Genomic DNA, 144,179 nt, shown 5'->3' with positions numbered 1-144,179 from the left:
AACATCCTTTTGCTTTATTGTCACTCCTTGAGAGAAACAGTATTCATGCAACATTGAACAACTATTTATTAAATGCCTACATTACCCAGGCCCCTTTCTAGGCATGAGGGATACTGAGGTAAACACCAAAGAGGTTCAAACTCTCACGGAGCTGACATGTGGGGGACTCTGAAAATAATATACATTTTATTTGCCAGACAATTCATTACTTTAACCTTTCTCTCTTCTTTGTTTCTTTAAGTTAAAAACTTAAAGCTCATTGCCAAACTTCACATTTAGTTTGTAATGACAAATAGCATTATTCAAATATTATTTAATTTATCATAATGAAATGAATTAAAAGAAACTTGAAAATATCAAAACCCTGAACAAGATCCCCTTTTATTCATTAAAAAAAATGTTTATTGAATTCTTACTCTGTATTAGGCACTGTTTGTAACCTTTTGTATACAGTGGTGGGTGAAATAAACTTAACAGTAAATCAGTAATCAGACAACTCAGGGCTCTGGAATAATCACAAGTCCAGAAGCCAACTGGAAAAACCCACTAAAAGACGAAATATCTATGCCTTGGAACTAAAATAGTGCACATTATCTAGGAGAAAGCTATTGGGCTTTTACCCAGAGCCTGTTTTATAAGTAATTCTTAAGAGTCTTATTCATCTGGTTTCCAACCGCAACAGATTAGCAACAGAAGAATAAAAAATTGGCTAGTGAGTCTATAAAAGTAGATACTTGGACAGCAATAAAATGCTGACATCTAACTACAAAAAGAACAGGAATCAGATACATCTTCATACTGTAGAATACTAAACTGAGTATTCAAAATGATCTCGAAAAGGAAAGGTTAAATCCTGTTCCAAAGACTCCATTTGAGAAACTGTGGGTTCCTATATACTCCTGAGAAAGGTTTCCATAAAACTATTTTTAAAGAAATGAAGTTTAGATCCTTCAAGAGGTAACCTTCACTGATTCAGGAATTGCCTATTATAAGGCAGAGATGAGAATAAGATGGGATATCATTGTGTTTGTAGAAGAGTTACATTCTAATTTCAAAAAAATTTATTTCTCAACAGCTTTGAAATATCAAATTTTCTTCAAACTCTTGCCATGATACACAGCATTGAGATGATCAATAATTCAACGCTATTATCTGGAGTCAAACTAGGGTATGAAATCTACGACACTTGTACAGATGTCACAGTGGCAATGGCAGCTGCTCTGAGGTTTCTCTCTAAGTTCAACTGCTCCAGAGAAATGGTGGAGTTTAAGTGTGACTATTCCAGCTACATGCCAAGGGTTAAGGCTGTCATAGGTGCTGGCTACTCAGAAATAACCATGGCTGTCTCCCGGATGTTGAATTTGCAGCTCATGCCACAGGTGGGTTTCGTTCTACCTCCAAACATTGGGTTTGATTGTACTCTTTATCATGAAATGATCAGGGTAATCTGGGAAACTAGTTACACAGATGCTTTTCCTTTATCCTTTCTTTCTCTTCAGTTAAAAAAAAGAAAGAAAGAAAGAAAAGATGTGCCCTATTATGGATAGTATAGTGATCAAAGCACTAAGGGAGTAGTTACCCCTCAATCTGTCAGGTCTAATTTCTGACAGTTTTCAGCATGATTTGGATAAGACAGAAACCTCTGAGCACCTCTACTACCTTGTTTCTAAAATAACATCAGTCAGGTGCCATGAAGAAAACTGAAGAGGAAGTGAGGGGTAAAGGGGCATGGAAGTCAAGGAAGACTCTTAAAGAGGTGACGGTTAGCCTGAAACTTGAATGGAAAGGGACAGTCGAGAGAAGATGAAGGAGAAGAGGAGAGTATCTAGGCTGAGAAAGCAGTAAGTACAAAGTTGAAATGTCCAAAGAATCACAAAAGGTCAACACGGTTAGATGAGTTTGAGCAGAAAGGAGCAGAGAAAGAGATGCACTTGTAGAGATGGGTAAGGGCCAGGTCATGCAGCATCTTGTAAGCTGTGGTATGGTTTGCATTTTGTTCTGAGTATGATGGCAAGGTTTTGAGCAGAGACTGTGGAACTACTGGGCTTTCTATAATGCAAGCCATTAACCAGGAAGTAAGCAAAATGGTCTCTGAAAGACCAAAGCACATATTAGTGAGCCCTGTACATTACTCAGAGTTGAGCAAGCTCTCTTGGCTTTAATTCTGAACCGACTAACCTTCATATCACATCACTCTATAACTCACTAGGTCACTGCTTTCTAAGCTCAAGGAAGATTAGAAGCCAAAAGTTAGAAAAGGCTTATAGTCAGATTATCAAGAAATGACCATCTGATGGAAGTGAACAGATAGAAATATGTATATGTATATATATATATATATATATATATATACACATATATATATAATAAAAATGTATAAGAATTCAAAATATATAACTTTCTGGAGCTAGACTAAATAAGTGCATATACCCATGTAAGACTCTGAGAGTTCTATTATACTATAATCTAGTGAAGTTGATAAGGAAAAGTTTAAGTTTAAGCAAAATAAAACAAAAAGAACTATTCCCCAAATATTTCAGAGATAAGGCTTAGGCCCAAAATTTCTAGACTATATATAAGGCTAGTTAGGTCACAAGTAAGAAAAGTAGACTATTTTTAACAATGGTTGTTTAATGTAAAAATGTAATTTCCTTGATAGACAACACAATAGGAGAAGGGACTCTCTACAATAACACAGATTTTACAGAAGCTCAGGCGGCACAGTGAAGGTGAGCATAGCAATGTCAGGTATTGGAAAGGGAATTAAGGCTTTAGTGAATGTCCACCGTGTGCCGATATCCATGTAAAATTTCTCCTTCAGTCTTTGCAAGAATCCTGTCATTTCACAGGGTAAGATATGTTAACGAACTTTGCCAAATTCACTGGAGTCAGGATTCTAACAATTTGTTTGACTCCAAAGCCTATTGTCTTTCCCCCATACCATGCAGCTACTATAAATAGTTAAAAAAAATTCACTGAGGAAGTGGCACAGTGTCACTGCAGCTGGGGAAGGTAATAACTCTCCCTAGAAAAACATCACCAAAGCTGTAAATTAGGCAAAACTTGCCACACATTAGGGAGGTCTCCCAAAATGCTGCTGCTCATTTGAGTAGATTAGGAGTCGCAAAACTATTGAATGTATAGCCTGTGGATTAAATGTGTCTCTTAAGCTCTTGAGCTGTCAGGCTAAGAATGATTTTTACATTTTTTTAAAGGTTGTAAGAAAAAATACAAGAATAATACATGACAGAGACCATATGTGACCAACAAAGATTAAAATATTTTACATCTGGTCCTTTACAGACAAAAGTTTGCTGACCCCTGCATAGATGATTATTTGTCTGGATGATTTATTTTACCTTGAATAAAAATCATCAAAGTTGTCATTTATACAAATTTTGAACAAACTAGGTGTCCCAAGATTCATTTTGCTTATTTGACTGGCTGCATTTTCCTGTATTTATCTCTAAGTAATTAAATAATATCCACTATTGACCCTGGCCTGAAATGTAAGATAAATATAGATGGATATAGGAGTGTAGATGGAGATATAAGACAGAGATTGAACGCTTGATGGGCTTATACTATTAATGGTACCAAATGATTGAAAAGCAATGACTCTCAACAGTCACCAGGTACTAAATATCATGATTTATGCTATTTACAAAGTAGTTCATTGAAGGGGAAGGATAGAAAAGAGCAAAGAACTTAGGAAACGTTATGGAAACTCACAGAAAGCAAAGAGAAGAACACCTACTATGATCAGGCACCTGCAGCTCATCAACACCATAACTAAAAGATTCTGTCCATTTCCAGGTGAGCTATGAATCAACTGCAGAAACCCTAAGTGACAAAATTCGCTTTCCTTCATTTTTACGGACTGTGCCCAGTGACTTCTACCAAACTAAAGCAATGGCCCACCTGATTCAGAAATCTGGATGGAACTGGATTGGCATCCTAACAACAGATGATGACTATGGACGATTGGCTCTCAACAATTTTGCAGTTCAGACTGCAGCAAATAATGTGTGCATAGCCTTCAGAGAAGTTCTCCCAGCCTTCCTCTCAGATAATACTGTTGAAGTCAAGATCAATCAGACACTTGAGAGAATCATAGCAGAAGCCCAGGTTAATGTCATTGTGGTATTTCTGAGTCAGTTCCATGTTTTCGATCTCTTCAGTAAAGCCATTGAAAGGAATATAAAAAAGATCTGGATTGCTAGCGATAACTGGTCAACGGCCACCAAGATCACGACCATACCTAATGTTAAAAGGGTTGGAAAAGTTGTGGGGTTTACCTTTAGAAGGGGGAATATGTCCTCTTTCCATTCCTTTCTTCAAAATCTGCATATGTTCCCCAGTGATAATAACAAGCCCTTAAATGAATATGCCATGCTCTTGTCTGCCTGTGCACATGCTGAGGACGGTGATCTGAGTCAATGCATTTCCAACTATTCTCAGGGGTCTTTGGCCTACAAGGCTAACCAGGATATAGAAAGGAACTTCTCCCTGAGAAATGACTTCCTGTGGGATTACACTGAGCCGGGACTTGTTCACAGTATTCAGCTAGCAGTGTTTGCCCTTGGTTATGCCATTCAGGATCTGTGCCAAGCTCGAGACTGTCAGAACCCCAACGCCTTTCAACCATGGGAGGTATTAACTCACATATCCAAGAAAATTCCCCTACCAGCATTTCTTTCTTTCCTTTAATTTGCAATATTTATATAAAGTGCTCTTAATTATATTCATTTTATAAGCAGGTACTTTGAGTGTATAACCTGCATTTCTATCATTAGTTCTTTATTCTTAAGGATAATAGAGTTTTTATTTTACCTTCACCTCCTACTCTGACCCACCAAAGTTGTGTTCTTTTATTTTCCAAGAAGATTCTGTTGATGGTGCTATTTTTCTTTAGTTTATGGATTTGAATCTGATCTTGCAGTTTTTCAAAGCTTCAGATGAATTATCTCTTGTGATGCTCTTAACAAACACAAGACCAGGCTGTGGTTTAATGATCCTTTTTATTATTGCTAAATATTATGGATAAGGAAACAACAGCTAAAAGTTGTCTGGTTTTTGTGGTGTCTCCAGCTATGACTCTTAGGGCAGTCTCCTTAGGACTCCAGTCTTCTTCACATGAATGTTGTTAGATCAATCATAACAATTCCTATGATATTTCAGGTTTAAATGAACCACTAATTGTGTAGAAGAAGTCGTTCCCTTTCTTCTCTTTGATTAGTTTGTAAAAACTCTAATTAAAGCTTAATGTGGCCCTATTTAGTGAAAATGATCCATTGGGTTTTTAAAATGTCCACAAACAAAGCATTTAAAAGCAAATTCTGCTTTACATGATAAATATTACTCAGCAGAAACAAAATTTCTCAATAACATATACTCAAAGCCAAACCTATCTGTCTTAAAGCAGAAACATGTTCCAAAAAATATATTTATTTTAAATATGTTAGCGGAAAAAAGGTAAAAAGGAATAAGATCCAGTTCTTCTGATCACATAAGAGAGTGTCCAGGGCAGGCTGTTTCTACTTTTGTCATTTTTACTTTAAACACCGACAAATAGAAGCTCCAAGGTCTGAGGTGAGCAGCTGACATTTGGGTGAATCATGTGATAGTCATAGGGTGTTTCAAGCTGCTCATTTTAAAACTAGGTTTCACCTTGTAAATGCAAGGCAAAAAAACCTAATGAAGAGGTCAGACTAGAGATTAGGATTTTTTAAAAATTAAAGCTGTCTTTAAAATATGTGTGTATGTGTATATATACACGCATATTTATGTCTAATGATTTTAAGATGCCTCTTTGAAAGCATACCCTTTGTAGTGTAAAACTTTAATGAGGGATTGGTAAAACAAACAAACAAACAAACCTATAAGTTAAGTGGACCAACATAATGAAACCACCTACATGAAATTTTAAGAATGAGAGGTTGAAAGAGAGTAATGGAGAGAAAACAGACAATCAGAGACAGATGGGATAAATGAGAGGAGCTATAAAGAGACTCATAAGGAAAGAGAAATACAAATAGCAATAGCTGTTTATCCTTTGGGAAAGTATTTTAAACCAGGAATAAGTCTCAAACATTCTGAGGAAAAATCTTGAGAAAGTGTAATCGAAGCAGATCTTCTAAAATGTTTTATTTAAACACTAGGAGCCTGGGGTCACTCTTTATTCCCCTCCGGGAGCATGGTAATCCAGAAACAAACAGAAACAGACTGGGAAGGAGGAATAAGGGAGTGCCTTGCTCCTTTGATCATGAGTGAGCCACATCTGTGCCAGATTCAACAGGACAAATAATGCAAACAACTGTCTTTTTAGGAAGAAATCTCGATAGACATTAAATTTAAAAGATCAGCAACCTTTAGGGTCACTAATCAAAGATATATTCCTAAAAATTATTTTGTCCCCTGGCAAAATTCACTAATATTTAAATAATACTTTCTGAATGATTTTAGATTCAAACAACTTTAAAGGAGTAAGTTTTCTCTAATATTTGAGGATAATCCTTACTTTGCCTCTGCATTTGGTGATATCTGTGAGCAGTATTCAGGGATAGTATAGTCATTCTTGTTTTACCTCAACAGATTTTGTTTACTTTCCTCAGATGTGTGTGAGGATACCAGCTTCTTGTTATGAATAGTGATTTTAGTTGTCTTTTTTATTTTCCTGTACTTTAGATGATATACAAGATAGTGAGTGATGTATGTGTGATGAGAGAATGTATAATAGTCAAACTACTATTCACACAATTATTTGGCAAATATTTGTTGGATGTCTCAATGTTCCAGCCATTGTGTTAAGTGCTGAAAATGTTATGGAGAACAAGACAATTCTCTCCCTAAAGAAGTCATGTGTCTAGAGGAGTAAACAAACAATTAAGGAACTGATGACAGTGTAGAATAATGCATTACAATCTTTCGTATAAATACAACATGGCGGAGAAGGATATGATTGAGGCAACTAATCCAGTATTAGCAATTCAGAAAACATTCTCCAAAGATCATAACATCTCTGGTGAATATGATAGATTGGTAAGACAGAAATATACCAGCAAAGTCACAAAGATAGAAAGCATGGCATCTTCAGGGATCAGAAAGTGCCATAGAACTGGAGTCTTTTGTGGAAATTACAGGCAAATGAGAGTGGAGGGTTAGTAAAGCATCCGTCATTAGGGCTTTGTCAATCAGAGCATCTCAAACTTTGATGGACAGTTAAATTATCTGGTAATCTTATTATCAAGCTGATGCTAATTCAGTAGTTCCACTGTGGGGGACCTAAAAGTCTTCACTTTAACAATCTCTCAGGTGATGCTGATATTGCTGGTACAAAGATCATCCTTTCAATAGAAAGTCTGCAAGCTATATTTAAAGGTTTGGACTTGAGAGAGCAAAGGGGAGCCAATTAAAGCTATTTTTAGACAGAAGAGTGATGTGACCTGCTTTCCATTGTAGAAATAGTATTCCTACTGTAATGTACATTGATTAGAGGAACATAAGACTAGACAGGGAAAGACCAGTTTGGTAATTCAGGCACACAGTAAGGATGCCATATACTTCAGGTATAAGTACTACAGGTACTAAGGGTGTGACGATGAGGATGGAGAGACATACTTAAAAGGAAAGATGAAGAGTATTTGGAGATAGATTGGATGTAAATAATGACAGAGAAAAGCAAAGATGTTGCAAATGACTTTAAATTTGGGCAATGGGTACCACTTATTGACATGGAAACACAGGGAAAAGTGAAGGTCTAGTGGGGAGAAGAAATATTAAGCATTCCATCTTGGACATGTTGAATTTGAAGAACTTATGAGACATTCAAGTGCAGTGGTCCAGAAGTCAGATGAGACACTGGGACACGAAGGGAATGACTGTGGAGTGATGGGGAAAATAATGACTAACGATCTATAAAGCCTACTATGCTAAGCATTGACATACGTCATCTTGAATCTTTAAATATTATGGTAGATCCACAGATTCATGTTCATTACACTTCATCCTAAAGAACTGGCAAGAAGAAGTGTTACTGGTGACTGAGACTTGCAGCAGTTTAGAGTTGGAGGGGACCTCAGCTGTAAGGGTCTGGCCCATGGACAACCATAGAGTTAGCAGCGAAACTGTCCCAGCCTTAGTCATGTGCTTTTTTGCTACACCATGGAAAACGTTACAAACAAAAAAGACATAGATTGGGTACCAGACAGAGATGCAAAGCTGCTTCCTCTGCTAGTCTCTAATTTATTCACAGATATACCTCTTTTCACAAGCACAGCTCACTTAGGCAGATGTTGTGAACAGCAGAAGCATTGGGGACATGGAAGACAACATCAACCACAGCAGCTTAATTGGAGTGGCCTCCTGACCTTGTGTTCTCAAAAACAGGTCATTACCATACAGAGGTGAATTATATAATCATGGAAATGCAAATCCTACTCTCTAAATTTTTTAGAGTCAACTTATCATGTTGACTGGATGAAAAATAAATAAATGATGGATGGAAAAAGGCTTTAATAGCTTAATAGCTGTGGCATTAATGTTCAAAAGTTACCTTAATCCAGAGCACATGTTCCATATAATATTTAACAAGTAATGAATGCACTGTTTTGTTTGCCTCTATCCTCTTTCCTGTAAGAACAAACATGGAATTGTGCTAGTTTATTTACATCATATAATGTTATTATTATTTACAGAACATATATGTGTCAGAAATTTACCCTGTAAAACCTAATTAAATGCAGGAAAAAACTGGTGGAAATGATAGTTCAGACAAAAGAATGGAAGAGGATATGCTCCCTAAAGGAACTAAGATACTAAGGCATACGTGTGTATAATCTTTAAGGAAGGACCAGAAGAAAAATCAGTGCATAGGTAGAGATGGGAACATTGAAGGTAGAGCTTTACTTGTTCTGTTTTTTTTTCCCTCCATAGTTTTTTGTTCCAGGCAATTGCTGGAATAAGATTTTGTTGGTTAATTCCATCATGTTAGATCTGATATGCTGCTTCTTTAAAGTAATACTAGTTAATTTGAATTAATTAAATGAGCTAAGAAATCTGTGAGGACATGTAATAAAAGCAATATACATGTTTAGAGATTTTGCCAAAGTGATATTTGGTCATTGACATGAATATTGTAGCTAATACATTTACTTAAAACTTGATTTTCTTATATTCTATTTGCTAAAGGGGGAAAAAACTGAAGGAAAGAAACATTCATAAAAGACTAACTGAGAAGAAATAGAATAATTCTATTCAAATAGAATAATTTCTGTCTTGTTCCATAGATTTTGCACCCAATAAAAGCCACATAAGCATCACAGATATAGATGCATGGGCCCAATGTGTTCAGAGAGGGGGTTTATATAACCATGATTATATATCAAGTTAATGGTGGAGCCAGAACTCAGATGTTTTCCTCCCTTCCAGTCCAGTATTATTCTCCTGCAGCACAAGCTCAATATGGCTTCCCCATTTGTCAGTAAAACATTTTCTGTTCTAGCTGTATTGCATACGAGTTCTCACTGTACAAATTGGGTAGCAAGAAAAGTAATTTTTCATGATATTTCTTTCTTCTTAAGTTAAAAAAAATCATTTTCTGAACTAAATTGGAAATAAAATTTAGGGGTCACTTTACCCTCAATTACTGAAACAGACTTGAAAACCATTGGAGATAATAAGATCCACACCTCCCACCAAACAAGTATGGACTTAGAGGGCAGGCACTAGCAGTTTCCTTAGGTCCACCAGTTAACTTCTCAGGTAGGGACACTCCTTAGTACACACCCCAGGAGCAGTGTGCTGTTGTTACTGGACTGTCTCTCGGGTTTGTAGCTCTGTCCCCTCAGCCTTCATTTTGGGGCTGGTGAGAAGGACAACTACTGCCTACTCAGACTTGGCTAAAGACCTGGGCTGATTGTGACTCTAGACAGACAGGATGGTTTTTCCTGTCTCCCATAACTCCAAATGGCTCTGAGTCAGAAGGAAAAAAAAAAGTGAGGAGAATTTCAACTATATATTGTTAGGTGCAATGGAAAGACCCCATAATGGAAGTCAAGATGTGTGTCCTCAGATAAGGTCCTTCAGCCCTTGGCTGGGGTCCTCCTCTGAGAAAAGAGGAAGATGATCCTTGCTCAGCTTGCTTCACTGAGTTGTTATGGAGCAAAAGGACATCATATATTTGAGTATTAGCAAGTAATATATGAATGTCAGGTGACTTTATTAGTTGACAGACTCAAAGTATTTTTATTTATTTGCGTAACATCTCTGTTAGCTAATAACAGGTACTTAAAGGTATTAAGCTAACTTCATTAATCCTTAATCTGTTCCAGATAGTGGACTAAAGTGTTTACATACATAATTACATTTAATTCTTACAATAATTCCATTAAGTAGGTTTCATTTACCTCAACTGAGGCCTAGAAAGAAATTGTAACTGTCAAGATCACACCACTAATGAAATATGGAACCAGAATTAGAGTCCAGGCATCTGCCCCAGAGGACCCATTCTGAAATTCTGCAATGTGGAAAAAATAATGATGCTCAGATTTCAATTTTATAGGCTATAGAAGCTACCTCCATAAACGTTAACTTGCTTTCTCAAATTCACAGTGCAAGACTTTGGCAGAAATGAGGCTAGAATTCTCAAATTGTTGCCTAGTAGTTAAGAAACTTCTCAACCAGTTACCACACTCATTGATCCAGAATGTCCTTTTTCTAATTTTTAAGTGATATTCCTTGTAAGGCACTGTTATAATTGGGATAATGGATACACTTAACAATATTTCTATCAGTCTTTGTTTCTGTTTTTGTTTTTCACAGTTACTTGATGTACTGAAAAATGTGACATTCATGGATGGAGGGGGCTCATATCATTTTGATGCCCTTGGCGATATGAATACTGGATATGATGTTGTACTCTGGAAGGAGATCAACGGCCGCATGACTATCACCAAGATGGCACAATACGACCTGAAGAATGATGTCTTCATCGTCACAGACCAAGAAACAAAAAATGAGTTCAGGAATCTTAAGGTAATTGTGTTGTTGGCTGCTTTGTAGCAATCAAATCAATTAGCACTTCAACTGCAAAAGTCCTTGACCCCACCAGGACCTCCTGTGGTCCTACTGCCTGTTCTCTGTCCCCAACTTCCCTCCTTAAATTCCATGGTCAACTTGTATATCACCCTGAATTCCCTTGCCAATCTCTCTCTTCATCATATCCATTGGACCTAAGTATCATCCTGGTTATATTAAACTCTCTGCCTAATCGATATAGCCCCCATGTAGCTGGGGGTGGGGTACAAACAAAAAAGAAAAAGAAAAAACCCCACCTACCTTGTTGACTGTTCTCACTTTGTATTCATGATCTCTAACCTCCAGTGGGTCCTAAAGGCTATCAGACAATCAGACTATTACCCTAGCCCATTAATTTGTCCACCTTCCTAGATGGTTCTTTTATACTTTCTTTTCTCTTCTTTGACTCCAACACATCTTCTCCATCTTCACTTTCAGTGGAACCTGCTTCCTATTTGACTAACAAACTGAGACAATCAAAAGGGAACTCCAGTGTTGCCCTGCCACCATGTCTGTGCCTGTCTCCCTGCTTTCCATCTGGCATGGTGGATGGGCTGTCTACACTCCTAGCTGAGCTCCTCCACTGGACCTCTGAATCCCAACCCCTTTTACTTTCCCAAGGATATTGCTCTGGCAACACTCCACTCTCTTTTGCACCCTCAAGTATTTTCTGTGTTATCTAAGTGGTGATACACATATGCTGTTTTTCCTCCCATCTGAAGAAAAAACAAAAGAACTCCATTGATCCCCCACTTCCCCCTCTATATACTGCCCATTCCTCTATTTCTCTTTACTGCAAAACTCCTTGAAAAAGTTGAATATATTCACTGGCCTCAATATCTCTCCTCCCATAATTCTTTTTTTAGTGTTTTAATTGAATATTTTTTAAAATTTTTATTTATTTATTTTGGCTTTCTCCAGTTGTGAGCACGGGCTACTCTTCGTTGCAGTGCATGGGCTTCTCAGTGCAGTGGCTTCTCTTATTGTGGAGCACAGGCTCTAGGTGCACAGGCTTCAATAGTTGCAGCACATGGGCTCAGCAGCTGTGGTGCATGGCTTAGTTGCTCCCTGGCATGTGGCATCTTCCCAGACTAGGGATCGAACCCTGGCCCCTGCACTGGCAGGCGGATTCTTAATCACTGCACCACCAGGGAAATCCTCTCCTCCCATAATTCTTTTGAACTCTTTTCAATCCATCAAAATTCTTTCTCCTAGTTAATAAATACAAACATCATCTTACTTCACTTACTTGCTAATTATTCTCCCCTCCATGAAACGCTTTCTTTGTTTCCACAACAGCACACTCCGTTGGTTTTCTTCCTTTGTCTCTCGCAGCTTCTCAGTCTCCTTTGCTGTTTCCTTACCATTCCTACTGCCTATAAATACTGGTGGGCCCAGAGCTCACAACTGCTCCTCTTTTTGTCTGCACTTTTCCTTAGCGACCTCATCCAGGCATTTAAATAATGTCATTATATAAAAGGCAGATGACTCCCAGATTTTTATCTTCTGAATTTCAACTCAAGTAAATATACAACTGCCTAACTGACATCTCTACCTGGGTGTCTAACAGTCATCTTAACCGATGGCCTCCAAGACTGAGCTCCAGAACCCACCTGCACTGCAATAAATGGCAACTCCCTTCTCCTAGCCATTTATGGAAAAATCTGGTGGGATCCTTGTCACTTCTCTTTCTGTCACACATCCAACCTAAGCTTCACTTTCAAAATGGGTCCAGAATCTGACACTTTTTGTCCTCTTCTCCATTGCTACCACCCCACTCCAAGCTACAATCACCTCTTACCCAGATTCAGACAGTAGGTTTCTAACTGCTCTTTGCTTCCACTCTTACCCTCTTCAGCCTGTTCTTAAGACAGAGGCCAGAGTAACCCTGTAAAATATCATGCTCTGCTCAGAACCCTCCCTATACATCCTATTTCTCTCAGAGGAAAAGCCAAGGTCTTTAAAAACTGTACTTTACCTGCCACCAGCACCTCCCCCACCTCATCTCCTACTACCTTCCCCTTACTCTCAGCCCTTCCTGCAACTCCACAGGCTTTCTCAACCTTCCATACATGTCTTCCCTTCTCCTAGCTCAAGGCCCTTTACCTGCTGTTTCCTTCGCCTATAATAATCTTCTCTGATGGCCACATGGTACACTTCCTTTCTGCCTTTCCTAAAATGTCACCATCTCAGGGAGGCCTTCCCTGGCACCTTATTTAAAACTGCAATGTCAACCTAATACAGGCTAGTTGGGGTATCAGCATTTTGGTAAGATATCAAAAACCACAGTCCAAAATATCAAACATTCTTAAATTTATTGATGTCCCCGAATTACCAATACCAGACTTTAGAATGTCTCTTGAGAGAGAGAAGGAACTGTCGAGCTGGGAAGAAGGATTTCACTTTTCTCCTCTGAATAATGTCCAGCTTTATCTTGTAGTTAAATCCTTTTGTGTCTTCTGAACACCCCCGAGGAGTGTAGATACTTCAGATTAAAAGTTTTCCCTGGGGAATCCACAAGGCAGATATCCTGCCCGCCGAAAACCCAGATCAACAATAGCTGTGGTGCGAAGAAGAAAGCCAGCACTTGTGAACCCAGGGCTACTAATCTTGGCCAGTTTTCTCTCTCAGTCAGATCATTTTTGTGTCCCAAAGAAAAGACTAGTTAGCTAAGGACTTTGTGATTCAGGCTAGGAATAGCTGTTAAGAGATCTAGAGAGAGCCTCATTTACCCACTCTGCTTTGGTTTCCCAAGGGTAAGAGTAAGACAATTTTTATTTCACAAGATGTGCCACGAGAAAAGGATTAGGAATGGAAGAAAACACACAGCTGAAATGCAAAGAGTTATTAGCTATATTGGAAACAGAGGGTTCGATAAAAGTAGAAAGCTACGTGGGACTCACATTGTGACATGCATCATTATAACCTAAACTCTCAAAATAATTTAAATATTATGTATATATCGAGGGTTCTCTTTTTAACGAATACTTTAATGGTTTTAAAATCAATTTTTTCCATTGTTTTGTTTTTTAAGATTAGGCTGGGCATGCTCCTTGGGCCGCATGATTAACAAGCTCCTTCTAAAAAATATAAAGTCCAATAATTCTGAGTCAAGGGACTTTTTAAAAGAGTTAATTTCCCTTATTTGCTTACAGAAGTTATTAATTTGACAAAAACTGTGTTCTTCCTAAACAGTTTCACTATCTGAAATATTTTCTATTTTTAAAATTTGTTGAAATTCTTCCAGATAACAATTCTATTACACTATGAAGGGAAAAAAAGACCAAAATATTATTTTGTAAATAAATCTGTAAATTAAGTCCAAGATAGTTAAGATAAATCTTTTAAAAAACCTATCTGGGATTTCTTTTCACTTTGCAGCAAATTCAATCTAAATGCTCCAAGGAATGCAGTCCTGGGCAAATGAAGAAAACCACAAAAAGTCAACACATATGCTGCTATGAATGTGTGAACTGTCCTGAAAATCACTATAGTAATCAAACAGGTAATTAATCACACTCACTGCCACATGTACAGCGACACATCTGAACCACTTCTCTTAGACTGATTTTTTTTAATATGAATTCTATTTGGTTTCTTTTTTCATTTGAAAAGTAAAAAGTGCCTTATGCTTCTGCTAGATTAAATTCCAGTGAGATTTCATTTTCTCTTGGAATTTGCTCTATTATAGAAGCAGATGCACAACAGAGATGTGAAAGTAATTTCACTTCCAAGGGAAGATGTCCTCCCTTCCACTGGACTTCCTCTCCTGCACCTCTTAAAATAATGCAAGTTCTCTGTCTATTTTTGTCCATGTATCCCCCACACAGACATGCCTGATTTGTAACTGGGGCACAATAACCATAAATAAATAAATTCTGAATTAACTACACTGAGCATGATGAAGACCCAGAGGCGGGCATACCCTGGATCTCATTATTCCTACCAAGAGGCAACAGTGAGGGGTAAAAAGAAAGAACCTTGTGTGAGAGCAGGAGGTGAACTATTGATAGGGATGAGATGTTACTGATTGTTTGCCAAATCTGTTTTTAACAATTTGACAAGATCAGAGGAAAATACACAAAGTAAAGAGCAAGAGTGAGGTCGGCAGCCTTTGGAGCCCTAAAAGAAGCCAGCAGTACTTTTCCCGGAGTTAAACCTATTTTAAAAGCATTATGTTCCCTGGTTTATTGTAGCATCCCTAGTCATCTTCTATAAAATTTGAGAACCCTTGAGCCATATAGTTCCTAAGTGCTTATTCTTTTTCATTACTGGCTCCAAGAAGAGAAGTATCCCAGTGTAAACAGTCCAATATTCATGTTCTATCATTTGTCTCACAAAAATGCCATTTATCTCCACCTGAGATGGGTTGTGCTGTGTAATGAAGTAATTGGGGAGGAAATCTTCCAGGTAACATGGTATCTAGCAACTGTCTGCCAAGTAGAATAAATAAAAACGCCAAGAGCGTATGTAGCATTTATGTCTCATAAAGATGTACAAGAGTCTTTCAAGGTACAGTCTGGGTTGTCTTTTGACAACCAGGACACGTTGCTTCCAAGAACAAGTGTAGAAGACTGAGCACAACTTTGAAGGAAAAGCAAGGATTTCAGGTGATTTGAAAGGACACCATCTCCTATTCTTTGTGTGTCTCTAGCACACAGCTCTTGTACATAGGGCCAATAATGAATGAAAATGAATGAATCAACAAATGAAATGGCAGACATGAGCAGCAGTGCTTCAGGGGAGGACAGAGAAGAAGGGATATTTGTAGAGAAATAGGGTTTGGAAAGAGGAGGAGGCTGGAAATGTGAGGAAGTTTATAAACAGAAACACAACCTGACTTTGAGATTAATGAAGAAAACAGAGGCACTATGGAGTGTAATCAGATGGATGCCCGGCGAGAGGCTTTTTGGAAGTAGCTTGGACCCCATCTTTAGGGGATGGGAATGGAAAACCGAATGCAGCCATATTCCCAGAGATTCCACTCTGATATTAAGTATTCATGCTACCCTGCGTTCCGAATCAGCGTAAATCATTTTCAAGCTTATCACTGCCTGTGTGAGATGCTCAGTTTTACTAACCTCCTGGGGAAAAAATAAACTTTAATTCTTCACCAACTGTCATTGATTACAATCCTGTGTTATCCCACTCGTAGAGAGCTTTTAGGGTGACCCCACCATATTGTCTCTGCTTTTAAAAGAACTGTAGCCTTACTTATAACAGCAGCTCCCACCATATTAAATTTCTACTGTGTGCGATGCTCCTTGCAAAACATTTTATATTTATTATCTCACTGAATGCAGCATCCCAGTGAGGCAGAGTCTTTTTTTTAAGGGATTTGGAAATAGGCTCAGAAAGTTCATTTAGCTCGTTCAAGATTACAGGAATCGTTAAGTGATCGAGAAAGGGCTTGAGGTATGTCTGGTTCCAAAGCCCTTATTCTTGACAGTCCCTGAACTGCCATCTGTAATAGCAAGTTCATAGGAGGCTAGCATCTGTCTTGAGTATATTAATTTCTTAAAGACTCACAGCCCAGATGCTTTTTCTTTTTTTCTCTTTTTCTCTTCCCCTCTTCCGTTTCCTCACCATCATCCTTTCTCTCTCACCTTCCAAGGGCTGTGTGCATGCTTTCTTTCAATAAGTAACCTATGTGACAATTATCTCTATGCGTTTTCCAGTCAGAACTATTACCGAGGAGTCTCATTTGTAGCATTGCGGACAATCACCTGGTTTAAATGTTTGCAATGTAACTGAATCTCCTCTGTCTTTTAGACATGGATCGCTGCCTTTTATGCAACAACGAAACTCACTGGGCCCCTGTAAGGAGCACAATGTGCTTTGAAAAGGAAGTGGAGTATCTCAACTGGCATGACTCCTTGGCTATCCTGCTCCTGGCCCTCTCTCTACTGGGAATCATGTTTGTTCTGGCCATTGGCATAATATTTACAAGAAACCTGAACACACCTGTTGTGAAATCGTCCGGGGGATTGATGGTCAGCTACGTAATCCTGTTCTGTCATTTCCTCAACTTCGCCAGCACGGGCTTTTTCATCGGAGAACCCCAAGACTTCACGTGTAAAACAAGGCAGACGCTGTTTGGAGTGAGCTTTACTCTCTGCATCTCCTGCATTTTGATGAAGTCCCTGAAAATTCTGCTAGCCTTCAGCTTTGATCCCAAGTTGCAGAACTTCCTGAAGTGCGTCTATAAACCAATCCCCATCATCTTCACTTGCACCGGCGTCCAGGTTGTCATCTGTACGCTCTGGCTTATCTTTGCAGCACCTGCTGTGGAAGAGAATGTCTCCTTGCCCAGAGTCATTATCCTGGAATGTGAGGAGGGATCTGTCCTCGCATTTGGCACCGTGCTGGGCTATATTGCCATCCTGGCCTTCATTTGCTTCATATTTGCCTTCAAAGGCAGGAAATTACCTGAGAATTACAATGAAGCCAAATTCATAACATTTGGCATGCTCATTTACTTCATAGCTTGGATCACATTTATCCCCGTCTATGCCACCACATTTGGCAAATACCTGCCAGCTGTGGAGATCATCGTCATTTTAATATCTAACTATGGGATCCTATGTTGCACATTCTTCCCCAAATGCTATGTTATTCTTTGCAAGCAAGAGACTAACACTAAGTCTGCCTTTCTTAGAATGATTTACAGTTACTCTTCCCAGAGTGCAAGCAGCCTTGCCGTGAGCCACGTTTCACTGGACTCCACTAACAGCAATGTCACAACCACCAACCCCAGGTCTGCAGCCTGGCAGAAAAGCAAAGATCTTCAGGCACAAGCATTTGCACACACATGCCGAGAAAATCCTACATGTGTATCTAAAGCTTTGCCTCGAAAAAGAATCTCAAGTATATGAATGAGTCCTTAAGGCATGGTACATTTCAGAATGAAATGTTTCTAGGGTCTCTGCATTTTTTTTTTAATTTTTAAAAAAATTTGTGGCTGCATTGGGTCTTTGTTGCTGCATGCGGGAACTCTCTAGTTGTGGCGAGTGGGGGCTACTCTTCTTGGCCTTCTCATTGCGGTGGCTTCTCCTGTTGTAGAGCATGGGCTCTAGGCTCGAGGGCTTCAGTAGTTGTGGCACATGGGCTCTAAAGCTCAGGCTCAGTAGTTGTGGCACATGGGCTTAGTTGCTTGGAGGCATGTGGGATTGTCCTGGACCAGAGATGGAACCCGTATTCCCTGCATTGGCAGGCAGATTCTTAACCACTGCACCACCAGGGAAGTCCCAAGGGTCTTTGCTTTTAAGATGTGCATTTACTTCCCAAGCAAATATATCCCATATTTCTTCACTACTACTACCTTCACCAAATTTTGGTTGAAAACTCCCTCTGTTCAACCACCTGTTTAACAAAGAAAATAGAGCTCTCAGCCTGAAACTCCCTCCATTCCTTACCCCTCCAGCTGCCTCCATCTTTACCTCCTTCCTGTCAGGCACATAGTTAAAGGTGTCTTTTCTATCAAAATTAGCCCATAAAGCATCATGCGTATTCCATCCTCTATAACCTCTTCTCAAACCTCTTTGTATGGGTCCTCGTTCTCTCTTAAGCGTCTTTACCTTCCCACCTTGTCTGCTCAGGTCAGTTAGACGAGCAGTTGAACACTTACTGTGTGCAGGTGATATGCTAAGTACAGAGGTACAGAAAGGATCAAGGCATCATTTCTGACTTTAAAGAGCTCGAAATCCAGGGGAACACAGTCACACAGAGACGTCTGTAATTCAGTGTGGGGCATTCTACAGTTGTAATGTGCATAGGGCACTGTAACCGTCTAGTGAGGTGGCACTTAGCCACTGTGGGGGATGATGGGAGCGTTTCAAAGAAAGTTAAATAAAGAATGTGATGTTTAGTGGAAGTCCTGCAAGAGAAATAGGAGTTATAGAAAGCTGTTCCAGATAAAGGGGGAAAGCAGGAGCAGCAGCAGAAACTGTATCAAGAACATGTGTCCAGGGGAGGACAGTCATTCTGGTATTACTAGAGAGAAGTCCTCTTTCATATGTAAAGATTAGATCATGACCAGCATTCTTTTACAAAAAGCGTAGGTCTTTATCCTGTGGGTGGAAGGTGACCCTCAAAGCATCTGGCAGAAAGATTTCAGGTTCAAAGTCCTGTTTTAGGAAGATCATTCTGATACAGGGTGGAGGATGGAGTCTGGTTAAGAGAGGATTAAGATCAGGGAGGGACGTCCTAGGTGATGCAGTGGTTAAGAATCCGCCTGCTAATGCAGGGGACACAGGTTCGATCCCTGCTCTAGGAAGATCCCACATGCCATGGAGCGACTAAGCCTGTGCTCCACAACTATTGAGCCTATGCTCTAGAGTGCATGAGCTACAACTATTGAGCTCATGTGCCACGACTACTGAAACCTGTGCTCTGCAACAAGAGAAGCCACCGCAATGAGAAGCCGATGCGCCACAGTGAAGAGTAGCCTCCGCTAGCCACAACTAGAGAAAGCCCGTGTGCAGCAACAAAGACCCAATGCAGCCAATAAATAAATAAATAAATAATTTTTTTTTTTAAAAAAAAAGATCTATGCCAGGGAACAGAAAGAAGTATATACGTGTGTGCATGCAGGTGTGTGTGTGTGTGTGTTTTTGTGTGCATGTGTGTATTCAAGCTATATAGGAGGTGGAAATTTATTTTGAAGTAGTTGGTGACAGATAAGATACAGGCTTCTAATTTGGTTCACCAAAGGGTGTCAAGGAATACAGGAGAAAGACTACTTTAGAGTAAAGGAGGAATATTGGACTTGAGGTGCCTGGAGTCATTTCAAGATGTATCACGCATTCACATGGATATAAGACTGAGCTCAGCAGGGCTGGTGATAAGGATTTGGATGCATGTTCACATCACTGTCATCCTTATAAAACAGACAAACATACAAAATAACATTGTCTCCAATAATCTTGACATTCTCTTTAGCTACCACTCTCTCCCTCCTTTTCCTAACTGAACCCTTGAAGGAACAGTGTCATGATTGACTTGTGACCCATTAGTTCTGAGACCACTGAAATCTGGCTTCATGTCTTAACTTGAACCCAGACAACTCCCAAAACTACATCTCTCGTCCAGGTCATTCTCTAACCAACCCACCCATTTGTCACCGTGATACTTCGAAGTCAGTATGCCTAAAATTTAATCCATTATTTCCTTCTCCTAACTTCTCCTCCTCCTGTTTTCCATTTCTCACCATGTTGTACCACCACTGGACTGGTCGGAACCCTGGGAGTCATCCTATCCGTCTGTAACTCCACTATCTGCTTCACCCTTCTCCACCTTTAATTCATCATCTGTCTCTTATTTTCTAGTTCCTGCATTTTCTCAAAACCTTGCCAAGATCTCTGTCCCTGACATTACTTCCTTAATGTAGTTCTTCATCACTTGTTTCACAGATGATTGCAATCATCTTCAAATTTGACTCTGGTCTCTCAATGTTTTATTCTAAACATAGAGAAAGACTCACTAAACCTTCCACTCATTTCCGGTAGATGTCTTTCTATAGTAAAAACCTCTTTGCATTACTCAGTTGTTTTAAAACCTACAATTAGTCAAAACTCCTTATCCTGACACTCAGGTTCTTCAAGTCCAGTCCCAACATCTACCCGTTCCTGCCTGGTGCACTACCCTTGGGAAATGTCCATCTGCTGGAGATTGTCTGTTCCCACATCTCAGAGCCTATCCCTTCTCGCTACTTTGATGTCCTCTCCACCCCTTTGTCCTCCTAGCTGGTCCATCAGACACAATTCAAGCATCTCCCCTTTGGGACTTCCCTGGCAGTCCAGTGGTTAAGATGCTGTGCTTCCATTGCAGGGGGCTTGGGTTCAATCCCTGGTTGGAGAACTAAGATCCCACATGCCGTACGGTGTGGCCAAAAAAAAAAATCTCCCTTCTACCGAGCCTTCCTTTCTGCCTCTGTCACAGCACTTATTACACTTTATTGCATTTACTTGTTTTTATTCTAATTTATTCTACTAACATTTATCAAGTGTCTACTATGTACCAGGTATAATTATATGCATGAGGAATATAAAAATCATAAAAGACAAACAAGTTCTCTCCTCTCAAGGAGTTTACATTCTAGTGATTTCACTACTTTGCAATGAGCAGTCAGTTCTCCTTTGGTAACAGCTCTCTCACCTGCTCTTTCTTCTCTACTCTCACAGCTATCATCGTCATAATTTCGGCTCTTATGACTTTACCTCTCTGTTGTTAGAAGATTCCATCCTGGTTACCTACCCCAAGATTCCCCTTCTAATACACAGAATACATCATCACAGATCAACTGTTCTCAAGTGAGTTCCAATACTATCATTTTCCTATTCAGAAAAATTTAATAACCTCCTATTGCCTTCAGAATTAAATTAAATTCCCCCCACCTTGCTAAGCAAGACCTTCCGCAGTCTTACCTTAACATGGACTGAATGTTAAAACAGCAACAACTACAAATAAACAAAAAAGAACAAAGATATTAATCCTAGTTGACTGCTTAGCCTAAATGTATTTACATACAATATGGTGATAACGTCTCATAAAATTGTTAAGGGTATAAAATATTCTGATGTGCATGAAAGTGTTAAGAAATGAGTATCCTGTTTGTGAGTTCACTGACTCATTGTCCTGTTGATATGAAAACAGTTTCTCCTATTGACATGAGAGCAAGGCTGTGGGAAAGTTGCCAGTTTCTCCAGTATAACCACACAAAACAGAAACCCAGCTCTGTTATGCCAATAGAACAATGAAAGAAATATTGTTTCATAAGAGTTGTGAGTTTTACTACAGTTACAAAGCTTTCAACAATTATTCCAGGAGAAGAAAATGCTACTCAACCCATGAAATTTAGTTCTGAACCCTTTGAACCCAAAGCTACCTCCTTGCTACCACGTAAAACGAACAACTAAGTGAATGACTATTGTATTTTTCAATTTTCTGTCAACTTTTGAGGCTTTGACTTCAACTGGGTATGAATTCAACGATTTTCTTACTTTTTTTGGCATAAAGGGCTTCTTTTTCTTTATAAAGGCAATATATAAATATTTTAAAGAAATAAGAAAACAAAAATAAGCAAAGGAACATGCAAAAAAGGACCCATATAATCATCCCCTTATCCTGCTCACAGAGACACACATACTAAAATATTTTATTGCTAAAATGCAGGGGTGGGGAAATTACACACAATGTACCACCACTTTTATTGGCAGGGTGAAATCAGAAGCCCATCAGCACAGGCTGTGAGGCTCTCAAGAGCAAGGTCCAAGTGTAACTGTGCACTCTGGGTTTGGTAGAAGCCACCCCCCAAAACTAGCATTTAATAAATGTTAAGTGAGCAATATTAATGTTCTCACAAATTTTTCTTATATCTTGGTCAGCACAATAACCTAATGATGGTATTCCCAACTTTCTCCTCTGACAGTAGATTCTCCACAGCTCTCAAGCTCTCTTTAAACCAGACCTTCAGATAGGCCCTTACTGCCACTGTCAGCAAAATTAGATTTTCAGAAAGTTAGAGTAGAAGACAATTAATCACATAATCTTCAAAAATTGGGTTAAAATAAGATGGAGGACAAGCATGTGAACAATAAAACATGGAAGTGATAAGTGAACTTCCAGCGTGACATTAAAAGGAAAGGAGTACACCCTCCCCGACTTCTTTTCCCTTCTTGCTGGCTTCTGTGCAGCAATGGAGCTGCCGTCTCAGACCTTGAGATGGAATCTGCAAGTTGAAGACGGCAGAGCAACAAGCCTGAGGAAGCCTTGGTCGCCAACACTTTAGAGCTGCTTTTTCAGCCCTGGATTGCTTATGCTTAGGGAATATGTAAGAAAAATAAACAGCCTGAAATATTCATGTATGAGCTGCTTGTCTGCTTTAATGAGTGGCCAAGCACAAAAGCAATGTAAAGAGTTGGAAGATTCAACACAGCAAATGGATGTATCCATATCAAGAGAGCTTTGTAGGAAAATCTCAGGTAATTGAAATTTCTTACATTTCACAACTTTTGGTCTTATATAACATAATTTTTCTGGTACCTTATTACATTTCCAGCCAAAATTAGATTATAGGAAAACAGAATTTTGGGACTTCTAGACCTAAAAACAAATAAATCAAATATCTTCTCATTTTTGCTAATAGCCATTCCTTCACATCCATAAATATGTGAACTTGATCTATTTCTTGCTTGTTAGAAATGGAAGGCATGACTAGAAAATGTACAAGCTGAAAACGTGAAATCCAGTCTGCAGTTAACCAGTGTGTCTGTGTTGGAGTATTTCCCACCTAAAGACCTAGCCATTGTAAATACTCAGATAAACAGAAAACTTGAGAGCCAAATTCTCGGAATACAAAATGAATGGAATCCAGCATATTAGAAAAATTGCTCTGTCCTTACATGCCACTGAATAGACATGAGAACTGATAGTAAGAGATCCCCTCATCAGTAAAAAGAACAAGAAAAGTGAAGTGTTGAAGGGTACAAATTATTTATTATATTTGCAACCACCTATTTCCAGAAAGAAATCTGAAGTGAATTTTTAAAAAGGAAAATATATTTAATAGAATGCTTAAAATAAATGTTTTAAAAGGCAAATATATAGTGGAACAAGGCAAATAATAACTGAAATTGAAGCTAAGGAATAGTGATTGCTTTTGTACTAAATTTAGCTCTAGGCATCATGGAAGATAAGAGAAGTGGACACCAGAGCTCTCAGCAGGCATAAGCTGCAGTATTGTTGGAACATTCATAGCCTACAAGGCTTGTTTTCCGGTCTCAGCTCCTTCTGTACTTGCTGTGTAACCTTACAAGTCTCCATCCTTCTTCATAATGCTTTGAGGAATTGTCTACTCTATGTGTCACTGAAAGAACTGTCAATCCTAGAGCACTACAGTGGTGGCACAGTGTCTCCACCTGAGCTATAAGAGTGCTTCTGGGTCCTCTCTGCCCTTGGAAGGAGACAGAAAGACCCTCCCTGATTTTGGTTTGTGAATGATAGGGCTACCAACCATCATCTTTCCTGTCACATGAAGGAAACCTGTTTGAGGCAGGAGATAATGAGGTCAAAATGAAAACTGAAGCAGAACCAAGTGATAGAGAAGAGGGAAGGAGGGAGAGGGGAAGGGGAGAGGGAGACAATCTTTTGAGCACCTTGATCCAGCTGTGCCTAAAGCTGAACTATGCTTAGACTATCGGCTGTGAAAGCCAATCAACTTTCCTTTTCTTCTTCAGCTTATTTTTCTTGGATTTCTACTATTTGAAACTAAAGAATCATGACTAAAACACTTGTGTCTTCCATCATTGGTTACATGTTCCCATCTATAAAATGAAGGACATGGAATAAATTTACCTCAGACTTCCCTTTTGATTCTAAAATTCTACAGTTCTAACTAGATGTGAATTCCTTCAGGAACTCTGCTATTTTAGTATCAGAATTTCTGTCACTTAGAAGGCTCTCAATAGCTATTTCTTATAATCAATTGAAAAAAAAATAGGCTGGCCACTCTCTAAACCTATCCTGTAATAAAGTATTTACCTCCGTGATTTTTGCCTACTTATTTCCCTTCTGTATCCTCAATAAAGCAGTGTCAGATACATGCTCACGGGTTTCTCTTTCCTCGAAAAAGAGCTAAATAATGCAGTTAAATTACTGAATGTGTTTAAAACTCAAGCGAGAAACACACACTGTACTGTAAATCTGATTCCATGGGAAATATAATACTCTGAGTTATTTATTAGTGACATAGTCCAAGCTACAGAGAAAAATTATTAATCATTTCATTCATAATGAACTTTAAGATTTGATATTTCTTGCTTTCTCTTTGTGGAAACCAGGGGAAGTGTAAAAGCATTTATTGGATCTGTAGATTAAAAAAAGTATAAGCCAAATTTTGGAAGGTTAGCTCATGAATCTGTTAACATCAGGACTTTCTTTTCTTTCAAGTATCTGCTCCTAATCCTCAAAAAGAAATAAAAATACACATTTACATATACCATTTCACCCTCCAGGATGGGGGGAAAATGACAAATCACTCTGCTAAGACACACGAGAGAGGGTCCTTTTCCTGTTCTCCTCCAAGAGCCAGTGTGTATTGTGTTCTGAGGATATCCCTAATAACCTAGTGTGCAAGGCCCCAAATCAGTGCTTGTAATGAAGCTCTAGTGGAAGCTGAGGAAACAGAAGGTGCAAGTTAGATGCATAACCAAGGCTTTCAGTGGTGACCCAGGCAAGAGGAAACCTGCCTATTCTACTTCCACTGGGCATGGGTGAGGTGAATTGCTATACAAAAGCAACAGCTATCTTATAATTCACAGTACTTTTATCATGTACACATTTATAAATTGCACACATATTTCTATTTTCTAGTAATTAAACTTTTCTCCATAATCTTATACAAAGAATTTTGGTGGGAAAAGCGGAGGGAGAACAGTTGGTCACAGACGGGTCTTGTCCTCTAGTAAACATCCTTAGGAACATTGGAAGAAATGCCATATACACACAGTAGTCCCTGAAACACTTTGCCAGGAACACTTATGTAAGGGTTTCCTTGTCCTTGGTAATAACATTAACTTGTCAAAGAAACATTCCTTGATGTTGTTACCACATCTTAACTGTGCCTTAGTTTCTTATGTGAAAAAAATGATGATAAAAATGTTCCGCCTGCCATATAAGGTTACTATAAAGATCTAAAGAGATAATGCACATCAGTGTGTTTTGAAAGCTATAAATCACTATTCAAAAATATTATTACTATCCCCATCACTGTTATTATTTGTTTTCACAACAATCTTGTGAGGTCGATAACTATTATTAAGCGTCTTGCCTAAAGTCCACAGCTATTTGGTGGCCAAGTTGACGTGAATTCAGACACCCCAGCTTGCTGCTAGACCATACAAATCCATGTACACTGCAAATCAGGAAGAGAAAAGGTTTCCAGTCGTATATCAACACTTTTATTTCATGCCTTTGACCTAAAATGTTTAAACTTTTAAGGAGATACATAAATAATCTTACAGGCACCCAAGTATCAGGTTAGAATAATAAACCTGTTTCTCTAGTGAGTCAGTCAAAACCAAATACAGAACAAGAGGAAAGAGTGTGCTCCACGTAATGTATACCCAACCAGAAAGAGATAGTCTTGGACCTTCAAAATGTGTTAAATTTACTAGTTTGGAAATAGGAATGATTACATACTGTAGGTTAAATGGTAATTCGGAACAATTTTTTGAAGCCCAATTGTCAATATCTATCACAATTAAAGACAGTCTCTAACTTCACAATTCTCCTGCTAGAACATTTAGACCTCAGAAACAAATTCTCAACTGCACAGAAATATATTTATTTACATGATATTCCTTGTAAATAGTCCTTATAAGAATAAAAAGATATTTAAACTTCAAACAAGTTAAATGTCTATAAAGAATTCATGGGACTTTCTAGGTGGCGCAGTGGTTAAGAATTCGCCTGCCAATGCAGGAGACATGGGTTTGATCCCTGCCCCAGGAAGATACCACATACCACAGAGCAACTAAGCCCATGGGCCACAATTATTGAGCCTGCGCTTTTGAGCCCATGAGCCACAACTATTGAGCCCATGTGCTGCAACTACTGAAGCCCATGCACTTAGAGCCCATGCTCCACAAGAGAAGCCACCACAATGAGGAGCCTGCGCACCACAACAAAGAGTAGCCCCTGCCTGCCGCAACTAGAGAAAGCCCATGTGCAGCAACAAAGACCCAACAGAGCCAATAATAAATAAATAAATAAATAAATAAAAAGAATTCACTAAATAAATTATGGTACATCTGTTCAATGAAAGACTGTTTAGCCACTTGAAAAAGTGAAGTAAGTTTATATGAATAGCTACTAAAAGGCCCTGCCATCCATTGTGAATGATGGAAACCAGTTGCAGAACAGTATAATTTTTGCAAATATACTATATATAAAGATCGGAAGACCAGTATCTAACTGGTAATACTAGTTTTCTCTAAAGGGCATATGATTGAGTAGACTTTCACTTTCTGTTTCATTACTGTATAAATTCTAATTGCAGTGAGCATGTTTTACTTCAGAAAAAAATTTTAATAAAAATAATTTCTTAACCAGCTCATTTGCTGATTTGGTGTTATCACAATGAAAATCATAAAAAGCTGTTTTATATAATAAAAATAAAAAATAAGTGGTAAAGAATATTCTAAAAGAGAATAATAATGATAAAGGTGGGAGAATTGCCAGGAGTCAGTAGTTCTTCCAGAGAAAGTAACAATAATTAAATGATGCGATATCCAAACAAAACAAACACAAATAAAACAGAATTTTAAAATCCAAATAAACCCGTTTATATATTTTATTTAAGCAGCCAGTAAAATCAGAATCACATAATTCCAGGAAAGTGAATATTATTTAATAAACAGAGATGGATAATTGTAGTGCAATATAGAGAAAATTAACTTAGATCTAAAACTTATACCCCTAATGAACTCTATGTCAATTATTTGGTTATAGAAATGCAAAAGGAAAAAAAAATAAAGCATTATTTACAAAAAATAAAGTTATGCTAACATTCCCAGAATTTAAATAAAGTATGAAGAAACATCATAACATTGGATTACTTGGACATTTTTTGTTTGTTTGAACTATTTCCTTAAGTCAACTTCCCAGACTAAAACTGTTGGCGCATGTGCACACGTGGCATACACACACACACACACACAACACAAAACACACATTTACATGGTTATTGACAGGAGTCGGGAATCAAACTCAGAACCCATATTTTGAAGAATATGAGAATACATATTTACAGATAGAATTAAACAAAATATCTGAACTAAAGCCCATACATTCTGTAATTAATTACAACAGGTAGGGTTAGAAACAATGTATGTCCACGATAGAAATAAAATAAATTACAATATTTGTTTATAACTAAATATTAAGATGCTGCATAAAAAGATAAACATAAAGGTTAGGCTGCAACATGGAAATGGTTTATGATCTAATAAGTGAAAAAATTTAGATGTTATGGGTACTCCAGTTAGAACTCTGTATATATGTAGATATAAAGACTTTAAGGAAGCATAGAGAAATAGAAAATATTCGTGTTCAGGATGTGAGAATATGAGATAATTCTATGCTACCTTTAAAGTTATTTTAATAATATGTAATATATTCAAATAACCTAAAGGAGTATACTGAAATATACAGATGGTAAGAGTAAGATTGTTCCCATGAACCTGCAATTCGAATCCCACTAGTTAGTGCAAAAGTAGGCTATGAAGTAAATGTAAGAAATATGAACTGGATGCCCTGAAGCACAACTGCTATCTAATCAACAAATGCCAGTTTTAACTGTCTGGAGGCTGAGAAAAATCATGAAAAAAAAGCAATGCCTGAAACCACACATTTTTAGTGGAAAAACTATCATAGAATGTCTATTAGATTTATCTTGAGGGGTTTGGGGGTTGTGACACTAAGCTCATAATTTGCTTCCAGGCACATCACATAACCACTTGGTAGCTCAGACTCCACACTGGCAAAATGGCTGTAGTAAATTCACCTTTTCTTCTGATACTTGAGAATAGTCTATACTTAGAATTTTTAACTACCAAAGGAAAAGGGAAAAAACAGAAAGGAAGTATATATATCTGAGCTGCAAATTACAGACTGAGCTAATTGAGGGCAGGGACAGAACTCATCCTTTTCATAAGTATCATGAGAATTTAAGAAAACTCCCCTATTCTGCAGGTATGTATTTGTAGAACAATTTGGAATACTGCTGCCACCTAGTGGGAAATTATATTTTTACTTTTTATTTATGGTCAATAGTGTAACAGGGACTAGGACCCTCACAGAACAGTTTTAGAACAACTTCATGATAAACACTTATATTGATGTTTCTGTTTAATTCAATACCAATGAATACAAGCATTAAACTAAAATATATATTTTATTAGTTTACCAAACACAAGTAATTAAGAAATGGTAATGTAAAGATATAATCTTTGGAGCAAAGAATTTGCTTTTAAATTGACTCCAAAAAATTATAACTTTTAATTTTGGCAAGGCGATAATCCCTCATTTTTGACTTTTACACATTTTTTTATTTGAGAAAAGTGGTTACAGAAATTTCCCTTTCTTTTTAAATATTTGAACTATAACACACAGGAACAAAATCTTCACTAAAAAATTTAAAACTTTTTCACCATTTATTCATTCATTCAACACTTCTTGTTGTAGCCATTCCTTTTTCACTCAAAGAAGATCCTTTACACTCCTGTAAGTTAGGTTTAGTACTGATGAACACAGTTTTTTCCTGCCTGAGAAGCTCTTTCTCTCCCCTTCAATTCTGAATGATGACCTTGCTGTGTAGAGTATCCCAGATTGCAGTTTTTGGTTTTGGTTTTCTTTTTATTTAAGCACTTTAAATATATCATGCCACTCCCTTCTGGCCTTATAACTCAATTTCTTAATAAAACACTTACACAACTAGCAAGTGCTTTAATGGCCTCTTAGAGCAGTCTAGCTTCTTATGAACTAGCTTTCAAGATTGTAGATGACCACTAGAGAAAGCTAGGAAACACTTCAAACTCAGAACATGATGTTTGTAATAGACAAAAAGACTTTAATATTTAGGTATCTATGTCTCCATTTCCATTTAACCTTTTTTTGCATGATCTAAACAGAACTTTGTTATTGAATCAATATGTTTCACCTTGTCAGTGTCATAAATTCTTTTGATTTAGAGTTAGCATTCAGTCAAAGTACACATGGACTTTCCAATAACAAGTATATATTCAAGGAGACAGCTGTTTTTTATATCTTTAACGCTATATTTTTGGATAGCCTAGTAGGGACAACTCTTGGATGTCTAGTAGTACTAAGCTTTTGTGAATAGAAGTTTAATTTATACTTTCCAGTTGAATGAAAGAATGAAGGAATAATGAACTAATAATAGCTGATTTTTAACCTCTATACCATTCTGACACCTAGGCGATCCAGTTTTAACCATAAAAAATTTCCCTGGATTTTGGTTCTTTTACCCAACCCAGACCTCTTGTTGGAGAGCTCTGATAATTTCAATGATTTGTGGTACCAGTACCCTGCCAATTATCTTTAATAAATTCTGTTGTTAATCTTCATTATCATGATCATAAATAGTAAATAATAATTAAGGGTCCATTAGGAGATAGTGGTATAAAAAGAAATATGAAAAAAAAAACCACCTGTGACTCTGCCCTTTTAGTTAGCTATGCCTAGATATTATTAGACTTCATGCCAGAAATTAGAAATCTGTATGAGTAGCTGCAGGTAAAAAGGTTTGCAAGAGAAAAAAGAAAATCATTTTGATAAGTTGATTTTTTTTATCCCTGAATAGGGAAAACATTCCCATTTCCAAGAAAACATGACCACATAAGCCAATAGAGAGAAAACTAGCTGTGAGAAGCTGAAGAAGAACTGTACAAACGCATGTGGGACAAGAGATAATTGTCTTAAGAGACTCTGAGGTGGCATCATTTATATCATGATTATGAAAGAATAACCTCCTTCAATTATAACTAGATAAGTAAGGTATGGTAAGTACGTTAATAATGGGTATGATTAATTTGGCAAGACCGCTTCCCTATACATGTACGAGGAGGGTAGTGTGGGACGTGGAGCTGGAGAAGCACTAGCAAGTCATCATACAGTTCTATGGCAGGATAGAGATTTGAACCACATAAAGTCATGACTGTGCCTCAAGGGTGAAAAATCTGTAGCAAATTCATTTTTGGGGACCACAAAATGCTCACTTTGTCGTATGAGATTGTTACTAGGAATTTCTGGAGTTTGAAATTGATCGTGGGAGGCAGAGGCAGCTCCACCAAAAATGATTAGCAATTGCACACCATCCAACATATACGAGTCTTAATAGACATTCAAATAGGCTACAAAAATAACCTTTCAGCCAAAGAATGTGAGAGACACGACCATTGCAGATGCCTCTTCACTGTCCTGGGGGCAGTTTGCATAAATAGTACTAGTTCAGATTCGCTATTTCTAGAACAAATACAAGCTATGTATTATTGAAAATATAAAAGGCTTTGATCGGTACAGGAGCAGTTAATCCAACCTGGTTTCTACTGAACGTATTTCTCAGACTAATGTTTAGAACAATGGGACAATAAGCAACTCCACCAGTCAGAACTCAGCCGTGCCCTGATGAGCACTGGTCACACACACAGTACCTACCGAGCCATACGAGCCAGAACTAAACTGTGATGTCAGTTGATAGCTGTTGTGTATCACTATTAGCACAGAGTAATTCAATGTAACCTACCTACCTGTGCTTACTGACATTTTAAATGTCTAGGGATAGGACAAGGGCATAGATGTGAATCAGACTATACACAATATCAAAGCAGAAGACTTTGAAAGAGTCCTCCCTGCCTCATTATAATTTTTTTAGGGTTGTTTTTGTAGTCTGTGCATACAGATGTGGGGTGCAGGGTCAGAAAAGGAATAGGGAAGAGATTGGTGGCATGAAAGTTTTACACGATAACATTCATGTTTTAGAAAACTATCTCTGGAGGCTAAGCAGAGAAAGGATTGGAGGAAGAACTGACCAGAGATGGGGAAAATACTTTGGAGGTCACTACAATAGGATGGTTGAGAGAGAAAACAAGACTGAACTACAGCAATGAAAATGGAAATTAGAAGGAATAACATGAGCTGTACACAGCCCTCATTTTTGGTTTTTGAGATCTCATTTTGAGCTTTTGCTGGTGTCCTCAGCGCATGCTTAGTACCTAGCAGGGAATCGGGCGCTTGCCTGGACCACTCACTTGATAAGGTTGCTGGAACCACTGGAGACCACTATAAGCTGGGTCTCCAAGGAAACTCTCACTTTAGCACTTTCCCTACAGAAGAGACTAGGAGGGGATTGGAAAACCACTTAGTTAAGGTCCCTCCCAGCTCCTCCTTTGGGAGCAAGGCATTTCCTGATGAGGGAATATAATCCCAGCCAGACTGGGAATTTCTTAGGGATTGAAGCAATCTTCACATTTCCTGCTTTAGCCCAGTACTGAGCACACACTAGCCTTCAATAATAAAAAAATAGTAATAATTTTAAAATTACCCACACTTTCCACTTAATCTGTGAAATAACTTTATTTAAAAATTATTCCTATCTGTAACAATATATCTTAAGCATTAAGTAAGTGAACTGTGGGAAATGGGTACATAAACCATACTAACCAAAACAAGCCTTGAAGGAACAAAATTGAAGAGAGTATATACAAATCAGATGAAACATTGGATTGCAAAATAGTATAGTATGGAATAGGTAAACTGAAGCCACCATAGATTAAGAATAAGCTCTGTGAGGATCAAAGGTTTTTGTATGCTTACCTGTTATGCTGTAACCTCAGAGCCCAGAACAGTACCCAGCACATAGGATAAACTCAATGAACATTTGTTCAATGAATAAATGAACTGTCCTGGTTTAAAAGAAAGAGAGAAAGGAATATAATTAGCTTTTTCTTCTATTAGAAATTGATCTGAGTTTTGGGGAGGGGGCTGTTGTTTTTGTTTGTTTGTTTTGGTTGTTGTTACAATTCTAGAGCTAAAGAAAACATCTCTCATGCAGCTGTAATTTTTTTAAAATGTAGAACACTGCCAAATAGTGATATTTTAATCCCATCAGAAACAGAGAACAGAATGCAAACTGTTCTTTCTCTCATGACATAAACCACGGTTCTCTTGCCCTGTGGTTCTGCAATGACAGAGAAGCTTGAGATAAAACATCATGTGTAGATGCCTGATGTTTGGTTCTCTCCTGGGAAACAGACATTTAGTTTAATATTCCTTGGTAAACTACTAACGATTGGCTGCTTCACAGAGTTCTTCTCTAGCTCTATGGGTATTCTCAGCGATATGAAGAAAAATAAAATATTAAAGGAGAAAACAACACATTTGAATAATGGGAGAATTTTCAAGTAGCATATTCCTGCAACCATCAAATATTACCTATGGCAACATACTTTTTCAGGTAGGAATTCATTCTGTCCATCCTGCAGCATGTCCTCAAGTATTCAGTCTTTTCTTAAACTAGCCCAGAGAGAGTCTATTTTATTATTAGAGATTTGCATTCATTTTTTAATTTAACAGATTAAAATTAAGTATCTACTAAGTGCCAATGTTTCAGCTGCACCCTTAGGGAGCTCATAGCCTCCTACAGTTCCCTACGAGAGATTTCATGAATTAAAATGCCTTTGGGTTTGGAGACTAGTTAAAGAATGTGAAGGGAAAGAAACATCTTTGAAGTGTTATTAATGTGCCAGGCACATTTAGAAGGGTATCCCTAACCATCCTTTCTAAATAGCTTCCACCCCATGTCTGCTTATTTCTTTTCATCCTGCTTTTTTTCCCCCTTTCATCTACTAATCCCCACTTGACATTGTTCACTGCTCAATGCCCAGCTCTGAGAAGTAGCTGGCATACAGTAGGTTTTTTTGTAGTTATTGCATGAATGGACTTGAAAGGAAGCAACTCATTTTACAAATGAGACCAAGACTAATGACTTAAATGATTTGCTTATAATTGTGCAACCCTTAAATCACAAATTAGGGGTTTAAACCTTGGTGTGAAGGCAAAGCTCCTGGTTCTTTCCATATCATGTCTCTAAATGCATATTTCTTCACTGACATATGAATCTGTCTCCTTTTGCTAAACGTCATTGTGTGAAAGATATAGAGTTACAGAGGTCTTGCCTTCAAGAGCCTGAGAGTCTAGTTAGGAAGGAAAGAAATATCTGGAGATCCAACTAAAAGTAGGGCAGTGTCTGGGTTGGGAAAGAACCTCAGAGACAGTAAAGGGGAGGGTGAGTTGGCCTGGGGTTGGGTCCTGGAGTGCACTTTAACCTCACTAGGGTCTGTTTTCCCTGGAATATGAGGAAGTAGAATAAGCATATTCCTTCGGAATAGATAGCTTTCCTACAAACCCTTTCTCTGAGTCCCTGTTCCCATTTATAGATGGCAGAGAACAGTGGATTCTCCCCTTTTTGAGAGGGAGAATGATGAAAGGTAGAAAAAAAAGCTCAATTCGAAGAGAGTTTGTGGTCTAAGAAATGAAGAGTTGGAGAAAAACAACTGTAGGAACTGAGGTTGCTTTGCCTGGAAAAAAAAAGTATGGGAGTGGAAGGTGGGGGAGGAGCTAACTTCAAAAAACCTCATGGGAAAATCAGAAGTTTGTTGAAAGTCCTTACGCTTCCTTGTTAAACTTCTGAAGCGACCTGCACTTGAAGGCCTGACAGTTGGCTTTCTCTGGAGGAGACGGTTTAGATTTATTCTCCTTGGCACCAAACAGTGGAACCTGCAAAGGTCTGATGGAAACACGTTTCTACTGAAAACCAAGAAAAGCCTTTAAAACGAGCGGCACGCAGCTGTCTCAGGAAGAAAGCAGTCCCGAGGTCAGGCCGCTGCCGGCCCCGCCTGGCGACCGACTCAGCCCCGGGGGCACGTCGCCCCGGTCCGGGGTCGCCGCCTGGGGGCGGGACCCGGAGCCCCGGGTGCCCACGTCAGACTCCAGCTGCGCATCCGGGGCTCCCCTGGGAGCCGCGCGAGGCGGGGCGGGACAGGGGTGCCAGGAGCTCCGTCTGCAGCTCCCGCTGGGCTGCGGGCGCGGAAGCAGCGCTCAGCATGCTCGCCGCCGTCGGCAGCCTCCGGCGCCTCCGCCTGGGAAACGTCCCCCGCTGCACCCCGGGAGCGCCCCCAGGAGCCGCGCGGCGGCCCGTCGCGTCTCTGCGGGCCCCCGGTCACCCCCAGTACTCCCGCAGCGGGGCCCCCGGCGGCTCAGAGCCGCCAGGTTCCGGTGAGCCGGGGCTGGGAACGGCCTGGGAGGGAGGGGTCGGCAGAGGGGCGGGCGCGGAGCCGGGGCTGCGGGATGGGGGCGTGGGTGCTCGCCGACCACTGTGCGTGCGGTCGGTCTCCCGGCTCCTCCGTACATCCTGTCGCTTTTGCAGCAGGGAGGGTCCACAGGGTCCCCGCCGAGCACAAGCCGTCGCAATTCGACAAGAAAATCCTGCTGTGGACTGGGCGTTTCAAAGCGATGGAGGAGATCCCGCCTCTGATTCCGTAAGTGTGTGGCCTGTACCCGGCCCGGGTCGCGTTGGCCCCGGAGCATCGGCCCCGGGCCTGGAGGGCTCGGGGTCCATCCGCTTCCCGACCGCCGCGCACCCTCGAGCGGAGGCGGCCGCAGAGCCACACAGGTCTTCACAGGAATACCTACCACCCTAAGGAGTTTACCCACGCCCCCACTAGTGCGGTCAAACGCCAAGCTCCTTGACCGGACTGTGAGAACTAAAGTAAGCTTACAGGGAGATTGTTGAAGTAGGGTGAAAATCCAGAAGTTCAGCGGGCACTTCCACCGTCGCTCACATACCCAACCCCAGCGAGCTCGGGGCGGTGAGACGGCGGAGCCCTTAGGCCAAACAGAAGGCACCGTCCTCGCGTGCACCCGGGTGGCCGAGAGGGAGAGGAGCTCTAGCCTGGGTGGGGGTGGGAGGTGGCGGAAGGGGGAGGCTCCTGGATGCACCCAAGGAAGGATCAGGGCTCGTGGGGTGGCTGGAGAGTCTCTGGAAAGAAGCCACATCCCTGTGACCTCCTCTTCTGGGGCGGCAGATGCCTCGTGTACCGGTTCTGCAGCCCTCAGCACGGGTTTACTCGGACTAGGTAGGACCCACGGCGCATCCTCCCAAACCCAGGACAGAGGTTCGCCTGATAAAACTCAAGCTGATAACAACTCCAGGGTAAATGTAATCTGTTAAAAACAAAACAACAACAAAAAACCACACACACAAACAACAACAAAACAAAAAGTATAGCCTGTGAAAACCATCTTTCTGCAGCTTCTGTTTATGCAAAGCCCAAAAATCTTCCCAGCACTTTACAAGGGAGTGGTTAAAAGGGGAAGGAAGGAAACTAAGAATAAAATCAATCTACTACATTTTAAAAGTGATCTCAAAAAAAAAGGGAGACCAGAACTATAAAATCAAATAAGGATTTCAGATGTTCAAATATTATGTTTATATGATGTAATCAATGTTAGAATGGATAATGGAAACCGGGCCTACATCTTGTTCTGTGCATATTGCCCACACTTTTATTGATTATTAATTTATTGGTTACCAAAAGCATCTCAAATAAATGGAAAAAAATACAGTGGGAAATGTTCACTCGATAATGAATTCTCAGACATTTTTATTCCTTTCTTGGATCAAATTATTTAATGAGGAATGGACATGGAATTTGAAATAACATGGAATTTGAAATCTGTTTTCAGCATTTATTCAAACACAAGGTGTTTTTTAATATTATAAAGCAAATTTTGTTTTCCTTGAGTTCTATAGTCTCTAAACTATAGACTTATCCCAAAGCAAAACTGCCCAGAAAAGCTTAAAAGACCTTTCTTAGTGTTTTTCGGATTTTCAATTCTAGTGCTACACAACAGAATAATCAAAAATGTAAAGAACCTGCATTATTGTAAATTAATGCTTTTCAAGAGACCCTAGACCCAGTATTACATTAACATGGTTGTGTATGTGAAGAGACCCATTTTACAGAAATAATTTAATTCCCCCAGGATGACAATCAAAAGAAATATTATAAACAGGAGAATTTAACTTTGAGCAAGGTGCCTAGGAAAAAAATTTTAGTTTGGGGTTGGAAACATGAAAGTATTTGAATATCTTTTATTTTATTGTTTCCTATAATTTTTTTAAAGCATTGCTATTTAAGAGAGGTATGCCTTCTAAGCTAAGTGTTAGATTTACAATGTAAACGGCTTTCACTTTTATGCTTTTAATGGATGTACAATTAACAAGTGACCTATACTTTTTGTACCATACACTAACGATATTTAATAATGACTGCACTTTTTCTTTTCTTTTCAGTGTTAAACTAATTTGGTATAGCAGTTCAAAGCCAGATGGATGGGTAAAAAAGATCAGATCTTTCAGGTTCCATCTGGCGCAAAAGTCAACAACAAGTATAATCTAATAATGGCTTATATTCACTTGTTTGCAACTAATATCTTAAAACTTACATTAATCTGCCTAAACTCTGAGGAAAACAAGCTAGATATTGGTTTTCTGTGTTCTTTCAATCAGTGGAAAGTTAAAGAAAAAAATTTTTCATTTTTAAGAGGAATTGCAAATTGTCTTTCTGGAATTCTTTTTTTATGTGACTACATTCTATTTAAACTTGACATAGATAAGAAAAAATACTGTTGGACACATTCTCAAAAATCATTCCATAATTATGTATGTTTATAAGTTGTCACTTCATATTACTGCAAATTGTTAAAGTTTATTTTAACATAAAGGCCCACAGGCATGATTACTTTTGTAACACTGCTGAAATCTTGGGCAACTTGCATAAAACTTTATTAATAAATAAGACTATGCAGTATTCAAGTAAGCATATAAAATTTCAGAATAATAATAAGAAAATGAAGGTGTGTTTGTCCTTTCTTTAACAAATCATTGTGATTTTGATCACTTCTTTTGAAAACTTCTTGCGAAAGTCATGAAGAAAACACCCTTTCCCTAACAGACATTCTCACAAAATATCGTCTCACAAAAGAGTCGTCTTCACAAAATGTATAATACTCTCTTTAATGGACTTAGGATGGGCGGGGGCAAGAAGAGATTTGGAGGCCAGTGAAAAAGCAAAATGATGAAAATGAGTTTTAAAAAACAGCCTGTTTAAAACAAAAAACAAAGCCCACTTAATAACACAGGGGCCAAATGAACACGTCATAGACATACATAGGCATTAATTCTTACTTTTATCCCAGTCAGTGAAACAAAAATGATGGAAAGTCTGGTCATAATCTCTAGTAGTTATATTTCAAACAGTTAGAAACTAAATATACTGCACTGTCATTTCATAGTGGCTAACATTACTTAGGACTTGAGGAAATACCTGTTGATTTGAAATTGGTAAGAATGGACGAGCACTTGGGAAATCTTTCACATCTGCCATCTGCATTCAGGGAAATGTTTGGAATATTTACATAAAAGATCATTGTCTCTTATGCCAGTTGGAAAATCATATTGCTTTAATATAATTAACAGAATACAAATCTTGGTTTAGGCCAGAAATGATCGATGCTGCAAGAAACAAAGCGCGAGTGAAAGCTTGTTACATAATGATTGGACTCACAATCATTGCCTGCTTTGCCGTGATAGCGTCAGGCAAAAGGGTGAGTACCTCTTTAAAGTAAAGATAGACTTGTGAATTTTAAGAAGGATTATGAGCTTTGTTTTCCTTTGGGGGATTATAGCTGTTTTTCAGTGTAAGAACAATTTCATCTCAGACACCTTGAGCCACCCACATATGTTTATCATACTGGAAACAACATTGTTCATTGTAATTTGAGTCAGCAAATAAACTATATGGACAGGAGGAGCAGAAGCTTGTTTCCATTTATAAGATAAGCAAAACAAATAACAGTTTATAACCGGGTTAAAATCTGCACAGGAAGAACTTTGTTGTATGAAAGTTATCCAAACTACATCATTCCTTAAATCATGAACTCAGCTATTGCATAGAACGTGAAATAGTTAAGTGCGAAAGTTGGAAATGATGACGAAGGCAGGCTAGTTTGCCTGTATCCTGTATATGAGTCCTTTCCATGTCATCTCCAATATGTGGTTTCTAGAGGGAAATTAAGAGCTAATTACTCTCTAATTTTGCTTCTTCCTTCCCCAAATTCTTTCATCTGCTGATCATTTTTTACCATGAGGAGCAGCCCCACAAATATTGGGAGATATCTGATACATCTCTGAGAGTCATGTTTTCTTCAGTCTTACTTTCTCCATCCCTAACAACTTTCCTCTATTTTGAACCCTCCACTGGACACACTCCGGTTTAGCAGTGTCCCTCTTCACTGTGGCACCTGCAACTGAGCCCGTTAGAGTGTGATTATAACTTCTTTGCTTTTGAACACTGCATTTTAGTAAAGCAGCCAGAGTTGGAAATAGATTTTGCCAGCCATGTCACACAGAATAGCTTGCCTGGAACCATTTTCACTCTCTGAGCACATTTAGCCAATGACCATTCTGCCTAGTCCTGTGTTTGCTGTGGGTTTGTCATATATGGCCTTTATTATGTTGAGGTAGGTTCCCTCTTTGCCCACTTTCTGGAGACTTTTTATCATAAATGGGTGTTGAATTTTGTCAAAAGCTTTTTCTGCATCTATTGAGATGATCATATGGTTTTTATTCTTCAATTTGTTAATATGGTGTATCACATTGATTGATTTGTATATACTAAAGAATCCTTGCATCCCTGAGATAAATCCCACTTGATCATGGTGTATGATCCTTTTAATGTGTTGTTGGATTCTGTTTGCTGGTATTTTGTTGAGGATTTTTGCTTCTAAATTCATCAGTGATATTGATCTGTAATTTTCTTTGTCTGGTTTTGGTATCAGGGTGATGGTGGCCTCATAGAATGAGTTTGGGAGTGTTCCTCCCTCGGAAAGTTTTTGGAAGAGTTTGAGAAGGATGGGTTTTAGCTCTTCTCAAAATGTTTGATAGAATTCACCTGTGAAGCCATCTGGTCCTGGACTTTTGTTTGTTGGAAGATTTTTAATCATAGTCTGCCTAGTCCTATGATTCTGCTCTTCTTTAATTCTCAGGTTTTCAAGAGTATTTGAGCCCAGTAATTCACATAGGGACTAGATCTTCTAAGCTTACTGATGTTATATAGCTTATATCTATTCATTTCTGTTGGCTTGGCAAAGAACTTATACTTTGAACTTATTCCCATCAAATGGAAAATTTGTTAAATGTTTACTGGGCTGCACACTTAAACATAGAAATAAATTCAGTCATCTCTTGTTTTTAACCTACCCTAGATAAAATGACTCCCCACTCAGTCGGTGATTCTGTAGCTCCTAAACGGTAGATTGGATTCTGGTACTGCCTGGACCCTCCATGTTTCATACCATCTTCCCTTTGTTCCTTATGCTTCAGCCACACTAGTCCCTTTCTGTTTTTTAATACACCAGGCCCTTTATTCTTTCTAGGTTTTCCTTCCTTCCCCGGGCCTTTCATAGCTGGCTCATTCTCATTCTCCTCAGTGAGAACTTCCCTGAGCACCCCATCTGAAATAGCCTTGCTCAGGTACTCACTATTTTATTATCTTTCCAGCTGCTCCTGAGTAAGTCATTATACAATCTGTTGGCGCCACTTAAAAATATATCCACAATTGGACCACTCCTCACCATCTCTCTTGATATCACCCTGGTCTAAGATAACCAACATCCATTGCCTAGTTTATTGCAGTATCGTTTAAATGTTCTCACTCTGTCCCTCTTGCCTCTTTCCAATTCACGTTTCATCTTGAATAATTAATGCACGTACCCTAAATGAGATGGTGTCATATAGAGATGGAGAAATGTTTAGCAAGCAATTTGAAATGTGTTTGGGAAGGTAAAAAGGGTAGAATTTTGTGGGAAATTTAATGTGGAAGAGGAGAGAAAATGGAAGAATGACACCAAAAAGTCTGGGTTTTTGCCTTGAGCACTTAGATGGGTAGTGCCACCATTTGCTGAGATGTGTAAGACTGGGGAAAGAACTGGTAGTCACAACAGGTAAAATATGTCAAGTCCTCTATTTCGGATATATTAAATGTGAGGTGCATATCAGACTTCCATCACTATCTATTTTTATTTTTGCTGCTAAGGACTTTGTATGTTCTTCAGTCTGAGACCCGATAGCTTTCCTCACTTCTGAAAAAGTCTAAGCTATTATAACTTCAAATATGGCCTCTTCCCCTATTCTAACTATTCTTCCCACCTGTTAGGAATATACGTTGGAACTTCTAATTCTGTTCTCCATGTCTCTTAACTTCTCTTTACCATTTTTTTACCTTTATCTCTGTGCTGCATTTAGATTATTTCCTCAGGTCTATTTTCTAGCTAGAGTTCTCTCCTCCTGATCATATTGTTAATTATCTTATCTATTCACAAGTAACTCCTTGCCAGTTCCTCGGGCTAGTGAGAGGAATTTTAGTCACTTCACAGGAATACCTCAGCTCTGCTCTCAAGACCCAAATCCTGAACTCGCTTGTTGATGTAGAGATTCAATCCCCAGCCCACAGCTGTTAAAGCCAGTATTTTCCCGCATGCCCCCTGTTTGAAGCCATTTCCTTCTATCCTGGCTTCAGTCCTTCTCATTCCCCACCCACTCATGCCTTTTGCCTTCTTTCCATGTCTGGTACCTGAGGATTTCCCTTTCTCGATTTTGAGCTTATTTGAAAATATATTTGTTACATTTTATCCAACAGATATGTCTGTGTGTGCCAAGAGAGGGTGGAGGCAGATTTCTGATATCAGCTGTCCTGTTGACTGGAAGTCCAGCAACTTAAATTTTTTTCTGTACCGAAGGATCATTTTTCTTAAATGCTATGTGTGACAGATGCTTTAAGTTACTTTTCTCCTTTTCATAGTCTCCCCTTATGTATCTTTATCTATAAACACAAAATGCTTCACTTTTTGTTTGTCTGTTTGTTTCTGCAGGCTGCAGAACGACATGAATCTTTAACAAGCTGGAACCTGGCAAAGAAGGCGAAGTGGCGTGAGGAAGCTGCGCTGGCTGCACAGGCCAAGGCTAAATGATAGTCCAGCTGACAGTGTTCATCGGATTATCATCACTGTCAGCAGCAACAATAGAAGATAGGTAAAAGAGACCATTTAACAAAATACTTGTCAAGCTTTTATTTTGGTAACAAGAACCGCAAAGTATTTTTTATTTCTACTTTTTAGTAAACTTTTGTTGAAGTATAACATACATTCAGAGAGTGCACAAAAGTGTACACAGCTTGATAGCTTTTTACATAGTGAACACACCCGTATAACTACTGCCCAGGTCGAGATGTAGAACATCAACAGCACCCCAGAAGTCTCCTTTCTGCCCTCTGCCAGTCATTACCCTCCACAGATAACCATTGTTGTGAGTTTTATCACCATAGATTAGTTTTGCCTGTATTTGAACTTCATATAAATGGAATTACCCAGTATACACTTGTGTGAATTCTTAGAATTATATTGTGAGATTCATCCACAGATTGTGAGTAGCATGAGTTCATTCATTTTTATTGTTATAATATTCTGTTGTATGAATATGCCACAGTTTATCTGAATATTTGGTCCAGTTTTTGGCCACTAGAGATAATGCTAAAATGAGCATTCTATGCGTGTCATTAAAATGTTGTTGAACGAAATCACTAAGGACTCTTTAAAACCTAAACTAATTTTCAAGTAAAGTTCTACTGTATTTAGTGATTGGATAGTCCCTCTGGGTATTCTTTTCATAGTTTACAACTAGATGAACAGGTTTAAAAAATCTTATAAACTGAGAAGTATGAATTTCAAAACCTATTCTAAAATGATAAAGTACTAGAAAAGTAATTGTAAAAGCAATTTATAAAAGACAAAAACATTAGAGAAATAAAAATGGTATAAGTCAATGGTCTGCAAACTCAAATAAGACCTAAAACAGCTTTAAGAATTATATATCTCCTCACACATTTTAATTTGGCATCTATAATTTTAAAATCATAAATATAATTAGTTGAAATGATATAATTTCCAGTTTATGGTGTATTAAGTGTACTTGAAATATATTTTCCATCATAACATTGAAGCTACCTAGTTAGCTCATTCAATTTATGGAGGGTGTCGACTTTGTAATTTTCAGGACAAAGCCAGTCCTCATTGTCAAACTTAGACTTACTTTCTGTTGGAAAAAGTCTCACTTTGATTTGAAAATGAAGATGTTAATACCCACTCCTGTGACAATAATCTCACTTCCGAGTTCAATTCTAAGGTAGATAGAGAAGGCTGGAAGCATTGTTAAGAGTCCACCCCCTAGATGAACCAAGGCATTGGCTGCTATAGCATTTTGCACAGGGGCTCTCTTTGCCCTTCTGGGACTCCTGTTCAGGAGCTGTCCGTTCTGAATTACCCGTTTGTCGTGCAGAAAGCTTTTATACCATGGAGTAAAGAGAGAATAAGAGTCAAGAATGGGAAAGAAGTTTTTTTTTGTTTTTTTTTTCTGGCACAATAGTACAAAGGTGATTATGAGGAGAGGTGAGAACCAGCAGACCACAGTCAATTCTCAGACAGGTCAATTTTAGGAAACTATATATAGAGTTTAAAGATCTAGAAATCAATTCTCTTAAAAATTCCTTACTCTGTATACTTCTTTGAAAGTCTTTGTACACTCTACATGAAAATTCCTGGGATATTCTAAATATTATAGAAAACCTCAAAGAAAATGTTTATAAGGATGGATGTGATGATTTCCCTTTCTGGTTAGATGGAAGACTAGATTTCCAGAGAAGTCATCCAGTATCGAACTAAAAGTCCTGGTTAAAATATTTTTTAAAACATCTTTTAAAAAACACTTGACTGACCTATTGGGAAAAGAAGGAAGATCCTTGCTATAGGCAATAAGAAAGTAAAAATCCAGAAAGTTAAGCCTGCCTTATGCTTCTGTTTGCCATGGGGCATCTGGCTATCCTAGGGGATCATATGCTAGAGAAAATAACAAAGACTTGAGGCCTGGTAAAGCTGAGAGGATGGACATCCACATGAAGCCAGTATCCCAGAAAGCTTATATTGTCAGAGGTTTGAACTGGGATTTGGTGGTAATGATGGTGTGTCTGTATCAGTCAGAGTTCTGACTGATATATATAAAGCCAGTACAAGAATTTATCTATATCTATATAGGTGGATTTACCTGTATATATTTATTTCTCTATATATTTATTTACATTTTATTTATTTATTTAAAGGGATTGGCTTACATAATTGTGGGAGCTGGCAAATCAAGGAACCTATAGGACAGGCCATCAGGCTGGGAACTCTCTGGCAGGAGCTGAAGCTATAGTCCAAAGGCAGAATTTTTTTCTTCCTCATGGAAACTTCAGTTTTGCTCTGCAGGTCTTTCAACTGATTGGATAAGGCTCACCCAGATTATCAATGGTATCTCCTTTTCTTAAAGTCACCTGACTGTGTTAATCCCATCTACAGAATACCTTCACAGCAACACTTAGATTAATGGTTAATTGGATAACTGTGTACTATAGCCTCGTCAGACTATCACAAAAAGCAACTAGTATCACAGTGCCTCAGAGCTGGGGGAGTGGGTAAGAAATTTACCTATTGCTCATCTTTAGATTTAAATGAAAAATAGAAAACAATCCTTGAAGAGTACCTAACCACAAGTTTGTTACCATGTGTGTTTGGGGTCAGAATTTATGCCATTTAGAGATGGAATTAAAAAATTAGTGTGATGAATAGTCTGCTCTTACTTGGTAACTTCATTTTTGTGAAGAGTGAACATATGCCTTTATTTTTAAGATTATAAAAAAGTGTGTCTTAATGACTAAGGAAGGCATATTAGTTACTATTAGAAAATTATCTTTCCTGCTTTTCTAAGAAGACTCTTGTGTTTTTCCTGTTTGGGGTCATTTGTGATTTGTCTATATGCTTGGTAATGATTAGAATGGAATATGTGAAAAATTAAGTTTGGACCTACCTGAGATAGATACCACATTTTTATTATGTCTAAAACATCTATTTTTCACTTTTATCTTACACTCGATGCATCAAAACTAGAGGCTATTTCAGGTGGTCTGTGCTCTATTCTGAAGTGTAAGCATAGGTTTTACCTGTCAATTTTGCTGGTGGGATAGGTCATTCAGTGATTTTTTTCCGCTTTCTTCAACACATCTAACACCCTTAAGGACATTAAATAATGCTGCTGCCTTAGTTAACAAAGGAAAAAGTAAAGTCTCCCTTTGAAAGTAATACCCAGAATCCCAGCTCTGCCTTTTCCAGCTGTTTGAACTTAGCAAATCACTCAACCTCTGAGCTTCTACTATTTTATTTATAAACTAAATGTAATTATAACAACTTTGCAGGGTTGTGTTGAGGATTAAAAGAGGTAACATTATATATGTAAAGCACCCAGTACTATTCCTGGAACTTAATAAATGCCCAATACAAAGTAGCTATTACATAAATTTATGTTTTGTAGGTTAGAGAATACTTTGATATAATTTCATTGTCTATAAATCATTCTGATGAGTGTTGGGACAGGTCTTTTTGACCCTGTTTTAAAAATTAAGGAACTAAAAGTCGGCAATAAGCTGATACCCGGGAAGGGATCCAGGGGAGATAGGATTTCTGGTCTGTAGTCCTTACAAATGGGGCCTCGGAAGGTGGGTCAAGTAAAGCAAGATGCTTTTATCTAACATTTTCTTATGTCCAGTCTAACTTTATCATGTAGCAGGCCAGAAGGCTGAGAATATTCTGTAACTATAGATTTTGGCTCCAGGGATATGTATTTTATTATTGCATGATAGACCAAGTAGGCTATTAGATGACAGTTAATTTGTAAACTAAAAGTTTGTGTTCTCCAAATTATACTTGGACACAAATATGTATCTACCCCTTCATTCTTATAATTACTCTTGCTACATAATAAATATGACAAAAAAATAACAGAACCAGTGTCACTAAACTTCTCAGGGTTACTATGAATTTTGAGAAATAAAGTTTGAAAAATAAGAATGTTAATACTTAAGCACCAATATATAAGAGTTTGCTTTTTTTCCCCTCTAACAGTATAAGATAAAATTTTGTTTCTTAGTATTTGTTTTTATTTTGGCCTAGGAAAGGGTTGTGTCATGAATAAGTGGCATTTTACCCAAATTAGACAACACAAGGAATATAAAAACAGCTCTAATTTTAAAATTTACATAATAGATTATAATATCAGACATGATAGAAAGATTTGAGTTTATTTGTCTGGACACTTTGGGCTTGACCAGCTTTTGTTTTCTTTTTCTTTGAAAATACATGTACAGTGAAAGTACAATAGTGCTTGCTTCGGCAGCATGTATACCAAAATTGGAATGCTATAGAGGTTATGGCCCCTGCACAGGATGACATGAAGATTCCTGAAGCGTTCCATATGTTTTCATCACAAGGAAAAAATCTTTTTTTTTTCTTTTTTGGGGGGGATACCTACGTGAGATGATGGATATTAATTAAACTTATTGCGGTAATCATTTCACAATAATTGTAAGTCAAATCATTATACTGTAAACCTTAAACTTAAAAACACAAGTGACCAGCATTTGTTTGTGGGTGAAAAATTAGTTATGCTGTGGTTCAAGAAGGGAAGAAAAATATTTATCTTGCTTGTTTCATAAACAATATAAAGTAGGGGAATGAGAACAGGGCTTTTTTTGTTGTTATGAGTCCTATTTTCCCTTAAGTTACATTGTTTTATTAACCAACCTATTCTCTGTCACTTTTTTTTAACATTAGTAAATCCTAGATCAAAGGTTTCATACTCTTCCATTACATCTACTGTCTGCCTCTTTGGATGGTGGCCATACTCTGGTGTACCAGTACAGAAGATTTCACCATGGAAAGCCGTGCCTGACCTTTCGATCTGACCATACTTTTCATAAGACTGCTATATCTTCAGCCTTCAGGAGGGAAGTCCATTGTTCCCACCCCAAAAACACTGAAAGGGAAAACTATTTTCAGTTGTTTCAACTAGTTTGTTTTATTTAAATTCACTTATCATGTAATCTGAAAATATCAATTTTATAATAACTATTGTTCTATTGTTTTAGCATATAAATGTACAGATTCTCATTTGAACCTGAAAAAATGATATACTAATTCTAAATTTGTATACACAAATAATGTAGCATCTAAATAGAGCCAGAACTCCAAGGAAAAAATGAATAAACCTACCATCGTCTTGGGAAATTTTAACATACCTCTCTTAGAAACTGACAAATTAAGCTGACTAGTAAAGATATGTTATGTGAATCAATTAATAATACACATTCTTTTCTAGCATGTAGGAACTTTTCACTTAAAACTGAGCACATACTAGGCCATAAAGCACATTTCATCAACTTTTAAATTACATGTAATCACATTACAACTTAGAAATTAATGGTATGTTTTTAAAGTTTGAAGGTTTAAAGACACATTTATAAATGATTCTTTGGTCAAAGAATAAATCATAACTGGAGTTTAAAAATGCTTAGAGATGAATAAGAAAAAGCTATATATTAAAACTGGTGGAATGCAGCTAAAGTGGTACTTCAAAGCAAATTGTTAGCCTCACAAAATGCATGTCTTAGAAAAGAAAGATTTAGGCAAATGTGGTAAACATCCCTAAAAAATCAGACAAAAACAGAATAAATCCAAAGGAAATAAAATATTGGAAACTATAAAATTAATGTTGCCGAAACTTGGCCTCTGCTTACCGGTGCCAAATAGAAACACGGAGACAGAGTTTTGGGTGAAGTAGAAAAGAGTAGCTTTTGTTGCTCTGCCAGGCAAAGGGGGCCACAGCAGGCTAATGCCCTCAAGACTGTGTGTCTTCCCTGGAGGGGGCAGTGAGGAGTCTTACAATGTTCCAGGAGCAGGGAGTGATCAGCTTGTGGACATTCTTCTGACTGGTTGGTGGGGAGGTAATAGGGAGTCAGCATCATCAGCCTTCCGGTTCCAACCAGTCTGGGGTCTGCGTGCTTGTGGGCAGCATACCGTTAACGTCTTCCCCCTGGTGGGGGTTTCAGGATCTGCCAAACAGCTCAAAGGACATGGCTCAGAATATTATCTACAGTCCTTGAGGTGCTAAAGGTGCTTGACTCTGTTTAATGGCTAAAGTATTATTATTTTGTCTTCACTGTTTTCCTTTCTTTATGCATTTTCTCACTTCTCTGATTAATTTTATCCTTTGACTAAAGTTTTTCTATAGACAAAAGGCAGGTGGAGGACATGGGTGGGGGTCTGTTCTGGGAAGGTCTCATAGGGTCCTGCTTATTTACACTGGGAGCAGAAACTAATGAGGTAAATGCAGACATAGAATTTAGAGGATCAGTATAACCTAATTTGGCAAATGTCATCAAGATAAAAGAAAAAAGGTACAAGAAAACAAAATTAGAAATGATAAAAGGGATAAAGCCAAAAGAACATTATAAATTGGTGTGTCATCTTTCCCTCTCGCCAAAATTGAATAATAGGGACAAGATTTACTCTCCTGCCTCTAACAACTAAAAAATAGGACAAAAATATGAAATAACAGTTTCCAGATACTGGCCTTCAGGCTCTCAAGGCCAGTGATCTGTGAAATAGAGGAAATAAATTTGTTGGGCCCTATGGTTGCTCCACTTTACTGCCTAGAGAGTTTCAAGACTGAAGGGCATAGAAGGGAAACCCATGTGGAACTTATAAGTCTCTCTGAGTTGAGGAGAAAGAGTTGGAGGCCAGGGAAGATAAGACAACCAGATTTCACAGGTTAGAGTATCAAGGTGACAGAGCTGCACAGATAGCTCGAGATCTGCAGCTGAGTACTGATGACCACATGTGACCACTACCCAATAACATGAAAGGAGCCACCTAAAAGAACAAGCAGAAACAATTTTTTGGAGCTCACACATGGCCAAGAATAGTTTGTGAGTTCCACCAAAGTGGAAACCCTTCTGCTTCACAGAGTAGCAGAATCCTAAGAATAGTATTGTCTCGGTAAAGAAAAAACAAACAAAAAAAACACCTCCAAGTAACTTAATTTGTCTGATAACAAAGCTCAAGAATATATATATATATATGAAATCTAGTATCTCACAATGCCTGGTATCCAATAAAAAATTATCAGATGTGCAAAGAGTGCATGCCAATGTAAAATACAACCCATACTGAGGAGAAAAATCAATAAAAAGAAAGGCCAAGAAATGACACATGACAGAATTAGCAGACGAGGATATAACATCTATAATTATACTTGCTATGTTCAACACAGTGGAGGAAAGCTTGAGCATGGTAAGAAAAAACATGGAAGATATAAAACAGACCCAAATAGAACTTCTAAAAATAAAATATATATAAAATGTTAAGAGCAGATTAGACACTAATCTTGTCAGTTAGTGAACTTGTAGACAAAGCAACGAAAATTATCTAAAATGAAACACATTGAAAAACAACTGAAAAAGAAATGAACAAAGCATCAGTAAGCTGCACAACTATTTTGAGCAACCTAATATAAGTGGAATTGGAATTTTAAAAATATTTGAGGAAATAATGGTTGAAATGTTTCCAAATTTGATGAAAACTATAAACTCACAAACCTAAGAGGCTCAACTAACTGCAAGAATGAAAAACACGAAAAAAAGGCATACCAAGTTACATTATAATCAAATTGCTTAAAATCAGTGATAAACAAAAAATTTTAAAAGCAGAGAAAAGTTATTACACACAGAGGAACAAAAATAAGAATGATAGCAAATTTCTTGTCAGAAACAAAGCAAGTAAGATGACAGTGGGGCAACATCTTGAAAGAACAAAATGTGTTTAGAATTCTATACCCAATAGAAATATCTTTTAAAAATGAAGGTGAAATAAAGGTTTATGTAGGCATACAAAAGCTAACAGAGTTGATCACCAGCAACTTACAATACAAAAATATAAAAATCCTTCATGCAGAAGGCAAATGATATCAGACAGAAATCTAGATCTACACAAAGGATTGAAGAATAGTAGAAAGGGTAACTGTGTGCAAATATATTTTAAAAAAAACATTTATAATTTGTTTAAACCTTTTAAAAATAGTTGACTGTTTAAAGCAAAATTTAAAAAAATACATTGCGGAATTTATAACATATAGAAGTAAAGTATCTGACAATAGCACAAAGGCAGAGAGGGAGAAAGAGGAAGTATACTATATTAAGTTTCTTATACCAGTGTCAATGAATAGAAAAATGCCATATATATAATTTATGTTTCTAATAGCCATGTTAAAAAAGTAAAAATAATCAGTGAAATTTTAATAGAAAATTTTACTTAATTCAATGTCCAAAATATTATTTTAGCAAGTAGTTTTCCTCAGTTTACCATAAATAAAACTCTTCTCTATTCCTATTACAGATTGTTTATTATTTCTGTCAACATTTATGAAGAAAATTACAAAATTTTGTTGAAATACAGTAAGGAAGATCTAAATACATGGTGAGCTATAACTTGTTCACAGATAGAAAGAGTTAGTATCATGATGTTAATTCCTCCAAAATTGTCCTATAGACATGTAACTTCATTCAAAATCCTTAAGGGGCTTTTCATGGAACTGAACAACTGAATTCTATATTTATATGGAAAGGCAAAGGGCTAAGACGATCCTGAACAAAAGCAAAATAGAAATTCCCCTACCAGACACCATGATATAGTCACAAAATGGAATAGTATACAGCAAAGAAAATAAACTACAGATATACATATCAATATGACTGAATCTCAAAAAATGTTTACACTGAACCAAAACAAAAAACCTAGAGATATACAAAACATTACAGTTTACACATCTAGAAAATAGGCAAATGAAGCTATATTTCTTAGAAATACATACACAGAAGATGAAATAATGAGGAAAAGCACAAAAATTAATAAAATCCAGAGTAACAGTTACAAGGGACTGATAATAATTAATTAAGCTGGATAGTGAATACACAGGTGTTCAGTTTATTATTCAAATTGTCTTCTTACACATTTATTCTTTGTGTATACTTTATAATAAAACAATTTAAAAGATGGAATGCTCAGAAAATAGTGAGTCATGTTGAAATCCTAAACAAAGAATATATTAAATTTTGTCATGCTTTTTTAGATAACAGTTTAAAAAAACAACCCTAACTGAAAGGGAACAGTAAAGTTCCCTCAAAAGTTAAGTTGTCCAAAGTTTAAAACGCCCAATTTTTAAATAACAGGTACTTTTGGGAATTACACATCAAATTCCCTAAACTGCCTACTGTTTTCAAATTTAAATGTTTATGCATAAACTAGTGAGCATGCTTTTTACTTGGTGGGATTGCTCCCAACCAACATTTTAGTTCTGGTAGTGCTGTACAGCAGTGTTTGAAAGTGCAACTATTTGAAAGTTTTATTTCATAACAGAATGGAAAATTAAGATGTTATATGTCTCTTAAAACTTACACTACTGAAGCAAACATGAAGATCATTAGATGTGCTGAAAGGGGGAAGCATACACTTATTTAACTTCACTGGTAAACTGTTCAAATATGAAAGGAAAAAAAATGAAAGAATATATATCCAATTGAGGAAACACATCATTAAAGGGTATACTTAAGGATTTCTGGGATGGGAACTCCACTGCATGTTTAAGTCTACTGTGTGACCTGTACATTATATTTTTATACATTTTCAGGAATTCATTTCCCATTAAAATTGAAGGCCACATTACTGGGAGGAAGAAACTCTAAAAATAACTGATCCAATTACTTTCACTACTCTGTGATTAACATAGTTCCAAATACTGAAGGAAATGAAGCCAGCCAAAGCAAAAGAACAAAACAAAACAAAAAAACAAAACCACCATGGTAGTGGAAAAAGAAAAAAAGAAAAACACTAAGCTGGGGGGGTGCCTAAGCTTGGCTACTGTGTGATTTTGTGCTTCAGAGTACATTAAGAAAGTTAAATCAGACATTATCTATTCTATTTATTAGGTTTAAAACTCTAAGCCTTAAATAAATGCTTTGTATTGCATTAAAACAAAAGAAAAGGAAAAATAATTTAAATTGAAACATGTAAATGTCCCACTAATTGCCAAGGCTTGAGATACAAAGATAAATTAGACATGTTCCCCATTACAGCTGAATATATAAGTTCTAAAATAAAAGCAACATACTACTTTATCAGATAATGCTACCAAGGAAAGCATCTTACTGGTTTTAGAAAGGGGATGGAATTGTAATCAATAAGGGCATCTGTTTTTGCTCTGTTAGGAATACAAAATCATAAGTGAGAACAAATGAAACAGACACTCTTATCAATGCAACTGTAAAATAGTATTTTATTACTTTAATATAGTGCTGTAACATTTCATTATATTGCATACTACTCAAATGTCGGTTTATTTAGTTAGGCAAGAATACCTTCCCCTCATCCCACTTCTCAATCAGAATTTAAAGACGCATTATACTTTTAGAGCTCTATCATATTGGCTCCTAATACGTTACGTTTCATAAAACATTAATGCTATGAACGAAAATGAGTAAAGGTTAACAACAATTACTTTGATTTCACAGTTTCACAAAGCAGCCAGTAGACTGCTGAATTTAGAACAGCAACAAAAATCCACTAAGACTTTGTACTATCATTACTTTTTCCATAATGCTCCTTCTTAAGAAAAAATACAAAGGCAAAGGTAATGCTTTGTCCAACAAAAGTCTTTTATGCAACAAATCAACCTTTATCTGCAAATAGGTTTTTACAGTTACCAAATGATATGCTGTTTCTGTGCCAGCAGATTTTATTACTTTTTTGGTTTTTATTTTTTGCTTTCTTGTTCTAGTGCTACCAGTAAGTGAACAAAATGACACTAAAAATTAAGTGCCAGGAACAATTTTCAAAATAAAACTTGCAGTAAAAAAACCCAGGTCATTGAGTCAAGTACTTACAAATATAAAACAAGTAAGCATAATTGCATAGATTAGCTAGTAGAAATTCAATTCAGACAAAAATAAAACACCGAATTTAATTAAATAAATGTAAAGGACTCTTTCAAGTATTTTCTTGATTTTTGCATTAATGTTGCATGCATTGCCCTTTACATGTTTTCCTTCTTTCCTTCTTTTTTTTGGGCACAGTTTCTCTCGGATTTAAATATAATAAATCTTAGGAAGTTGAAAAAAGAAATTTTTTCCCACAAGGGTCAGTGAGGATTAATGAAAATATATTTTGGAGCATTCAAAATAGTACATTTGAAAAGAGTAGTCATATTAAAAAAAATTTTAGGAACAAAAGTATTTGCTAATTGGTTCAATAAAGTCATCACCACACCATTAGCTGGTCCCAACTATGACATGTTGCCTCTTGCATTCAAATCTAATCAAATTAATTACCCAAGTAACAGATCCAATGAATTAAATGTAATTTTATATATAAATGCTTAAAATATGGTCAAATTCTATACTGAGAGATATAATGCTTGTTTTCCTAGCAAAAATTAAAAATCCTCCCCTCAAATGTCATGCTATTATTCTATTATTTTTCCTTCTGTAAAAACTATTTTGTTTGAAAGACTTGGCTTAGAGATTTATTAATGTGACTACAGGGTCCTCAAAATAAAAGCAGGCACAGCTGGTTAGTTTATGAATTATGCTGCATTATTAAGTTCAATTGATTAGAAAGAGTGGAATACCCTGTCACCTGATACTCAGAACTATCTGCATCACAAAAAAATGTTTCTCTGGTAAGTTCACCATCAATTTGGTAATCTTTAATATAACTACCCTGTTCTTTTGAATATACATATATTACTGAACTTCGTAATTTCTACTACAATAAAAAGGGCACAGATACAATCCTCTACTTAACAATATAAAAGAGGTTTGGCAGATGCAGTCAGCATTGTGGACACCATTTAAACCTGTATTCTATAGCTTGTAGGTTTTAAGTGTCTTGCCAAAAGCCAGTTTCATGATATTTAATTTACAAAGTGTCATACTATTTAAAAGTACTCCTATATACATTTTCTTCTTGTAACATGCCTCTGATTTCCAGCAGAAACATTATAAATGCTATCATAAATGAAATCTTTCTTTACAGAATAGACTATGAATCATATCAAAAATGCTTTTAGTTCCCATCTTAAAACAGCAGTAAACTAATTTTTAAATAAGTATTTTAGGTATATAATTGGAAATGTAAATAGCCTGCATATAACTATAAACAAAAAAACTGAGTTCAACAGTACCATATCTGCTTAGAAAACTACCGAGTACAGTACTGTGAGAAAAGCACACAGACACACGCATATATATGTATCTATAAATAAATATATATATAATTTTCTATTGAAACTTTTTTTTTAAAGTTTCACAGTATGAAGAGGTTTTTTGCTGTTAATACATAAACACATACATTATTAACCAATCTGATACAAATGTAATCTAATACAATGGTTCATTAACAAGCAGCAGTATGACCCTCTGAGTAAGGGAAAAAAAAATCCTAATATAGGTTTCAACCAATTAAAGAATCCTCAGTAATTTTATCATCCTTTTGTGTCCAAACATTAAGTACATTTAACAAAATTTTACACATAACAAGGTGATTTCTTCAGGATAATTTTGCCATTCAAGTACCTAAGTTCATTATTACACAGAAATTTGTCAATTACTGCTCTGAAAAATCAGAGAAAGGAATACACCATTATTTTTGCTATGCAGCACTACTTTAGATTCATGATGGCATCTCTATCATGATGCTTTTTAAAATGAGCAGTGAAAAAATAATAAAACATTATTTCAAAAATGTTAGCATATTTGGTCAAAATACAAAATATACTAATATAATAGCATTTATATGTTAAAAACACAAATATTTAAATGCTGTGTAATCATTTTAACGTGTTCAATATGAAGAACAGCTTCTCTCTTCACAATTGCCACACTGTAATTGATTATCAGTACAATATTTCTTGTATGTTTTATAAGTAACTTTCACAGGTTTTCTGTTGTAATTTTTTTTTTTTTTTTTTGCAAAGCATAACCTACAGCACAGTGATTTATAATTTACGGTAATAGCTATTTTCACATTCTAATTTAGCTTCTTCTCTCTTTCATGTTTATGAAGCTTTTTGTTTTGTTTTTGCTTTGAGAGGTAGATTTAGTAGAGAATGGGCAAGTCAAACTTACTGCCAAAATGCAATTATCAACAGCTGTACTGCTAATGTGCAGTTTCCAAGAATGCTAGAAAAATTCAGAACCATTACTGTAATACTTTACCAGAGTTCTCCTTTTCAGGCTTAAATTATTAAATAATCTCATGATATATTTAACTGTTCACAAACAGATACAAAAAAAGATAAAACAATGAAAGACATATATACAGGCACAACAAAATAATAAAACTATAATAAAAGGTTGCATATGAATGGAAACTTTTTTTGTGTTTTGCTTTTTGTGTGTGTGTATGTGTTTTGCTTTTTAAAAGTGCATCAACTTCTTTCTTTTTTTGTTCTACGTAAAGACACATCAAATATCCCTACTGACTGTTGCAAGGAAGGGGAGATATCCGAAGCTACCCTTTTTAGCCATTAATTTTTCCTCCTACCAAGTTAAAGTTGAAACCCTTCCATTGGTGCTTCCTGCTGCTGAAATACAAACTGTTGCTGGTTTTCATCCACTTGAGGTACAATACTGGGGTCGTCGTCTTCAACACCAAAGTAATGTTCAATCAGATCAAAAGCCTTTTGGTAAATTTCCTGATTTTCATGGCTCTGCAGAAATTCGATTTTATCCAGACCTATTATACAGAGCATATATATAAAACAAAGTTGTTACTCAAATTTCAACATAATGAATCAACAGCATCCATTAGTCCACTGGCAATGGGACTGTTGTTTTTATCTAATTAAAAAAAATTTTAAGTATAATTTTTAAAGGCTATACTCCATTTACAGTTATTACAAAATATTGGCTATATTCTCTGTGTTGTACAATACATCCTTGAGGCTATCTTATATACTCAATAGTTTGTACCTCCCATTCCCCCACCCCACTGGTAACCACTAGTTTACTCTATATGAGTTTGCTTCTTTTTTGTTATATTCACTAATTTGTAGTACTTTTTAGACTCCACATATAAGTGATATCATACTTTTAATATGATGTCTCAACTAGTGACTTTATATAATTTGAAATAAAGGCAAAGTGATCTCCCAGGCTTGACTGAAGAATCACAAAGAAAAGCTTGAATCAACCATATAATATAATAGGATTTAAGACAGAAAGTGAATATTTAATGGAAATATACTGAGAGGAAAAAAAGTCAACTTAGATTCATGCCTTATCCTAAAATAAATTCCATGCAAGTAAAATATTTTAAGACTCCAATCAGGAAACTCTAGCCAATAAAAAAAATAATTTTCATCAAATCTCTGTGGGGACAAACACTTTGTAAACTTTGAAGGAATAGAAGATTAGACTGAACCACTTAATTATAAATGAACATGGTTTATCTTATTAAATTAAAAAGGTAAAAAGGATGGGAGAAAAGCCATATTAAAATAAACTATAAAATAAAATTAATCCAAATTTTTATGAAAAAAGAGACAAGTTGGAAACCAGACAAAGTATAATAAATATGCAACTGAGATAAGGAACTACACTAACACATGGAAAATACACACCACTTTCTACATGAAATAAAACAAGAAATGTGTAAAAGCAACTTGGTGGTAGCATTTTACATTGGTAAAATCAGAAAAATCAACAAAACAAGTAAGAGGTTGCCAGTGACACTGCCAAGTAACATGCCTTTAGAAAGCAAAATGAGAAAACATACCAAAAGCTTAAAAAGAAGTTTATGCCCAAGACTCAGAAACAATATTCCTGAAATTCTATCCCAAAATATTAATTCAACAGAAGAAAAATATTATATTCAGAAAGATGCTTATTTTGGCATATGTAAAGTGCTAAAATTGGAAACAAACTAATGGTCAACTATAAGAGTATGGCTTAAACCGCACTTTATATGGCTAAAACAGCATGCAACATTCTCTTTTTATAACATTATGTGGCTACTGCAAATCATAGAAAATTATGCAAATCACAGAAATTACGTATGTCTATTTCAAATCATAGAAATTATGTATTATTAGGAGAAAATGTAAAATTTCTCCAAAATGTTAAAAGTAGAACACAAAACTATACACGGACTGCAATTATATCAATGTAAAGTATTTGTGCGTAAGGACAATGTAAAAAAAGATGGTAAATCATAAAAAGAAATTGTTAGGATAATAGAATTAAGGGTAATTGTAAAAAAAAGATATCAATAATATTATACTGCTTTTACACAAAATATTTTTATAGAACCGGAGGGGGGAAATGCCTCTGGTGGATAATTAAGAACTAACTCTCGGACTTCCCTGGTGGCACAGTGGTTGAGAATCTGCCTGCCAATGCAGGTGACACGGGTTCAATCCCTGGTGCAGAAAGATCCCACATGCCACAGAGCAACTAAGCCTGTGTGCCACAACCACTGAGCCTATGCTCTAGAGCTCAAGAGCCACAACTACTGAAGACCTCGTGTTCTAGGGCCTGAGCGCTGCAAAGCCCGCGTGCCTAGAGCCCATGCTCTGCAACAAGAGAAGCCACCATAATGAGAATCCCATGCACCGCAAAGAGTAGCCCCTGCTCACCACAACTAGAGAAAGCCTGTGCGTAGCATCAAAGACCCAACACAGCCCCTCCGCCACCAAAAAGAAAGAATTGACTAACTCTCAACAAAGTGGGTATATAGTAAACGTACCTCACCATAATAAAGGCCATATATGACAAGCCCAAAGTAACATCATACTCAACAGTGGAAAGCTAAAAGCTTTTCCTTGAAGATCAGGAACAAGATTGCCCACTTTCATCACTTTTATTCAACATAGTAATGGAAGTTCTAGCCAGAGCAATTAAGCAATAAAAAGAAATAAAAGTCATTCAATTCAGAAAGGAAGAAGTAAAACTGTCACCATTTGCAGATGGCATATTATATATAGAAAATTGTAGACCCCACCAAAAAATTGTTATAACTAATCAACGAATTCAGTAAAGCCACAGGATACAAAATCAATATAAAAAAATCTGTTGCATTTCTATACCTTAATAACAAACTATCAGAAAGAGAAGTAAAGAAAACAATCCGATTTACAATTGTATCAAAAAGAATAAAATGTCTTGGACTAAACTTAACCAAGAAGGTTCATGAAAGACCTGTACAATGAAAACTATGATGAAAGAAACTGAAGAAGACAAAATAGAAAGACATTCTGTGCTCATGGATTGGAAGAATTTATATTGTTAAAATGTTCATACTATCCAAAGCAATCTACACACCCAATACAATCTTCATCAAAGTTCCAATGGCACGTTTCACAAAAATAGAACGAACAATCCTAAATTTGTATAGAACCACAAAAGAACCCAAATAGCCAAAGAAATCTTGAGAAAAAAGAACAAAGCTGGAGGCATCATGCGCCCTGATTACGAACTATATTACAAAACTATAATAATCAAAACAGTATGGTAGGGTGTGGAGAAAAGGGAACCCTCTCGCACTGTTGGTGGAAATGTAAAGTGATACAGCCACCATGGAGAACAGTATGGAGGTTCCTTGCAAAACTAAAAATAGAACTACCATATGACCCAGCAATCCCACTGCTGGGCATATACCCAGAGAACACCATAATTCAAAAAGACACATGCACCCCAGTGTTCACTGCAGCACTATTTACAATAGCCAGGACATGGAAGCAACCTAAATGTCCACCAACAGATGAATGGATAAAGAAGATGTGGTACATATATACAATGGAATATTAGCCATAAAAAAGAACAAAATTGGGACATTTGTAGAGACATGGATGGACCTAGAGACTGTCACACAGAGTGAAGTAAGTCAGAAAGAGAAAAACAAATATCGTATATTAATGCATATATGCGGAATACAGAAAAATGTTACAGATCAACCGGTTTGCAAGGCAGAAATAGACACACAGATGTAGAGAAAAAACATATGGACACCAAGGAGGGAAAGCGGGGGGTGGGGGTGGGTGGAATGGGGTGGGATGAATTGGGAGATTGGGATTGCCATATATACATTATTAATATGAAAAAAATATCAAATTGCACACTTTAAATATATGGAGTTCACTGTATGTCAATTATATCTCAATAAAAGTTCTAAAAAAAGAGCCAAAACAAAACAGTATGGTATTAGCATAGACGCGGATCAATGGAACAGAATAGAGAGCCCAGAAATAAACACACACATACATGGTCAATTAATTTACCACAAAGAAGCCAAGACTATACAGTGGGGAAAAAGACAGTATTTTCAATAAATGGTGCTATGAAAATGATAGCCACATGCAAAAGAATGAAACTGGACCACTGTCTTACACAATACACAGAAACTAACTCCAAATGGAGTAAAGACTTGAATATAAGATGTGAAGCCATAAAAGTCCTAGAAGAAAACATAGGCAGTAAGCTCCTTGACATTGGTCTTGGCAATGGTTTTTTGAATTTTGGATTTGATGCCAAAAGCAAAGGCCACAAAAGCAAAAATAAACAAGTGGGACCACATTAAACTATAAAACTTCTGCACAGCAAAGGAAAACATCAACAATATAAAAAGGCAACCTATGAAATGAGAGAAAGTATTTGCAAATCATATACCTGGTAGGGGTTAATATCCAAAATACATAAAGAACTCATACAACTCAGCGAAAAACCAAACTATCCAATTAAAAGATGGGCAGAAGATCTGAATGGACATTTTTCTAAGGGAGATACACAGATGGCCAACAGGTATGGGAAAAGATGCCCAACATCATTAATCATCAGGGAAATGCAAATCAAAACCATAATAAGATATCACCTTACTCCTGTTAGGATGACTATTATCAAAAAGACGAGATAACAAGTGTTGGCAAGGATGTGGAGAAAGGGAACCCTTGTGCACTGTTGGTGAGAATGTAAACTGGTGCAACTACTTTGGAAAACAGTATGGAGGTTCCTCAAAAAATTAAAAATAGAACTATCATATAATCCAGTAATTCCACTTCTGGGTATTTATCTGAAGAAAACAAAAGCACTAACTCAAAAAATATATGAACCCCCACGTTCACTTCAGCCTTATTTACAATAGCCCAGACATGGAAGCAACCTAAGTATCCATCAAAGAATGAATGGATAAAGAAAATGTGGTACACACACACACACATACACACACTGACAATGGAATATCATTCATCCATAAAAAAGAAGGAAATCTTGCCATCTGCAACAACCTGGATGGACCTTGAGGGCATTACACTCAGTGAAACAAGTCATAGATAAAGACAAATACTGTATAATTTCACTTACATGTAGAATCGAAAACAAAAAAGAACAAACGAGCTCACAGATACAGAAAATAGATTGGTGGTTGCTAGAGGCAGGAGGTGAGGGGTGAATTAAATGGGTGAAGGGGGCTGTCAAAAGGTACAAAACTCCAGTGTGCATAAGCTTTGGGGAAGTAATGTACATCAATAGGGACTACAGTTAATAATACTGTATTGTATATTTGAAAGCTACTAAGAAAGTAAATCTGAAGAGTTCTCATTACAAGAAAAAAATTTTTTAACTATGGTGACGAACTAGAATTATTATGATCATTTTGCAGTATATACAAATATTGAATCATTATGTTATATACATGAAACCAACATGTCACTTGTATCTCAACTTAAAAAATTGATAGTAATTATAAATTTTTAACTGACTGCTTACCATATGCTTCTTCAATGAGGGCACAGTATGGATTAATGCCTATTCCATTCTGCTTAGATTCTTGTTCTCCAAGACGTAAAATATTTTCAAGTCCATTTAAAGCCACTTGGACTATTTTAGAGTCCATAACAGTCAATAGGTCACAAAGTGGTTTAATGCAGCCTAAGGCTACCAAATACCTTCAAAGTAATTAAAAAAAGAAAAGTGGGGGAAAAAACATTTTAAAAGACTTAAAATAAATATTTACAGCAATGACTTGAAAATATTCTTCACTGAAATGTTACATAAACAATTAAGTATTCCTATATAATCTCAAACATTAAAAAATTTAAAAATTTTTACTTACATAGGAACCTGAAAATTCTTACTCTCCTGTTTTCATAATTTAACATAATTAGCAATAAATGGTATTACAAATGTTACAAAAAATACATGCAGACAAACTCGTACTTATACCTGTTTTTGCATAGCATATGAGCACTAAGAATAATGGGCTCAAGGTTTGCTTTTGTTTTTGTTTTTTAAGGTTAGGTAGCCCATGTAACACACGGAGTCATATGGGAGTACATAGAAATGATGACAGAGAAGAGATATCTAAATCAAACTTCAGGAAATTTCCCACAAAAACAATTGTAGTTAATGTTCTAAAACACAGGCTGTGTTTCAGAAGCATAGAAGGCTTCTAGGAACAAAACAAGCTATGTTGTGAATAATGATCATGAAAATTATTCTACTCATTTCCTAAAGCTTTTTCCTTTTTCTAGTTGTTATCAGCTCTTTAAAGTAACTGATTTGTTCACTTAGTAAAAGGCCCACATTAATCATGCTCTGGAGTCCATATTAAACATGCTCTGAGGCCAAACTGCATGGCTTCAAGTCCTAATTCCACTTCTTATTAGTTATGTGATTTTAAGTAACTTCTCTGTGCCTCAGCTTCCACATCTTAAAGTAGGAATAATAATAGTATCAAACTCAGAAGGTTGCTGTGAGAATACTGCAGGCATTCAATAAAAGTTAGTTTTCAAGCCCGCCCTCCCTGCCCCCCTTTTAAATGTGCATACCTTCACTGGAGAACTCACTTGCCATATACTGTACTGTGACAGATCAAATATAATTGCTGAATGAATAACCATCTCATAGAGTTATAAAGTTAAAGGAAGTAAAATACATGAAAGTATCTGATGCACTGCGGATGCTCAATAATTGAAATGACTTAGCACAACTGGCACTCAATAAATATTAGTGATATGCATGCTAAACCTTATCTGAGATCAAGACTTCTTCCCATACATGTAGAGTTAATGAAATGGTGAAAATGGCTAGAAAAATAATCTCAGTTTGGACACTTGATTTACACTAATACATTTAAAGGAATAATATATGGAACAGACACAAAGACGAAAATAAATTGGAAAAAATACAACTGTTTACAGGTGAACAAACAAATTTTGGGCCCTAAGGCAGATAAAAATAACATCAGCATTAAAAAAAATTCAAGTTAGAACAAATTACAGATCTTGTTTTATTACTACTTGTATTCAAGACACAAATGAAATGGAAATAATACTGATTAAATCAAAGAGGAGGAATGGAAAATAAAAAGCAGAGACAGATGTTATCAACATGTAGAGATATGAATCTGAGAAAAGAAGATAATACTAGAAATGAAGGCAATAATAGACAATCATCTCCCAATAAGGAGATTTCAAAATCCTCTAAGTGGTTTGCAAAATGGCATAGAAGCCTCACTTCTTGTTTTATAAATTAAGAAATAAATCAAATATGCATTAGAAAATATTTCCTAAATAGTCACTTTAAGAAACCTAAAAAGTCCTGAGTTTCATGAAGGGATCCTCAGAACAAGAAGATTCTGTAGGAAGTCAGGCTTTTATAGAATTAGAAAGTGGAACTTTGCTATGGAGGAAAAAAGAGTGAAAACAAGGAATGCCCTGGCAGTCCAGTGGTTAAGATTCTGCACTTCCACTGCACCAGGCATGGGTTCGATCCCTGGTCAGGGAACTAAGATCCCACACATGCTGTGCAGTGCGGCCAAAAAAAAAAAAAAAAAAGAGTGAAAGCAGAAGATGAAAAGATATTTAGGAATTAATACTGATAATAAAAATTATGATGATTACAAATAATAATGATAATAGCTAATCTTAGAAGAGAACTTAATGTTTAGGCACTATGCTAAAGCACTTTAAATGTATGAAATACATTTAATTGTCAACACACTACCATAAAGTACTACCCATTAATGAATCCATTTAAAAAATGAAAAAAACTGGATTAGAGAGACTAAATGACTTTGTAAAGGTCACACAGCTTTTACTGAAGGAATAGGATTTGAAAGCAGGTTCATTTCAAAGCCTTATTTATGTTGTCAGTAAAAGAAGCAAATATATAAACAATAAAAGACCTAGAATCAAAAAGCTATCCTAAAAAAAAAAGAATACTTTATGGAAAAATAAATGTGAAATACTATCCACAGGTAAGGCTAACAACCAATTAGAAATGTCTATATCAATTTTATTTTAAATAGGTTGATATTCAAATTTATTATCCATTTTTTATAAAAAGTTACATACATATGATTTTAACGGTCTAAAAAATACTTAATGCCCATGATAGTATATTTTTCAAATTAACATAAGACTTCTTTTTCAGCTTTGTAATCTCTGATTTTCATAAATATTCTGCCAAGGAGAATGATGTTAAGTACACTTTAAATGAAAAAAAACCACTGTGAATGAATAACTGATATAACAAATGCTGTCATTTCCCATTAGAAATGCTTATAAAACTAACCTAGAAATAATGTTTTAGTTTCGTCAACAAATAAAAAGTATGTATTATTTCAAATTTTGTCCTATTTGCAGTTAAAAAAATTTTAAAAATCCATTTCACACCTTATCTGTTCTGGAGTGCCTCCTGATGTTGCATTAGTTATAGCCCAAGCTGCTTCTTTCCTGGTACGAAACTCTGCTTTCTGAAGAATCTCAATTAAAACAGGAAAAATATTTGCATCTATAACAGCCTGAGGAGGAAAAATAATACAGCATAATCAATGCGAATACTGTTTAAAAAATATTAGGATGTAGAGGAATCTTGAAATCACTGGCTTTAAAATGTCAGACTTTTTGGAAACACCTTTGGAAATATTTTCTTTCCAATCTTTCAAAGACAAACTTTCTCATACTTTTCTTTTAAGACCAGAGAATATATTAGCAGAATATAAATTTTAAAGATGATAAAGCACAGGCAGATGATTGATCAGAATACATTAGAAATTACTGACTCAAGGGGCTTGATGGGACACTAGTAAATCATTATTTAAAAGCTTTGAGAGGAAGATCATTGCTTAACTTACATTTAAACCTAATGAAATACAATCCCTTTTTAAAAACTAATCGTTCTGTGTCAGGCACTGTATTAGAATGTCTACTACAAGTAAATGTTATTACTTTAGAGGAGAGAAGTTCAGTTTAAAACACTTTTCAAGAATCTTTTTTTCAGTAACTCACTAAAAAAAAAAACCGTGAAAAAAATGCCGATTTTAGTCCAAAATGACTCCTGAGATCTTCCTGTTTTTTCAGATCTGAAAGGTATTTACCTGAATCTGAGCTCTATTTCCAGCAGTGATGTTTGAAACAGTCCAGCAGGCTTCTTTTCTGATTGACTCCTTTGAGCTACTCAGTAAGTGTAAGAGACAGGGTAATGCAGAGCAATTCAAAATTACCTAAAACAAACAACGACAAAAAATTGGAAATAGAAAGTTTTATTGGAAAAAAACTATACAAAAATATAGTAATTATCTAGAAACACAAAAATCATTCTGGAAAAGTGAATGACGAAAAAAGAAATTCCTCTCAAAGTAAAACTTAGGCATTTGCTGTCTTCTACCCTCCCAATTTGCCAAAACTTGTTCAATGTTAGGGTAGTAAAGTGCCCTGCTCTTAATCCACTCATCTGGAAATAAGCAAGACACTCAGTGGTGTGGTCCTCCAAGTTTACAAATACATTCAGAGTTCAACTGATACAACTATTTGAGGAGAGATTTAGTGATTGGTCTGGATCTAACCTCTAAGTTTTGCCAGATGAATTAATGGGGAAAAACATATCTATATCTATATCTGTATCTCAGTTTGAAAGTATCTAATTCCATAACTGTTAAGAAACCTTAATGTGTATAATAAGTCTGTTTCAATAAAATTTTTACTGTTCCATTTTCCTTGTGTAAGTTTAGTCTGCTTTGTCTCTTTACATTCTCTATTCCATGGCAAGATTAATTATGTTGCATTTTCACAGTACCCACAATGATTTACATTAAGTTTACTTGGTGAAGAACATATGAAGCAATGCACCAAAATTATGCTGAAAACAGCATATGTTTAGAAGGGCATTTTATTTTAAAGAGCTATTTTAAATTAATAACTATCAATTACTAAAGATCTGTTTGAAAACTAAGGTAAGTATCTAAATATGACTTTAAAAGATTAAAACTGAAAGAATGTAGATTAGAATAAAAAGTTTACTTTATGGTGGCAAACAAAGGAGACTTTAATGAGTTTCAGAGTTTAAGTTCCTATCTTCAGGAAAGATTACCCCAGATCTGAAGTCAATCTGACATCACACCTTTTTTTGGCACCATACCATCCTCCAAGACAGGCAGACAAAGACAAAGACACAAAGACACAAAGACACACACACACACACACACACACAGAGTTGCTATCCTTCCTTCCATTCTCATAATCTAGGTCTTCAATCTATTATAGAAGACCCTTCCATTTCCAACCCCACTTTCAACCTATTTATAATCAATCACCATCTCACTAGCAGTTTCTTTTCTAGTCAAGTTTAATGCCTCTTAAACATAATTCATGCATGTCTGCCTCTGTACCTATGATCACATAAATTTCTTCTATCTAGTCTACTGAAATTCTTCTCCACTTTTAAGATTTAGTTTTCATTCCAACTCCCTTATGGAGTCTACAAAGATTTCTCAGCACCCTGATCTTTTAAAATTTTTATAGCATTTACTGACAAAGCTCTCAGTGAATATATAGTACCTCAGATAATTTGCTTTGTTTCAATATATATTTTCTCCTCAATGGAACTGTAAACCCCTCAAAAGCCAAACTCCTATCTTGTACTTCTTTCTTGTACATCAATATAGGTCTAGGATAGTGCTTTCATAGAGAGGTATTTGAGATGGATCACTTATTATCAAGAATATGCTTACTGTCACATTATCGATGCCTGCAAAATTATGGTAATGCTAACATCTTGACTAATATGTAATCAAGTGGTATGAAACATGATAAACTTCTTAAAGCTCATTATGTTACCAATTTATCATACTGAAGTCTGAACTCACCTGTGTTTGAATATCATCACCAGTCACAATATTACCAACTGCTCTTAATGCAGGTGATACAACTTTATAATCATTGTGCCTAAAAGTAATAAAAATATGAACTTACATACTATATTAAAATTTACAGAAAATTTGCAAAACTAGTACAGAAAATTCTTGCATACTCTTTACCCAGAGATCCTATTCAAGTTTCACTAATATCCCAGTAATATTTCTATAACAAAGAATCTAACCCAGAATCATGTGTTGTACACCCATGTCTCTACAGTCTCTTTCAACTCAACACACAGTTCCTTAGTTTTCTCTTTGACAATCACAAGCTAGTTATGTGGTTTTGTTCAATGATTAAGACCAAGTTATATGCTTTTGACTGAGGTATCACAAATGCTACAGTCTTTTCATTACAGACTATTTGATGGCACATGGTATCTATTTTGTCTGTTATAGTGGCACTGGCCTCTGGTCACTTAAATAAGATGGCGTCTCCCAGGTTTCTTCACTTTAACATTACTGTTTTTCCCTTTATAATTAATGTTTTGTGAGGAAATAATACTTTTAGACTATGTAAAATCCCATTCCTTAACCCACTTTTCAGCACTAGTTTTAGCATATCTTGATATTTACTGTCTGAATTATTAATAATTATTAGTATTGCTGACAATGATGATTTTCTAATACTATCACTTGAACTATGTGTCTTTTCTATCAGTCTATTGATCTCTTATTTTAGTGTGGACTCATGGATTCCTATTTTATTCAATAAGTAACAATATGTTACTACAACATATTTCAATGCTCAAATCATCCCAGGTTTAAACAGGAGGAGTCCCTTCAAGGGGACTTCTGTATCCTTTTGACATTTCTCTATTCTTTAAGCACTCATTACTTTCTGGGTTCATCTTTTTTTGTCTCATTCCCAGCCCTGGAATTAGTTATTTCTCCAAGAACCTGATACTCTACTTGGCGGAGAGTAGTGTTTAAAAATGAAGATTTGTGCATTTGGTGTGCTCATCCTGTTAGTATAGATATGTCACTGCTCTCAGGCCCTCTTAAGAGGACACATACACACACACACACATATTTACATATATATTTATTTCTACATCTATCTCTTTATGATGAAAGCCATGAGTTCACATTGATACCTCTTCTTCTGATCTAATACCACAAGATTATTCTGGCTTTTCTCCTTTCCATATGTACATCTCAATTTTCTAAGAATAAGAAGTTGGCTTCCATTTTCATAATCTCCCTGTATACAACCAGTCTTCTGATCTAACTAGGCTGCTATCCTGTAATGTGTTGGCTCCAACCCCTGCTCCAGCCTGCTTATCTGTTCTGCTCTAGTGGGTGCCATCCTCAACCTGGGCCCTGATCAGTTCCCCTGCTGGATCTGCCTTCCCATCTTCCTCAGATGCTGTCCTCAAGATAGGGCCGCAACCCCTTATCGAACCTCTCTTTTTGTTCCATCTACTTTGTTTGGGCTTACCTAATGGTTTTCTGACAAAAGAAGAAAAGAAGAAAGATAATACACTTTTTTAAAAGAAAAGGATGAGGAAACTATAATATATTTTTAAAACAAGTTTTCTTACAAGTTTTTACCTTCTTTGTATAGAAAATCTGTTCTTTTTTAAAGAAGGTAGCAATAACAGCCCAGCAAAAAGAAACGTGATCTTTTACACAAGTAAAATACTAAATGTTTTTCAATGCATGGACTTCTACACAAATTAATTATTGTAATGAACAATTAACTAGATTATTGGTTCTGTGAGAACAGAAACTGTGTTCCATACATCATTAATACATTATATAATACTCTAGCAGGTAATAGGCATTCCATAAATACTTGTTGAATTAAGTCCTACCCATTCATGAAGAAATTGAAACTAGTAAAATTCACTAACAAACTGATTAGTTCCAAATAGAGGATATAAGAACTAAGTTTAAAGGTCAAATTCTCAGTATTACAGCTATTCTGCAGAGTGGACTTAATAGCTTCCTGAAGATACTGACTCTTGAGATGTTTAGAAGGCCATTACACTAATTGCTAATCTTAACACACAATCATACACTTATTAACCATAGATTATAATTACATCAAAAGTTCCACCAATCTTCGACAGACTCCAGAATCAATGACTGCTTGAATTTTATCATTGGATCCATCGGAGAGATAAGAAAGAGCCCAACACACATCTGCTAATACATCTGGGTCACTGCTAAACAACAATCGTGACAGGACATTTAAGCAAGGTGAAACCTGGAAGGGAAGAAAAGCCAGTATTTAAAATTTTTCTCTATCTAAAACAAAGTTTCTTTAGGAAAATAGTTTTTACTCATTTAAAATAAAAATTTAATGCTACAAAAATACCAGAGAAATTAAGACATTCTATTGTTTTAAAATTATGATCATGAAAACTATAAACATGAAACTGATTATGATTCCTATTTATCTTATATTGACTAAGACGTGGTAATTTAAAGTTCTTAAAAATAATTAAATATGTATTTGGGATACCCTGTCTATGTCCAAATCATACACCCACTCCCCAACAATGATTTAAAAAGCAAGGAAGTCCTCAGTGTTCTGGTTTTAAGAAAACAAAATAAAAACATTTCTGCCCCACTGTCTTCTCAGAAACAAGGAAAAGAAGAAAGAGAAATACAAATCCTATCTTTGAGGAGTCTACTAGATGTTTATAATCCTGCCCACACTGGTGAACTACAGAAACAAGCACAGAGGAGGTTGAAATGAAACACTTGATTGGAAACTAGAGAGATTCGGTAAAAGTTACATATTGATTCAACTGAAAACTTCCAGCCCTCTTGCAATTTCTAGTTCCCAGATCTCCAGTGATACTATCTACTCAATCTAATCTACCCATCTTCCAACAGGAGAGTGGAAAATCTGTCTCTAGAGAAACAAAACGGTTTCACAAAGCATACTGAAATTTGGAGTTCCTCAAAAAAAATATGGTTTTGCTGTCCAGTTATTTTACAATGAAGCCCATAAGATGACGAGCCTATACACCTAGCTTACAATCAGCTTTTTAGTGTCTGCCTCCTGAGTATTTCCAGAGTGTCAAGGGTCACCAGATGTATGAGGAGCGCCTCCAGTAGGAAAGAGATCAAGACAAACAAACCATAAACAAAACAAAAACGTAGAGAAATATCAGAAAAAAGAAAATTTCAAAAATTACAAATCCAGATAAGACAATTTGCTGAAACCATAAAAGAACAAAATTCTATATAAAGATGAGCAAAGAACAAAAAAAAAATATTCTTGAGAGAATAAAATATAATTGTGGAAATAAAATTTCAAAACAATTAGAATGATAAAGGAATCTCTTTCATAAAAAATTACAGAAAATATACTTAACAAAAGTCTCAAGCCCTATTAATGTGATATCACACTGTAAGTTTGCAATAAATAAGTAAACAAAAAAAACAAAGATTTCTAACTCTAAAGAGTTTACACTTTAGAGGAAGAAAGATTTCTTTAAGTTAATATGAATAATAAATTTTAAAAAACCACATATTATGTTAAAAGGTGTTAAGAAAAAATTAGAGTAAAATGTGGGCATCAGTGGCTGGAGACAGTGATAGAATACATTAAATACAGAAGTTAGGGTAGAGCTCATGAACAGGTAACTTCTAAGCAAGAACTTAAAGATGAGGGAATTAGTCAGGTAGATATTAAGCAGTGTTGTAGGTCAGTGGCTCTCAAAGTGTAGTCCATGGACCTCTAGGGGATTCTTAAAACCTTTGGGGGGTCTTTAATGCCAAGACTATTTTCATAATTATACTAACACATAATTGGCCTCTTTCATTTTGTTGACATTTGCACTAAAAGTATAAAAATGACAGCGGGTAAAACTATCAGCACATTTGCACAAATCAAGAAACTGATACCAAAATGTACCACAGATCTTTGTATTCTTCACATCCACATATTTGTAGTTAAAAGTGGGGAGGAAGAATAACCTTGAAGAAGCAGTAAAAATTACTAATTTTATTAAGTCTCAACTCAAGTGCATGTCTTTTAGATATATTGTGAGATAAAATGGGAAATACACAAAGAGAACTTTGCATATCAAAAAAGTACGATGGTGAGCTCCAGGAAAAACATACGTTTGAGTACCATTTTTACGTAAAAGACTGACTTAATTGTTATTCCATCTCAGATACTTGGCAGACTTTTTTTTTTGGAAAATAAAGTGAGCCTTTTCACTGTATATCTTTTTTTTTTTTTTGGGGGGGGGGTACACCAAGTTCCATCATCTGTTTTTACACTGTATATCTTTTGATTTTGTGTATATGCAAATATTGTCCAGTTAATAAAAAAAATAATTACTAAAAAAAAGAGTAAAGTCCCTTTGATCTCTAAAAATCTATTATAAGGAAACAAAAGTTTATATAGACAGATTCCTTAATTTGTGTATTTTACAAATACCTTACTAAAGTTTGGAGGAGGATTTTTGCCTCTACATAAATTTGAGAGGGCCCATACGGCATTTCTGGTTGTTGTAAGTCTGTTTGAATTTGTTAATAACCTGCCAAGGAAAAGAAAAAAGGAATTGTCACTTTACATTCATTTTTCCTCTTTAGCTATTTTCTACTATCGTAACATAAAAATTCTTAATATATTTTATAAGGATTTCAAACTGACCTGGTAAAATAGGAAAATGGAGTTTTAAAAATTCATTATATTTTTAGAAACAAAAATAAACATATCACAGCTCTATTTTGAAAATTTAAAAAATATGCCCTGAATGGATTCTTACAAGATGTAAAACATGTTCAAAATAAAGAGTGCCAAGGGAAATTACTCACTTATTTCTATTTATTTAAAAAAAGTGTATACTATTAGACTACTTTTTTTTTTAACCATAAAAATAAATACAGTATACATATTCAGAAGGTAAGGAATACAGTCAAACTGAATGAAGATCAGCTGTGGAGAAAAGACAGTTTTTTTGTTTTGTTTTGTTTTGAACAGATTGCCTTAGTATTTTCATCTGCAACCTGCTGGCAGCCTGCTGGAAGTACAGAAAACCTAGATTAAAAAAAAAAAAATTCTTGTTCTGGAGTAACTTCAGTGAAAATGGTAGAGACGGGAACTCTGGGGACCTCTACTTCCCCTAAACACCAAAACTTTTTTGCAAACTCTGTCAGAATCAACTTAATCGGAACTCTCCAAGATAGTAAAAGTTCATAGTAAGCAAGTAAACTTTTAATCAGGAAGGGGCTGAAATGTGGCAGGAGAGCTTTCTGGCAATATAACTTATTTTACCCAATCCCCTCCCCAGCCTGGAAGCAGCCTTGAAGACAAAAGCTGGAGTTCCCACTGTGAGTTCTGGTTCCCAAAGGGGCTATGGAGACTTTGTTTCCAAGGAATTGTGTTTCTCTGTTTTGACCTATTGGGGTACTCCCTGAAGGACTGATGAAGGGGCTTGCCTTCATTTACCTAGCTGGGAACTCTCTCATTTAAGATCAACAGCTGATTTGTCATCAAAATTCAAGGAGACAGAAGGCAATAATATATTTAAAGTGCTGAAAGCAAACTGTCAAACAAGAATTCTATATCCAGCAAAATTACCCTTCAACAACGCAGGAACAACAAAAATTGAGGAAATTCTACCACTAGTAGATTCACTTTATAAGAATAACTAAAATAACTAAAGTATCCTGAAATAAAAGGACAATAAGTAACACCTCAAAACCATACAAAGAAATAATACCGCTAAAAATAACTACACAGGTAAATATAAAAGGCAGATGATTTAATTTTTGGTTTATAATTTCTTTTTTCTATGATTTAAAAGATACACACTTAAAGCTATAATTACAAATCTAGGCTAATAGGCACACACTGTACAATAATGTAATGATTTTTAACAATAGTAACTTACCGTAGGACAAAGATGTAAAGGAGCAGAGTTTTTTGTGTGATATTGAGACTAAATTGGTATAAATTCAAACAAGGTTGTTGTAAGTGTATGATGTTAATTGTGCTCCTTAGATAAAGCATTAAGAATATAACTAAAAAATATACTAAAAAAAGGAAATGAGAAGGGAATCAACACAGTATATTATCAAAAAAAACAAACAAAAAAAGTCATACATGAAAGAAGGCAAGAAGGAAGGAACTGAGGAACAAACAAAGATTTAATACATAAGACACATAGAAAACAACAAAATGGCAGAAGTACTTCTTCATTAGTATTTACACTGAATGAAAATAGACTAAACTCTTGAATTAGAATTAAAAGGCAGTAACTGGCAGTATGCATTTTAAAAAACCAGAAAAAAACCAACAACAATTCATGAGCCATCTGCAATGCACTCTACAAGACACTCATTTTAGATTCAAAGATACAAACAAGCTGAAAGTGAAAGGATGGAAAAAATATTCCATGCAAATAATAATTCAAAGAGAGATAGAGGAGCTATACTAATATCATAAAAATAGACTTAAGCCAAAAATTGTTTAAGAGATAAAGAACATTATGGGACTTCCCTGATGGCACAGTGGTTAAGAATCTGCCTGCCAATAATGCAAGGGACACAGGTTCGATCCCTAGTCCGGAAAGATCCCACATGCTAAGGAGCAACTAAGCCCATGTGCTACAACTACTGAGCCTGCGAGCCACAACTACTGAAGCCCATGTGCCTAGAGCCCAGTGCCTAGAGCCCGTGCTCTGTAACAAGAGAAGCCACTGCAATGAGAAGCCCGTGCACTGCAATAAAGAATAGTCCCTGCTCGCTGCAACTAGAGAAAGCCCATGTGCAGCAATGAAGATCCAACACAGCCAAAAATAAATAAATAAATAAGTAAATTTATTAAAAAAGAGAGATAAAGAACATTATATATTGATAAGAAAGACAATTCATTATGAAGTTATAACACCTAGCAACAGAGTAAAATATACAAAGCAAAACCTGACAGAATTGAAGGGAGAAATAGACAGCTGTAAAATCATAGTTAAAGATCTCAATACAGTTTTCAATAATAGCTAGAATACTTAGACAGAAGATCAGTAAGAAAACAGTGAACTTCACCAACATTATAAACCAACTAATTATAACAGACACCTATACAACACTCCACTTACTAACAGCAGAATATATATTCTTCTCAAGTGCACATGGAACATTCTCTTGGATACACCATATGTTAGATCACAAAGTAAATCTGATATATTTTCAAAGACTGAAATCATACAGAGCACAACGGAATGAAACTAAAAATCACGGAAAGAAGGAAAACTGGAAAATTCACAAATATCTGGAAATTAAGTAAAATAAACAGCCAATGGGTCAAAAAAAAAATCACAAAGAAATTAGGTAATACTTTGAAATAAATGAAAATGAAAACCCAACATGCTAAAACTTACAGAATGTAGTGAAAGCTCAGAGGGTAAATTATAGCTGAAAACACCTACATTAAAAAAGAAGATCTCAAAAAAATAACATAAACCTTCATCTTAATTAAGAAACTAAAAAAACTGGAGCAAACTAAAGCCTAAGCTAGCAGAAACTAAAAAAATTAAGAAATTTAATTTTTTTATCTTAAGAAACTAAAAACACTGGAGCAACCTAAATCCCAAGCTAGAAGAAGGAAGGCAATAATAAAGAGCAGAGATAAATGAAATAGAAGAGAAAAACAGTACAGAAAATGAACTAAATTAAATCAAATGTTGATTCTTTGAAAGAAAAACCAACAAAATAAACAAAGTTTTACTTTGACAAAAAAAGACTGAAATTAGAAATGAAAGTGGGGCTATTACTACTTATCTTTCAGGAATACAAATAATTATAAGAGAATACTATGAACAATTGAAAGCCAACAAATTGGATAACCCAGAAGAAATGAACATTCTCAGAAATACATAAACTACCAAACTGACTCAAGAAGAAACAGAAAATCTAAATAGATACATAACAATTAAAGATACTGAACCAGTAATCAAAAACCTCCCAATAAAGAAAAGTTCAGCATGAGACAGCTTCCCTGGTAAACTGTACCAAATATTAAAGATGAATTAAATCCTTCTCAAACTCTTCCAGGAAATAGAAGAGAACATTTCTAACTTGTTTTGTGACTGCCCTGACACCAAAGCCAAAAACATCACAAGCATATATGTATATTCCTAACAGACACAAAAAAATCTTCAATACAATTCTAGGAAACTGAATCCAGCAACATATTAGAAGGATTATACACTATGAACTAATAGGATTTATCCCAGGAATGCAAAGATGGTTCAGTGAACAAACAGCAAACAATATAATACACCACAATAATAGCATGAAGGAAAAAAAAAATATGATCTGTAAAGAACCTTACATTATAGGGTAATTTCTTTTTTAAAAAAAGTATAAAGTATTTGAAAAAGAAACCACTAGCTAAGTCATTTTAAGTAGAATTCTAATTCTGAAAGAAAAATCTCTGTTCTCTGAACATTTCAAAATCAAATATGAAAACCTGACATCCTAAATGCATCACCTGTTCATGTATTAAAAACTCCCTGCTTTAGCAACATTCAAATTTTTATTGTATTAAAAACTACTACTTATCCTTGTTTCGTAGAATAATTTTAGCATAGTAAGAATCAAGTACACAATGACCACTGTGAAGTGTGCCTTAAGAGATCATAAAAGACAGATATGATACAACTGGAAATTTTTTTTTGTTAGTTTTACCTGCTTTCAAGCTATTTTAGGCTTGGCTAAACATAAGCAAAATTCAAAAGGATCACTGAAGAACTTAATTGTATATGTAGAAATATAGCGTAAAAAACAGTTTGCTTTTCCAAAAGAAGTACTTAATTGTGATAAAGTACTTACTCTAAAAGAGGTGGAAGTATTTCACAATTCAAAACAAAATCTCTGCATTCTGCATTGTCACCAGCAATATTTCCAAGTGCCCAAACAGCCTTAGAAAAATAAGAACAAAATATTCTTTTACGACAATATCTTAAATAAGATGCTCTCTCAAGAGTGAAATTTTAGTGTAACATCTTGAAAACAAGATGTTTAAAAAAAAACATGCTAGTAGGACACAAGAAAGAAAAACTTTAAAAGTACCTTTAATAATATTTTTAGTCAAATTGAAGCATAGGGTATTTAAAATTTTTTTCTTACATGCTAGTGAAATGTTTATTCTGGTCAACAAAGAGATAGCTTGTCTACTCTGAATCTACAGGGAGAGGCAAAATACAGTTGACCCTTGAACAATGAGGGGGTGAGGGGCACCAACCCCTGCAGAGTTGAAAATCCATGTATAACTTTATATGGCCCTCCTTATCCAAGGTTCTGCATTTGCAGATTCAACCAACCTCAGATTATGTAGTACTATAGTATGTATTTATTGCAAAAAATCTGTGTGTAAGTGAACCATGAAGTTCAAACCTGTGTTGTTCAAGGGTCAACTATATATATATCTATTTAGTGAATTTTCCAATTACCTATGCTTGAGGTTTACTCCTATGCCAAGGAATACACTCACTGGGAAGGGGCTGACTTGTAAAAGAAAAAAGGAAGGAGAGACAAAGCATAGAAAAGTAAAGTAAAGCTAAGTGGCTTGAACTGATGTTTGAAAATAAGTTTAGAGTTAGTCCACGTTAAATAAGTGGTAGTAAAAGATCAAATTATTCACGTATTAAATTTCAATTAGATGAGAAATTATACAAATGCAAATGATCACCTTATGTTCTCATTTCAAGCTTTTCATATAAGTACAAAGGTAGACATAAGTTACTTTTTCAATTGGGAAAATTTTATTTTTAACATTTAAAATATGAGTCAATATTTTTAACATCTACTCTAAGACCTAAGTTTACTTTCTATTTTTTTAAGATAATTTTTTAAAAGTGATGACATTTTGCACCTTGTGATGTATTCTGTTGGTGGGGCTATCAATTTGTATAACATTTTTGGCAGTCAACTTTGAAATATGTAATAAGAACTTTAAAAATTTTTCTTTGAGTAAAGTCATTTTTCCCTAATGAAATAATCAAGAGGCACATATTTATGTCAAGACATATTAATATTAAGACTGATATATAATGATGTTCATCACAATATTATTAACACTAATAAGCTAGAAATAAATGTGCAACTATTAAGGAACAGATATAATTTATCCGTACCCGAATGGATAATGAGTAATCAGTAAAATTTTCTTGGAAGAATAATTAATGTCATAAGAAAAGGCTCTCAATATTACTGTTAAGTGGGAAAAAATACACATAAAAATAAAAATATAAATGAACAAATGGACTGTTAGGGAGATCTACAGATCAATTTGCATGAAAATGATTCAAAACAAAAATATCAAAACATTTGACTTTCTCCGGATGGTACAAATTACGTGATTAAATTTTCTCTGTTACAACAACTATGAGAATTTATATATAAAGTTTAATCTAAAATGGTTCATTCAAAATAATGTGATACATTAAAAAGAAACAATAAAATAATCTACATACAGGCAAAGAACAAGGAGTCAGACTGGCCCAGGTTTAAAACCTGGTTGAGCCATTTACTCTGACTTTGGGTAAATAACTAACTTTTCTAGGTCTCAGTATGCTCTTTTATAAATGGGAATAGTAATTCCTGATAGCTGAAATCCCACGTATAGAGAACCCAGGATTACGTCTAAAACAGTTCATTCTTCCTTCCAATTTGACACCAAACAGAAATTATTGTAGTCTAACAAATGTAATGCACAGGCAACCTAGTAAAAAAGAATTTCAAATCATAACCACAAATGGCACTTTCAAGAGAAAATTAAAACCTAATAGATATAATAGTTCAAATTAGAAACTTACCTGTTCTTGAACATCCTCATGCTCTGAGTTAAGAAGTTTGATAAAAATTGGAACAGCCCCAGTTTCAATCACTACTTTGGTATGCAGAAAAGTTCCAGATGCTATATTAGTTAATGCCCACGCAGCTTCAAACTAAGGAAAAATAAAAGCAGAATAAACAAAAGCCCGAAAGAAATGTCAGAAAGGGGAAGAAAGAAAGCAGAGAGGGATAAAAGACTTGGTTGAACAAGTCTGAGAGAAAGACTGACCTACGACTAAGATTCAATGTGAAATCAGATTTGATACGTAAAAATGCTTTATTTTTAAAAAAGGACTCTTCCATCTGGAAATAAGAGCTGAGAAAAATATAATAAAAATATACAAAATCATGAGCAATAAACAAACACATTTGAATTTATAATTCATAAAACCCCTAATGTTTACTATTAGGGAGCCAGGTATTCTAAAGCAAACAGTTTAAAAATAAATGAGACACTACTTAATAGAGTCAAAGTATATTTATGGAACTTAGAATCATAAAAGGTACTTTCGTTTCCCCAGGGATCATCTAGTTTTAACCTCCTCGCTTAAGAAATAAGAAAACTAGAAGTCCAAACATTTATGTGACTTGTTCAAGGTCAAAGAATTTCATTATTAGCAGAGCCACAAGCACTTATAAACTTTACAGCAAAGGCAGTTCTAAGAGGGAAGTTTATAGCAATACAATCCTACCTCAAGAAACAAGAAAAATCCCAAATAAACAATCTAACCTTACACCTAAAGAAACTAGAGAAAGAAGAGCAAACAAAACCCAAAGTTAGTAGACAAACTGGGACATTTGTAGAGACATGGATGGACCTAGAGACTGTCATACAGAGTGAATGAGTCAGAAAGAGAAAAACAAATATCGTATATTAACACATATATGTGGACTATAGAAAAATGGTACAAATCAACTGGTTTGCAAGGCAGAAGTAGAGACACAGATGTAGAGAACAAACATATAGACACCAAGTGGGGAAAGCAGGGAGGGTTGGGGGGAATGAATTAAGAGACTGGGATACCAAATTGTACTCTCTAAATATATGCTGTTTATTGTCTGTTAAAAAAAAAAAAACTTGTGGTATTCTTTTAAGTAGCAGAGCCTCTGGAAGTTACTCACATCAATCAGAATTTAGATATAATTATGCATGATGGATTTATAATGAAGCAATTGAGAAAATTCAACCCATGGTTCTCTAACAAACTAGCAAGTTATTGAAAATGACCTGCAAATTAAGGTGTGGCTATAGCTTTAAAAATATCTGGCGTAAACAGACAACTTTTCACATTAAGGTAGGTATCATTATGATTAATAAAAGTATAATCAAAAGCATTACTGAAAGGCATGAAAAGTACAGTTACTATTATGTGTGAGACTAAAAAAGTTTTTTGAGGAATTTATAATGCAGACCATTGTTCTAAGCAATTACAAAGAAATAAACCAAAGGACAATTAAAAGTTCATTCCATAATATTCTCCTAGGTATTCCCAGGAGAAAGCATTAGTGAAGAGTGGTAAATTCAAAAGTCTATAGAACAGATAATTAACATAAAAAGAATGGTATGAGCAAGTGGGAAACTGTGGCAAACTAGAGAGTATGGCTATGATATTTTTAAAAAGAAGGAAAAAAAAAGCCTCAAGTCTACATTTTCATTTGAAATGAAATTTTTAAAAGTCTGATACCTAATTCATATCTTTTAAAACATGAGAAGGCCAAACAAAATTTGTTTGTGGGCCAATCTGGCATGTAGGCCCCCAGTCTGAGGCCTCAATTATGCATTTAGATCAATGTTTTTGTTTTATTTTGTTTTTTTAAGAAAGAAATAGAAAATTTTATCCAAGCCAATCTGAGGGTTATAACCTGGGAGACAGTCTTTCAGAAAGCTTTGCCCATTAGAGGGCAAAGCACAGTTATATCAAAGGGTTACACTATACATCAAATGACACATTGTTGACAGTTTACACAATACAGTAGATCAATGGTTTTGAACTAGCATATTTCATATGAATCTGGATACAAGAGCATACTACTGAATTTCATTAGGTTTCAAGGAGAATGATTAATAAACACCCAAACTCCCAATGTTCTTTTTGAACACTGCATGCTCTCTGCACATGCTATTCTCACAACATGAAATTAATTTTTCTTTTTTCAGCCTGTTAAACTTTCATTCATCCTCAAGACTAGCCATATGACATTACTAAACAGATAACCTGCTATGTTCTCTGTGCTCCCAAAGCACTTTGTATATTATTCTGTTAGCACTAAGTGTACTGTGGTATCATAGATCTGTTTATGTGTTTGTCTTCCCCAACAGAATGAAGAATTTCTGCAGAGAGCGATGATATCTTACTCAGCTCTAACTACAGCGCCTTATACAATGTATTGCTTAAAATAACGCTCAATTTTACTCATTCACATTCACTCATTTCCTCTTTCAATCACTTAGAATTAAAGAGCCAGATAATAAACTAGTTATCAAGAGGCTTAGGTTTTAGTCTGGATTCAGAGCTTACACCTAAGCAAATGGACTAGATCATGATCTCCAGTCCTTACAGCACTATCACCTAAAGACTTTGAACACTAATTGACAATATGCCTATAACATGAATAAAATGGTCTTTTCCTCAGATACCCTTATTGTAAACATCTTCAACAATTTTTCAGCATAAAGCTCGTGATGGGTAATATTCACAAGTGCCACACATTCTTTGTTTATAGCTAGATGTGAGGACCTTTTCCAAATTACTCAGGTAAGTGGAACACTATTCTAAGTTGTAATTTCAACAACTATTACTCAAATACCAGTCCTCCATTACCAACAAGAGCACTGAGAAACTAGGTATAGGCCTTGTGCAATCCCTGACAGACATAATTCCACCCTGTACACTTACTTAAGAATATATATAGCAATGAAAGTCAGGAAGAATGATCTTAAACAATAAAATACTTGCAAACTTCAGTAATTTACTATTAGTAGCCAATTATTTGAAAGACATCTTAAAATTTTCACTATAGTATAGCTGAGAAGCAATGCTCTTTAGGACAAACCTAACTTTGGAAAAATTTTAAGTAGATTATACTGATTTGCTCTTTTTTTCAAAAAAAAAAAAAAGAACTAATCAATCAGATAAAAATGTTTTAAGAGGTATAAGAGTTAATACTAAAAAGTTACAACTCTAGTTAGATAAGAGCCAAAATAAATTTAACCATTAAATTAACATTTTGGTTTATGATTTTCTAAAACAAAAGTTATTAAAGGTTGACAACTACACAGTTTTTCTTAACATTGGGAATGATTTAATATATTTTTTCCCAAAACTGTTTAATAAAATAACAGTTCCTGGAAAAAATTAGCACTGAAACCTTGACCAAGACAAGACAGGTAGCACCACCTTTAATTTTGCCAAGTATTTACTGAATGCTTACATTATGTTCAGTACTGCAGATCTTGCTTTGACTAGAAACATTAATCCTATGTCATTTCTGGAATGAGATTAAGAAAGTGAACTGCAGAACTCACTTGCAATGTACAGTTTTCATTTCTTTCAAGAAACTTCACAAATCTCTGCACAACTCCTGGTTTCTGTATAACTTGATCAATTGGTGGATTAGGTTCTAAAAATTTAAAAAGAATTAAGTATTACATAGACAGAAAAACACAATGATCTGGACCCTGTGTCAATTAACAGTGCACACAAAATTACTCTTTCCTAAGTTTCACTGACCAAGTTTAAAACCCTTAGCTGAATGTAGCTGAAAAAAACAAATGCTCTCACAATTGCAATGGTCACTGAAAAAAAAAAAAAAGAAAAAAAGAAAATTCTTTTTCATTACCATAATAAGAAAATTTAAAAATATTTCCTACACAAATACTGAAAATTCATAAACTGAAGGCTATTTAGGAGGTCACCTTCACAATAATGGAGTATTGCAGTCTAATATGCAAAACACCAATCAAAGGATAATATTCCTTCTAATTCTTCATAACCATACTCCAATTTCCAGGGATGTCTCTTTCACTATCAACCATGAATTGTCTAATGTCTTTCAGCCAGATAGGTTCTATTTTGTCAGGGTATTATTTATTATTTACAAAGATGTTATCGAATGCTTTTTGAGAATCATAAAATCTCTAAAAAATTTTAAAACAAAGACATGCAAATTTTAAAAAAGGATATTTCTGGGACTTCCTGGTGGTCCAGCGGCTAAAACTCCGTGCTTTCAATGCAGGGGGCATGGGTTAGATCTCTGGTTGGGGAACTGAGATCCCACAAGCCGCATGGCAGGGTCGAAAAAAAATATCTCCGAAACAAAGATATTTCAGCTCCCAGTAATGTAAGTACCAAGAATTCTTTCTCCTCCTTTGACTTCAGCAAAAAAGTATACTCTTGTGGTTCTATTTCTAGGGATCCATTCCTAGAAAATCTATTTCTATTTTTCTAATTCAGCTATCACTTATGATTATCATTCATAAATTTAAGCCCCATAAATTCTTCTTTCCTAGATTCTAGACATTTTTAAGTGTCTATGGTTACATTTTTCCCCAGAGCTCCTTTAAAATGTACCATGCAGACCTAGAGTCTGTCATACAGAGTGAAGTAAGCCAGAAAGAGAAAAATAAATATTGTATGGTAACTCATATATATGGAATCTAAAAAAAAAAGGTACTGGTGAATCCAGTGACAAGACAAGAATAAGGATGCAGATGCAGAGAATGGACTGGAGGACACGAGGTTGGCGGGGGTGGGGGGGCGGGGGGGTGAAGGGGAAGCTGGGACGAAGTGAGATAGTAGCACAGACATATATATACTACCAACTGTAAAATAGATAGCCAGTGGGAAGTTGCTGTATAACAAAGGGAGATCAACTCGATGACGGATGATGCCTTAGAGGGCCGGGACGGGGAGGGTGGAGGGAGTCGAGGGAGGGAGGGAATATGGGCATATGTGTATAAATACAGCTGATTGACTTTGGTGTACCTCAAAAACTGGTACAAGAGTGTAAAGCAATTATATTCCAATTTAAAAAAATGTACCATAAACAAAACCAGACTCACAATATCACTATGCTTATTCATTCCCCTTGCCCTGCACCCACCACCCAAATTTTTCCGAGTTATCTGTCCACTTAGTCACACAAGAGAAACCTCATTTCCACTTTTGACTCTTCCTTTTCTTAATTCCTATTTGAGTGTGTTACTGATCATAAATAATCCATATATTGATGTTAACCTATTGTGTTTAATCAACAGAGTAATAATATATGAATAACCATAAAAGATCTAGAAATCCTGTTTGTTTGATATAGAAAAAACTTATTAAGTTTTAAGTCAGTTCACATCTTAGAAATCATGTTCTCAACTGTTAAGAAAAGTTTATTTAGCAGTGGACTTCTAGACAATTCTCTGGCGGTCCAGTGATCAGGACTCCGTGTCTGCACTGAGGGGACATGGGTTCCATCCCTAGTTGGGGAGTTAAAGATCCCATAAGTTGCACAGTATGGCCAAAAAAAAAAAAGGAATAGACTTCTTTCTTCTTTTTTCTACAAATTTGCTATCTTTCTAACTTGCTCAAAAATTGGGAGATTTCTGAAAAGTTAGTGAAGTTATACCTATAAAGTTTTGTTTGGGTGTTCTAAATGAAATGTCTGGATTCTTCAAAATGTAAATTCCAGACCACAGCTTAAACTGTTTTTATAGTTATAAAACATCAACAAGATAAAACAATACATACTACTAATGTTTTTAGTCCCATCTTAAAAAATTCAAAACAAAGTTAACAGGTTCTAGTTACTATCTTTACATACCAGTTTTTCTTTTTTTCCAAAAGAAAATTCTATATCTACTTTCCCCTTATTTTTTTAAGGGACAAAATTTTGTCTTGCTCTTTTTGAGCAGAGGAGAAAGAGGAGGTTGAGAAAAGAAAGAAAACAATAGAAAAGGTTTCCTAGTTACAGGGTGGGGAGAAGTGGGTATTGAAACTGTCAGCTATACCTGAATATGTAGATAAATAAATATAGATATAGATACAATACATATACAGATTTAAGAACCCAAATACGGTCTCTTCCTAGGGAATTACTTCAGTTACTTTCGTCTAAAAGAAAGCAATTAAAGTGTGCTTGAATCATCAGGTAATCTAACAGGTATCATGAACTTTTAACTTTTACATTGATATTATATTGACAGAATAATAGCCTATCTTATAAAGGTGACGAACTATTACAGGGGAAGACAGTCAATATGGCAATGTAAACGTAAGTACAATAGAGGAATAGCTGCTTGAGCACTGAACACTAAGCAAGAGTCATCCACAACAAAAAAGCTTGGAGAAACAAAACTGGTATTGAAGAAAAAAACAATTTGTGATTTACATCTGTAAGAGTGGCCGTGATAGGAAAGTAAATGAGATTCCAGCAAAAGGTCACTATCATGACTTCAATCAGAGAAATTCTATTTCTAGCTCCAGTTCTAGTTCTAGCTCCTTTCCCACATTTCCCACAGTGATGGGTCAAGGAAAATTACAGTAAAATTAATATTCTTCTAGACCTAAAATATCTGGTGGGAACTCACATCAATCAGTAAAAGAAAGTATCTAAAATTCTTGTTATATGCCCAACCTGGGCAAGCATAATCGCACTATAAGAAACAGAAAAATCACTGACTCTACGAAAAAGATACTATATTTTAAAAGACACAGAATACCCTGAGGATTTAAGGTATATGAAGATAAAGTCTTATAACGAAAGAATTCAATAACAGCGAAGTTGTGGTATAAAAACTGGTAGCAAACTCTAATATTCCTAAATAGAATTAAATCTAAATTAATTCCGTTCACTGGTTATAACATAATGTATATGGCAAAAGAAATCTTGAAAGAGAATATGATAATATAAAAATTATTAATGTATTATTATTAATACATTTAAGTCATTTTTAAAAATTAATGTTTTAATTTAAAAATATCAATCCAACTAAAAAAAAATTCCAAATTAAAAAAACAAAAACTGGAGCATGATGAGGAAGAGGAAGCTATTCTTGATTGTATAGGGTTTCCTAACATTGCTAAGCTACTTTAGCTTGGAAGATAGGGATGGAAAAGTTACATGTACTTATGAAAGAGAACTACAGCAGGAAAGCAAAGGTAGAAGCCTTGTAATCTATGCTAACCTGAACACAAGATTTCTTTTATTCCTCATACTTTACTAAATTTTGTCCCTCTTAGGAAGATAAGGCAACTAGCCAAGGGCAAATTTAAAATCTTATCAATTCATGTACACAGCTCAATATAATTAAAAGTACTATTCTATAAATTCCATGTATGAAAGACAAGATACACTAAGGGTTAAATTTTTATTTAATAAGGCATTTTTATAAACTCAATATAAAATTGGACAAAACATAAATAGGCAAGTTATAAATTATAAAGGTCAATAATTAAAAATATTCAACTTAGGTGCTCAAAAATTGCCACACAGTAAGCTACTATAGCATTTTTTTCTTTTTTAAAGATAATTGTGTTGGTAAGAATATAGTGAAATGAATATCTGCACAAATAAAGATGGGACTATAAATTAAGACTCTTTATTCCCTTAGACCCACGATTTTACTTTTATAAATTCATACTAAGGAAATTTTAGGTTGTACAAGGATTTCTGTAGCTTTGCTTATGATAATCAAAATATTGGAGAATCACTTTGCTATACACTTAAAACTAACATGATATTGTAAATCGACTACACCCCAATATAAAATACAAATTAAATTTTAAAAAATTTGGAAAAAAAGAAATATCTGATGGATTAAATTATTTTACAGTCTTGCTCTGATTTTATGCTGCCATTAAAAAAAATCTGAAAAATATTTCTACAAGAATTTAAAAATATGTATCTCTAACTTTCTTTCTTGGCAATGGGACTAATTTGGGATTATATTTGCTTCTTTAAATTCTTTTATATTTGCAGATATTCTACAATCAACATGTGTTACTTTGATAATATAATGTTTAAAAAATAGACATTTAAAAATACATTATTGAGAAAAATTGACCTACTGGCAAAGAAAGTGCCTTAAAATAAAAAATATCTAATATATAAAACTGTACTACAAATTCTTGTAACATCAAATCAGCATACTGAAAATAATTCTTGCCTTTAGAAAGCAGCTTTCTAAATTTCTGTGTTGCTGTTAGCTGTTGATCAGCATTATTAGAAAAAATCATCTGAACCATATCTGTCGTAATAACTTCTTCCTAAGACACAGAAAATATAATTGTTATTTAAAGACTTTACATCAGTAATTTTGCTGTATCATCTCTGAAATATTGTTGAAATAAAATTTTAAATACATTTTTGTAATATCTACCTCTGGAATGGGTACAGTGGAACTGATATCTGGATCCTGGATTGGATTTTCTAACATAGATTCATCATTTCTGGGCAAAGAGACATTTCTGCGTTTGAATAACTGTAGTAAAGAGAAATAAGTTAATATATTGAGCTTGCCATAAAACACTGAATTCCCACAGAATTATATCTTTCTTTTAAGTGAACAAAACAACAATTTTATCATTTAAAATTGTGAATATTTTAATATTTCTTAATCATCATACCATGAACACCTAAATTATTTATGAGAAGTTAACCTTTTGGGGCTTGATTAGCTCTTGTCCCGTAGACTGCTTTGGGACATTCTTATTCTCAGGTCTTTTACCAGTGTCCAGTACCATAAGCAGAGTACACATTTATATTTTACAGCACTTGGAAAAGCACATATGCCTACAGTGAATTATGAGCTGTCTAAGAAGAAAATCTTAGTTAAAAAGCAAATCTGTTACATGAGTGAGATAATGTGGTATATTAACAGAGTTAGTATACCAGATTAACAAGGAATAGAAAACGACTCTCAGGAAAGATGACCCTATGCTTACTAACTCAGGAGTGAATATAAAGAAAAAAAAAATGAGAGAAGGAAAGAGACATGGTCAGGTCACTGAGCGAGATTTACAGGCATATCTTGGAAATCAAAATTGATATAAAAAATCTGGTATCATATTCTTTTTGATAGCTAAATGAATTCTGCTGTTCGTCAGTCTGTACACAGTTCTCTTTCTATTCATTCATTCAAGAGATTTTTTTTTGAGTACCTACTATAATATAGTAGAGACTACATTGGATACTATGAATGGGGGATGACAATCATTTCTAAAACAGGCCTTTTTCTACCTTCTTCACTGCTGGTCCTTTTTACACATTAGTTTTAATTCATGTATGTGAGGACCATACCCTCCTAATTATTTATGACTACTTCTAAATTTAAATGAATTTTTCTACTCCTATGTCACACATATAAAGCCCAAACAGAGAAGACTAAGAGATCTGCCTGATGAGACTACAGGAGGAATACTATGAGTAGCAGAGGAAAATGACTAATTAATTTAGGGGCAAGAGCTATGAACATCAAAAAGCAAAAAATGAATACAATTAATGTTTATTTAGGGGGCAAATTTTACAATGACAAGTGGAAGTGATCTAAACAGGCTCAAGAGGAAAAATTTCTTAGCACTGGGGTAGAAATACTAACATAAAAGGTTTATCAATGAAACAGAAAAGCCATTCTTATGAGTGATTAAAAACAGTACAGGATTCTGATTCATGAATCTGATAATATTATTACTAGAATCTAATAAATTAAAAATATATTTATCTATATTCAATTTCTTAAAACTTTTTTCATTTAAAATTAACTAAAAATTAGCAATAATAATACAACTTCTAAACTCTTTACATAATATTTTTATGTTAAACAGAATTAAATATTTTAAAACACCTACCTGTTCTTCCCTTTTCTGTTTTCGAAGCTGTATTCCTTCTTCTTCTCTTCGTCTACGCATCTCTTGGGGATTTAGGGCTTTATTCTTATAACTTTTCATTCTATAGTTATCTTTCCCTGGACTAGCCATGGCATCTTAAGATTAGGAGAGAAGAAAATAGATACTGATAACTCTCAAAACAACAGGAGATGTTTACTCTAGGTCAACTAAATTCAGGTTCATGGATTAAACAAAACCAACAAAACCCACTGAAAATTATGTACAAAGAATACATTCCCTCACCCCCAAATCAAAACTGGAGCAAAATGACCAAATATTTTAGTACCTGACTATCAAACAAATAATAGATTTTGGTCTAAACACAAAGTCATCACCCTAATTTCACTGATTCTGAGATGCACTCCCCCATCCCTGGTATTTTAACCTTTCTGTAAGTGAGAGGCATCTTAAAATTACTGTCAGGCAGGAAATAATCATGAAATAATAGGGTAAAAAACTTCTAAATTACAGCTTCTGGAAAGATCACAAAATAACCAGCAAAGAACTGTCTTATTTTCAATAAAATATAGTATCAAGCTTCAGTAAGCACATCCAACATATTTATTGGGGTCTGGCTTCTTTCAATTACTTAAGGCACTGCCTAAAGAACTAAAGCCACACATGACTTATGACTGCAAGACCAATTGGCAGTACTAGAGTATAATCAGTTCTTTCAAAATACTGAATACTTCTACAGTTTATTTTTAAGTAGTTTTATTATAAATCCTTTTTAAAAATTAACATTTATAGGCAGAAGCAGGTTGGAAGCTGGGGGTCGGGCCTGGCCGTCGTTGTCTGTCGCTGTGGCCCCGCTTCCGGGCTAGGCCGTCCCTGCCTGGCCCCGCCCCGCCTCCCTTCGGACCCCTGGGTCCCAGGCCAGGCTCCCCGCCCGATTCGCGCCCCGCCCGCCGCAGCCCGCTGCCGTCCCGGTCCGCACTGCGGCCCCGCCGCCGCCGCCACCATGTCCCTGCACGGCAAACGGAAGGAGATCTACAAGTATGAAGCGCCCTGGACTGTCTACGCCATGAACTGGAGCATGCGGCCCGACAAGCGCTTCCGCCTGGCGCTGGGCAGCTTCGTGGAGAAGTACAACAACAAGATCACAGATACTGGTGCCGTAGTGAATAGCTGCCTCTATTTGTAATGGAAGGAAATGCTGAATTTCAGCTGGAAGGTTGTGAAAATATAAATGTGATTTTTCCAACTCAAGTTCATGGACCTCAAGTCTTTTCTTTTTAGGTGCATTTGTTTCACATGTTGGAGTAAAACATTGTGAAGCAATAGTTGCAGAAAGGCAGTGGAGATGGGAGATAGAAGACGTTCGGCAGGAGTACAGGGAAGACTGTGGAGGAAAGAAAAGGCAGAGGGGAAACCTAAATGTTGACAACAGGATGATTAAAGTCATACTTTTTCCCTTGTGCTCCCACAATAAGTGAGGAAGGATGGCAGTATAATGAAGATCATGTGAGTATAGGAGGATGCTGAGAAAGAATGTCTGTGGCTGAAGATTCAAACTCAGAAGAGCACAGTTCTCCAGAATAGGACTTTGATGGGCAAAATCAACAATCCTTTGTTTGGCACAGTGAGAAGAGGGTACACAGCTGGCAGCAGCAGTTTCTCCAGCCCCCACTGGACACGTTGGATAAGAGGAGCACTAGATGAGGCAGGTTGGAAAAGACTGAACTGTGAGCACCTTGACAGCTCCTCATCTCTGTTGGCTGGGAAGATGCAAAAGCTTCATGTGTTTATGCAGACTTGGAACATGGCCCTGGCCTCTCTCCCATAGGAACTTCCTTCAGATCATCTAGAAAGAACTTGCCTCATTCAAAAGGAATCAGCACAGTAGCAATAGAGAGATGCTATAAGAAAGGAGGTGGGGAGATGGGAAGCAAATGGAAGGTAAAGTACCTACACTAAAAAAACGTTTTCACCTTAGTTGAAAATTAATGGCCAGTCCTGCCACCATGAATTCAAAGAACCTAAGAAAACAAAGAACTCCAGGCAGAGATACAGGAGATCAGGCAAAATAAAGCATGGTGACAGGAGAAAATGGGACCACCAGCAGGCAGAGCCCAGGGAAATAGTGGAAAAGAAAACAAAGGTTATCACAGAACTAAAAGCCACAATGGTAAGAGAATAAAAATGAATACAAACTGCTGAAAACAGTGAAAGATAGGGAAGACAGGTTGAGAAAATGAAGTGGAAATGAACAATTAGAAAGAATATAATAGATGCAGAAAAATAAAGAATATCTAACTTAGGTATAATTGGTGTCTCTGAAGCAGACCAAAGAAATGAAACACAAAAACTGAAATATGTTGTTAAAGAAGACTATAGAATAAAGGTTTGAAGTAATCAGTTCAAACTGTATCTCAAGAAAAATGGACACAGAACAATTGGCACTGAAAACTTTCCTAGGAAAGTGTCTACATTTTAAGGGCAAAGAAAGAATCTTTGGGATATCCAGGCAGAAAGATCACATCCTTTTGAAGAGGGGAAGGAAAAATGAGGCTAGCCACAGTTGATGACAGAAGGCATGGACCAGTGTCTACAAGCCTGCAACTATTATAGATTGTGCTACCGTAAATACCTGAGAATGTACTTAAGAGTATATAAGATTTATATGAGGAAAAGAATGCACTTTTTAAAAAGATAATTTACAAAAATTGACCATGTATTAAGAAAAAAAATTTTTTTAAATTGAGGGAAATCAGCTGATTGATAAAAATGATACATATCAAAACTTACAGGAAGATGAGGAAGCTGAAGCCCAGATATGCTAAGTAGCTCCCCAGAGTGATGTAGGAGGTAAATGCAGGGCCAGACTCGGAATTCTGTGTATCTCTAGAGTCTTAAAAATAAATGTATACCAATGTCCAATAAAAGGGGGGGGGGGGAATGTTTTGAAAACAGAGGAACATTTGCCCTACCACATCAGAGTAATAAACATACTGAAATTGGTACATAGCCAATAACACATATAGTTGGTACAGCCACACAGAATGTTCCCAAGCAGATCTAGGTTTATAGAAATGTAGTTAGTGATAAGATACAACTTTAACTTACTGGGGAAAAAATAAATTGTACGGCATAATTACCTGGCAGAAAAATTTAGAGCCCCCTAATTCACATCATATATGAAAATCAATTCCAGATCAAATATTTAAATGTAAAGTCCCACAAAGATAGTAGAAGAAAATTGACCAAGAAATTTGTACTGGGGCGGTGGAGGGTGAACAGAGGAGAAGGTGATCTTTAAGCCAATCATTAAATCCAGAGTCAACTAAGGAAAAGACTAACAGGCTATAGTGCAGTTGACCCTTGAACAGTGCAGGTTTGAATTGCACAGGTCCACTTTTTTATAAGTGGATATTTTTCAGTGGTAAGTACTACACAGGGTCCATGGTTGGTTGAATCCAAGGATGCAGAGTACTCAGATGCTAAATTATACTCACATAATTTGAAGGTCAAATGTACATACAAATAAAACATTTCTATGTGAAAAGATATGCTGTGGACAAAGTCAGAAGACAGATGGTAGGCCAAGGAAAAATATTTTCAAAACATAACAGCCAGTAGGAGCTAATTTACTTAGTGTGATAGAAAAGTGAACAAAGAGTATAAATAGCCAGTTTGTAGGGGAGAGAAAATGCAAGTGATCAATAAACAGGAAAAGCTACTCAACCTCAGGTAGTTAAGGCAAATGGGAATTGACTCTGTGATGTTACTTTTCCCTTTCAAATTTATAAAAATTAAGTTACTGCTTCTAAAAAAAAAAAAAAAAAAAATTAACATTTATATAAACATTTTATAAGTATATTTAAAATACTTATTTTATATAAATATAAAATTTTATATTTGAAATATAACAGTTTTACTTTTAGAAAAAGAATTATGAGCACTTCTTAGTATTATATTGATATTTTGGCATTATTGGAAACAAATACATAATTACCGATACTATAACCTACCCTGCATTTACACATAAAAGAAAAATCTCTCTAAAGCAGCGTTTCAACTTGAATTTAATATGAGATAATTAATGCCTATCTAGAATGTTATTCTGATAAATTCTGATGACATACCCATGTCTAACCAGAGAGAATGTTGTAATCAATTAGCACTTATGAAGTAAACAGAAGAGAAGGAGAGGTGGGCATTTATCTGCCATCCTTTGTGTAGAAGAGATAGATTAATGAACTGGCAGGGACTTCCTAGGTGGCACAGTGGTTAAGAATCTGCCTACCAACGCAGGGCACACGGGTTTGATCCCTGCTCCAGGAAGATCCTACATGCTGTGGAGCAACTAAGCCCATGTGCCAAAACTATTGAGCCTGTGCTCTAGAGCCTGTGAGCCACAACTATTGAGCCCATGTGCGGCAACTACCGAAGCCTGTGCACCTAGAGCCCATGCTCCACAACAAGAGAAGCCAGCACAATGAGGAGCCTGCACACCACAATGAAGAGTAGCCCCCACCTGCCGCAACTAGAGAAAGCCTGTGTGCAGCAACGAAGACCCAACACAGCCAATAGATAAATAAACAGGCAAATTACAAGAGTGAGTCAAAAATTATCCGCACTCTGGTTATATTAAAACTTTTATAAATTCTACAGCCAGAGTACAGGTAATTTTTGACTAACCTGCATGTATTTTAAGCAGTAAAGTATACTAAAACATAAGCATTAAATCCTGCAAGAGCAGACACAGAAACTAACTGTGCTTAGGGAGTTCTGAAAGTCTTCCCAGGTATCCTATCTTAAAGGATGAGGAAGAATTTGCAAGGGAAGGGGATGAAAGGGGAAAAGGAAGTGAATAAGGGTTTCAGACAGAGGGGAATATATGCAAAGACAGAATTCGTGAAGGTGCCTGGCATATACATGGAACAGTAAGAAATTAAGTGTACCTAAACAAGAGGATGCATGGGAGAAGGGGCAGGAGACAAAGTTAGAAAGGTAGGTAAGAAAACATGGTTCCTGCAATCTGGTTGAGAAATCTGGACTTGATCCTAAGGAACAGAATTAAAGAAATTAAAGGGAAGGTTCTTTCCAATTTTGATGATAAAGACCTAAACTAAATTAGTAGCTGCACTGAAAACTATAGAAGACAGAAACTGATTCAATAAGAATTAGAGGCCAAATGAAGGTAAGGAATATGTGCTAAGGAAGAAAAAGGAGTTGAGGATGACTCCATGGTTTTTAGTATGAACTATTTCAGTATAATGACAAAATAACCCAAGACAGGGAATACGCAGAGGATCAGAGCGGTGGTTTTGTTTTCTTGCCTCCTTGTTTTTGAGATGAGAATAATGAATTCAATTGTTTTGTTTTTCATTTACATACAGCAGAAATCACTCTTTCAGTATACAGTTCTATAAACTTGACAAAATGCACAGGCACGTAACCAATACAATCAAGATACAGAACAGCTTCATAACTTTCCCCAAAACTTCCTTGTGCTGCTCCTATTAGTCCTTCACCCACTCTTAAAACCTGGAAATCACTGATTTGTTTTCTATTTCCATAGTTCTACCTTTTCCAGAATTTCACATAAATGAAATAATAACAGTATGTAGTCTTAATGGGCTTCTTTCATTTAGCATAGTGCATCTGTAAGTCATCCATATGGTTGGCATGTATCAATAGTTTATTCCTTCTCATTGCTGAGTAATATTCTATTGTATAGATATACCACAGTTTATCCATTCATTAACTGAAGGATATTTAGGTTGTTTCTAGTTTAGGGCAGTTACAAACAAATCTGTTATAAACATTCATGTACAGGTTGTGTAAATATAAGTTTTCATCTTTCTTGGGTAAATATGTAGGAGTAGTACTGATGGATAACAGGACAAGTGTATGCTTCGCATTTTATAAGAAACTGTCAAACTGCAAAGTAACTATATTATTTTGCATTCCCCTTAGCAACGTTCCTGTTGCTCTGTATCCTGGATACAGAGAATTTTGTTATTGTTTATTGTAGCCATTCTAATGATGTACAGTGACAATTTTAAATGTGTTAAATTTATAGTACATAGGGCACAAACAGCCTAAGGTGTTGATTTATACACGGTTAAAAATATGAGTTAAAACTCAGGAAAAGAGTACTGAATGATCATCCAAGAGCACTAGAGCTACTAAAAAAAAGAAAAAGACGCTCAAAGGAAAAATCCTAAGGATGTTCACATTTCAGTGGAAAATGGAAAGAGCAAAGGAAACCAAAAACAAATAGGAGGATCAGAAGAAAATAAAAGTCATGGAAAAGCAGGGGATTTAAAAGATAAAGGAATATTTCAGTTGTAGCAGCACTAAAAACAGGTCACTCAATTTATTCATTCACTGATTTATCCAGCAAATGTAAGTACCTACAATAAGTCAAGTGGCATAGGAAGGAAGCAAGAGATTTGATAATTAGGTCACTGGTAAAGATAGTGAGAGAAATTTCATTAGTGAAGGAGCCAAAGGTAGAATGGAATGGGCTGAGGACCTCACAATGATTTAAAAAGTACTTTGTGCCTCTGAACTTAACACATGTATGGTTTAGCAATTAAAATACATTTATAATCAACCAATATCCCTCTGTAAAATGTGTAATAAATTGATTTTAGCAATACTGTGTGCACCTACAAATATCTATCCCTAGAAACAGCTCAATCTAACTTTCTTAATAATAACAAATGTTTAGCATTATTCTCTATTTCATATATAAAAATTCTGTTGTGTTAATAAGAACTTAGGCGTTTGGAAAGGAAAAACACACATCAGAGTTCATTACAGAGCAAACTGGGCTTCAACATTAAAGTTGTTGAATTATGCTCAACAATATAAAATATCTTAGCAAAATGAATGTTCCCAGCAATAAACCTCTTTAAAATATTTACCGCATATACATTAGGCATTTTCTAGGCCACTGCGCTCTAAACTTTTTCATCACATATCCTTATGTACACAAAATACATTTGGGAATTCATCCTCAATGTGTTTATTTAATACATGTATTACTAGCTTAATAAACTATTCCGTTATAAATTCAGATAGAAATGTAAAAAAAAATAACAATAGCTGTAAAAGGTAAACAACCAGAAGTTCTAGTATTTTCTCCCCATATCTGATTGAATCATCTTGTGCCTCCCAACACACACAGCAGACACTACTCTTAAGACCATCAATCTAGGCAATGACATTAAAACCTTTCAATATAAATGTTAACCAAATAAAATCTAGCCCCAACAACTCACATCTCATCTGTTCCTTTTTCTTTTATAGTACGAACTTCTTGTCTCTTATTTAACATGCGCATCCTCACTGCAGTTGCTTTAAAGGGGATGTAAAGTTCAAGGAAAATGATCTTTAAAAGTGCCTCACCCAAGGGAATTGTTTCTTTCTCTGGAATACGGCTTAAAAGACTGTACTTCAAAGGCTGCGGTCTCATACAAGTTATTTTAAATATAAGAAATGCTATTCAAACACTTAAGAGTTGCCTGAGTTTTTTCAGTCATAAGCTTGTTTTTTACTCTGCTCTTTGAAAAACTGTGCTGAGGTTGGGCAAATAACTGGAATCTGAACTTTTTCTAATGCATATTAACGGAATTTCTTGTCTCCATAAAGCCTCCATTTCCATGGGCTTGGGTGCCTGTTAGCACAAAGGGGAAAAGTGCACCAACCAGAGCCCCTGCAAGCAGTACTTGACGATCTAAAGCACAGAGCTGTTTCTTGTTTACCAAGAGAGAAAGTCACTCTTCCACAAAATATAAATCATTGAATGTTGTAATTAAGAGACATCAAAACAGAAGGTTTTTTTGAATGTGTTCAAAAAGCCGAAAAGTAAATGCCAATGTCATATTCTTTTGAAGTATCACTATCCTATTTCACAACTTTCAACTCCTTTCATCTCTTACGCATTATCGAGGAGACATTATTAAATTCTCATCTTGGAAGTGAGCTGGCCGACTATCAAAGAGAAGCATCTAACCCACGCTTGCCCGCGTCAGGACTGAGCCTTTCCAGGCACCCGCATCCAGGTGGAAGGCAGCTGGTGGAGGTAGAGGATGTGACATGTAGGCCCCTGGGACCGAACCTTCCTTGTGGACCCAGTGGAACTTCAAATAAGCACAGCTGCGGGACAGACTGCCGAGCCCCAGAAGTGACAAGCAACCTTAGACCTGACCAGGTACCAAAAAAATGAACTACCGAGAAACGGTGGAGAAGAGCGGCGAGAGGATGAGATCCTCTGCCCGAAGCTCCTTCAGAGGACCAGCCTGGCTCTCGGAGAGGCTCAGGCCCCTCGAGAGGCCCCGCGCCTTCTCTTCCTCAAGGGAAAGGACCGGCTGCCACGCCCCCGCCACCACTGTCTCACTCTGGGGAAGCGGAGAAAACCTCGGCACGGCCTAGTCCTGAACCCTAGTAGCTCCCAAAGGGACCAAACCCGAGGCTCATTCAGCCGGGCCTGTGTCACTCCCACTTACCCATTTATGTGGCACTATCCGGCGCTCTGACCTCCCAGTCCTCGGCTGCGCCGTCTGCTACGGTTAACAGTGGGGTCACCACTCCGCCCCTAGCGATGAGTATAGAGACCAGGCTCACAACTCAAGATGGCGACCTCCTGCGCCCCTTACCCGAGACCCCAAGGCTCGGCTCCCAGAAGCCCTTGCACGCGGCGGCGGCGGCGGCTGCCGCGGCGGAGGCTGCAGCACTGCCCAGCAGAGGGGCGGAGAGCGGCAGCGGGCGCTCCAGCTCCACCCACCCAGGGAGGAGCCGGCGCCTGCCTGGACTGCGGGATTTTAATCTGGCGCGGTTGCTGTGGCAGGAGAGTGTCCTACTGCCCTAGTCCTCCGTGCCCGCTCTCAGTCTCTCATTCACTCATTCGTTCGTTTGCTCATCCATCCATCCATCCATTTGCTCATTTTGCAACGTGATATTGATGGAGAGCCTAATCTGTGCCAGGCAGTGTTTGATACTTGGAGGTACAACAGTGTAGACAACGGATAAAAATCCTAACCTAAGGAGCTTTATTTATTTCCTTCAGTTTCATTCACTTCTTCCGATATGCTCTGCTCACTTGTTTCAAGCTTTTCAGTTAGCTATTTATTTAAATTTGTGGATTCTGTAACATCTGTGGATTTTTGACCAAAAAAAATTAGTCACTGATATATGAAATAAATAACTCCTGATAAAGTAAATTATTGTAACACACATATAGCCTTGTAATCCACCCTGGGCTTGAGCAAGCAGTATTGAAAACAGACTGTTTTCTACATGTAGTGCTAGGCATAGAATGCGCAAGATAAATAACACATGATTCATTCTCCGAAGAAGCTCCTGTTTTCCATGTCTTGTTCCTTTTGTTCTCTTTTCTGAGAAAATTTTCGGGTTATCTTACAGCTCTCCATTGATATATTTTTATATCAAACTTATATAAATTTCTGCTGTTGGATTTTTTTAAATCCCAAAAGCTGTTTCATATTTTTAACTCAGGCGTCAAGATAGCGTTATCTTGTAACCCTGAGGCAAGAACATGTCCTTGTCATCCTCCATAGCTTTGAGTTTGGCACGCTGTAGCATTATAAGCCCTTTACTGATAATGTAACAGAGTGCTCCTCAGTCAAGGCCCTAGAGAGAGCGTATTGTGGATTCCCGTAATGCCCTAGAACGCGTCCTAGGAATTCATTCATAGAGACCTCTGACCCTAGCGTCTCTTCTCTTCTGGTAAATTAGGCGTTGGAACGTTGACCGGAAGATGCGAAAATGACTACGACTCCCAGAATGCACTACAATCCAGATTCGTGTGGAGCGGTACATTCTGGGAGTCCTTCCCTTCCGCGGAATAGAGGAAGAGCTTTTTTGAATTTGCTTCTGGAGGCTGAAGCTTTTTAGAGTCGCTGGCTCTCTTCTCGGTTAACCGTGGGTCTCTAGGTAAAAAGAGGGCCTGCCTCAGTCTTTTAGTCCCGGAAAGGTAATCGATGCCGCGCACGCACCCCTCTGCCCGCAAGCCAGACGGCATCAGCAGCGGGATCAGAAGAGGAAGCCCAGCGTAGAACAGTGTAGCTGTGGCCGGCTCTTCAGGCTGGGAGGAACTGACCGTCCCAGCCCCGGTTCCCTAGGCCCAACGCTTTGACCCAGTTAAGTATCGGAGCTGGTTCCCGGGACGTTGGCATGGACTTCGGGCAGGCACCTGCGCCTCTCGCCGGCTTCCGTACATCTCTCATTCACTTGTTCTAATCGAAGTGTTGGGGAGTTCGAGCGTATCCTATTGTGTTTAGCTGGGTTCCAGCCCAGGAAAAGAGGAAACGTCTCTGGGTGTGACGTTTTTTCCTCTAGGGTTTCGGGAGAATTTCCATCTACAATCAGAGACTATTTTCACTTGTCTTAAGGGAAATGAAAAAAAGGACAATGTTGGGAGTTCTTATAAAGCTAAATTTATTTAAATAATGAGGATAGTTTCCTTATTTTTCACTTCCTGTTTGTTTTTAAATAGTTTTTAGCTGAACGATAGTCTGCCGTAGAAAGGTTGTGACGGTGATTGCTTTTTAAAAATTATTTCTCAGCAAAATCACCTTTGTGTTGGTAGTCAGTACTTTGTCCGTAAGAACCCAGAAATGACTGCTGATTTAGTGCAACTCATTTTGTAGCCCGAATCTCAAAGAGGTGAGATGTCTCACCTAAAATTATGAAACCTGAGATTATAATCCAGTTCTCTTGACCCTGGAATCAATGCTCTTTTTTACTATACTCACTCTGCTTTTATTTTTTTGGGTGGAGAGTACAGCCTCTGGAGCCTGACTGGGTTAGCATTTTGGCTAACCATTTTCTGGCGCTGGTGACATATCTGAGCCAAGGTTTCCTCCATATAGATGAAAATAATGGTGCTTGAATTGGTTTGATATATGTAAAGCTCTTTAATTGTTAACTGCTATTATAAAGATTTGTTTATTTACCCAATTCATTGTTAATAACTAAAGTTTTGCATTTAGATATATCAGTTTGTAAGGTTTCTTCTCTTTTTCTCTTACTTGACTTATTTTTTCTGGGCAAGTTTATAAACATTTTTTTTCTCTACCTCAGTGCACTTTTTGAAATTTTTGAAAAAATATTTTAATATGCATTATTATTGCCTTTGTTTTATCAAAACTATAAACTTAAATACAGTAGTGAAATTTTGGTTGAGGTTTATAAATAAACTTGTGTTAGGTTAGCCAAAAAGTTCGTTGGGGTTTTTCCGTAAAATGTTACTTTTTGGCCAACCCAGTATATTTGAGGAACAATAAATAAGTACATTGAAAATTTCTTCATCTAAATAATCCAGTTATAAATAACAAGTATTATTGCTCTAGATCATTTTATAAAATGTATTTTCTTTTTCTTCAACTCTTACTTTCTAACTTAAAGTATTCTTTTCTAGTTACCTGCTGTACCATGCTATCTTGTGATATTTGTGGTGAAACAGTAACATCAGAACCAGACATGAGGGCTCATCTCCTAATTGTTCACATGGAAAATGAAGTTACATGTCCATTTTGCAAGTTGTCAGGTGTGAATTATGATGAAATGTGTTTTCATATTGAAACTGCTCATTTTGAGCAAAATGAACTAGAAAGGAACTTTGAGAGGATTAATACAATAAAGTGTGGAACTTCTAATAACAGGAAGGACAGCACCCTACAGTGTAGAATGGAAGTTAATTCAAGTATTCATTCAGCTTGTGCATCTAATCATCCGAAAATTTCAGCTCAAAGCCCGCCTGAGGTTGGTACTTTAAAACATAAAGGCTTTTATTCAGAGAACTTAACTGAATCTAGAAAATTCCTGAAAAGTAAGGAAAACCAGTCTGACCTAACCAAAACTAAAGGATCAATTTATGAAACAAGGTATAGTCCTCCTGAATGTCCATTCTGTGGAAAAATAGAAGATTGTAGTCAAGATATGGAAACTCATGTGAAAACACAGCATGGGGATCTTTTAGACACTCCATTAGAAGGTAAAGTATTCGTTTTATATAACAAGTAGCAGTAGTCTCAATTTAATATGCGGTGTCCCAAAAGTTGGTCTGTAAATAAGATTACTTCAAATGTGTTTTTAATTTCAGTTTATAACGTTCATTTGCCATTATTGCACGTTATTGCAATATGAAAATAGAGTAATGGAAAAGAGTTTTGATGCAAATAATAAATGTTTCACCTGCATTGAAAGTGGTTTTAGAAACTTTCTGAGGAGAAATACACTCAGAGTCCAGTTTCCAGAGGGTATTCTTTTATTTACCACCAGCCCAGTGGCATCTGAACTGCCTGGGACTCTGATTTTCTGTTACTGAGTTCTAGTTTGATTCTATTATGATCAGAGAACAAACTTTAAGTTCTTTTGAATTTCTTGAAACTTGTTTTATGGTCTAAGATATGGTATATGGTCTATCTTAGCATATGTTCCATAGACACTTGGGGGGAAAATGTGTATTCTGCAGTTGTTGGGTCGAGTGTTCTATATTTGTCAGAGTCTGTTGTTTGTGTTCAGACCTTTCGTGTCCTTGCCGATTTCCTGTTTAGCATTTCTACTACTTTTTAGAAGGGGGTTGAAGTCCCCAGTTATAATTGTATATTTGTCTGTTTTTCCTTTTAGCTCTATTAGGATTTGTCTCATGTATTTTGAGGCTCTTTTGTTGGTGCATACACATTTATAATCATGTATCTCTTTGATACTGTTGAATTTTTAAGAGTAATTTATATATTTTGGATGCAAATCCTTTATCAGATATGTGTTTTGCAAATGTTTTCTCCCAGTCTGAGGCTTGTCTTTTCATTCTCTTAACAGTATCTTTCACAGAGCAGAAGTTTTTACTTTTAATGGAGTTCAACCTACTTGATTTCTTCTTTCACGGTTGTGCTTTTGATGTTGTATCAAAACTCTTTGCCAAATCCAAGGTCACCCTTCCCATATTATATTCTAAAGTTTTATAGTTTTGAATTTTATGTTTAAGTCTGATTCATTTGAGTTAATTTTTATAAAAGGTTAATGAGAGTGCATAGATTCATTTTTTCAAAGTTAATAAATGCTATTTTTTAGGGAAGGTTCAGGTTCACAGCAAAATTGAGTAGAAAGTACAGAGCATACCCTTGTACTCCCTGTCCCCTTATCCTCACAACCTCCTCCATTATTCAACAACCCATACCAAGTGATGTTTGTTAAAATCAGTGAATCTACATTGACACATCAATATCACTTAAAGTCCATAGTTTACATTAGGGTTCACTCTTGATGTTGTATATTCTACAGGTTTTGACGAATGTATAATGTTATGAACCCACCATTTAGTATTTAGTATCATGCAGAATAGTTTCACTGCCCTAAAAATCCTCTGTGCTCCACCTATTCATCCTTCCCTCCCCCTGGCCACTGGCAACCACTGATCTTTTTACTATCCATATTTTTCCCTTTTCCAGAATACCATATAATTGGAATCATACAGTATGTAGCCTCTTCAGATTGGCTTATTTCACTAAGTAATTATATTTAAGTTTCCTCCATGTCTTTTTATGGCTTGATAGCTCTTTTTTTTTTTTTTTTTTTTTTTTAGTGTTGAATAATATTCCTTTGGATGTACCACAGTTTATTTATCTATTCACTTACAGAAGGACAACTTGGTTGCTTCCAAGTTTTGGCAGTTGTGAATAAAGCTGCTATAAACGCCCATGTAGTGGTTTTTGTGTGGACAGAAGTTTTCAGTTCATTTGGGTAAATATAAAGGAATTCGTGATTCTGGAGCATATGGTAACAGTGTGTTTAGTTTTATAAGGAACTGCCAAACTCTTCCAGAGTGGTTGTACCATTTTGCATTCCCACCAGCAGCGAATGAGAGAGAGTTCCTGTTGCTTACGTCCTTGCCAGCATTTTGTGTTGTTAGTGTTCCAGATTTTGGTCCTTCTAATATATGTGTAGTGTTATCTTGTTTTAATTCGCAGTTCCCTAATAACACAATAACATCTTCTGTACTCAGTATCAGCCAGGTCTTGGTCTTGTAGAGGTACCATTTCTTCTGTCTTGGGCATGCTTCCAGCTAGGGCATTTGATCCCAGTGCCCAGCTTTTTCGCTGAATGCTTGAATTCTGCACGTCACCACTTAGTTTGGAGGGAACTGAGAATCCAGCCCCCAAAGTCCATATCTAAACTGGCCTCTACTTACCATTTGATTTTCCTTTCTACTTTTCTTGTTTTGACTACAGAGCTGAATGTTTATTATTAATATTTTATTATAGTGATAAGAGGTTTGTGCTTATGCTCAGTCTTTCATCTTGACCCTAGAAGTAGAAAAATTGCTTTAAATCCAACTACCGAGAGCTTTTACTTATTTAATAAAGTTAGTGGGTAGTAGACAGTCTTTGACTTGGCGTGAAAATCTAAAGGTTTTAAAAATAAAACCAACTAAATTATATCTCTAATACAGACTGTGATCAGCCACTCTATGACTGCCCTATGTGTGGGCTCATCTGTACAAATTACCATATTCTACAGGAACATGTTGACTTGCATTTGGAAGAAAGCAGCTTTGGACAAGGTATGCCTATGCATTTAAAGATAAGAATGTCATGATTTAATTCCCACTTCCTAGGACACTACTTTTTAGACAAGATTGGGCGTGTTCAGGATGGTATGGCCGTAGACAGCTACTTTTTAGATTAGAGTTATAGAGGGGAAAAAGAAAAGCACACTGACTAAAAATAAACCTGCCCCTTAAAAATTTCTAATACAGCTTCAACTTTTTAAGAAGTTTTTCACAGAAAAGTTATAAAGAAAGAACTATTGTGACCAACATCTGAACTAAGGGTGTGCGTCCAGGGTTTTGACCCAGAACATCAGTATTTAGAAGATAGTGAAATATTATACAATTTAAAAAATCTTTTTGATTTATAAGTTGAGGCCCTTTTTTCAGCAGCTGGAAGTAATTGAATTTAGCATCTTGTCAGTAAAAATTGTTTATGAACTGGGAAGCTGCCATATAGCACATATAATTTTAAAAAGAATGTAAACTGTGTGACTTCAGAGATTTTCAAGTGCATTTTCAGCTACTCTCCAAGCTTCTTATTACCACTTACTAGTTTTATAAGAAATTCTAAAGTTTTACTCTGTCCCCTCTTTTAAAAAAATTATTTATTTATTTTTTGCTGCATTGGGTCTTCATTGCTGCATGTGGGCTTTCTGGTTGCGGCGAGTGGGGGCTGCTCTTTGTTGAGGTGCGCGGGTTTCTCATTGCAGTGGCTTCTCTTCTTGTGGAGCAGGCTTCAGTAGCTGTGGTACATGGGTTCCGTAGTTGTGGCTCGCAGGCTCTAGAATGCAGTCTCAGTAGTTGTGGCACACAGGCTTAGTTGCTCAGCGGCATGTGGGATCTTCCCGGACCAGAGATCAAACCCATGTCCAGTGCATTGGCAAGTGGATTCTTAACCACTGCGCCACCAGGGAAGTCCTCTCCTATCTTTTTTAATAGTGGAATTAAGTAATCATCATGGTGCCTTAGAAGTGGAAAGATCCGATATGAGTTTCACAATTACACTGAAACAAAACATAAAGTAGACCCAAAGAGAAATTTCAGTTTCTTAAGGTACATAGCTATCTCCCATTAATGCAGGGGTTTTTGACGTGCATTGTCATTGATTCTAGTACCAGTTAGTAGTGTCCATGGACAAAATTACCGCTCACTCTGCCTAATATGAAGATGAGAATTACTGGAGTAAAGACGGAACAGTTCTCTACTGTGGTGGTTCTTTACTAATTACTGTGGAAGAATAACTCTCTGAGGTTGAGTGTCTGGTAGTTCTTACTTTGTTTATGATAAGCTTTGTATGGGTACGTAAATTATTCTGTAAGCCCGTAGTGGGTCATGAGAGAAGGATATGGTCTGAGTTCATCGCTGTTGATAGCCTCAGAAGTATGCTAAGAATTAGTTTTGAATTGCATATTTCCACCAATGAAAGTGGGGACCAATTAGGAAGATGTAGCAGAGGCTGAGAGATTTGAAAGGAAAGAAAGAATATTCAAATGCATAATTAAACCATCAAACTGGGAGATGAAGGAGATGCTGGCCAGAAGCCGCTGACTAATGGATCTGTGGGACACTGGGTAGAGAGGAAAAAGGGCAAGATGTTGCATAGTTGTACTGTTTGCTTGGGGTCAGGCTGTAATTAAGTTATGATCTAACATGTGTACTTCGGACACTTATATTTTTACCCTCTTTATTATTTCCTTTTTTCCCCCCTAGTATTTCTTTTGAAAACCAATCTGCCTTGGTTTAATGAGGGGCACCACTCAAGGGTGCTACTTAGTTTCTCTAAGTTCTGGTTTCCTCAGTAGATAATAATACCTAACTTCTTAAGGTTATTATGAGGATCCAAATGAGATAATTAATGAGAAGTGCTTGTCACAGCCTAAACACTCAGTGAGTGTTAGTGGTTTAAGTGGAGGTTACACTCTTACAGAAGCAGTTCAAGTTCTGTTAGGTTTGTGCTCAGTGTTTCTGTGATATCATAGTCATGAATAAATGGCAAAATAATAGCATTTACTCCATTTAAAAAATATCTATTACCATATACGTGAGCCTCGATTTCAGTAGTTATTTGATTCTAAACATTAAAAATATATAATAGGCATGGACAGAGTCCAGTGTTCTAGAGATCTAGAATTGGCTCAACAGCTTCAACAAGAAGAAGACAGAAAGAGGAGATCTGAAGAATCAAGACAAGAAATGGAAGAATTTCAAAAGCTTCAGGTACAAAGATTAATAACAATTATATTATTTTGGTTTGGTTAGAGTTCTTATTTTTCAAACATGCTATCAAGACTTCAACCTATTATTTTTGTCTTTATTATACAGAATTTTTTTTTACGTATTTTTTATAGTTCATAACAGCCACCATTTATAAGTACTCATTCTGGTCATGTACTAGGGTAAACACTTCATATAAAGTATCTTAAAATCTTCACTGCTCCATGAAGTTACTTTAGACTTTTTTAATTTTTTTCTAATGGCAATGAAGAAACAGAGACAAAGAGTACTTAAGTAACTTAACTTGCTCAGGGTTCGGCAGTATTAAATTGTAAAGCCTGGATTTAAACCTATGTTGATGGGGGAGATTAGGAAATTGAGACTCAGAATTTTAAGTGTTTATATAGGTACTTAAAACAGAAGCTTAGAATTAATGTCTCCTGAGTCTTAAATTCGTTTAGTGATTGCAACTCAGGCATATAGAAAGAACCATTTTTAATAGAAAATGCTTTTTGATGATGTTTGAGACTTCATTTATTTTAGGTGAGTGGTGGTATCTGTTGAAGTAAACTGATAGCATCTATTATATTTTTAATGCATTAAAAATTTTAACAGCTTCTACTTTTTTCAGTCCTCATTTGCTGTAGACTATGATGTCATCTGTGTTAATAATGCTTATAGAGTTTTTAAATGTTCTTTTTCTATGTGCTAATAGGATAATGTGTGAGTTAAAAGGGTTTGTGATTGAATAGGTTTGAAACTGTTCAGTTAAACAGATTTGTGTACTTGGGATCTTCTCAAAGCCTTTAATATACTAATATGCGTTATACATATCACAACCTTCCTGACTTGTTTGACCTCTGACTTTTTTTTCTCCCATATCTTACCCATAGCTAGTCTTTCTTTGGAGTGTCTAATTTAGGGTATTTTTCGGTATCTTACACATGGCTGTTCTTTCTTTGGAATATCTAATTTAGGATATTTTTCTCATTTGTGATTCATTTATTTGCAAAATTATTTTCCCACTAGGATTCAGTGGGAAAAAAAGTTGGCTTTTCCTAAGTCTTCTTTGCTTTGTATAATTTTGAAACAGTATCATACAGAGAGTCTTCAGTATTTGAGTTTATTATGTAACTTTTCAGGTTAGTTGTTTAGATCTCAGAAGTATTTTTGGTAGGGGCTGTTTTAACATATTATGTGAGATTTTCTGCAGTGTGCAAAAACATACTTCATTTACTACATAGAGTAAATACCTGAATGAATTATGGGTTAAGTAGGCCTTTCTTTGTAGGCTAGCCTAGGAACCAAATAACAAGTACTGACAGGTTGTCTTGAAAAAATCAGCAGTATGGTCAGAACTCATCTGCCTTTCACAGCACCATTAGTAGGAAGACAGGATTCTCTACTTTCCCTACTACAAGGAAAACAAGTCTGTTGTCATGGTGCTTGTTTGTAGAGAAAGGCTATTATAAACTCAGGGATTTTTGTGTATGTTATTTGTTTTTCGTAAAAATCTTTAAGTTGACTTGTATAAAAGTCTTTAAACCAGAATGTTTCAAAATATATTTCCAGATGTATAAAATAGTGGTAAGTTTCCATCCTCATTGATGTAGAGGGACATAAAAACTAAAAACTAAAAACTTTGTTTTTATGTTCAATAGAGACAATATGGTTTAGATAATTCTGGAGGGTACAAACAACAGCAACTACGAAATATGGAGATAGAAGTAAATAGGGGAAGAATGCATCCATCTGAATTTCATAGAAGAAAAGCTGATATGATGGAGTCACTAGCTATTGGTATTGATGATGGAAAAACAAAAACTTCTGGTGAGTATTTAAACTTCCAAATCATGGTTTTAATATTCCATACATCATTGAAATAATAATCAGAATTATTTGAATTTTGCTTAATTTTCCTAACCCACAGTTTATATAGTTTTAGGTGAGACTGTGTGTTCAAATAATTGTTTGTTTGTTGTTTCAAAACTCCTGAACTTCTATTTTTACAATAAATCACTTAAAAATATTTCTCTTTTATATTGTGTCAATTTACTTGACATTTGAAAACAAACCTTTTAGAAAAGTTTTTATTGAGTGCTTACTATGTTCTAGACAATTGCTGTCTAGTAGAATGTAAGTGAGCCTCATAAATAATTTTAACTTTTCAGTAGTCACATTAGAAAAAGTAAAAAGGATTAGGTGAAATTAATTTTAATATTTTTCCAGTGTGTCCATAATATTATTTCAACATGTAATCAGTATTAAAAACTATTAATGCGATATTTTTCAGTCTTTATACATTCTTCAAAATTCTATGTGTGTTTTACTTTGCAGAACATCTCAGTTTGGACAAGCCACATTTCAAGTGGCCAAATAGCCACATGTAAATAGTTTCTACCATATTGTTCAGTACAATTTTAGACACTAAGACCTTTATGTATGTATTGTATCATGTAACTCTCAAAAGAAAAATCTTGTGTACTGTTAGATTTTTCTGGATGAGGTAATTGTGACTTAGAAAGGTTAAATTTTTTCGCAAGGTAAGGTTACATAGCTAGTTATTGGCCCAGCTGGTATTCACAGTCCGATCTGTCTTGTTCCAAAGAATGCCTTTTTTCCTGATGTTTTTAACATTTTTTTTAACATATCTGTTAGTATAGTTTAAAAAAAATTATATGGAAACAGCTTTGTTCCCACCACCCAATTTTTATGAAATGTGATGTTTTAAAGCTGTAAAATCTTTCATACTCATTTTAAGCCCTTGTGTACCCCTCTTTGATTCTGATTTCTCCTCCTCCACAAAGGGAATTTGGTATTTATCAGTCTTATATATGTTGTAATAATTTTGTCTTGTATGTAAGTTTCCATAATAATGTATAATCTTTTATATATATATATATTTTTTTTAATTATTTATTTATTTGGTTGTGTTGGGTCTTGGTTGCTGCAGGCAGGCTCTTTAGTTGTGACATGTATGTGGGGTCTAGTTCCCTGACCAGGGATCAAACCCAGGCCCCCTGCATTGGGAACTCCGAGTCTTAACCACTGTGCCACCAGGGAAGTCCCATATGATCTTTTATATTTTAAACTACATGTAAGTTGGTATAAAATATATGTGCTCTAATTGGATTTGCTTAAATATGTTGATTCTTATAACTGTACTTCATTTGTTTTGATTGCTGTGTAGAATTTCCTTGTATAATTTAGGTTGTTTGCATTGTTTTATTCTTACAAATTATGAACAAGAGTTCAAGAGTTTCTCTGACATCCAGGCAGAAAATACTAGATTAAAGGGCATTTGCATAATTAATTTTGTTAAGGGTTTTATGGAGTTGGTTTCTAAAATGGCTGTAACCTACATTAGCATCAGTGTGTTCTGACTTACACTTCGTATTGTGACACTTCTTAATTTTTGCCGTTTAATAGGGCATGAGAGGATACATCTCTTAATTGCATTTCTGATTACTCCTGAGTTAGTTTCTTCTCTAAATAACCTACTCCTTTCCTTTTTCCCTTCTCTGTTGGGTTGTTTGTCTTATTGATTTTTGGAATCCATTAAGTATTTAGGATACTAATTCTTCATTAATTATATGAGGAGCAAATATCTTCAGATCTATAATTTGCCTTTAAATTTTGTATATAATGTCTTTAATTAGACAGAATTATAAATTTGAATATAATCAAATTTCTCAATCTTTCCCTTTATTTGTTTTCTAAGTGTCTTGTTTAAGAAAATCCCCCATCTTTGAGATCATAAACATACCTCTTTATATTGTCTTTAAATATTTATCCCCTTAAAATGGATAACCAACAGGGACCCACTGTATAGCACAGGGAACTCTGCTTAATAATATGTAACAACCTAAATGGGAAAAGAAGTTGAAAAAGAATAGATACATGTATATGTATAACTGAATCACTTTGCTGTACACCTGAAACTATCACAATGTTGTTAATCAACTATACTCCAATATAAAATAAAAAGTTAAAAAAAATAGTATGTATTTTTTAAAAAAGGTAATTCATTCACATAGATCTTGGTATTTTTTTATGCCAACTGGAAGTAATTATATCATGTAAAAATCAACTCACTGCGATAAATCATAATGGAAAAGAATATGAAAAATAATGTATGTATGTAAAACTGAATCACTTTGCTGTGCAATAGAAATTAACACAACATTGTAAATCAACTCTACTTCAATAAAATAAATTAAAATTTTAAAAATAAAACAAAAAAATTTATACCTTGCTTTTCAGGAATTCCCTGGTGTTCCAGTGGTTAGGACTCCGTGCTTCCACTGCAGGGCACACAAGTTTGATCCCTGGTTAGGAAACAGATGCTGCAAGCGGTGTGGCCAAAAGTACATTACAAACTAAAATAAAATAAAATGGCCAAGCCATTCCTTAAAAAAAAAAAATTGTACCTTGCTTTTCATATTTTGACTTTTAATCAGCTTAGAATTTATTTGTGCATATGTTTATATGAGAGGGAGGGAGGGGCAAAAGGAGAGTGAGAGAAAGAGAAGGTATAGATCTGTTTCCCCTTATTTATAATAATACTTGTAATACTAAGTTGTTATTGCTTATTTATCTCAGTACCATTTAGCAAATCTGTACACCTCCATGTATTTGTAACACATATGTCATATTTTTATGTATCCATAGGTCTGTTTGTGAAGACTGTCTTTATACTTCTTCAAGGGTCTCTCTGCAAAAAGTTTCTATATGGGATTATGGGCTAGGGCTTCCCAGCAGATGCATAATATGATGCATATAGAAAGAAAATATTAGAACTTCTACTTGTTTTTAATTTATGGTATCTAATTTCCATTTATGCATATGTTTTAGGGTTACTCGAGAATATAGTAGTGTATATATAATTTAAAATAAATATATCTGTAAAAGATTAAAGGACACAGCCCTGTAACATACTATGTCCTTTTTATAAGCTACCTTGAAATTCAGAAATAATTGATTTGGTGATAAAGATTTATTTTTTTACCCCCTTCACTCATTTCTCCCGTCCCCCGCATCCTACAGCAGGCAAAGACCAGTCTGTTCTCTGTATCCATGAGCTTATTTCTGTTGTTGTGGTGGTGGTTGTTGTTTTGTTGTTGTGTTTTTAGATTCCACATATAAGAGAGATCATGCAGTATTTGTCTTTCCCTGTCTGACTTATTTCACTTAGCATAATGCCCTTAAGGTCCCTCCACTGTTATAAATGGCAAGATTTCATTCTGTTCTATGGCTAAATAGTATTCCATTGTATGTATGTATGTATGTGTGTGTATCTCTTCTCTTTTTTTGTCATTGTTATATTCATTTTTTATACTTTTTTTTAAATTGAGATATAGTAGATTTACAATATTAGTTTCAGGTGTACAACAATGATTCAATACTTTTTAGATTATACTCTGTTTAAAGTTATAAAATATTGGCTATATAAAATATGTGCTGTACAATATATCCTTGTAGCTTATTTATTTTATACATAGTAGTTTGTACTTCTTAACCACTTACCCCTATCTTGCCCCTCCTTCCTTCTCTCTCTCCACTGGTTAAACACTAATTTGCTCTCTATATGTGTGAGTCTGTTTCTGTTTTGCTATATTCATTCATTTTATTTTTTTAGATTCTGCATATAGGTGATAACATACAGTATCTGTCTTTGTCTGACTTATTTTACTAAGCATATTACCCTCCAGGTCCATCCATGTTGTTGCAAATGGTGAAATTTCATTCTTTTTTTATGGCTGAGTAGCATCCTTTGTATATATGTATGTGTACCACAATTTCTTTATCCATTCATCTTTCAGTGGACACTTAGGTTCTGTATCTTGGCTATTATAAACCATTATGCAGTGAACATGGGGGTGCCTGTATCTTTTCAAGTTAATGTTTTTGTTTTCTCCTGATAACAAATTGGTTTGCTGTGTTGTATGGTAGTGGAATTGCTGGATTACGTGGTAGTTCTAGTGTCATTTTTTTGAGGAACCTCCATACTGTTTTCAATAGTGGCTGCAACAGCTTTCAAAAGTATGCAATTATATACAGACCTGTTGAACTGCTGGTATAAGGCCTACTGGCCAGGTGATCTGGCAGTTTCCCCTGGGTGGCAATTGCCAAAATTAGGGCTGTGCACAAGTGTATGAGTTGTTTTCTGGGAGTTACTGGTAAGCTGCAGTAAGGCAGAGGGAGAATGTCAAGATGGCATCCACAGCCTTTGTTCCTTGAGAGCAGCTCCATAATCCACTAGATGTGTGCCAAACCTGAAGATTGCCTCCAGTCTGAAGCTCACCTCCAGGCTGAAGCTCTAACACAAGGAGAAAGGCTGCCTTCAAAGACTGGGGGATATGCCTCAGTCTTTTGTCTGTGCAGTGCCCTGGAGGTGGCAGCCTTCCAAGAGTTATCTTTCTGATTGCCATAGTCCTGTGGGACCGAGGAACGCAAGCCCTCCTGGCCACCAGAATCAGGCCGTCAGGGTGGCAGCTGTGAAAGCTGGGGTACCAGGCATAAAAACCAGGGCACCAGCTGCGTGTAAGGCTCCCCTCCAGGAGACACTGGCCCTCTGAAAACTTCCCTAACCTTGGGAAGGAAAAAGAAATCCACATCCAGGAAATGCAGTTCCAAATAAAATTTTTATTTTTTGTTAGTTATGTAAATATTAATTGAAGCAGCTCTCTTTTGAAGTCTCTTATTATTTTAACAATAGAATAGAATATAATGTAACAAAAGATAGGTTCGTCTTGGGAAATATCTAAAGAAATTTAGGTGCTAAGAAATAAAAAACTTTATTATGAGGAAATTTTCCTTTAAAAGCAAGTTATATGATGTGGTTACTAGGACAATATTACTTACACAGTGAGGTACCATTGAGTTAGTAATAACTATGCCAAAGTATAGTAGAATGCACATTACTTTTTTTTTTCTATTTTTCTATTCAGCCTCATTCTTAAAGATCTCTCAAATCTTGATCTCATCATCAAAGTCTATGATACTGAATCTCACATTAATTTCTCTGAATTCCTAGAGTACCCATTCCATGCTACAACATTTAGTACTCAGTTACATAGCATTTTAATTGTTCTTTTTCTTAACCTTGAGTCTGATTTCTTTAAGTTCCTTGGAAATGGTTAATGGTCTGTATTTCTATCCTTCATGGTGTAGGCACAGCTACAGCTCTTGGTTCTTTTAATTGTTTTGATTTATTGACTCTACCTTCTTAAAGACAAAAAACCCATTTTCCTATATGATACTCTTCATTCAAGTAAAGCATTTAGTGATTGTCTTTTTAGTGCCATGTTCTATATGAGAAAGTATGGACTGTCCAAATAAGACTTTCCTGCCCATGAGCTTCCCAGAGTCTGTGAACTATACGCAAAGAACTGTAGTATTCTGCTGTGACAGAATATGACCAGTACCTAGGAGGCACAACAAATAAATGTAGTGATTGTTCAGAGAAAGAAGACCTTTTTGTTTGGGGTTATGGAATCAGGAAAAGTGTTTATGAAGACTGTAGCATTTGTTCCTGAAAGTATCTGTAGGATTTTGAAATATAGGGAGAGTTACTAGACGGAGGAAAAGGACAGAATCAGATGTACCCTGTCCTAACACCTTGTTCATTCATACTATAGCACTTATAACCTGGGTCCAGATTTTAAGGAACATTGTCATGTACATCTTTTGTATCCTCATTGCTTAGCATAGTGCTAGGTATATAAAAAGTGCTTAGTAAATATTGTAATTGAATCAAAATTCCATGGTCAAAGGCATGTTTAATGTGTTCAGTTAGGCCACAGACAAAATTATGGCAAGAAGAGTGGTTTGAAATAAAGGTAAGTTAAAGGATACCTTGCTACGGGCTTTATATACCATGGATTAAAACTATTTCTTAGATAACAGGAAGCTATTGAAGTTTTTAAATTGGGAGCCAATTGAGTAAGACTGAGCTTCAGAGAGAATGATGTCCAAGAGAACGTAATTAAAATGGAGAGACAAGAACATTCATTCAGCAGTGTACTTTTATGTGCTGGGGCCTGCAAATGCAGAAGTGAAAGCAGCAAACAATTTCAATTCAGCGTAATAAGTAATATGCTAGTATTAGGAAACTTGCATAGTAGTAAACAAGCAGGACAGTAACTAAGATTATGTCAGTAGAAAGATAAAGATGGAATTGACAGGATTTAGATGTAGCCCTTGAGAAAGATTGATATTAGAAATATATGAGGCAGCCATAGAAAGATGACATCCTTCTAAACCTTCTAAATCTCTTTTTCACTTTAGGAATTATGGAAGCACTTTGTAGATATTATCAGAATGCTGCCACAGATGTGAGGCATGTGTGGCTTTCTACAGTAGTGGATCACTTTCATTCGTCTTTTGGTGACAAAGGCTGGGGTTGTGGTTACAGAAATTTCCAAATGCTGCTTTCATCATTATTGCAAAATGATGCTTATGATGATTGCTTGAAAGGTATGTGAAATACCATACTCTGAACTTATCATCTGATCAAGTACATAAGATGTGGAATGATTAATATATAGTAGGCACAATTAATAGCTTTAATAAAGATGTGTTTTGGTAGATATTTACATTGAAAACCTGAATTCTGGTTGGAGGAAGAAAAAAATGATACAATAGAAGATGTCAGAAATATCTGTCCTAAAAACTGTAGGTTCCTCTAGAATATATGGTGTACTGCTAAATGATATTATTCAGTACTTTAGTAACTGTCATATTACATGTTTGCTTTGTATAATTTTAGGTATGTCAGTTCCTTGCATTCCCAAAATTCAGTCTATGATTGAAGATGCTTGGAAGGAAGGTTTTGATCCCCAGGGTGCCACTCAACTTAATAACAGGTTACAGGGAACAAAGGCCTGGATTGGAGCATGTGAAATATATACACTTCTGACCTCCCTAAGGATAAAGTATGTACCTAAAAAACCAAGTTTATGTTATTGACACATCTGGGAAGTTTTTGTTGTTGTTTGTGTTTTGTTATCAAAGGGATAGTTAAAAAATAAAATTTAAGTAGCATTAATAAAATAAAATGAAAGACAGTGAAAACCAGCAGCTCATTCCTTATTTCATGCTTTTTATTCTCAACTCCTGTTTCTCAAAGGCAGCTGTCACTTCCATTGTTTTTAAATAATATGTTTTCATGGCTTTTTCTTGGTTTGTCACTTTTAGATGTTGTCTATTGCATTCTCCTTATATCTCCTTCCTGTTTCCCCTCAATTTTTATAATATGGTTAAATCTCAGTTTTTATTAAGTTAAAGTCAGTTTACATCATAACTGTGTAAATATTATTCATTGCTGATTTTATATCTTTCCTGAAAAGTTTTTAAAAATTATCCTTGAGTTAATTGCTTTTCCTTTTCCCTTTTACTGTTTGACTGCATCATGGTCAAGTTTTTCCAAAAACTCCACTTATCATGAAATCAGAGGCACTCCTTATTCTTGGACACCTTTTTCTTGAAGCCGTCTGTCCTCTGCTCTAGTCTGGATTATTTGCCTTCTAGATCCCTTCCACGGCTCTAATCATGTTGCATTTCTTCACTGTTTTGTTGAATTTGGTCCTGGATTTTTCCTAGATTCCATGTCTTTCTCCTTTTTCGATTACAATCTTTTGCTTGAACACTTCCTTTATTAGCTTCCTAAAAAAGGGTACCTAGTCTTATTACGTAAGTGATAGTTTCTGTGGCTGTATTATTCTTAACTCAAAATCATTTTCAGATCAGATTAAGTTGTTTCTCTGTTGACTTCTAGCAGTCAGTATTACTAAAGAGAAGGTAAGTTGCCATCTGATTTTTGTTCTTTTATGTATGTATAACTTGTTTATTTTCTCTGGGTGTTTTTTTACATCTTTTCTTAGCCCTGATACTATGAAATTTCACCACTGAGTGGGGCTTTGATTCATTGTATTGGGCATTTGTTTTTCCTTTTGAATCTGGATTTGTAGGCTGTAAGATCTTAGTACAGTGGTTAAGAGCTTAGACTTTTTTGAGTAAGATTGCCTACAGTCAAGTCTAGCTTTCTGTTTACTAGCTCTATGATTTAACTTGTTTGTGCCCTAGTTCCACCACTGGTAAAAGAACATGTAAATAGTAACTGCTTCATAGAGTTGTAGCGATAATTAAATGAGTTAATAGAGTGCTTAGGACTATGACTGGCATGTAGTAAAAGCTTAGAGGGTATCTGTTATTTGATAATCTTGATCCCTCCATTTTCTTTATTTTTCTTTCTGGAACTTCTGTTAGTTGGCCACTGAACTTCTTTGACTTTGTAAGTTTATTGGTCATGTCTCATTTTTTAATATTTGCTTTTTGTTGTACTATCTAAATTTACTCAACTTTGTCTCCTAATTACTCTATTGAAATTTTTATTTTAACAATCATGTTTTTAGTTTTAAGGGTAATTTCATAGCATCATAGTCTTTTATGGTTGTAAAATTTTTTTCCCACATTTTCTTTTTTTCTATTCCTAACATTTTTCTGTTTCCTCCATGTTAAATTGTTTTCATGTCTATTTTTTTAGTCTTTTCCATGTAGAAGGCTTTCTTCTAACTTTTAAAAACCCTTAGCTGTCTGTTGCTAAAGTGAAGAATGAGGTCCTAAAAAGCTGATTGGCGGTCCTGTACGGTTTCATGGAGCTTGCCAATGAGGAGACTTCATTTCTTAGGCTGAAGTTTGCTGTGTGGTTGGGGACTCTCAAATATCAGTATAGAGAAGGATCTTTTCTCAGAGACCATTCAGAGAAAAGTTCTCCACTCTCTTGCCTGCAGTTCCTACTTTGGGAGGGTGGGGGTGAGTAGAGATTTACCCTCTTTATGCAAACTTCCAATTAATCTCTGTTTTCATCCCCAGTACTACTCTGCGCAGTACTTGGTGTCATTAAACTTCTCTCCTCTCTTGGGTTTTAAGACAGTTGTCTCTATTTATTTGCATCCACTTTTTATGTTTCCTCCTGCTATCTGTTTTCCAAAAATGTGTGCCAGTGTCTTGTCTGTCCCCATTCTATTTCTCCCTGGGTGATTAAATCATTTTCTCTTTTGGTATTATGTTATTGGGCTTTCAAGAGGCATCAGAGATAGATGCTTATGATCATCTTTAATGGAAAGTTTGCCTTAAGCTTCATGGCTCTATATTTCCTTTCATGTTTGTTTCTAAGTAATTTAGACAGTGATTTACATCATTTCTCTCATATTAATTCAGAGGTAAAAATATTTCTTAAATTGTAAATAGAGAAATGAATGTGTATACAATAACTTTCTTGAATTATTAAATTAAAAGGACTATTTTAATGCCCTCTAAATTGAGTTTTTCTTTTTTTCTTTCCCTTGTTGCCAATCTCTTCACACCTTCAGATTATATATACTATATCATGTTGTGAGCTTTTAAGTAATTTTTAAGGAAAGGAAAATTTTTCTTTAAAGTATCTGATTATCCAGCTGTTTTCTTGGTACCTGAAATAGTTTTTTGTAAAGCCTTTTTATTGCTGTACCCTGAATTTGCTTATTAGTTATTTAAATGTCTTCCTTTTGCTCTCTATGAATTATAATATGTAGGATACTATTCAAATTCTAAATCTAAGCCTGCAGTCAACTGCTAACTCAAAAGCACTGACTTTTTTTTTAAGCTCTTTATTGGAATATAACTGCTTTACACTCTTGTACCAGCTTTTGAGGTACACCAAAGTGAATCAGCTGTATTTATACATATATCTCCATATCCCTTTCCTCCCGTGACTCCCTCCCACCCTCCCTGTTCTGGCCCTCTAAAGCATCACCCATCATCGAGTTGATCTCCCTTTGTTATACAGCAACTTCCCACTAGCTATCTCTTTTACAGTTGGTAGTGTAAATATGTCTGTGCTACTCTCTCACTTCGTCCCAGCTTTCCCTTCACCCCCCACCTCCCCAACCCCATGTCCTCCAGTCCATTCTCTGCATCTGCATCCTTATTCTTGCCCTGTCACTGGGCTCATCAGTACCTTTTTTTTTTTTTAGATTCCATATATGAGAGTTAGCATACAGTATATGTTTTTCTCTTTCTGGCTTACTTCACTCTGTATGACAGACTTTAGGTCTATCCACCTTGTTACATATAGCTCCATTTCATTCCTTTTTATGGCTGAGTAATATTCCATATATATGTGTGAGGTCTTCTTTATCCATTCATCTGTTGATGGGCATTTAGGTTGCTTCCATGTCCTGGCTATTGTAAATAGTGCTGCAATGAACATTATGGTACATGTTTCTTTTTGGATGATGGTTTTCTCTGGGTATATGCCCAGCAGTGGGATTACTGGATCATATGATAGTTCTATTTTTAGTTTTTTAAGGAACCTCCAAACTGTTTTCCATAGTGGCTCTACCAACTTACATTCCCACCAACAGTGCAGGAGAGTTCCCTTTTCTCCACACCATCTCCAACATTTATTGTTTCTAGATGGTTTTTTCTGTTTTTTGTTTTTGTTTTTAATTAATTAATTTAATTTATTTATTGGCTGCATTGGGTCTTCGTTGCTGCACACGGGCTTTTTCTAGTTGCTGTGAGGGCTTTTTCTAGTTGCTGTGAGCGGGGGGCTACTCTTCGTGGTGCACAGGCTCCTCATTATAGTGACTTCTCTTGTTGTGGAGCATGGGCCCTAGGCGCGTGGGCTTCAATAGTTGCGGCGCATGGGCTCAGTAGTTGTGGCTCACGGGCTCTAGAGCACAGGCTCAATAGTTGTGGCGCAAGGGCTTAGTTGCTCCGTGGCATGTGGCATGTGGAATCTTCCCAGAGCAGAGCTCGAACCTGTGTTCCCTGCATTGGCAGGCGAATTCTTTACCACTGCGCCACCTAGGAAGTCTGTTTCTAGATGTTTTGATGATGGCCATTCTGACTGGTGTGAGGTGATACCTCATTGTGGCTTTGACTTGCATTTCTCTAATAATTAGTGATGTTGAGCATCTTTTCACGTGTTTGCTGGCCATCTGTATGTCTTCTTTGGAAAAATGTCTGTTTAGGTCTTCTGCCCATTTGTGGACTGGGTTATTTGCTTTTTTGGTATTAAGCTGCATGAATTGCTTGTATATTTTGGAGATTAATCCTTTGTCCGTTGCTTCGTTGGCAAGTATTTTCTCCCATCCTGAGGGTTGTCTTCTTGTCTTGTTTATGGTTTCTTTCGCTGTGCAAAAGCTTTTAAGTTTTATTAGGTCCCATTTGTTTATTCTTGATTTTACTTCCATGATGTTAGGAGGTGAGTCAAAAAGGATCTTGCTTTGATGTATTTCATAGAGTGTTCTGCCTATGTTTTCCTCTAGGAGTTTTATAGTGTCTGGCCTTACATTTAGGTCTTTAATCCATGTTGGGTTTATTTTAGTGTATGGTGTTAGGAAGTGTTCTAATTTCATTCTTTTACATGTTGCTGTCCAATTTTCCCAGCAGCACTTATTGAAGAGGCTGTCTTTTCCATTGTATGTTCTTGCCTCCTTTGTCAAAGATAAGGTGCCCATACGTGCTTGGGTTTACCTCTGGGTTCTCTATTCTATTCCATTGATCTTTCTTTCTATTTTTGAAAAGCACTGACTTTTGATAGTTTTTCCAGTTCATTTCAACATTTAAAGCTCAGTAGTAATCAGCTGAAAGTTATCAACATTAAACTTGCTGAGGCTAAAGATAGCAACCATTACAATTTGGGTGTACTTGGAAACTTTATGGCCAAGAGAGACAAGGATAGGATATCTGTGCTATATTTTTAAGTGAAAATAAAGCTTTTAATTGCTTTTCCTTATACTTGACCTTTTAAAAATAATGGTTGAGAAGTGTAAACAGTGCTCCTGGTTAAAATAATTTGGTTTATTCATAGTTGACTTCCTCTTGAGGGAACAATACCACCATGGTCTGTTGGCAAATAGGAGTTAGACAAATGTATAAATGGGGGTACATACAGGTTTTTCTGTGATCTTTACAGGTATTCTTTTCTTGTCTATTATTAAGATTTGAGAGAACTGACAGGAAAAATATTTAGGATATTTTTGATAGCTTCAGGTGGCTGTTGAGGAATTATAATTGGAGGTTGACTTCTAATTGATCATCAGGTTTAGAGACTTTAGAATAAAAGTCCCTATGTCTCAGGTTATATGTAGACTTTTAAAAATCAAGTACACTCCTCATTTACTACTAATGGACATTTTATATATGGCAGAAAAGTTTTGTAACTTTTATATCTGTCATCAACCTTAAAAGTTATTTAAATAATTTCCTCATAAATAACAGTATTCAGATAAATAATAAAATTTTTGTTTCTTCTTAGGAAAATAATGATGAAGTAAAATTAATTCTAAATTAAGAATTTTTTGTATTTTATAACTCCATTCATGAAAAAAAATTTTTAATATTTTCTAAAGAATCCATTTTGTCAATTTTTTTTTGTATAGGTGCCGTATCGTTGACTTTCACAAGTCAACTGGTCCTTTGGGTACACACCCTCGCTTATTTGAATGGATTTTGAGCTACTATTCTTCAGAGAGAGAAGGGAGTCCAAAAGTAGTGTGTACATCTAAACCTCCTATCTATCTTCAGCATCAAGGTTAGTATAACTTACAGATACTAAATGTAACTTATAAGACAATTTAATTTTATAAGGCAGCTAATTGGCTTTTGCTTTAGGATATGTTAAGATTCTGATAATGGGAGGGGAGGAGTATTGTGACATTATTCTGATTTTTTTAGAGCTATATTGTCATTATAGTACATTCCAGTAATGGATGATATCCTTGGTATCTTCAGGCCACCTGGTTCACTCTTCCTTTATTGTTCATCCTTTACTTTTTCCATGGCTTTACCTCACTTCAGTAAAGTCTTCCCTGACCACTTGTTAAAAAATTTCATCTTGTTATTCTACCACCCTCCAAATATTGGGGTTTCCTATCCCTCTTCCCTGTTTTATTTTTATCTAACATGATATATATAAACTTTACTTATTTACCTTGTTTTTGGAGTATTTCTTCCTGTTAGAATATAAGCTCCATGACAGCAGAAGTGTTTGTTTTGTTTGCTTTTGTATCGCTAACTGCCTGGAGTAGTGCCTGGCATATGGTAATTCGTAAAATTTATTGAATGGATGCTTTGGATTGACAGGAAGAAGGAGAAGTAAATGCTAGGAATTTCATTGTTTAGGATACAAGCTAGAAAGTTTAAGCCCTTTCCATTGAAGTTCTAATATGTGTAAATTGACTTTTGTTTACCTTTTGGAACCATGAGACTTTTGGTTCTCCAGTAGGGTAAATTTCAAATCCTTTCATCTGAGATAGTTTGAATAAGAAGGACTATGGGATTAGGAAAGAAAAACTAAAGTATATGGTACAGTAGAAGTAGAATTTTTTGCCGTGAAGCCTTTAGAAGACTAAAATTGAACACAAGAAAACTGAAGGTTACGAAGGAGAACTAAATCCTCTTGTCTTAGAACTGAAAGAACTCAGATAACTTTAGGTCAGAGGGACTGACTGTATTTATGTTCTAAACACACATATATATGTGTGTGTGTCTATATAGTAACATATCTGTATATAGCTGTACATGTAGGAGGATATCACACACATACACATATATATAGCTCTTACTTGATTTTTTGATAGGTCATAGTCGAACAGTTGTTGGAATTGAAGAGAGAAAAAACCGAACATTATGTTTACTAGTATTTGATCCTGGATGTCCTTCTCGAGAAATGCAGAAACTCTTAAAGCAAGACTTGGAAACTAGCAATCTTAAACAACTTCGGAAATTTGTGGGAAATTTAAAACATAAGCAGTACCAGATAGTGGCAGTAGAGGGTGTTCTTTCTTCAGAGGAGAAAATTGTAAGTATCTAAATATTTATTACGTGAAACTTGGACAGGGTGAACCTCACAGAGTATAAAATTTTTAGTTAAAATCAGTGTTATTCCTTTGTAACTCCTAACACCTCATTCTGTAACATTAGGTTGGCAAAGATATTTTGTTTGTATGTCATTTAATTTCTGGAATGGATATCTTTAAATTTCAAATGGTACCTAATATTGTCAAATATTTTACTCAGAACTTCATAAAAATATTAATTTTATAATACATAATTTAATTTTTAATGTCAGGGGAGTAATAAAAAATGGCAACATATATGGTAAGAAAATCTCACTTAGTCCAAGGAGTTCTAACTCATATTGCTCTCATAACTATTGTTTATTAAATGTGATTCTAGTGATTCCTGAGGCTCTGTGTTAGGCACTTGGCTATGTTGGTTATACTATTGGAGATAATATATATAACACTATTCAGAGAGTGAAGTACTCTAGTAGGGACATTTTTTTCTTTAAGATTTGAGAACTGTGCACACACATACACTTATTGGATGTATGCAATTCCAGAAATTAACTTCAGTACAATTACCTCTTTATCCCTGTATTCAAGTGATGAGTAGTACATTATAGAATTCCTAGGATTTGGAAATCCTCCACTGTATAAACTGAAGCTGTGTGGTAGCATATAAGGTCTAGGAAATGCACAGTTGTCATTTCTTAAAGAAAGAAAATGTCCCTATTAGAATACTTCACATTTGTTTCCCTCTAAAGAGAGAAGAGATAGAGCAGTAGAAAGGAGCATTTATGGAAAGTAATAGGATCTCAAGGGAAAGGACTAGAATTGTTTGAAATGAGAGAGAGAGCTAGAGTAATATTTTTAGCCTCACAACTTGGGACATAAAGACAAGGATTGTTTAAGAGGTTTTCAATTTAATTAAGATACATTAGAGGTTTCTTTGCAATGATGCAAATACCAAAATTGCATTCATTTTTTTCAGTCTATCATTAACTTGGCTGAATAAAATCAGAGGTTAATTTTAACTGTTATAAAATAGCCAGATGCTTGTTCAACAATATACAGATAACTTTTGAGATCATAGGTGGGGTTAAGATGTTACAGGAAAACCGGAACGAACTTTTTGGCCAACCCAATATCATGGAGTCTAGCTGAATATTTTATTTAGCTGTTATCTTTCTGGTCTGAGAAAGTGAGACCTTGGTGGTGTTTCTCTGCTTGTAGCCCCATCTCTGTCTCTCCTTCTCTCTGTTTTTACCTCTCTCTGACTTTAAGCTAGGATTTTTACTTTTGATTCATTATTCCATAAAAAAGGCGATATTTTTAATTCTTTGTGTTCTGTCTTTATCTGGAATTTTCTTTAATTTTTAATGGCTTGGCTTTAAAAAATGTTTTTCCTAATTACCTAAGTTTGAAGTTGTAATATTCCTTAAGGAATTTTCATTATCTTGAAAAAAATTCCAGATTTTTTGGTATCAGATGATAAATAATACATATTTTAATTAATTGACTTCTATTAAGATTTTTAAAAATTTCTTTTCAAGGCCAGGAGACAAGCTTCTCAAGTCTTTACAGCCGAGAAGATCCCTTGAAGAAGTAAGCATTTCAGTGACTGTGGAATTTTACTTTATTTTCCAAATTCAGATATTAAACTTCTAAATACAATGTATGAATCTGTGAATTCTCTAAATACTCCATTTATAATTTAATTTCTCAAATGTCTAAATTATACCTTTAGTACTCCATTCTTTAGTAATTATTCCAATAAAATCTTGTTTGCATTGTGGGTTTTGTATTTCTTGTCTTATCCATGTTTCAGAAACTAGTTTTATATTGTAGTCATATGACTAGTGGGTTCTTACTTTTGTTAGGTATTCTCAGTATTTTGCATGTATTAATTAGTTTAATCTCCAAAATAGTTCTGTGAGACAACTACTGTTATTAGCCCTGTAAGGAAGCTGAAACTCTGAGAGATGAGTCATTTGGCCAAGAAAGTGGTCATAATCCAGAGTGAACCCAGACTGTCTCACCTCCAAGCTCTTATTACCATTATAGCATTCTGCTTTCTTCCCTTATTATATATGTAATGAAATTCCCTGCTCACTACTTAGAAATAACCTTAATATTTAACAGGCATAGCTCTAAAAAGAGGTATTTCCTTTTGTTAAACATATACACTCTTACTTATACAACTGTGATCTGGAGTCTTGCGTTTAATGTCCTGTAGGAAAGAAACTTTCAGATTCATGTTGGATTTGCCATGTAAGGTGGCAAGCAAGAATCCTACTCCGGCCAATTTAAGCAGAAGAGAATTCATTCAAATTATCAGAAGCTCACAGAATCCACAGGTAACTAGGGAACTCTGCTAGAACAAAGGCAACAGGATAGGCTAGAATATGGCCTAATTTACAGCAGGGGAAATCAGGTTAGGAGCTAAGGCAGAATGTCTGCTCACATTTTAGATTCCAGAGTGGACACACCTGATTAACATGTGACCATATGCCATGGGACAAAGGCAGTTTCTCAAAAGGAAATCCGTGTAGATGAAGAAATGGATATTAAAAAACAAAAGCAGTGAGTGTCTACTACCCCATGAAAAAATGCCAGTTGGAAAATTCCAGAAACCATCCCTTCTACTAGTCTGTCATTCAGACTGGTAAACAGGTTTCTACCCCATGCAGTTATGCTGCTCCATGCCATCATTATCTCTCACCTAGACAATGTAATAACCTCCTAAGTGGTCTCCCTGTCTTGATCCTCTGTGAGTCCGTCTTCCACACAGAAGCCAAACCAATAACACAAATGCGATTGGGTGACTTCTAGTTGAGCCCTCTTCGTTGCTCATGGTTAAAATTCAAACATCCCACACAGTCTGGGCCCAGCTTAACTCAAAGTTTCACTCCTTTCAGCCTAAAGTCCTTGCCAAAATACAGCTGGTGCTGCCTGGGGCCCTTCCCCCCTTAGTTCTCCTCCTACTCTTCTTAGAAGTGCTGCCTGAACTGCTCAAGTTTGGATTAAATGCACCTTATTAGTGCTTGATAAGCAACATTCCTCAAAGTGTAGATCACTGATCTGCACGCTGCCAGTCTATGACAAGATAATTATATAAGTTACAATTTCTGACATACTTTTATTTTACACAGATAATAGCCATGGATTAGAAGTTGTTTTTCTTTTTAATTGGTTCTTCACCACACAGTTTGACAAACACTTGCTGTGGTTTAATATTTGTATCACAATACCTGCTATTCTAATTATCTACCTTTTTAGGTTTCCCTCCTTGAATGTAAGCTCTAAGATTTCAGGAGCAATGTCTAATTTTTAACAGCAGCCTCATAGTGCCTGGCACAACACATGTAGGATTTACAATATTTTTTTAGTGAATGGAAATAACTAGTTTTAGAAAAGCAGTAGTGGAAAATACCAGTTTGAAGTCTTTGTATGTCCCAGCTAGCCATTTCTGTGCAAATTGTTTTTCCCCAAATCAGATAAAACCAGTTTCTATAGGATGAAAGAAGAGTTACATTGAGAAGTTTTTTAAAGAAGTAACAAGTAAAAGAGTTAAAAATTTAAGTGTTCCCACAGTCTTTGAACAGGTGGTGGAATTATATACCCGCTCCCCACGGGGGGGCGGGGAGAATATGTATAGATGTACATACATACACACAATATTTGCACACAGTATCACAGGTTGCTTAAGAACACATGCTCTAATTTAGTTATCATTAATATTTTTGGCCTCAGTATTCCTTGACACTCAAAAAATATTTAAGTCCCCAAGGAGCTTTTGTGGGTTATGTATTTCCATGTTTGCCATATTAGGAATTCAATCTGAGACTTTAAAAAAAGAAAGAAAAAGTATAGAGGCACATATTCCATTAGCTGCAGCCATCAGAACAGTTATGTAAGAAAATGTCATTTTTTGCCTCTGAAAAATCCATTAAGCATCTTTCTAAAAGTACATATTAATAGTTCCACATATGAAATTCCAAGTTTTATATTTTTAAGGAATGGTATTTTGCACATGAACAGTTGCCTGTGTGTGTGTATGTATGTATAGTTAGATAGATATAGATAGATAGATCAGTCCCAAATAAGGAGTGTGTATGTATCGGTCTCATAAGACTGGGCTAATTTTATTTTTATTAGTCATAGTCATCTTCCTCATCTTCCTCAGTTTCTTCGTTTTCCTCTGTTGAATTTACAGCTGCTTCTTGTGCAGCCCTGAAAGCCTGCTCCTCTTCCACACTCGGGTCATCCATTTCTGTAATTTCTGGTCCACTGGGGTACTCTTGATAAACTGGTGGTGGAACTGGAGGTGTGTAGCTGTCTGGACTATATTTATGACCCCAGCCTATGTAGAAATTTTCAAACTTTCTATAAATTAAAAAAATAAAATAGATCATTGTATAATTTTTCAGTAAGGAAAATTGATCCTTCTTTTCTATAAGGATAGAGTATCTTAGTCACATAATGTTAAAGCAGTACAGTACATTTAAAATGCATTAGAGATGAAATATCCCTAAATGATTCATCTAGCACAGGGAAGTACTGTGATCCAAACTGCTTACGCTGGTTAAGAAACCATAGGACCAGACCCTATCAAAATGTACCATACACTTGGACCACAGCCTTTCATCTTTTAATTATTTTCGGGAAAACAAAACAAAACAACTAAGTTAAAAGTTACATATGTTCCTCAGAGCTAGAAAGAATTAGAAGTTGCCAACCTAGCAAATCTTGGCTGGGTGAGAAGTTAGGCTTGTGGTTAACAACCTATGTGTGATTTTTCAGGTCCAACCTTGAGCAATTACAAAAGCTTTGCCTAGTAGGCCTCATGGTGGAAAAATGTCCTTTCACACCAGACTTGGTGCATGGCCAGGGCACTGCAGTCTCTAAGAGGAGTTGTGGTCAAGGACTCTGGGCCCTCTGGCCTATCGTGCTCTTGCCACCATTGTATTCCTGGCCCAGGTGCCGTCATTCCTAGGCCTCATCATCTGAGGCCTTTGGCAGAGGTCTTCTTCAGGCTCCTCTGCCAGGGCTTCCTAATGGGGGGTTCAGAGAAGCGGAGATCTTATAGTTGCTTTCCGCACTCTTGACTCAGTACCTAGTGCTTTTCCCTAGCCCTCCCCACCTTCCTCTGCTCACAGGTCCTTAAAACTGCAAGAGCCTTATGTCAGGGACTTCCTTCTCAGTGAGATGATCCCACAACCATGCTGACCCATTTGACCTTCCACCAGTATGCCATTCCATGGGGGCACATGGAATGAGGTGGGGTGGTGGGAATCAGTGCTTCAACTTGGTTACACCATCCCAGTAAGTGATTAAAGGCTTAACATTTTCATTTCTGACTTGTTGCTTCAATGGCTACTCTGACATTTGACCATTCAGGTCTCCAGCTCAGCTGAGCTTCTGATACTAGGTTATGAAGTAAGAAATGGAAGCATGAGACAAACGGAAGTGTATGCTCTGGGTGAGGAATAAAAGGACATTTACTCTTTACTATTAGCCTATTTACATGTTACTATTTACTAATTATCTTAATTCTCTTGAAAGTGATAGCCTAAATCAAACATTTTAAATTATCTTTTATCAAGACATCCAAAAAAAGATGAGATTTAAGCTAATTTAAACACTGCTTAGAATTACCTCCATGTAATGAATGTCAATTACTCAAATAATCATAGAAAAAACAACATTTTAGCTCCATTAATTGGATAATTCAGATGAAAAGGCAGTAGCCTGAATTACTGTAATGTTCTAAATTTGATGCTTTATTGTATCAACATAAGATGGATGTTGTTTGAATTAATCTTACGCCATGGACACTTGACATGTCAAAGAAGAGTTAAAACAGTAGTAACTTAACATGCCAGTGATAACTTATAATTTCCAGAAGTTAAATAATCGAAGTATTAGCCGTGTAAAAGTTGTCACATACTTACTTGCCATTGGAAAAGGCATATGCTCCAGGCCAAAGGTTGGATCTAAGGACTGCAATAGCATATTGAGGAATGAGGTTTGAGGATAACCGTGTTGTCCAAGGTGGCATATTCTGGATCTCTGTAAACCAAAGAAAAATTCAAAGTAGACTTAACTCCTAAATAGACAAGGATATACTGTGTAACAGAAAAGCTATATTTATAATTCTTAAAACACACACACACACACACTTGAATAGAAAAGTTAAAACATTAGCAGCTTAACATAAGATCAGGAGGGTATTATACGAATGTTGTCGAAGAATGAAATTTGAAAAAAATTTGAAAAAAAAGTGTGAATACATATATATGTGTGTATGTGTATATGTTCATATGTGTGTATGCATTTGTACAACAGAGAAAATAAGTTTTACCAAGGGAGGGGAGGCCTATGTGCTGGAGGGGAAAATATGTGATGACCAAATCATTATTAAGAAAGAGCTAGCGTTATAAGCATGAATGTTCCAAAACTGAAAAGGAAATAAAAAAGAATATGAGAACAATAGTAGATTAAAAAAACCCAAAAACCAAAAAACAGTACCTCATGATATTTTACTCTATGCCATGTGTTTATGATCTGTAGAATGCAAAACAAAAAAGATAAAAGGTAAATCAGCATTTCCAGTAAGAGCGCCACCTTATGTTTCCTCTCTGCGGTGCACTCCTGCAGCCTTTGTCCTAGAAACTTCTTGGTGGGGCCAGCTACATTACATTCTTTACTCCCACCATTTACTATAGAGTGTGTGTGTGTGTGGGGGGGTGGTGGGGGGGGTACACAGGATTCCCCTGTTATCCGAATGTAGAGCATTCTTGTGAAACCTTTTGTAAGCCAAAATGACATAGAGTGAAGAAGCAATTACCTTAGGACACATCTTGCAAATAGATTGACAGGATAAATCGAGACAAAGTACAGACGCTCACTAGCACAGTTCAAAGCTATGGCAACTTCATGCTGTGATGCTGAGTGTAGTTTCCAGGGAAGGAGCTTGGAGGTGCCCCTCTGACAGCTTGAAGTGTGTGCTGCCTCTGCTTGCTGCAAAACCAGTGCTGAACACTATTTTTCTTTTGCCTTTTTTTTTTGTTTTTTAAGAGAAAATCCTTTTGGGATTTGTGTCAGCGAAAATACGTACTAAGGTAATTCTCTCAGAAAAGCATAGTGGTGTAAGGCAATCTTTTGAAAAGCAGGAAATACCTGTGTATATATACATATATAGTATAGAGTATATGCTATATATATAAAAATATACCATATACATACATAGTACATGCATACCATGTTTTATTGTGCTTAACAGATGCTGAGTTTTTTACAAATTGAAATTTTCTGGCAACCCTGTGTCAAGCAAGTCTGTTGACACCATTTTTTTCCAACAGCATTTGCTCACCTCGTGTCTCTGTCACATTTTGGTAATTCTCTCAGTATTTCAAACTTTTTCATTATTATTGTATTTGTTATGGTGATCTGTGATCAGTGATTTTTAATGTTACTATCATAAGTGTTTGAGGGCACCACAAACCATGCCCATGTAAAACAGAGACTTTAATTCTATAAATGTTGTGTGTGTGTTCTGACTGCTCCAAAATTGGTGCACTATGTTGTGCACTAGGAACTAATATTGTGTTGTAGGTGAATTATATTCCAAAAACAAACAGGAAAACTCATTAAAAAAGAGATCAGATTTGTGATTACCAGAAATGGTGGATCGTGGCGGGGGGAGGGGGGGGGAATTGAAATTGAAGGAAGCTGGTCAAAAGGTACAAACATCCAGTTATAATAAGTAAGTACTAGGGATGTCCTGTACAACGTGATTAATATAATTAACACTGATAATGTGTTATATATGAAAGGTGTGAATAGAGTAAATCCTAAGAGTTCTCATCACAAGGAAAAGTTTCTTCTTTTTTAACTATATGAGATGATGGGTGGTCACTAAACTTGTGGTAATCATTTCGTGATGTAAGTAAGTCAAATCATTATGTCTTACACCTTAAACTTACTCAGTGCTGTATGTCAATTATCTCTAAAACTGGAAGGAAAAAAAAGTGGAAGAATTTAACAAAATTTAAAAAAGAAAAAAGAAAAGCTGGAAAGGATTCACCTTTCTAGATGCCATTAAGAACATATGATTCATGGGGAGTGGTCAAAATATCAACATTAACAGGTGTTTGGAAGACGTTGATTCCAACCCTCATGGATGACTTAGAGGGGATCAAGACTTCAGTTGCAGGAAGTAACTGCAGGTGTGGTGGAAATAGCAAGAGAACTGTAATTAGAAGTGGTGCCAGATGATATAACTGAATTGCTGCAATCTCCTGATAAAATTTGAATGGATAAGGAGTTGCTTCTTATGGATGAACAGAGAAAGTGGTTTCTTGACATGGAATCTACTCCTGGTGAAGATGCTTTGAAAATTGTTGAAATGACAGTAAAGGATTTAGAATACGGCATAAACCTAGTTGATAAGGCAGTGGCAGAGTTTGAAAAGATTGACTCCAATTTTGAAAGAAGTTCTGCTGTGAGTAAAATGCTATCAAACAGCTTTACATGCTACTGAGAAATTGTTTGTGAAAAGAAGAGTCAATCAACGTGGTAAACTTCATTGTTGTCCTATTTTAAGACCCAAACCTTCAGCAACCACCACCCTGATCAGTCAGCAGCCATCAACATCAAGGCAAGACTCTCTCCCAGCAAAAAGCTTATGACTTGCTGAAGGCTCAGATGAAGGTTAGCATTTTTTTAAGAACTTTTATTGAGATATAATTGACACAATAAACTGTATATATTTAAAGTGTACAATATGATTTTCTTTTCTTATTAGTAATGTATATATGGCAATGCCAATCTCCCAATTCATCCCACCCCAACCCTCCCACACCCTCGCTTTCCCCCCTTGGTGTCCCATATTGTTTGTTCTGTACCTCTGTGTCTCTATTTCTGCCTTGCAAACAGGTTGTTCTGTACCATTTTTCTAGATTTTGCATATATGCATTAATATGCGATATTTGTTTTTCTCTTTCTGACTTACTTCACTCTGTATGACAATCTCTAGGGCTATCCATGTCTCTACAAATGTCCCAGTCTCATTGCTTTTTACAGCTGAGTAATATTCCATTGTATATATGTACCACATCTTCTTTATCCATTTGTCTGTTGATGGATATTTAGGTTTCTTCCATGTCCTGGCTATTGTAAATAGTGCTGCAGCAAACATTGGGGTGCATGTGTCTTTTTGAATTATGGTTTTCTCTGGGTATATGCCCAGCAGTGGGATTGCTGGGTCATATGGTAATTCTATTTTTAGTTTTTTAAGGAACCTCCATACTGTTCTCCATAGTGGCTGTTTATCAGTTTACATTCCCACCAACATTGCAGGAGGGTTCCCTTTTCTCCACACCCTCTCCAGCATTTATTGTTTTGTAGATTTTCTGATGATGCCCATTAAGGTTAGCATTTTTTAGCAATACAATATTTTTTCTTCCAGTTTGATCTCTTTTTCTACGAGTTTGTTTGTATATTTGTTTTTTTGAACTATAACTGACCTACAACGCTATTTTAGTTCCTATTAGACAACATAGTTATTTTTTTCTATATATTTCAAAATGATCACCACAATAAGTTTAGTCACTTTGTATGTCACCATACAAAGATCTTGTTATTTGGACTATATTCCCCACACTACATTTCATAGCCTTGACCCATTTACTTTGTAACCGGAAGTTTGTACCTTTTAATCTCCCTCACCTAATTCTCTCATCCCCCCACAACACAGTATTTTTTAAATTATGGTGTGTACATATTTTTGGACATAATGTTATTGCACACAATAGACTGCAGTAGAGTGTAAACATAACTTTTATATGCACTGGGAAACTAAAAAATGATAGACTCACTTTACTGCAATATTCACTTTATTGCCATGGTCTGGAATTTATCCTGCAGTATTTCCAAGGTTTGCTTGTAGATACATGTGTACATACTTATGTATGCCTACACACACACACACACACACACACACATACATATATAGTGTGTGTAAAATTACCTAAATCTTCAGAGATTGGTGTCAAGAGAGGAGGCCCCACTTCCTGTTCTGTGTAGTCAGGCTCTTCTCCTTTTTCTTCTTCTTCTTTTTCTTCTTCTTCTTCTTCTTCTTCCTCCTCACTTTTTTGTGTGGGGTTGAACCAATTACAGCGACCCTGGGTATAAATATCACAAGATTTAGTAGTCTAATGAGGACCTTAAAATATCAGAATATTCCTTTGGTTGAAGTAATTATCTGCATGATATCCCACTATGTGGCCTATTGATCATTCATTCATTCAACACATATATTCAACATATATTTATATTTCATTCAGCTGTTTTGATCTATGTTATTTCAAGCAAAAGCTTGTACTCTTTAATTCAAGAATATCCTCACTTCTTGACGTTACAGAATACTTATATATTAAAATTATAACTTTAGTGAAAAAGGTAATAATGCATTTTACTAACTTATATGAAGGTAACGTACTATTATTATTAATAACAAAAATATAATAAGATTAGGTATGGAGTTTTGGGGTTATAGTTTTTCATTTAATTAACCCTCATCTAGAGATAGTTAAGAAAATCTCTTATGTACATTATAGTATAATGAAGATTTTCTACCTGCAGAAGAGACCATTTAACAGATTGATTAAGAGTATGGACTCTGGATCCATTCTGCCCATTCACATTTGACCCTGTTGCCTATTATCTATATTCCCCTTGTGGCATTCCCTAAACTCTCTGCCTTAATTTCCTATTCTGTAAAATAAGGATATTAATCTTTCATACAGCTGTGAGTTTTAAATGAGATAATACATATAAAGTGCTATTAAGAACAACTGGCAGAATAGGTTCTATATAACTTCTGTGTAACACTGTTTACTTGTTTTTGTTTTTGTTAGAATCTTTTATTGTTCTTGGCAAAAAAAGTTCTTGTATCATTAAAATAGAATAAGAAATTTTCTCAAAATTAACTTACCCATCTACATTTAACATATAAAAAATAATTTCACATCACACCAAAATCTAAATCCTTGCATGTCAGATACTCCACAGAAATATTTAGTTTATTTACATTCAGAAATAAAATCTTTTTGAAGATTCCAGGTCTATACTACTTGGTAATTCTACAATACTCTGTGTTTTCACTAAATTTTTTAATTGTCTCTTTGTCTAGAGTCTGAAGGCCTTTCTCTTGTATATATTGTATGCATTGTAGACAGAATTTAATAAATTTTTGCTGACTAGCTGATAAATTGAGAATTGCAAAGCCCCTACCTGAGGGAGTATATGTTGTACATGATGAACCCAATTGGATAGGGATTCCACTAGGTCAGCCACTTGGATGCCTTCAAAATCAGGGTTTTCTTCAAAGCTATCTCGCCCACCTTCTATTTCTTCCTCCTCTTCTCCTTCTTCTTCACCAAAATGATAGAATCCTAGAGGGCTGACATGAGTCCCTGCTGAAATTCTGGCAATTTGTGCTCGTAAGTAATTACTCTCATTTCCTGGGAAGGGTGGGTAGCTTATGATGGGGGTATCCAATCGCCCAGTAAAAAATTTCTTGATTTTTCTTGCAATAACAATTTGTGCAGGAGTAACTGTTGGTAACTTCATCCATGGTCTTCCTGGTTCATTGCAAACAAAATAGACATATTTGTTGGCACCTGTTCTACTTTCTTCTTTTGGAATAGCCTGTGGGGCCTTGTAAAAGGACTTTGGTAATTCATCTTCATCATCTTCACCAGCTTCACTATCTCCATTGTCCCTCTCTTCAGGTACATCTTCCTCTTCTACCTCCTCTTCATCTTCTCCCTCACGGAATTCCACTTCAGCTACAATGTAATTCATCTCCAGACCTAATATCTTGCCCCAGAAACGACATTTTTGGATTGGGTGGGTGTCTGTAAGCTGCTTGAGGGCAAGAAATATGCGATAAGTCTCATCTGTGCCCAAACCAACTCCAGCTTGTTCAAAATAAAAAGCTGACTCCATTACGTTTGGAAGAGAGTGTTCTGCCTGGGAATACAAGTGCTGTGATTATTATTTTATCCATAAGAGAACTGCTTGCAATCTGCAGATTTAATGTGATCTGTATTTAAAAGACCATGACATTTTTCATAGAACTAGAACAATTAATTCTAAAATTTATATGGAACTATGAAAGACCCAGAATTGCCAAAACTATCCTGAGGGAAAAGAACAAAGCTGGAGATGTAATCCTCCCAGACTTCAGACAATACTACAGTGCTACAGTAATCAAAACAGCATGGTATTGGCTTGAAAACAGACATATAGATCAAGGCAACAGAATAGAGAGTCCAGAAATAAACCCATGCACCTGTGATCAATTAATCCATGACAAAGGACACAAGAATATACAATGGAGAAAAGACAGTCTCTTCAGCTAGTGGTGTTGGGAAAACTGGACAACTACATATAAATCAATGAAATTAGTACGCTCCCTCACACCATATACAAAAATAAACTCAAAATGGCTTAAAGACCTGAATATAAGTCACGACACCGTCAAACTCCTAGCAGAGAATGTAAGCAAAACATTCTTAGATATAAATCATAGCAATATTTTCTTAGATCAGTCTCCCAAGGCAAAAGAAATGAAAGCAAAAATAAACAAATGGGATCTAATCAAATTTACAAGCAAAGGAAATCATCAACAAAACAAAGACACCCTATGGAATGGGAGAGAAATACTTGCAAATGATGCTGCTGACAAGGGGTTAATATCCAAAATATACAAACAATTCATACAACTCAATATAAAAAGACAACCCAATCAAAAAATGGGCAGAGGACCTAAATAGACATTTCTCCAAAGAAGACATACAGATGGTCAACAGGCACATGAAAAGAGGCTCAAAATCAGTAATTATTAGAGAATGCAAATCAAAACTACAATAGGTATCACCTCACACTGGCCAGAATAGCTATCATCAAAAAGTCTACAAATAAATACTGGAGAGGGTGTGGAGAAAAGGGAACCCTCCTACACTTTTGGTGGGAATGTAAACTGGTGCAGCTACTATGGAAAACAGTATGGAGGTTCCTTCAAAAACTGAAAATAGAACCACCATATGATCCAGTCTATCCCTGGGTATGTATCTGAAGAAAACAAAGATGCTAATTTCAAAAGATATATGCACCCCAGTGTTCATAGCAACACTATTTACAATAGCCAAGACATGGTAACAACCAAAGTTCCCATCAACAGATGATTGGTTTAAGAAGATGTGGTATGCAGACATATATATACTACCAACTGTAAAATAGTCAGTGGGAAGTTGTTGTATAACAAAGGGAGTCCAACTCGAGGATGGAAGATGCCTTAGAGGACTGGGGCAGGGAGGGTGGGGGGGAATCGAGGGGGGGGGCGTCAAGGAAGGGAGGGAATATGGGGATATGTGTATAAAAACAGTTGATTGAACCTGGTGTACCCCCAAAAAATAAAATAAAATAATAAAAAAAAATAAAATAAAATAAAAAAAAAAAAAAAAAAAAAAAAAAAAAAAAAAGAAGATGTGGTATGTATATACAATGGAATACTATTCAGCCATAGAATGAAATATTGCCATTTGCAGCAACATGGATGGACCTAGAGAATATCATGCTAAGTGAAGTAAGAGAGGGAAAGACAAATATGATATCACTTATATGTGGAATCTAAAAACTAATACAAATGAATCTCTATACAAAACAGAAACAGACTCACAGACAGAAAACAAACTTATGGTTACCAAAGGGGAAAGGGAGGGGAGAGGGATAAATTAAGAGTATGGGATTAACAAATACAAACTACTATCCATGAAATAGATAAGCAACAAGGATTTACTGTATAACACAGGGAACTATATTCAATATCTTGTAATAAACCTATCATGGAAAATAATCTGGAAAAAAAATATATATATATAACTGAGTCACTTTGCTGTATACCTGAAAGTAACACAACATTGTAAATCAACTATTCAATTAAAAAAAATACTTAAGCCATTCAGTAGTGATATTTTAGAATATTGAGCTTGTGTTTTGGCTTAAAAATTAAGTTTTTCAACGATTAGTTCTTCACCTTTCTGAAGTAAAAAGGAAAAGACTACCTCACAATCAATTCTAATTTTCTAACTTTTACCACAATTTAACATGTGAATTTCAGTTGGCAGTTGGTGCATGTTTTATATCCTGTTACTGCAAACACTCTAAAAGGTGATATCCAAAAATATGTAATTTAATAAAAGATGTATGAGGAATAAAAAAGGAAAAAACAAATCCAGAACTTCCTACTTTCCTTTTCCTTTTTAAACATCTTGATATTAGCTCCACTTTCTCTCTCCCACCACTTCTTTCAAGATTTAGATCAAACTCTGTTAATTTCTGAATTTCAGTTCTTGTCCCATTACTTGTAATTTGTACCACTGTGTCTTATACTCATCAATATATTAGCTATATTTTTGTATGTGTGTATCTTAAGCAGAGATAATTTAATAACCACTATGAATAACAAAAGTCCAACATCCTTTCTTTATAAGAAACATTTAAGTAGCCCCTTTACTATCTTGAAATAATAAAATATAGTGAAACCTACCTATATTTATTTAGAAAAAATTTTATAAATATATGTTTATATATGATACATGTTTTTTATATATTATACTACATTTACTAAAATATAATATGGATATGGTAATATAAAATGTAAGTAACAATCAATATGGGTGTAACATACAGGGTAAATAAAAGAAATGTATGATAAAATAAATGCTCAGGCATGACTATATTTGAAGACATAATTTAGTCAGATGCTTGCTTCTACCTATGATAAATAATTTTGGATTTAAAATAAGGAAATCAGGGACTTCCTAGGTGTTGCAGTGGGTAAGAATCCACCTGCCAATGCAGGGGACATGGGTTCGCTCCCTGCCCCAGGAAGATACCACATGCCACAAAGCAACTAAGCCCGTGCGCCACCACTAAGCCCGTGAGCCTGTGCTCTAGAGCCCGTGAGCCACAACTATTGAGCCCATGTGCCGCAACTACTGAAGCCCACGTGCCTAGAGCCCGTGCTCTACAAGAGAGGCCACCGCAATGAGAAGCCCATGCACCACAACGAAGAGTATCCCCCACTCGCCACAACTAGAGAAAGTGCGTGTGCAGCAACGAAGACCCAACACAGCCAATTAAATAAATAAATAAATAAATTTAAAGAATAAAATAAAATAAGGAGATCAGAAACAATTCCAAAAAAGAAATACAGGAAAATAAAAATAGAGTCTCAAGTGAACGTTTTTGAGAAAGTAGAAAATAACCTTAACTGCACTAGGGATAACTTGGCAAGACAATTTAGACCCTGAGAAATTAAGAGCACTTTGCTATTCTTGCAAATGATCTGCTCTTATTTATAATGTGTGTTGAAAAATAGTGTCAAAATAAGCATAATGACTTTTTTCAATCTTCATCTCGTCTGATTGTATGACTGTTTCTTTGGGATCTATCACACCACTCACTCTTGATCCTACTCTGTCCTCTATAACTATTTCTTCTGTCCTCTATAACTATTTCCTCTTACTCTTTGATTCTTTTTTCTTTTTTTTTTTTTTCATTTATTACTTTTTTTTGGGGGGGTACACTAAGTTCAATCATCTGTTTTTATACACACATCCCCGTATTCCCTCCCTCCCTCGACTCCCCCCCATCATCCCTCGAGTCCCCCCCATCCTCCCCATCCCAGTCCTCTAAGGCATCTTCCATCCTCGAGTTGAACACCCTTTGTTATACAACAACTTCCCACTGGCTATCTATTTTACAGTTGGTAGTATATATATGTCTGTGCTACTCTCTCGCCTCGTCTCAGCATCCCCTTCAGCCCCCGTCCCCTCCCAAACCTCGAGTTCTCCAGTCCATTCTCTGCATCTGCATCCTTATTCTTGTCACTGAGTTCATCAGTACCATTTTTTTTTTATTATTATTATTTTTTGGGGGTACACCAGGTTCAATCATCTGTTTTTAATACACATATCCCCGTATTCCCTCCCTTCCTTGACTCCCCCCCCCTTGAGTCCCCCCCACCCTCCCCGCCCCAGTCCTCTAAGGCATCTTCTATCCTCGAGTTGGACTCCCTTTGTTATACAACAACTTCCCACTGACTATTTTACAGTTGGTAGTATATATATGTCTGTGCTACTCTCTCGCTTCGTCTCAGTTTCCCCTTCACCCCCCGCCCCCTCCCATACCTCGAGTTCTCCAGTCCATTCTCTGTATCTGCATCCTTGTTCTTGTCACTGAGTTCATCAGTACCATTTTTAGATTCCGTATATGTGAGTTAGCATACAATACTTGTCCTTCTCTTTCTGACTTACTTCACTCTGTATGACAGATTGTAGTTCTATCCACCTCATTACATATAGCTCCATCTCATCCCTTTTTATAGCTGAGTAATATTCCATTGTATATATATGCCACATCTTCTTTATCCATTCATTTGTTGATGGGCATTTAGGTTGCTTCCATGTCCTGGCTATTGTAAATAGTGCTGCAATAAACATTATGGTACATCTTTCTTTTGGGATTATGGTTTTCTTTGGGTATATGCCTAGGAGTGGGATTACTGGATCATATGGTAGTTCTATTTGTAGTTTTTGAAGGAACCTCCTAACTGTTTTCCATAGTGGCTGTACCAACTTACAATCCCACCAACAGTGCAAGAGAGTTCCCTTTCCTCCACACCCTCTCCAACATTTGTGGTTTCCAGATTTTGTGATGATGGCCATTCTGATTGGTGTGAGGTGATACCTCATTGTGGCTTTGACTTGCATTTCTCTGATGATTAGTGATGTTGAGCATCTTTTCATGTGTTTGTTGGCCATTGATTCTTTTTTCTTAATTGAGGCCTAAATATTGATGTCCTCAAAATTTCAGTCATCTCATCACTCAGCACTTTATGCTTGGAAGATTTCTCCCACACCACCCCAAGTGATATATGGTTTTTAAAATGTACCACTCACTCTGACTTTTCTCCCACATTTCACACCCTTATTCCTAGCCAACTATGAGAACTTTCAATCTGAATATTCTCTGAAGACATCACCATCACTGTTTCCTGAACTAGAAAGTTCAGACATCCTTGCTCCCTCTGACTCCCTTGACTTTCACATTTAGTTAAAGTCCTATTGATTCCACCACCTAAAAAGCTGTTGACATCATCCCCTCCTCTTCAACATGCTAAGTGTCCACCCGGGCTACCTGTCCTGTCACAGAAGGCTTCTAATGCTGTCTTCCTTGTCCCTATCCAAACCTTTCTTCTTTCATTCTCCTCCACATTACTACCAAAGTTATCTTCCTAAACCATAAGTCAGACCATGGTTTCTCTATTAAAAGCCTCTGTTAACTTCCCACTGTATGCAAGAGAGCAACTTCTTAGCAACGCACAGTGAGCAGTCTGGCTTTAAAGCACCTTGTTTGCTTCATTTCCTTCACTCAATCCCTCATCTGAAGTCAGTTTCCCAAATGCTAAATAATCTTTCCTGATATTTTATGGTTCTTTTTATCAAGAATTGTATGCCTTACAGTCTTCATCTGGCGAACTTCTACTTACCCTTCATGATCCAAATGAAATATCACTGACGTTACAAAGCATTGCCCAGTTCCTAATAGCAGAGTTAGTTGCTCATAGCTTGTCAAAACAATGTGATAGTAACTGCTACTATTCATTAAGTTTCTAGGATAAGCCAGATCCTTTATATGTAGTACCTCTACCCCTCAAGTTGTTGCCGTGTGATTATCCCTGAGGCTTGAAAATGTTTAGTCACTTAGAGTCACGCAGGGAATAAGTGATTGAACTAGGATTCAAATTCAGACCTAACCCCAAAACCCCAGTTTTTTCCACCATATCTCTATTACTATATTAGTCAACTTTACCATCTTTTTTACCTCTTTCAGTAGACTGTGACCAACTTAAAGTCAGAAGAGTCTTTTTCATGCATTTACCTTAGTACTTGGCATGCAGTAATTAATCACAATGTTGGTAAATCAATGGGTGAAGGAATAAATCAATGCTGAAGAAGAACAGGAATTCTGATGTGGTCAAAGACATGAATAGAAATATTAATACTCTAAACATATCAGTCTGGGACAGAGTTCCGAGAGCTACCTGTCTTCCTGTTCCTGCACCTTTCTACTCTCTGAGGTACAGCCTTTTATCTTCATCTGATGACTTGATTCATCCTTTCTCTAAAACCAATCCTACTCTTTACTAGGATGAATTGATGGAATCTGGTTAAAAGGCTCAGTTTCCAGGATCAAAACAGCTTATCTGTATTCTTAACTCCAAACCTAGTTCAGGACACAGATCCCTACTTTGTAATACTGTGCCTATAGATGGTCCAGTGCCCTGTTCTCATACTGGAGTCTAACCTTCTTCGATAAACTCCTTCATGAGAGTGTCTGCCTTCTGTTTGATCCCCACATGCTGTTTGCCCCTAGACTTGTCAGTACTATATGTGGCTACATAAATCAAGTGTTTGGAGTAAGATACTTTTAGAAAAGGTCAGCCATGTCACATCCTTGACACCTGTCACCTGTTCCGTCTGAGTATTCTATATCTCACTGTGTCAGTTAGTCTCCCTGTAAAGGCTACAGAGCTCTAGAGGGCATACCTACTGTGCATATTCCTGCTGCTCCTATCTTTCCTTGACTGAACTCTACTTCCTCTTTTGAACATATCTTATCCAAACATCAAATTTGCAAGTATGTAGACAGTGTTAAATAGTTTAATGGTAATAGAACATAGAAGCTCAGTAGATATACAGTATAAATTACTCAGTAGAATAAATTGCAAACATGCAGGCATTTAGGAAACTGTATTTGAATACTACTGATTTGAAATATCTGGATACTGATTTGAAATATTTGGAGGTAAAATTTCGGTAATACAGCTGATTTTATTCTCGAATGATAGCTTTTTATCTCTGCCACCAACTTTCTCTGTAAATATTTTCAGCAATTTATCTATGGGGATTAAAAGAAATATTTTACTTCTCTCCTCTTCTATTATGTCTCATTGACATAATGTACATACTGTCAAGACACAATATGAAGAAGCAGCCTTGGAAGAGAACGCAAATGACATTAGAAGTTCTTTTAATTTTTCTAGCAAATTAAAGGGGAAAATATGCAGCTTGATTTAAAGCCTAATTTTTAATTATGTGACATTTATTCATTCATTCAGCAAGTATTTAATAAGAAACAGCTATACACTCAGATCAGTACCAGGCACTTTGGAGAATATAAAAGATGAAGAAACCATTTTCTCTGATATTGAGGAGTTTAACCCTACAACATACAAAACAGCTAAGCCTCTGAAAAACTAAAATACAATGTAAAAACATAAGAGGCTCTAACCAAGGAAATGAGTGGTATGAAATGAGGTTGCAAATACTATTTAGTAAGCTATAAATGCAGTGGGTATGAATTTAAAGCCACACCCCACTCACCTCAAATAAAACCCTAATATTGACCTATTCAAATTTACAGGAGTGACTTACTATTTCATCTTCCAGTTCTTGGTCAGCTCCTTCTAAATTTCCCTGGAGAAAAAGAGCTTTTTGCTTCTCAGCTATTTCATAGGTTGGAAGCATCTCATTCTCATTTTGGAGTGTATCCAATTTTTTACTAAAATGTTCCATCTTCACATCTTGGCTAACATTTTCAATGATGTCCACAGCATTTTCAGGACGCTTATCTAAGACCTTGGTCAGCATTTCAGAAAGATGATCATATCTACCCGAAAAGAGAAAATTCCAGATAACATCCCTGTTAAAAGCATTTGAAGAAACATTTCATACACACTCAGTGGGTTTTTAGGAAACTTCAAGAACCCGAAGTCTTTAGAGATTTTTAGTGGAAAAACAAAGTAACTTCTACCTCGGCCAAGAAGAACTTATCCTAGAATTTTTTAAGAAATGCCTTCAATATGATATGAATATTTCACTTATTAAAGAAAAACATATTATACCAAGATATGTATTCTACATCAGGTACATTTTAACATTTTATTTCAGATTGAAATCTCTTGTCTATTTAAAAGTGACTAAACATTTTTCATTCTTTTACCTTAACTTCTTTTCCATGACCCTTTCCCACTCCTCATCAAATCCAATTTGATTTCTAAATCCGGCTGACTCTTTTAAGATCTGTTCTCTTCTTTCATTTCCTAAGCCAATTTTATTTCTTATAGGTCTAAAAACACTAAAGTTTTTAGACCTATAAGAAATACATTTCATATCGCAACCCCACACACACAACGGAGAGAAAAATGTCATCTGATATTACTCACCTTTATTAAAATGTAATGCACCCTAATATTTTCTGTTGTATTCTATTAAGAACACCACTGTAGCTTTTTATTTCATAACTGAATTAGTGAAACTGCCTCTAACCTCTCTATTGATTCATTAATTATCCTCAAATCTCTCATTAATTCATTACATTTTATACATAACTGCTAGGATGTGCTTTTTAAAATACCAGATTTACAATATGAATTTACTATCTAAGAGTCCAAAATGCCTGTCAAACTGCTCAAGCAAAATAGAAATTCCTCTGTCCAATGTGGGAACTTGCATTAATTTCCTCTCTGGTGGATAACCACTGTATCTCTCCAATTTCATTTTTAATAATTAATTCAATTAGAACTTCTGTCCCAGTGAGGTAAATCTACTAAATATCCTTTCATATAGTTGCTAAGTCTGACATGAGAGCCTTTGCTTGCTGTGTATAATTTCTCTCAAGAAATGATTTAAAACCCACTTCATCCTCAAAGCCTTACCACTCCGGTCATTCCTGAAACCGTTCTTCCTCCGTGTAAACTGGGCCTTTATGAGATCACTGATATGCTGCTATGTAATTGCATACATTACATACTTCCCATTCAACAACTGCAGTAGTTTCTTCCAGGGCTGAAATTAGGTTTTTCCTTGTTTGTTTGTTGTTTTAATATATTTCCTTCCTTATTATAGTGAAACAAAGTGTTCAATAAATGCCTGCTGTTAACTGACCCTAGTTATTTGCTTTTTGTTGTTGTTGTTTTAATATATTTTTGATGTGGACCATTTTTTTAAAGTCCTATGATACAAAGAGTAATTAAGGCATTCTCTCACTAATACACACTTTCCAATTACATTTCCATTCACCCACAGAAACACATCCTCACACACAGATACTCATAATCCCTCTCCTTTGCCAAATGTTTCTCTCTCTCTCTCTCCTCCTCCCTCTCTCCCCCACTCCAAGACTTACAAATTTAAGCCGGACTTGCTACTGGTCTTTAGTAGGTAAGCCTTAGCATTCTGGATGGCAATCTCAAGCATGCTGGGGGCCACTTCAGAAGCCCCAGACTCAGGCTGATCCAGATCATAGTTACTGTTTGAGTCTTCTCCTTGAAAAATGTCAAATTTCAGTTCTTTCTGTTTAGAGCTGTGGTTGTAGCTCACATCCCTCGATCCATACAGGTGACATTGGGTTTGCTGAGTTTGATTAAAGGTGTTTCCCTCTGATTGGCATGTTTGATGAAGAGTTGATTCTCCTTTATCAGATGATTGTTCCAAATGGTCAAAGTGAGGTGTCCCAGCCTCAGAAATCACGCTTGTGGTCTTGTCTGACTGCCATGGTGCCATAAGGTCCTGCCTGGCCAGAGCCAGGGGAGAAGGAGTGGTAGAGAGCTCCTGAGGTGGGGGAGGTGGAGATGACGCACCTGGTCCTACGAGGTCATCCACAGGCGTGCTGGCTCCAGACTGGGGGATCCCAGGAGGGCTGCTCCTGGGCTGGGGTCCAGTTTCCGGCCCCTGCTCTGACTCTGGGGCCTCAGATAACCCAGGCTCAGGATCTTGGGAAGAAGTTGTTACCATTTCTTCCCACGGCCGCCCTGTTTCCCCAATTTCTTGGTGTTCTATTATTTGCTTTAGGGGGGTCGAGTCTTCCATGGAAGGAGTAAAGAGAAAAAAAGTTCTGGATGACGGGGGTGTGCGGATATGCAAGGAGGCAACGCAAGGCAGTGGCTTTGCTTAGGTCGGCTAGGCGATTTCTGGGTCCTAGTTGCTCTGCAAGTTGCAGCGTCCTATCTCCATAGCAACCCCAGGCAGGGTTCCCCTAAGAGACACAACACACACCTGTTGCCAGGATTCTGGGGAGGAGACCAAGAAAGGTGAAAATCCTAGATTTGTGATTTGGTGGAGACTCTGCTCCTCTACCTAGCTCAGCCAATCCAATCTGCAGTCCATCAGTCCAGGTTGGAAACCTGAGAACTGGTCCGACGCACAGGAAGAGCCTTGACTGGCGGGAGGATTTTCAGGATCTGATAGTTTGATTCAAGTTGCACGTTGAGGAGTGAGTCCTGCATTAGTGGAGGGACAATACAATTACAGAGTGTGTGTGTGTGTGTGTGTGTGTGTGTGTGTGTGTGTGTGTGTGAGAGAGAGAGAGAGAGAGAGAGAGAAAAGGGAGGGAGGGGGAGACCTTAGTAATCTTCAGGTGCTGGTGACAAAGAGTCTAAGACTCACTTACAGGGCAAAGGTGTCTTATCTGTGCCACCAAACTCTAGCAGTCCTGATTTTTGCTATTCTCCTCGTGAAATCTGATGGACGAGTAGGCAGAAAATTACCTTCAAGAAGGCAATGCAGAAGATTACCCTATATAAATAGACAATTCATGGATTACCTGTTACCTAATAATTGAAATTCAAATTAACCCTAAAACTATAGCAGTATAATGTAATCTTTATTTGATAACATGAATGTGAATTCATAATTTTGCAATATTTAAGATCATGAGTATTAGTTCATATCATTCCATCTCCAACACAGAGAATGTATAGAGGATGGAATCGTATCTGGCCTTGACTAAAAACTATAAAAAAATTAAAGTCTTTTTTTTTTAAGATTACAATTTAAAAAAAAAATTTTTTTGGCCTGGTGGCTTGTGGGGTTTTAGTTCCCCAACCATCAGCAGTGAGAGCGCAGAGTCCTAACCACTGGACCACCAGGGAATTCCCTAATTAAAGTCTTCAGTGTTAATTTCTTCTGTATCTCTCTCTCTTTTAAAATAAACCAATTAATACTTGATATAACTTCCAATTAGCAACATGTTGGTCATAAATTCTAACTTCATGGAAGAGCATCATATTTATCTCCCACCCCCAATTTGGTGGGAGAAACACAGAAATCTTCAATCATTTGTTCAAAGCTATGGTTCTTTACCCTTCCCAAAATACACATGTGTGTGCACACATAAAATGTTGCATGTGATTTCTTCTGGTTCAGGGACTCCTTGAATTCAGAGTCCTACGTCAGAACTCTTGGAATAGATTCAAAAACACACAATGAAAGATAAACTGGAATTATAAATTGGAGACTTTATGTAATTCGTACAAGGGTTGAGGGGGGGTAGCATTTTTTCCCCTTCAGAGTTCTATTCTTGCCACCCTTGAAGCTGGCAAGATATGATGGAGGCATTTTTCTTGGACTGACAAGCCAGAGCAAGGTAGTAGGACCAAGAGAAAGTGTTGATAAGGAACAGCTTTTTTGCATCTATATTCACGAGAGAGATTTGTGTGTAGTTTTCTTTTTTCTAATGTCTTTATCTGGTTTTGTTATTAGAGTAATTCTGGCTTCACAGAATGAATTAGGAAATATTTCCCCTGCTTCTATTTTCTAGAAGAGATTGTAGAGAATTGGTAGAATTCATCTGTGAACCCATCTGGGCCTGTTTCTGAAGGTTATTAATTACTGATTCAATTTCCTCATATATATGCCTATATACGTGTATGTGTATTTTGGCAGACTGTGTTTTTCAAGGAATTGGTCGATTTTATCTAGGTTATCAAATTTATGAGCATAGACTTGTTCATAGTATCTTTTATTATCCATTTAATGTCCATAGGATCTCTAGTGATGTTACATCTTTAATTTTCAATTTAGTAATTGCATCTTCTCTCCTTTTTTTCTTTTTCTTAGCCTGGCTAGAGGCTTATTAATTGATTGACTTTTTCATAGAACCAGCTTTTGGTTTTGTTGATTTTGCTTTCAATTTCATTAATTTCTACTCTAACATATTATTTCTCTTCTTTTGCCTACTTTAGATTTAATTTGCTTTTTTTCCCTAGTACCCTAAGGTGGAAGCTTAGATGATTGAAGCTCAGATGATTTAGATCTTCCTTCTTTTCTGATATATGCATTCAGTTCTATAAACTTTCCTCTACTGATTTTGCTGCATCCCACAAATTTTGATGTTACATTTTCATTTTCATTTATTTCAAAATATTTTGAGTTTTTTTCCATCTATTTTTTTGTTATTGATTTATAGTTTAATTCCATTGTGGTCTGAGAGAAGACATTGTATGATTTTAATGTTTACTTTCATATATCCTTTAAATTTGTTCAAGTGCTTTTATGGCCCAGAATGTGGTCTATCTTGGTGAATGTTCCGAATGAGCTTAAGCAGAATACATATTCTATTATTTTTGGATGAAGTGACCTATAGATGTCAATTACAAGCCAGTTGATTGATGGTGTTGAGTTCAACTCTGTACTTATTGATTTTCTCCTTGCTGGATCTGTCCATTCCGATAGAAACTTGAAGTCTCCAACTATGATAGTGGATTCATTTATCCCTGCAGCTCTATTCAGTGTTTGCCTCATGTATTTTGACCCTCTGTTTTTAGGTGTGTAGCCGTTAATGACTGTTATGTCTTCTTGGAGCACTGATCCCCTATCATTATGTAGTGCCCTTCTTTATCCCCAATAACTTTCCTTGTTCTGAAGTCACCCGTGTCTGAAATTAATATAGCTGCTCCTAGTTTCTTTTAATGAGTGTTAGCATGGTATATTTTTGCCCATCCATTTACTTTATTCTGTATGTGTCTTTATATTTAAAGTGGGTTTCTTGTAGATAGCATATAGTTGG

General features: G+C 36.0%; 5 protein-coding genes and 1 pseudogene across 14 annotated transcripts in view; 4 read left to right on the top strand and 2 right to left on the bottom strand.

Annotated features, from left to right (window-relative positions):
- GPRC6A (G protein-coupled receptor class C group 6 member A) overlaps window positions 1-17,951 on the top strand; it is a 19,377-nt gene extending 1,426 nt beyond the window's left edge. The window contains exons 2-6 of one of the 3 annotated variants that reach the window (XM_057740057.1): window positions 1,076-1,379; window positions 3,817-4,128; window positions 10,822-11,034; window positions 14,458-14,581; window positions 16,849-17,951. In XM_057740057.1, the coding sequence (XP_057596040.1) occupies window positions 1,076-1,379; window positions 3,817-4,128; window positions 10,822-11,034; window positions 14,458-14,581; window positions 16,849-17,951 (2,056 nt within the window). Of the gene's footprint in view, window positions 1-1,075; window positions 1,380-3,816; window positions 4,654-10,821; window positions 11,035-14,457; window positions 14,582-16,848 lie in introns of all 3 variants that reach the window. The other 2 variants (XM_057740055.1, XM_057740056.1) reach the window with 2 other exon arrangements.
- A 16,671-nt stretch (window positions 17,952-34,622) lies between these two features.
- Window positions 34,623-47,995, top strand: FAM162B (family with sequence similarity 162 member B). Of its 4 annotated transcripts, XR_009054351.1 has the most exons (6): window positions 34,623-34,929; window positions 35,081-35,192; window positions 38,214-38,322; window positions 41,647-41,806; window positions 43,926-44,115; window positions 46,471-47,995. XR_009054351.1 is itself a non-coding variant. In XM_057739538.1 (4 exons), the coding sequence occupies exons 1-4, from the start codon at window positions 34,758-34,760 to the stop codon at window positions 41,743-41,745; spliced, it is 492 nt and encodes a 163-aa protein (XP_057595521.1). In that variant the 5' UTR covers window positions 34,623-34,757; the 3' UTR covers window positions 41,746-42,469. The 4 variants fall into 4 exon arrangements, 1 of the variants encoding a protein (XP_057595521.1); XR_009054349.1 differs by lacking the exon at window positions 43,926-44,115; XR_009054350.1 differs by lacking the exon at window positions 46,471-47,995 and having other exon boundaries at window positions 43,926-44,233.
- Window positions 46,018-46,117, top strand: LOC130856195 (U6 spliceosomal RNA; annotated as a pseudogene).
- A 1,882-nt stretch (window positions 47,996-49,877) lies between the features above and the next one.
- Window positions 49,878-95,287, bottom strand: KPNA5 (karyopherin subunit alpha 5). Its single transcript, XM_057739536.1, has 14 exons — window positions 95,078-95,287; window positions 86,577-86,710; window positions 85,109-85,210; window positions 84,896-84,995; window positions 80,267-80,361; window positions 76,722-76,853; window positions 74,737-74,825; window positions 70,340-70,439; window positions 67,983-68,146; window positions 65,887-65,965; window positions 64,120-64,245; window positions 63,416-63,543; window positions 60,507-60,685; window positions 49,878-55,482 (listed from the first exon to the last, which is right to left on the bottom strand). The coding sequence occupies exons 1-14, from the start codon at window positions 95,079-95,081 to the stop codon at window positions 55,295-55,297; spliced, it is 1,620 nt and encodes a 539-aa protein (XP_057595519.1). The 5' UTR covers window positions 95,082-95,287; the 3' UTR covers window positions 49,878-55,294.
- Window positions 95,288-96,418: 1,131 nt separating this feature from the next.
- On the top strand, window positions 96,419-120,987 carry ZUP1 (zinc finger containing ubiquitin peptidase 1). Of its 4 annotated transcripts, XM_057739886.1 has the most exons (11): window positions 96,419-96,730; window positions 98,011-98,139; window positions 98,255-98,586; window positions 101,044-101,154; window positions 103,238-103,359; window positions 105,018-105,186; window positions 111,646-111,834; window positions 112,127-112,292; window positions 117,789-117,940; window positions 118,989-119,209; window positions 120,746-120,987. In XM_057739886.1, the coding sequence occupies exons 2-11, from the start codon at window positions 98,117-98,119 to the stop codon at window positions 120,791-120,793; spliced, it is 1,533 nt and encodes a 510-aa protein (XP_057595869.1). In that variant the 5' UTR covers window positions 96,419-96,730; window positions 98,011-98,116; the 3' UTR covers window positions 120,794-120,987. The 4 variants fall into 4 exon arrangements, with proteins under 4 accessions (XP_057595869.1, XP_057595870.1, XP_057595868.1 ...); XM_057739887.1 differs by lacking the exon at window positions 98,255-98,586; XM_057739885.1 differs by having other exon boundaries at window positions 98,011-98,586.
- A 2,359-nt stretch (window positions 120,988-123,346) lies between these two features.
- RSPH4A (radial spoke head component 4A) lies at window positions 123,347-141,202 on the bottom strand. 2 transcript variants are annotated; one of them, XM_057739534.1, is made up of 6 exons: window positions 140,520-141,202; window positions 138,767-139,001; window positions 130,491-131,231; window positions 129,226-129,379; window positions 125,147-125,264; window positions 123,347-123,578 (listed from the first exon to the last, which is right to left on the bottom strand). In XM_057739534.1, exons 1-6 carry the CDS (start codon window positions 141,200-141,202, stop codon window positions 123,347-123,349), a joined length of 2,163 nt encoding a protein of 720 aa, XP_057595517.1. The 2 variants fall into 2 exon arrangements, with proteins under 2 accessions (XP_057595517.1, XP_057595518.1); XM_057739535.1 differs by lacking the exon at window positions 129,226-129,379 and having other exon boundaries at window positions 123,482-123,578.
- Window positions 141,203-144,179: the final 2,977 nt, after the last annotated feature.

The sequence above is a fragment of the Hippopotamus amphibius genome, chromosome 6 (genome assembly GCF_030028045.1).
Source record: "Hippopotamus amphibius kiboko isolate mHipAmp2 chromosome 6, mHipAmp2.hap2, whole genome shotgun sequence".
In the NCBI taxonomy this organism is placed as follows: domain Eukaryota; kingdom Metazoa; phylum Chordata; class Mammalia; order Artiodactyla; family Hippopotamidae; genus Hippopotamus; species Hippopotamus amphibius.
Note: the sequence above shows the minus strand (reverse complement) of the source record. Positions and strands in the feature narration are given on the sequence as shown.

What these genes read in the sequence shown, in the direction of transcription:
- FAM162B (XM_057739538.1), top strand. Translation starts at nt 34,758, where the DNA reads ATGCTCGCCGCCGTCGGCAGCCTCCGGCGCCTCCGCCTGGGAAACGTC. An exon ending in CTCAGAGCCGCCAGGTTCCG is followed by an intron (nt 34,930 to 35,080) that starts GTGAGCCGGGGC and finishes TCGCTTTTGCAG; the next exon opens with CAGGGAGGGTCCACAGGGTC. An exon ending in GAGATCCCGCCTCTGATTCC is followed by an intron (nt 35,193 to 38,213) that starts GTAAGTGTGTGG and finishes ATCTTGGTTTAG; the next exon opens with GCCAGAAATGATCGATGCTG.
- KPNA5 (XM_057739536.1), bottom strand. An exon ending in GAAATAGAGCTCAGATTCAG is followed by an intron (nt 63,544 to 64,119) that starts GTAAATACCTTT and finishes TTTCCTCCTCAG; the next exon opens with GCTGTTATAGATGCAAATAT. An exon ending in GGCACTCCAGAACAGATAAG is followed by an intron (nt 60,686 to 63,415) that starts GTGTGAAATGGA and finishes ATTACTTTGAAG; the next exon opens with GTATTTGGTAGCCTTAGGCT.
- ZUP1 (XM_057739885.1), top strand. Translation starts at nt 98,025, where the DNA reads ATGCTATCTTGTGATATTTGTGGTGAAACAGTAACATCAGAACCAGAC. An exon ending in TATCTATCTTCAGCATCAAG is followed by an intron (nt 117,941 to 118,988) that starts GTTAGTATAACT and finishes ATTTTTTGATAG; the next exon opens with GTCATAGTCGAACAGTTGTT. An exon ending in TTTCTTCAGAGGAGAAAATT is followed by an intron (nt 119,210 to 120,745) that starts GTAAGTATCTAA and finishes TTTCTTTTCAAG; the next exon opens with GCCAGGAGACAAGCTTCTCA.
- RSPH4A (XM_057739534.1), bottom strand. Translation starts at nt 141,202, where the DNA reads ATGGAAGACTCGACCCCCCTAAAGCAAATAATAGAACACCAAGAAATT. An exon ending in AGCAAGTCCGGCTTAAATTT is followed by an intron (nt 139,002 to 140,519) that starts GTAAGTCTTGGA and finishes CTTTTCGGGTAG; the next exon opens with ATATGATCATCTTTCTGAAA. An exon ending in TACAACATATACTCCCTCAG is followed by an intron (nt 129,380 to 130,490) that starts GTAGGGGCTTTG and finishes ATTTATACCCAG; the next exon opens with GGTCGCTGTAATTGGTTCAA.